This window comes from Scyliorhinus torazame, chromosome 21 (assembly GCF_047496885.1).
Source record: "Scyliorhinus torazame isolate Kashiwa2021f chromosome 21, sScyTor2.1, whole genome shotgun sequence".
Lineage (NCBI taxonomy): Eukaryota > Metazoa > Chordata > Chondrichthyes > Carcharhiniformes > Scyliorhinidae > Scyliorhinus > Scyliorhinus torazame.
In genome coordinates, this window is record NC_092727.1 from 49961114 (window position 1) to 50105292 (window position 144179).

At 49.0% G+C, this 144179-nt stretch overlaps 2 protein-coding genes across 6 annotated transcripts in view; one reads left to right on the forward strand and one right to left on the reverse strand.

Moving 5' to 3' along the window:
* Nucleotides 1–5915: 5915 nt before the first annotated feature.
* Nucleotides 5916–65209, reverse strand: ilvbl (ilvB (bacterial acetolactate synthase)-like). The gene is made up of 15 exons (XM_072486782.1): nt 65039–65209; nt 53724–53925; nt 50222–50349; nt 37074–37212; nt 32560–32671; nt 31333–31432; nt 29598–29695; nt 28152–28288; nt 25147–25281; nt 23337–23451; nt 19942–20111; nt 18081–18151; nt 14220–14291; nt 13062–13167; nt 5916–11877 (listed from the first exon to the last, which is right to left on the reverse strand). The coding sequence occupies exons 1-15, from the start codon at nt 65153–65155 to the stop codon at nt 11699–11701; spliced, it is 1881 nt and encodes a 626-aa protein (XP_072342883.1). The 5' UTR covers nt 65156–65209; the 3' UTR covers nt 5916–11698.
* A 43737-nt stretch (nt 65210–108946) lies between these two features.
* Nucleotides 108947–144179, forward strand: part of fam118b (family with sequence similarity 118 member B) — a 72490-nt gene continuing 37257 nt past the window's right edge. For 2 of the 5 annotated variants that reach the window (XM_072486783.1, XM_072486787.1), the window contains exons 1-2: nt 108947–109057; nt 142736–142807. In XM_072486783.1, the coding sequence (XP_072342884.1) occupies nt 142743–142807 (65 nt within the window). In that variant the 5' untranslated portion in view covers nt 108947–109057; nt 142736–142742. Of the gene's footprint in view, nt 109058–122122; nt 122143–130327; nt 130524–142735; nt 142808–144179 lie in introns of those variants that run through there. The other 3 variants (XM_072486784.1, XM_072486786.1, XM_072486785.1) reach the window with 3 other exon arrangements.

Sequence of the window (144179 nt, forward strand, 5' to 3'; positions counted from 1 at the left end):
CAGCAAATCCCTGCTCATGGTGAAAAAATCAATTCGGGAATACACCTTATGGACATGTTAATAGAACGAAAACTCTCTCCCCATCGGCCGAGTAGCCCTCCATTTTCTCCATAAACCCCCTAGTTCTTTTGCCATTGCCTGCATCTTACCCATTCTTGAACACGACCGGTCTAGGCTGGGGTCAATGACTGTGTTAAAATCCCCTCCCATAATCAGCCTGTGCGAGTCCAGGTCAGGTATCTTCCCCAGCAGTCTCTTAATAAACTCCACATCATCCCAATTTGGGACATATACATTGACCAAGACTACCCTCATCCCCTCAAGCTTGCCACTCACCATGACAAATCTGCCTCCCCCATCGGAGATTGTGTCGCCCACCTCAGATTGCACACGTTTGTTGACCAAATCGCAATCCCCCTGGTTTTAGTGTCCAGCCCCGAGTGGAAGACCTGGCTAATCCAGCCCTTCCTTAATCTGACCTGGTCCGCCACTTTCAGATGGATTTCCTGAAGCATTATTACATCCGCCTTCAGCGCCCTCAGATGCGCGAACCACGTGCCCTCTTTAGCGGCCCGTTTAACCCTCTAACGTTCCAGGTGATCAGCCTGGTTGAGGGGCAATGTGCCCCCCCTCCCCCCGCCGATCAGCCATCTACTTTCTTGGGGCCACCCCCAGCCCGTGTCGCGCTTCCCCCGGCCCGCCTTCTGGCAGCCCCCACCTCCGACGTCCTCCATGATCCCGCACCTAAGTCCCTCCCTCGGCAGCAGAACAACTACCCCCCTCCTCCCCTAGCAACAACACCCTGTAACCTAACCCCTGCCATAAACTGACTAAATACAACCCCCCCCCCCCAAACCTGGCTTCCGTAGACCAGCTCACCCAGCTAGCCTCCGGCGCCAACAAATCTCCCACCTATTGTTCCCTCTGAACCATCCCCGCCCATCAACACCCCAAACCAACCATCCTCGAGCAATTGCTCTGAAAAGAAACAAACAAAACAAGAAACAAAGAAAACCCCAACGCTTGTGTAAATCGAATAAAACAGAATAAGTAATAGACACTTCCAACCACCCTGATCTGAACACAAAAAGCCCCCAGCACCACATACCTTAACTACCCTCTTTTTCCAACAAAAACCCAAATACAGGAGAGAAAAAAAAAACCAGGGGGAAAAAACGTAGCACCAGAAAAATGTGTAAACATCACTCAGCGTCTTTTTAACACAAGTCCCAAAAGTCCTCAGTTCGGCACCAGCCCTTCTCTCTTGGTGAAGTCCATCGCATCCTCGGGCTCCTCAAAGTAATGGTGCCGTCCCTCGTGCGTGACCCACAGGCGCGCCGGGTACAGCAGCCCAAACTTCACCTGCTTCTTAAACAGAATCTCTTTGACTTGCCTGTAGCCTGCCCTCCTTCTGGCCACCTCCACGCTCAGGTTCCGGTAGATGCGCAAGACACTGTTATTCCAATGGCAGCTCCGCGTGCGCTTGGCCCACTATAGCACCCGCTCCTTGTCCAAGAACCTGTGGAACCTGACCACCATCGCTCGGGGGGAGGGGGGCGCTCGCGGATGCCTTGCCAGCGCCCTGTGCACCCTGTCCACCTCCATCGGGCGACGGAAGACATCATCTCCCAACAGCTTCTGGAACATGTCCGCCACATACGCTGCGGCATCCTCTCCCTCAGCCCCCTCCGGAGCCCCCTCCGGGAGACCAACGATTCTCAAATTCTGCCGACGAGACCTATTTTCCAGGTCCTCCATCTTTTGCAGGAGCCTTTTTTGTTGATCCTTCTGCCTCTCCATCTCTGCCTCCACCACATTTTGGTGCTCCTCCAGCTCCTTTTCCAGCTTCTGAATTGTCCGATCCTGGGCATCCAGCCTATACTCAAGGCGCTCGATAGATTTCTGAATCAGGTCCAAACTGTCCCGCTTCAACGCGGTAAAGCCCTCTTGGATGACCTTCAACAGATGCTCCGTCGTTGGCTGGGCTGTCTGCACCGGGGTCCAGACATCAGCCATATTGTCCTCAGCAGCAGCTTCTACACTGCCCTTGTTTGCCCACTTCTTCAGCTGTTTGCGATTCTTTCTGCTTCTTAATTCCATACACCTATGTCTGGAGTCAGTGCCTGAGTGCCTGTGCCTTCCGATCCAGCGCTCAAAAGTACAAAAAAGTCAGGGGAAAAGGTCCGAAAGTCCGACCGGATCGAGAGCCATCAAATGTGCGACTCACTCCTCCATAGCCGCCATCGGCATTTCATGGATCGTTAATGGACGCTTAGCTTTAAGTCGAGCAGAGGAAGTAAGGAACTCAAAGTATCTAATAATCTTTATTAGTGGCACAAGTAAGTGTACATTAACACTGCAATGAAGTTACTGAGAAAATCCCCGAGTCGCCACATTCCTGCACCTGTTCGGGTACATTGAGGGAGAATTCAGAATGTCCAATCACCAGGTGGTGATGTTCCCATGTGTCGATGTTCCCATGTGTCAGCTGCCTTTGTCCGTCTAGGTGGTACAGCTCGCTGGTTTGGAAGGTGCTGTTAATGGAGCCTCGGTGAGTTGCTGCACACTGTGTCAGTGGCGGAGAGAGAGAATGTTGAAGGTGGTGGATGGAGTGATGGTGGGACGAAATGCAGGAGGAAATGGTTTTTTACTTACCAAATCACCAAATACGATTTTAAATGATGATGGGTGGGATTTTCCAGTCTGACTGCAGTTGGCCCCTGCCGCAGGATCTGCAGTGGCAGGATGGGTGCACCACACAAATCACCAGAGACATGGGCAGGACCAGAAGATACTGCCGATGGCCAATGGTGAGCTGCATTCGCAACGGGAAAACTTGCTCGGGATGGCAGGAAAATTCCAGCCGATGAGCGCATCTGAGTCTGGGTACTGTGTTTGCAATTGGACAAAGGTATAGACGTATTTGGTGGCATGACCAAAGGGGTGGGCTTTACCTAATGTAGCATCTATTTGACCTCCAGCAAGGTCTCCAAGAGGAACAGCTCCAAGTGCTGTAGGTTCAGAGGGAGGAATGTTGGCCCAGGCAAGATTGGTGGGTATGTAGTTGAGGAGTGTTTTCCAGGGGGGAATGTTGACCCGGAGACTTCTCTGCTCTTCCCCAATCTCCCCCAGTAAGTTTTGTTGTTGGGCATTGGAGTATTTTTTCTCCCCAAACTTTTATACATGACCATGCAGGTGTGGCATTTAACAGGGAGCAGGGTTCTGTACAGTACCTTCCAGCCTGCTGCACAGCCGTGCACTCGCACAACCTAGTGGAAACACTGCTCTTCTTCAGACACTGTTGCAGGATCCTTAACACCCTGAATCACCAGGACAGGCCTTGGCTTAATTCATCTAAAAGAAAACACCTCTGATAGTACAACACACCCTCAGTACTGCACTGGAGTGTGAGCTTGAATCTATAGAATCCCTACAGTGCAGACTGCCATTCAGCCCATTGACTCTACACTGACCCTCTGAAAGAGCACCTACCTTGGCCCACTCCCCCGCCCTACTCTGTAACCCCACCTAACATGCACATATTTGGACATTAAGGGGCAATTTTAGCATGGCCAATCCACCTAACCTGCACATCCTTGGACAGCACGGTAGCATTGTGGATAGCACAATTGCTTCACAGCTCCAGGGTCCCAGGTTCGATTCCGGCTTGGGTCACTGTCTGTGCGGAGTCTGCACATCTTCCCCGTGTGTGCGTGGGTTTCGTCCGGGTGCTCCGGTTTCCTCCCAGTCCAAAGATGTGCAGGTCAGGTGGATTGGCCATGATAAATTGCCCTTAGTGTCCAAAATTGCCCTTAGTGTTGGGTGGGGTTACTGGGTTATGGGGATAGGGCGGAGGTGTTGACCTTTGGTAGGGTGCTCTTTCCAAGAGCCGGTGCAGACTCGATGGGCCGAATGGCCTCCTTCTGCACTGTAAATTCTATGATGAATTTGCACAGGTCCCTAGGGTCCTATATGTGGGGCGACAATAGCTTAGTGGTATTGTAGCTGGACCAGAGATCCAGAGGCATGCTCTGGGGACCTGGGCTTAAATCCCACCATGACAGATGGTGAAATTTGAAGTCAATAAAAATTTGGAATTAAAATCTAAAGGTGACCATGAATTGATTGTCGTAAAAACCCATCTGGTTTATTAATGCCCTTTAGGGAAGGAAATCTGCCCTCCTTACCTGGTCTTGCCTACATGTGACTCCAGGTCCACAGCAATGTGGTTGACTCTTAAATGCTCTCCGGGATGGGCAATAAATGCTGGCCCAGCTAACCATGAAATTCCCATACTCTCAATCCCTCGCTCCTTACAGTCTGAAGTATGACCCTTGCTGTCCAAATTCCAATTGAGTGTAGCGAAATGGAGAATGTTTGTCCCTAAATTCTGGTGCAACGGATATACCAAATACCTCAGTGACTTTAGCAGACGGAGAAATAAATAATCTTAGCAGGCACTGGCTGAGGTTGTAAACTATTGGTGTACCATAAATAACCTGGGGAGAGGGATTGTCTGCAGTTTGGTTTCCGATGTTCCTCCAGCCTGATTCTCACTCAATGGAATCTTTGTTATTTTTGGTGACGGTGCAGAGTGGGCGAGGCTGGATTGTCAACATGCAATATACTTGGCTCAATTATCCCAGCACAATGCTGACCCTAGATTCACACTAACTTTATATCCCCTTGAATAATAGGCAAAATTTTAATAAACTTTATTGGAGATAAAACGTGTTCGAAAACTGATAAACTTTCACAATTTGGTTCACCTAAAACAGAGCATGCTACAACCAGTGGCAAGAACGAAGCACCACAGATTGTGCTATCTTGTGCACAATGGGGAAGAGATGAGACCAGATGTGTTGGAAATGGAACAACGGCAGTTGAAGGCACTGAAATGGAATCCTTACAGTAAACAATGTGTGCAGAAGTGCAGTTGAGGAAGCAGTGGAATTGTGAATATTTATTGATAACCCATCCCCAGAAAGTGAGACAGAGAAGGGAAGGGAAGGGACTGATGAATCGGTGTTGGTGTCTAATGGTTGATATCGCCTTAGAAACGTTCAGGGGTCTGGGAGAATTCCCTGCTCCTCCTCAAGTAGCGACATTGGATCTTTTATGTTTGTCTGAACAGGTCGATTGCACCTCCACTAACTTCCTATCTAAAGGTGACACATCAGCAATACAGCAATCCTCTCAGCAGTGCACTGGGAACATTCACAACGCAGGCAAATATATTTCACCTGCATATTTACTGCCATTCAGCAACCAAAGAATTAATTCCTTCCACCCCACCCCATCTGTGAAGAGAGTGAGAGTGAACGAGAATGTGAGAGTAAGACAGAGAGTCAAGAGAGAGAGAGAGAGAGAGAGATCAAGAGAGTCAGGAGAGAGAGAGAGTCAGGAGAGAGAGAGTCAAGAGAGAGAGTCAAGAGACAGAGAGCGTCAGAGTGAGAGTCAGAGAGCCCAGGTTCAAGTCAGTGTCACACAGGCTCTAAACGTTTACTGTTTCTCTCACCACAGATGCTGCCGGACCTGCTGAGTCTTTCCAGCATTCCCCGTTTTTATTTCAGATTTTCAGGATTGCAGTATTTCGTTTTTATATGAGCAAATAAATCACATGGCCAATAATAAATGTCTATTATTTATTTATAAATTAGCCATATATCTGGATTCCCAATCAGTTATATCTGATCATTGGTCAACATAATGGACTCAAGTCCTGGAGTGGGGCTATCACATGCTATCACAAGCAAAGGCTTCACATAACCAAATGTCTCCCCCTAACTAACCAAACAGCTCTTACTTATAGGTAAACTGGAAAATGGGGAGACACACGCTGCAGTTATGCCTAGTGTGCAGTATGATAATATTCCATATTGGAGACATGAATTAAAAAATGAATTACAGTGAGATTCAGATTGAAATAAAGCATTTTAATATTTCAATACATAGTAAAAGTACAGTATAACACAGCATTTACCATCAAATGGAGGTAGAACTTAACCCAGGCCACAAGTGCCCATTATTGAATTTAAACTTTTATTAAGACTTTTTTTTAAATCCTAGTGTAAATAGTCAACTGATTAGAAGTTAAAAAGCCATCCAATCTCTGGTGTTTCTTGGTTCCTTCTGTCTTCACCGGGAAGGGACACAAGGTCCAAGTTAGTAGTTTCTCCAAAGCTCTGCAAATGTTGGGCAAAAACCCATATTTCAATTGGGGAGAAGCCCTGCTTTGTTTCAGACTGATGGGAGTGGACTGCATAGCCAAGACCTGGCAAAAAAAGAGTTATCTAAGCTACATGAAGCCTCAATGGCAGGGAGAAAGGAGCACCGGCACCCTCACCTTTGCCTCACCCCACCCCCACCACCCCCCGTGCACCCAAACCGCCTCACCAACACCCACCCACCCCGAGGCTCAACAAACGGAGGCAGGGAATCAGAGTAACAGTCCTGGGAACTCGGTCACTGTATTCCAGTTACACCAGCCACACGCACAAGCTTCACCCAACTGCACAATTTCAATACCACTCAAGGGACCCTAAATAAATAACCCATATTATCCCAGAAACAATAACTATCATTTCCAGTGAGGAGTCCTGAGAAAATTCCACTAATGCCCTAAAGGATTAATTTCACACACATCCCCAATCTTTGCCTAGTCAGTCAAACGAAAAGGAGTTTCATGGATAATCTCAAACCCATAATTGCAATTGATGTTGACTATTTAAAATTTTAATTCAATTAAAATATGGACAATGGTGATGTTGCCTTCACATTTGAGTTTTAACGTTCAGCCACTGAGTCAACTGTTCAGTATATGACCATTCCTGCAACTTCAGAATGAAATCCAGCCACCCAAACAGCCAGAGACAGGTTACTGCAGTACAGCCGAGCAACCACCAGATACAACTAATGTACTTCCAAAGGCTACTGCTGATATTCAAGGGCAAAGTGTCATTACTACACCTGTCTCATCGCCATTTAACTACCTCGGTCTTAAAATTACTATATTTGAATGCGAGTCAAACACTTAAGACATTAGAATTAAATTCCTTTACCTTTTTTAGGTGAACTATGAACCAGCATCAGAACAAAGGAATTTCATATGAACCTGTTTAAGTAGTTGCAGACTATCTACGCAGCCTGGTTTCAAGGCATTTGATATTAATGTAATTTCCTGAATACAGCCTAATTTCAGAATCAGAGAGGAATGCATAGAGATTCCCAGGTAAGACACGACTCACTTACTTCAAATCCATTTACTACTGAAAAAAAGGTCATTCATAAGAATACAATGTCAGGGAAATCAACATCTTGATACAGCATGCGAGGAGTCCACTTGCCAACCAATCAGAATTCTCCTCTCATACTGTACAAGTGTGTTGATTTCCCTTACATTGTATTCTTGTGCATGTTCTGATGAGTGCAAAATGAAAAACTTCAGCCAAAATGTCCCTTTCTTCAGCAATACTCAAAGCTCTGTATTACGAAACGATTCAACCAATTTGTTCAAATTCCATTTACTTCAACAAAGGGGAAAGAACCAACAAACTATATGTAGAATATCTACAATATTCTATAATATGGAATAACTATAATATTAAAAACTTCATGTCAATATAAAAGCTTGACATGGCTAATTCAACATCATGTCTCGCGAGTATTACCAGTCTTATTATTACCACTTACATCGAATTCTGTGGGACGAGAGAAAGTGTGACATATACTTATCCAATTAACCACGTTGCAAATGCCGGAGTGCACATAAGATGGCTGCTAAGACTTGAAAATTAGAGACATCAAGAATGATAGAGAATAAATATTGTGCATTAAAGCAACTAAGAGTGCACACTTCAGAAAAGTCTGCAAAATTGGTTTTGTGATACGACTGGTAGAAATTCGCCTTACTTATAAAGATAACGTGGGAAGCAAAAACGTACGTACCACAGCTACAGAAAAGAGAAACTGCAAAATACAAAGATGGTGATCTGTATCGCTTTGGATCAGAATATTGAGGGGTGTTTCGGTTTTATCAAATAGTGAACATTTTACCGAAATGGAGAAACTATTTCCTCCACTGGGAAAATCAACAAGGGGCCCATTCTTGTAAATTAGAGCCAGCCCGCAGAGCAACAAAATCAGGAATCACATTTATAAACAAAAGATAGTCGAAATTTGGAATTCTCTCGCCCAAACTACTAGCGCTTTTAAGACTGAGGTCAACAGATTATCACGCAAGACTATCAAGTGAAATTTAGTTAAAGCAGATACATGGAGTTGAGGGGTAGATCAGCTACAATCTAATTGAATGGTGGAATGGGACCAAGAGACTAAATAACCTCGATGGGCCGGAGGGCCTCGTTTGCACTGTATTTTCTGGGATTCTGTGACCTCCTCCTCGTCCTAATTTTCCAAGGCCAATTGGCAAGAGGTGGAGGATAAAAATTGCATCTCCAGCTACAGGTAGATATGTTACTTCAGGGCGAGTTATGGTGTTTGTAAGATCATTTGCAACAGTGTAGGAGTTGTGGAAGGCTCCAAAAGCTGCCGTGCTATAATGAGGAGGAAAGGCCTTGTTCAGGACAAAACCTACAGGGTGTCCTGGTAGTAAACAGACTCTTGTCACTGCCAACATGACTAGGAACAAGGTACAGCTTGTTGCATTTGGATAGAGTAAAACAAAAACCTATTCACAAAAGATTAACCATCTTCCAGTCAATTGACGATGAGATCGGATATTTGTATAAGATGGGCAGCACGGTAGCACAGTGGTTAGCACAGTTGCTTCACAGTTCCAGGGTCTCAGGTTCGATTCCCAGCTTGGGTCACTGTCTGTGCGGAGTCTACACGTTCCCCCCGTGTACGAGTGGGTTTCCTCCGGGTGCTCCGGTTTCCTCCCACAGTCCAAAGATGTGCACGTTAGGTGGATTGGCCATGCTAAATTGCCCTTAAGTGTCCCAAAAATGGGTTGGGTGGGGTTACTGGCTTGCGGGGATAGGGTGGAAATATGGGTTTGGGTAGGGTGCTCTTTCCAAGGGTCAGTGCAGACTCGATGGGCCGAATGGCCTCCTTATGCACTGTAAATGCTATAATTCTATGGATCAAAAGATGACAATGCTCAGCTGGAAAGTAGCATAATCAGTGACATCTGCTCTGCACACCCTCATTTCATGATTTTCGACCTAATAAATTGTTTTTTCTTCTTCCACACAATACGTTTTTAATCCAGCCAATAAATGGAGGAATTATTCCAAATATTAAGTGTTGGAAAAAACCTTTAGCTCAAAGCTTTGGCAGCTGTCAACACCAGGATAGAGCTGAAGGTAAAAACTACTGGGGAAACGCACAATTTGAAGAAAGCCTAGGGATTGGGAAAACAAAACTATTCAAAAAGATTGTGTGGTTTCCACTGTGAGCCACAAGATGGAGACCTCCATGCCTTCACAGCCAAATAGTGCTGAAGACAATGCCAACAATAAGGTTTGACATGAAGATCATGGCTTACAAAGTGTTCAGAAATCCTGCTGCACAGTGAATGCACTGGATCGGCCTAATGCAGCACTGGCAAATGAAAATACCATGGCCACAGTAAAGAGTCAAGATGACAATGATGGAATCCAACCAAGGTTTAGTTAGGTTAGCGCATGGCATGGAAAGAAGTATTTAGCATACATGAAGGATTGCAGATATCACTCTCTCTCATATAGCCATTAAAATAAATTGAAGCCGCTAACTATTTGGATAAATATCAACGTTAATCTGAAAAAAGTATTCATTTTATAAAGTTAAGAAAAATTAATCTAAAAATGTACAGAAATTTTTTTTAAAATTTAGTGACGATTCAATTTAATTTATATATTACTTCCTCGTTGTTGACAAAATTAGAATGGTCCCCAGCACACTGATACAAGTGTTGAACTGTACTAAATTAGGGAGTATAACAAACTACGAGACAGAATAAAAAGATATGGGCAGGTTTAGCAGATGCAGGATCAATGTAGAGAACAGCCTATTCATTATTTTTGCAGGGGAAGGAAGTTAAGAACGGAGAGAACTAAAATTAGATACAGAGATCTTAAGTGCAGACCATAAAAAGACAAATAGGATTCTAGGCTTCAAACAGGGGAAAGGGAACCTGAAAGTCAGACGGCAATGCTGAATTATTACAAAACTCTGCTTTGGCTACAGTTGGGATTACCGCGTGCAGTTCAGAATGCCCCATTATAAACAGGATATCAATTCTATGGAAAGGTGCACTGAAGATTCACGACAATGGCACCAGGAATAAATGACGATAGTTCAAAGACTGAGCTCTTTTCACTGGGTGACAGGAAAGTCAAATGTTCAGCCTTTTCGGGATTGGGACATCACCGAGTAGAACCTGCGTTGGCTTTGGTTGAGTTTGGAGGACGATGCGAGGGTCATAGAATTATATCAGAAGCCAAGATGGAGACCAGGATCAATTTAATTGGCTGGGATCAGCTGTGGAGCAGGTGCTTTCTCCATGTGGATAGCCGCCGCCTTTTCTCAGAATACTGGGCACGGGTATAGGCAGGGTATACGTGACAGGCAACTGGGCATCACAAGAATCACCAATAGTCTGGTTCCTTGCCCTCTCAGCCATCTCTTGGAATAGAAGCAGCAGTAAGCAGACAGCAGCACTAGTGCCTGCAAACTTGGATTTGCCCATTAATGAGGATTTCTGGAATTTATTTCAAGATGTCACCTCGCGTTTAGGAACATCTTCTGGGGCAGCAGCCAAAAGGTATCAAAATCTCAGTTGAGGCCACACTCAGATCAGTCATGATCTCATTAAACGGCAGAGCAGGTTCGAGAGGCCAAGTGCTGCATCTAATTTGTACATGTCCATATGTTAGATGTCAATCAGATCATGGAATGGCTTTACCACAAGTGGCTCAGGAAGCAAAACTTCATTTGAAAAAGGGAATTGGATGAAGATTTGAAAAAGAATAAAGAAGATTGAGGGAAAGTACAGAGATACTGAATTCAAGCAGACAGCATCAGTTGAAAGGTAAGTATATAAGTGGGATGAGGAGGATGATGGGTGGTGATGTGCCTGCGATCAGACAGCCAGCCCCTGGGTTCGATGACATCCTGTGGGCATTGGAGGCCGGTCACCTACCAAACAAAGGAGAATTTTTTTTTAATTAAGAAAGGCCCTTGGCTTTATTTCAGCCAGACCATGTGTAGGAATCAACCTCACTTTAGGAGAGCATTCCCATGCTTTCTTTTGCTGGAGAGGGAACAGCACCAAAACCTCATCTCAGTCCATACGCCACAGCCTGGCAGCCCACACAGGCACACCCAGCAGCAAGTCTTCCAGGCTCCTCGGATTGTTCATGCGGCCTCCAGGTTGGGCAACGCATACCACAATTAACCAGTGACATACAACTATCAGGGGTTCAACAAACATAACACACGCATCAATCTAAAAATTCATAGAATTTACACTGATTTTTTTTTTTTTTTTTTAACAGAAAACCAATCAAAATGCTTGTGGTCATTAGTGTAAATTAGTCTTTGATTTTGTAACCTTGTGCAGCAAATGTCATCGCATGATTATATACAATCTTTTACCATTCTGTTTTCTGCCTGTTTATGTCGCTAGGACAAGGGTATAATGAGGCAAGGCACACATGAAACATCAAATCCATGATCTGTACAGAAGCGGTTATTACACAGAGATGGAACCTTCCCTGAAATTTGATTTTCCTATTAGGACGTTGATGAGTGTTGGATTCCCATTCCTGCATTCCTCCTGAGCAGCCCGTATTACATTGTCCATTTGATCTTCATTCTCTCTGTTCAATAAAAAACCTTTACCGCCATATCCCTCAGCAACTGTATGGTAATCTGTGGAATAAAGATGTACATTATATAACAGTCATTGTTCTTTCATGTCCTCATGATGCCTGCAGTACCTCCTGTTATGGGCCAGGGTTTAGAGAACACCAAAGTGTATCATGGAGTTCACCTGATCGACAACTTTTAATAGATTGCGGTTATTGGGAGCACAAGGGCCTACTTGACAGGTGTGAAGCAACAGAGATCTAAAGTACTTTTAAAACAAAAACATGTTTATTTATGAATCCAGTTAACACTTTATAAACCCACAGTAAACATCTTAACAACTATCAACACCAATAATCCCCACAGATACAATATTCCATAAATAACCCTTCATAATTTTCCTAACATCCATAAGTCAAAAAGACCCTTTTTACAGAAAGACAGCAGGTTTAAATTCTCTACAGAAACAGGTATTACTTTGAAATCACCCAAATGAACATTATTTAGCTTGTAGAGATATCCATACATACCTGCTTGCTTTCACTGCAGCTCTTCACTCTGAAAACAAAACTAAAACACACAGACACACCAACTTTTTTCTTTAAATAAACATTTTTGGTATTATATCAACAACAAAATTAACAATGTACATGAAACTATAAACATAGTGCAAAAGCCGTCTCCTTCCCTTACAGGTCCCACCTTTACACACACCAGCTTTTTGCTCAAAGCGAAAGTAAAAGCAGAGTCATGGCTCAGCTCCATCCTCACACTGACATCACTGCAGCTATTTGATAAACACCCATTTCTACATGACACTCCTTGGAAAAGCATGACAAAAGGCTTGGGCATTACACTCTCCAATATTCACTCACTCTATGAGTGGGGACCTTGAAATCACTGGGAGGTTCAGAGAGGCCTTCAATCTCCAGAGTAGAACAGTCTGTCGACACTGCCTAAACTCACTCATGGAGAATGGACACTTGGGTTAGTGGCCACCATCTGCCGAACTGGATTAAAAGGCATAAGCAAATTTTCACTTTACATTCTCAGCCAGATACACCTGCATATTGGTCTTACTATAAGCTCAGCAACACTGGCTCAGAGTAAGCAGTTAGACAGCTGGATATGAATCAATCTTCATCGCTCTTTCATTCCCCTGTCCACTATCGATACAACAAGCGGAGTGCGGAGAAGCTTGCCAAGACAGGAAATGTATTAGCACAGTTGAAGACCTAACCACATACCGGTGTATGCCAGGCCACAGGCCACGTTGCTGCCCAGCAATGGAACCTGCTCTCGGGAAATCTGGTTCCAGCAGGCATCATTGCCGACCAAGGCGATCACAGGAGTCTGAAAAGGCACATTAATTAGAGAGATAAATAATTGTAAACGCACAGGCGCAACAATCCCCCCACCACCACCCCTCATGCATACATCCCCCGCACGCACACCCCCACCCTCCTCACACACGCACCCCAGCCCCTCCCATCCCATCACACACGATTGATGTTATGCACATTTGTCAAAGCAAAATGCTCTTTCAGACTCAATCTAAAAACATGAACTAATTGTTTGGGGAAGGGGGAGCAAGAACTGGATTAATAACAGTGTATCCATATCAAATAAAATCTGAATCAAAAAGCTTGCGTCAGTGGTGACCATGAAATTACAAGACGTTGTAAAAATTCATCTAGTTCACTCACGTTCAATAGTGAAGGAAACATCCGCTGTTCTTACGCAGTCTGGAGTTTGCGCAAGTCCAGACTTGGAGCAATGTCACTGAAGAAATTACTTCTCTCAAAGGTCGCATATCTGCAGAATTCACTACCCCCAGTTGCAGTGGATGCCGAGACTTGTAAATTTGAGGAGATAAATAATGGGTTGAAGGTTATGGAGAATGAGCAGGGAAGTGGAGTTGAGGCCAAGCGATCAGCCATAATCATGTTGAATGCAGAGTGGGCGCGAGGGGCTGAATTGCCTACGCCTGCTCCTAGTTCTTATGAAAAACACTTCTGGCCAAGCCTAAGGACATCAGGCCCAATCCACACAGACTGGTTTCAGTGAGTCACAAGGTACAGGTTGGGACCATTACTCACTAGACTGACGACAAGGTGTAGCACAGAAAGCCCGAACACAGACTACTGTCACTGGAAAAGCAATTGTGCAAAGGACTGAAGTGGCAGCATTGTGTGTACCTGCACCACATGGACTGCAGCGGTCCAAGGTGGCAGCTCACAAGGGCAATTAGGGATGGGCAACAAATGCTGCCTAGCCAGCAGCACCCACATCCCATGAATGAGTTTTTAAAAAGAGAATTGACTTTGAATGTGTTGTACTTGCTACAACAGTAAAAAATATGAAATTAACAAACACTCATTGAGAATCAGCCACGTGACACTTACCTTGTGACGTTTGAACGTGTCAAATTCAGCGATGCTGTAGCCAAGCGAACCATCTCCATAAACTATCCAAACCTAGACAAAAATAAAACACATGGATTCTGATCTTTCTAAATCAGCACAATGCTTGTGACTCAAGTCAGTGCCGGGAACAGAACCATATTCCTCTTGTACTCAGTACTGTTATTCAGTAGTCTAAGCCAGGAAGAGATCAGATGTAGAGCAAGGGTTCCTGTATCCCACCAATGGTCCAGAATTGTTCCTGCAGCCATCTCTCAGTCAGCACCATGTGTTAAATTCTTTACCCCCTTGGCCTACAGCTCCAAATAACTTTTTGTCCCACAAATTGCTGGAATTGGGAGCTGCTAAAGGCAAGGGCAACAGGGAATCTATATTTTTGCTGAGCAGCACGACCAACAGACTAGTCATAGACTTTTAAAGCACAGAAAAGAAGACCTTTGGCCCATCAAGCACCTATCTATTCTAATCCCATTTTCCAGCACTTGGTCCATAGCCGTGTATGCTATGGCATTTCAACTGCTCATCTAAGTGCTTCTTAAACGTTGTGAGGGTTTCCGCCTTCACCACCCTGTCAGGCAGTGAGTTCCAGATTCCCATCACCCTCTGGGTGAAAAAGATTTTCCTCAAATCCCCTCTAAATCTACTGCCCTTACCTTAAATCTATGCCCCCTGGATGTTATTGACCCTTCAACTAAGGGTAAACATTTCTTCCTATTTACCCCATCCATGTCCCTCATAGTTTTGTACTCCTCAATCGAGTCCCCCTCAACCTTCTCTGCACTGAGGAGAACAACCCCAGCCTAACCAGCCTCTTTTCAAAATAAAAACACTTCAAGCCAAGGTAACATCCTGGTCAATCTCCTCTGAACCCTCTCTTCTGCAATCACTTCCCTCCCTATAGTGTGGTGGCCAGAACTGCACACAGTACTCTAGCGGTGGCCTAATCAGTGTTTTATATCGTTCCATCATAACCTCCCTGCTCTTGTATTCTATGCCTCGGCTAATCAAGGCAAGTACCTCATATGTCTTCTTAACCACCTGTCCTGCTGTCTTCAGGCACCTATGGGCATGCACCCAGAGGTCTCTCTGTACTTCCTGCCGCTGTTCTCTCTTGCCTTGTTAGTCGTCCTAAAATGGTTCCGCTCAAACCATTTGAGGGTTAAATTCAGTTTGCCACTGTTCTATCCATCTGACCAGCCCATCTATATTGTCCTGCAATCTAAGGCTTTCCTCCTCGCTATTTATCACACCACATATTTGTGTGCCATCTGCAAACGTAGCTTTTTTTTTTGAAAAACATTTTATTAAGGCATTTATAATTTTATAATAACAGTAAACAGTACAAATAGAAACATAGTGCAAAGACCGTCTCCCTCCCTCAAGTCCCACCTCTAAACAATAATCTAACTCTTTTCCCCCCCCCCCCACCTCTGCTGACAGGTAGTTTTCTCCAAAGGCAGCAGCAAACGGCTGCCACGTCCGGACGAACCCGAGTATTGACCCTCTCAGGGCGAACTTTATTTTCTCAAGTCTGAGAAACCAAGCCATGTCACTAAGCCAGATCTCTGAATTTGGGGGCTTTGGGTCCCTCCACACTGACAATATCTGTCTCCGGGCTACCAAGGAGGCAAAGGCCAAGACATCAGCCTCTCTCACCTCCTGGACTCCCGGATTTTCCGACACTCCGAACATCGCCACCTCTGGACTCTGCACCACCCTTGTTTTTAACACTGTGGACATGACTTCAGTAAAACCCTGCCAAAACCTCCTAAGCTTCAGACATGCCCAAAACATATGGACATGGTTTGCTGGCCCTCCCACACATCTGTCCTCTATCCCAAAAAACCTGCTCATCCGGGCCACCGTGAGGTGTGTCCGGTGAACGACCTTAAACTGAATCAGGCTGAACCTGGCACATGATGAGGACGCGTTGATTCTGCTTAACGCATCCGCCCAAAGACCTGCCTCTATCTCCACCCCCCAGCTCATCATCCCATTTGCGCTTTAGCCCCTCTGTCTGCGTTTCCTCCGACTCCATGAGTTCTTTATAAATATCCGAAACCTTCCTCTCTCTCTTCTGGAAACGACCCGGTCCTGTACCTCCCCGTGGCGGAAACTACCCTGTGCTGTGTCCCCCGTGGCGGAAACTACCCTGTCCTGTGTCCCGCATGGCGGAAACTAACCTGTCCTGTGTCCCCCGTGGCGGAAACTACCCTGTCCTGTACCTCCCCGTGGCGGTAGGAGCGGAAAGGTCGAAACCTGCCTTCGCAGAAAATCCCGTATCTGCAGATATCTGAATCCATTTCCTGCTGACAGTTCAAATTTCTCCGCTAAATCCTTCAAACAGGGGAAGCTCCCATCTATAAATAGATCCCCCATCCTCTCAATCCCTGCTCTCTGCCATCTCCAAAACCCCCCATCCAGCCTTCCCGGTACAAATCGATGGTTGTTGCTGACTGGAGCCCAGATCGATGCTCCCTCCACTCTCATATGCTTCCTCCACTGTCCCCAGACTCTCAGGGCTGCCATTACCACTGGGCTTGTGGAGGATCGGGCCGGTGAGAACAGCAGAGGTGCCGTAACCAATGCCACCAAACCTGTGTCCTTGCATGATGCCGCCTTTACTCGCTTCCATACACACTCACCCCCCCACCCCCTCTACCCACTTCCTAATCATGGCTACATTTGCCCCCCAGTAACAGTTGCTAAAGTTCGGCAGTGCCAACCCACCCTCCCCTCGACTACGCTCCAGCAACACTTTCTTCACTCGCGGGGTTTTACCCACCTACACAAAACCCCAAATCACCTTGTTTACTCGTTTAAAAAAGGCCCTTGGGATAAAGATGGGGAGGCACTGAAAAACAACCAGAAAACTTGGGAGGACCGTCATTTTCACGGTCTGTACTCTCCCTGCCAGTGACAGCGGAATCATGTCCCACCTTCCAATGTCCTTCTTTATCTGTTCTACTAGCCGGGTTAAATTTAGTTCATGTAACAGCCCCCAGTCCCGTGCCACCTGGATTCCCAAATAACGAAAGCACTCTCCCACCACTCTGAACGGCAGCTCTCCCGATCATCTCTCCTGCCCCCTTGCCTGGGTCGCAAACATCTCGCCTTTCCCCATATTCAATTTGTACCCCGAAAACCAACCAAATTCCCCCCAAATCCTCATAATCCATTTTCCATTTTTGTTTCAGATTCCAGCATCCACAGTATTTTGCTTTTATTAAAATAAATTTAGAGTACCCAATTATTTTTTTTCCCAATTAAGGGGCAATTTAGCGTGGCCAATCCACCTATCCTGCACATCTTTGGGTTGTGGGGGTGAGACCCACGCAGACACGGGGAGAATGTGCAAACTCCACAAGGACAGTGACCCAGGGCCGGTATCGAACACGGGTCCTCAGCACCGTGAGGCAGCAGTGCTAACCAGTGCACCACCATGCCACCCCATTTTGCTTTTATTAGAGCAGAGAATTAGGGCTTTGCAACAGACAATTTCCTGGGACACATACATCATCCCTCTGCTGAAATGTCCATACTGAGCAAAGCCTCACCTCAACAGTCTGTATTTGAACCCAGATCCCAGAGGTGAAAGGCTAGAAGCAGATTGACAGTATTAACATGGCACCGATTAATCAAGACTTTGGCAGCCTGGATTTCTCTCACACAGGTTCTCAAGTCAACCAAAACTTTTAACAAGGCATTTAATAATGTGATGACATTTTTAGTAAGTATTACAACTCCCTCACTTGCTTTCTGAAGCTGATAAGCCACAAGCCAGAGCAGCCAACTTTCTGCATATAGCTCCTGTGAGGTAGAAAACAAGAAAAATAAACTGACCTGTGACTCTGGCCTGCAGAGCTTGGCTCCAAGTGCAAACCCACCACCAACTCCAAGAGTCCCAAAAGCTCCTGGGAACAAAAGGACCAGAGAGATGAACAATTGGTTAGAAATGTAGACACTGCTTAGAAACAGATTAGAGTTTGTGTGTTCAAGCCTCACACCAGAAGTTGGATTACCAACATGGAACAACACCCCAGTGCAACACTAAAAATGAGTGCTACACTGTTAGGGGTCAGGGTCTCTTGACTTAGGCCTTGCCTGCCTGTTCCAGTGAATGATGGAGGGAATGCTGCTTTGTCCCAATGTGCTGAATGATAAGTTGTAATGGGAATAAGATAGTATAGTGTTACGGAAGGGTTAGATCAAATGGACAAAATGCCTTTGCCGCTGCGTTTCTACATAGAAATTTAAATGTGACAGTATTTCCAACTCTCTACCATCTGTTCTCATTCAAAGTCATCAATGGCCAGAGTTCATTTCACGGGCAATTTACTAGCATTTATAAAGCTGCTCTTAAGACAAGGGTCCCTATCCACTCCTGCTGGCATAATCTTACATTTCAGATCCTCATAGTTCAAAACGAAAGGTGTTGTTAATGAAAGAACCTCGAGCAGAATTATTTTTTGCTAATCACCATCTTGAACACAACATTGGCGTGTACATGATAGCTGCGCCTTCCTGCCCGCCTGATGTACAACTTGAGGGACAGCAGCAAACAGGTCCAGTCTCGCACCTTTCATTCAACATCATATTGTGTTACTGACTGTACCTCCACTGATGTTGCTCCTGCCCTCTCCTCAGCCTGACCAGATATCTTAGGGCTCATTATTTGATGTAAACACCAAAAAATTGATGCCAAGATTAAAGATCAATAATTTAAGCTTTCTCTCCAGTCAACAGGTTGCAGCTTCCACTAGAGTCTGAGGCACTTAATATAGACAGAGGCTTTGGTGCACTATCGAGGGAACTTTGCATTGTCCCAATGTACTGAATTTCAGCCAAGGCATTAAGCGGGTCTTATCGACCTGCTCATGCAAGATCTTTGGCACTATTCGAACAGCAGAGTGAGTGTAGTGGTATTGTCACTGGGCTAGTAATCCTCTGGTGACCCCGGTTTGAATCCCACCATCACAGATGGTGAAATTTGAATTCAATAAAAATGTGCAATTAAAGTCTAATAGTGACCACGATTATCGATTGTCGTAAAAACCCATCTGGTTCACTAATGTCCTTTAGGGAAAGAAATCTGCCACCCTTACCTAGTCTGGCCTACATGTGACTCCAGATCCGCAAGCAACATGGTTGAGTCTTAACTGTCCCCTCAAGTGCAATTAGGGGTTGGCAATAAACGCTGGCCCAGCCAGCAACGCCCGCGTCACAAATAAGACTTTTTTTTTTTTAAACTTGGCACCCTAGCCAATAATTTTCTTTTCACCAACACTGCCAAAAGCAGATTATCTAATCATTCAGTTCTGCCTTGCTGTATCCTAAGTGCATTCGCTCAATAACAGTGACTGCAAAAGTAATTCATTGATTGCAAGGCATTTGAGATGTTCGGAGAATCTGATAAAATGCTAAATTCTATAATTCATTGCAAATTTGACATCTGCTAAAGTTGGAACTTATGTAAATATTCTTCCCCTAAACCCCCCCCCTCTCCCAGAGGTGCTAACATGTTGGCACCCCATCCAAGTAAAATGTCTCGTAGAGGGCGACTGTTAACCGGTTACTTAACCAGAGAAAGGAAATCACAGCTGGACTCTAGCCAGGTCTTATCAATGTCCATTTTGCTACAAGGACCTCTGGTTGATCATCCCACCCCCCTTTTAACATCTTCAACAATTCTGTCTGTACTAACCAGGATCGAGCCATCGGAGCGGCCCGCGGGGTTTCAGGATGTAAGCAGCACTACCCACAAAGTCACCCCCATCCGTCACTATTATGCTGTCCTCCTCCATCAAATGCTCAACGCGATGCAGAACCTTCAGTGGATTCAGGTGTTTTGCCACTTCTTCCACTGCCTTTTCACTGAAAGATAATAAATGAATATTCAATTTCAGAAACTATGTCTTCTCAGCAGCTCACACACCTGCTCATATCCACCTCAACTGACCCATCCCAACTTTAAAACCCTCAAGTTTGGACTTAAATTGGTAGCACCCTCATCCCAGCTATCATTTTTAAATTTGTTTACAGAATGCGGGTGTCACTGGCGAGGCCAGCATTTGTTTCCCATCCTATTTGCTCTTGAGAAGTGGCAATGAGCAGACATCTTGAATCACACTGTCCACCCATGGTGCAGGTATACAATGTAGTCTTGTTAGGAAGAGAGTTCCAGGATTTCTGAACCAGTGAATCCATTAAGGATTCAAATCCAAGGGCGGCACGGTGGCGCAGTGGTTAGCACTGCTGCCTAACGGTGCTGAAGACCTGGGTTCGATCCCGGCCCCGGGTCACTGTCTGTGTGGAGTTTGCACATTCTCCCCGTGTCTGTGTGGGTTTCACTCCCACAACCCAAAGATATGCAGGTTATGTGGATCTAAAAGTACTACTGGTGTGTAACTAAATTGTCCCTTAATTGGAAAAAAAATAATTGGCTATTCTAAAATTTTTATTTTTATTTTTTTTAAAGTATTCAAGTCCAACCCAAGATCACAATCTAGGCTGATGCTATTGAGCAGTACTGAATAATGCCTACTTTTGGATGGATCATTTTAAATGGCACCCCATCTGGATGGACACGAGGTGCCCTGACCATTAATCAAGGAGCAGGACCTATTCCAAGTGTCCTGGCCAATAATCCTCTCACAACCAACACTGCCAGAAACAAAGTGCCTGGTAAGTCACCTAATTTACCATCTGAGGAATCTTAGGGCAGTTCTCTACAACACTTGACTATAGTTCAAAAATAAATCTTACATTAATAACACTGAAATGCCCGAGGATATAAGGTGATTCATAAACACAAGAAACTATGAAAACACCATCATTTTTAGGATAGGGAAAGGTTATTGGACCCCGCAATCCACCACATCCATTTTTGAATGATCTCAGCCTCACCTACCCTTAATCACACATCACCCTTGCACTTTCAAGAAAAGTAAATAGTTTGTGGAATTATTTTTATATTTTCATGACAATCTCTGGTAACTTGGTCAAGTATTTTGCCTCTATTTGGCATGAAAACAGTTCCCAACTTCCCTTCTCACTGCCAGCTTCCTAATATTTAATTCTCACCTCCTGTTGTTTTTAAACTTTCCATCATAATTGGTACTGTACTCCATTATTGTAAAGTTTAGCTACACCTCCTAAATGTATTGCCAGCGTTCAAGTCTCCCAACAATGCAACTCAACTGCAATTTAAATCAGCAACAGTTCCAGTCCTCATCTCATTAGCCTGGTCCACTCCCTCTTAAAGGCATCAACCCTTTGATGGCCATTGTCTCTACAGAGTCTGCTGACTTGATCTAAAAGTACTACTGGTGTGTAAGCCTGGAGAGCAATTGATGAGTCTATTTGACCTTTGGGGCATCCTCGTAGAGTAAAGTCACCAGCGGCCCAGATGACCATAGCTGAGATAGCTCATGAATGCACATGCAAATCGCTGCAGGGTTCCATAGCCAGCACTTGGGATTGGAATCCTCAGCTGATTCATCTCCCAAACTCCAAGTGACCAGACTAATTACAACAGTCTTACTATCAAACATGGAGATCAGCTAACCTCGTGCAGACATAGGCTGGAATTTTCCAGCCCTGCCCACAGGTGGGATCTTCCGGTCCCACCAAAGTCAATGGACCTTTGGCTGGCTTGCCATAGACAGAGGTCCATTACCCCCACCCCCCAACCATACATGCCACAAGGCTCCCACTATTCAATTAGACCACAATTCAATATCTTTGGGTCCCCTCAGATAAGAAAAAATCTGACTTTCTCAGTTTGAAAATTTCTATTGTCCCAGCATCGACATCAACAACCATTTAAAGGAAGAGAGTTACAAATTTCTAGCACCCTTTCTATGAAAAATAATTTTCTAATTGCGCTCGCGAGTGGCCTCGGCTGGTTTAGTTCAGTTGGCTGGACAGCTGGTCGTGACGCAGAGCTAGGCCAGCAGCGCTAGGTTATTCATGAACCTTCTCAACCTTGCCCCTCACCAGAGGTGTGGTGACCCTCAGGTTAAACCACCACCAGTCAGCTCTCCCCCTCAAAGGAGAAAGCGGCCTAGGGTCATCTGGGACTGTGGCGACTTCACTTTACTTTTATTGAATGGCCTAGCTCTAATTTTAAAATGTGCTTTCTTGTTCTCAATTGCCCCCAGACAATATATTTATGTTGCATTTACCCTATGAACACCTTTCAATGTTTTAAACACCTCAATCAGTTCACCTCCAAAATTCCAATACCTGGGATACAAGCCAAATTCATACAATTTAGCCGAAGAGATCAAAGCAGGGCTATTTGGTTTAGGTATTCACTGGTTAAATAGCAGTCGTCAGAGGATCCTTTCATTAAAATCTCAGTAGAGGGCCATGTGGCAAATGGGAGTAAAATACCAATGACACTTTTAAGGAGGAGTTTCTCCCTCTTCTCTTCCCCCGCCGCCCCCAGTGGTTCAATTGGCAAATACACACAAATTACAAAATGGAAACAGCCCATTTCTCCCATCAGAACCAGAGCACACAGTTACTTTTTCTGGAATGGCAACAGAATCAACAGCGATATGAAGAAAAATCTTTTCATGCTGCAAGTGCTGGGTTCTGTAAGGCATTTCCCCGAGAGTGTCATGGAGGCAGGTCCAATCGTGGTTCTCAAAGGGAGCTAAATAAGCACCGGAAATGAAAAATAAATTTTGAATGGCCATGTGGAAAGGGCTGGAGTGGGACTAGCTGATTTTTTCTTACAAGAAAACTAGCATGGGCTGAATGGCCTTTTTCTGACCCGACTCCCACATCCCTTCATCTACCTATTCCAGCTCATCTTAAATAGTCAACAGTTTCTTCTTCACCACTTGCCCTGAATTTCTTCACAACTTCGAGGTTTATCTTGTTCCATGTCAATCTCTTACATTTAATTTTACCCATAACTCAAAACACCTCAAATTGCTGGAAATCATTAGCCCTCCCCCTCCTATCCCATCCGGTAATAACTTAAAACACGTCCATCATGTTGTCTGGTAATCTGCGTTGTCCGAATAAAAAGCAACACCATTTTAGTTTAGGTTTATGTAGTGTTCATGTCCCGTTTTATATTCCTACCTATTAGCCTTCTCCTTTTTAACATCTCCCTCCTTCAGGCACCTTGTCCAATCGCTGGGAGCCTGGTAACCCTTTAGGCCCTCTGCCAACTGAGCTAAAAAGGAGCCAGGGTCACCTGAGGGAGACAAAGACACAGCAATCAGATAAATTGCAATCAGAGTCACGACTAAACAAATCAGATGATTACAATGTTTCAGAATACAGTGATGGGATTGGGTTGATTTAGTGGCTAATGGACCCCAATCACAAAATGCTGCCCGTTAGCAATCATCCCATCATCAATGGCAGCCAAGAATTTCCATTCCCAAAAGTTGGCCTTGGAAAGCGAATTCTCTTTTTTTTTTAAATAAAGGATTTCTGACAGACCCGTAAACCCCAGGTATAATCAGGCAACAATCATCACTGAATGAATATTAATATTGGTTGTAAAGTAGCAAGAAACTTAATAATAATTCTTTCTCCATTCACACTCTGCTACAGGGCTCGTGCACAAACCTCCTTGCAGCTAGTATGAGGATCGGGGCTGAAGGAGAAGTATTTGAGCGAGTGGTCCATTTCCCCTGGGAATGGCCACTGTTTTTTTTCTGGGGGGGGGGGGGGGTGCAATCAAGACCATTTCTTACGTCAGCCTGCCCAGACTAATGTTCACACATTCCTCACTGTTCATTCTCTTCCCCAAACTTCACCCTTCCTGAAGGTGCTGAGAAACCCATCTGTATCTTGACCAAATGGGAACTCTTCACATGTAAATGTTGGGAGGGACTTCAATAATGGGTGTAGATTTTTCATAGAATTTACAGTGCAGAAGGAGGCCATTCGGCCCATCGCGTCTGCACAGGCCCTTGGAAAGAGCACCCCACCCAAGCCCACGCCTCCACCCTATCCCCGTAACCCCACCTAATCTTTTTTGGATACTAAGAGCAATTTAACCCACGCAGACACGGGGAGAACGTGCAGACTCCGCACAGACAGTGACCCAAGCCGGGAATCGAATCTGGAGCTGCGAAGCAACTGTGCTACCGCGTTGGGTGTGATTAATTCAAGTTTTGTCCTCACAAACACACACATTCTCCAGCGGCTACAGGAAACCAAGCAGGTAAATTCAATAATACTATTCAACTATATTACAAGCAGAGTCCACAGACACTGAAAAAGAGTCATAGACTCAAAACATGAACTAGGGGTTTCTCTTCATGGATGCTGCCATGGCATTTTCTGTTTTCATTTCAGGTCAATTCAATGTTGGATAATCAATCCCAATCACATTTACTTTCCTTTTCCTCCTCTAATCAGAGAGAGAGTGCGAGAGGCCTGACATGACTATTCCTCGTGTAGTCTGGGGAGGCAGTGGTGTAGTGGGATTGTCACTGGACTAGCAAAACAGAGACCTAGGTTTGATTCCCGCCACTGCAGATGGTGACATTTGAATACAGTAAAAACAAATTGGGATTTAAAATCCAATGATGACCATGAAACCATTGTCGATTGTTGTAAAAACCCATCTGGTTCACTAATGTCCGAAGGAAATCTGCCATGGTCTGGCCTAGATGTGACCCCAGACCCACAGCAATGTGGTTGACTCTGAACTTCCCTTCAAGGCCAATTAGGGATGGGCAATAAATGCTGGCACAGCCTGTGACGCTCATGTCGCATGAGCGAATTTTTAAAAAGTCTCAAAGAGATTAAGGCTGAGAGAGTAAAAGGGGACCTAGCAAGTTTATGCGGTTCAGTGCAACCGTGGGCTGTGCATCCACTCAGCCCATTGTGGGGAACTAACACCTAGTTCTTAAATGGAGACATCACAACTTACCCTTCACGGAAAGCGTTGGCTTCCAGAACATGTCCGAGTTTTTCAGCAGCTGCGAACTGTCACGGTTTACAGCAACTATCTTGCTCCGTCTGCTGAGAACACGGCCATAGGACAGGCGGAAATCGCATACTGTACCTGTTTGCCAAAAAAGGAAAAACCATCAGCCTGGGGTTGGAGGGGGGTGCAGCTGCAATCAACAACCCCACAGAGTAGGACAAGGCCACACAAAAGCTCAACCAGCAATAGATCTGATTAAGGGCACAATTTTACTGCAGTTATAAAGTTTCTGGCCTCACATTTCATTAAATACAGTTTTCTCACCGCTCAGTCTATCAGAATTAGCAAAGCAGGGCACAAGTCAGCATCCAGCTCGGTGGATCGTTAGTACACGCGAGGGGAAATGCAACCCATTTGTTTTTTTTTTTAAAAAAGTACAATTAGCACACGATCGGTATTGATTTTGCAGAATGTAACCTGTGCTAATTAACTTATTCTTTGAAGCCTTCAAATTGATCAAGAGTTCATTGAAAATTTCTAAATTTGTTACTCTGATTTAGACAACAGTATTAATGATATTGAGATCAAGAAAGATAGATGGAGCCAAGATGCAGATCAGCCGTAAGCTAACTGAATGGTGAGACAAGCTCAAGAGGTTGAATAGCCTGTTCCTATTCCAACACTTTTTCCCATGAAAAGATTAGAGAGAAAAATGTTACTTCAAACACAATCAAAGACTGAGGATGGTCAACATCAGTCCAATCCAAGACTCACTAATCACTCCCAGTGAATCAACTCTAACACCACTGGTACAACATGCTAGAAAGATGGGAAGGCTGCCACTCACATGGCTTAGTCACACACAAAAGCATCAGGTTGGAGCCTTTCGGAGACCTTGCCAACAAATGCCAGTAGGCAGTGAACAGAAGAGAATCGCAGCACAGCCAGATTCCTAACACTTCAGCACGGCACAGAAACGCCTGCCACCATCATGATTAATTACTTCATTTTGAGGTGAATTCAGAGAAGTGATAAAGCCCCAAATAATTTTTTTTTTTTTTTAATAAATGTTTTTAAAATTTTTATTCTACATTTTCACATTTTCCTTCAAACAATTTACACCCCACCAACAAACAGTAAATGGCAACAAATACAAAATCAATCCCCTTAACAATACCAATTATCCCATCCTCCCACCACCCCAAACAACGGTCCACCTGTCAATACATGCATCCAATAAACTAAACCCTTCCATGGAGGAAACAGAAAACAAAGGTGAAAAAGAAAAAGGAGTCCGGGACCGCCCATGGTCACCATTAACCTATAGAGTCCCCCCCCCCCCACCACCACTACACTCAACGCCATCCAGCCTCTGAAAGAGTACCGTACATGATACCCAAGAGTTGTACACTCCTCCCTCCCCCCCCTCCCCCCCCAAAATCTCCAGCTCCTCCTGTCCACTGCCTCTTGTAAAACTCCTCCTCCCAACCTCGGTTCCTTCCCAACTTTCCACCCTGGCTCGACCACTCGGACCCTGTTCTGCCAGGCTCCGATGGCCGCAGCCCCTCCCCCCACCTCACTCCCATTCACTGGCCGGCTTAAAGTGTGGAGGCCCCCGCCCAGGTCCCTTTCCCCCTTGCCCGGCCCCAGGAAAGCCCAGAGATCACCTTTTAGCACACACCCCGCATATCCACTTACACCCCAAAGATCCCTCATTGCGAGTGAAAGTCCCATCCCTTCCCTTGTCCAAATATATACAACATTGGCTCCTTTAGCCCCTACACCCGCACGCAGTGAAACAAAAAAGAAAAAAATACAGTCATGAGGTCACATCGGCACATGTCCATTTCTCAATTTGTCAGTTCTGCCACAGTCCTTCTGCCTTCGCAAACTCCTCCGCTGCTTCCACCGTTCCAAAATAAAAGACCGAGCTTATAAGTCACCCTCAGCTTCACTGGATATACAATGCCGCACTGCACCTTGCTAATGTACAGTGCTCTCTTCACCCGGTTGAAGGCAGCCCGCCTCCTCGACCGTAAAGTCCTGGTATACACGTATACCAGCTCCAGCCCACTGCACCACCCGCTTCTGCTTGGCCCAGCTCAGGACCTTCTCCTTCACACTGTACCTACGGAAGCACAGAGTCACTGCCCTTGGCGGCTCACTCACCTTTGGTACAGGCCTCCACGACCGATGAGCCCGATCCAGTTCATATCGGGAGGGATCCTCCCCCTCCCCCAATAGTTTTGCCAGCATCGCGGCAAAATACACAGTCGGCTTCAACTCCTTTGGGCAGCCCCGCAATCCTCAAATTCTGTCGCCTGGATCTGCTTTCCAGGTCTTCCATTTTTCCTCGCAGATCCTTGTTAATGTCCATCACCTTCCGCATCTCTTTCCCCATCGAGGCAAGTTGATCACCGTGCTGCAATAACGTCTCCTCCACGTCCTTCAGCGCCTCCCCTTGCTCTCGCACCTCCACCACTGCGCTCGCCACCGCCGTCATCACCGGGGAAATCGCCTCCTCCACCAGCGCACTCAAAACCTCCCTTATCTCCTTCCTCACCGTCTCCATGCATTTCGCAAACTGCCTTTCGAATTCCGCAGCCATCACCTTAGTTATTCCTTCAGCCGTAAGCACTGCGGCCTCCCTGGTCCTCCAGCCTCCATTTTCTTTACTGACCCCGCGGTGACCTTTCCACTCCCTGACGGACTATCAGCCGCTATTTTCACGGCCGTTTTTTTGCTGGTCTTCACCATTGCCCTCCTCTGTGCAGTCTCCCGACTTTTACTGCCTTCGCTGGCCCTAGGACCGGGCGTTAACCCCCGACAATGCCGTTCCCGAATGGGAGCCCTCCAACGCGCGGCTGCCTCCCGCCCGCCGTCACCGGAAGTCGCCAAAGCCCCAAATAAATTAAAGGCTTTTTTAGTCAGCTTTAAAGATTATTGCGGGTATTCGAGACAATTCTGTTAAAGGCCTTTCATTATTGCTTGATCGGGATCTCACCAACCTGCCAGTATCACCAGGTCTGCCTCTTTCAAAGCATCCCTTCGGTTCTGTCGGATGTGAATGGGGCTGTCTCTTCCTAGCATTCCTCGAGCCATGCCTCCCAGGAAGCAAGGAATAGCCAGAGATTCCAGAGCTGCCCTAGGTGAAAAATGTTCACAATATCAGGTACATTATCATGCCACTATATTACTATAGACCGCGAATGGTACTTTCCGAACTAAAGAATCAAATGGAATTAATGCAAAGCTAGAACACTGTTTTTTCCATTCCCATCCCCAACTTTGGCAAGTATTTCTAAAACCGATTCGCTGTAGATGTGGGAATACTACCCAATCTCATGACTTTATGCATGCACGGTGATCTGTAAACAGTTAGAGCTTAAAGTAGAGTGTTCGATTGGGCCAAACTGGAAGCAATTTTGTGTTACAGATTAATGCATTTAGAATGTGGATTAAAAATGCCCCCAAACAGATTTCATGTAGGACTGGTGTAGCTCACACCCAACCTTGTGTAATTGAAGTCCATCGAAGCCCACATCTTCCAACCTTTCCTGCTTCTTCAATCATTACATACCCACTGTTCTGATTTAACCTAATCCAACACACTTCGCTATCCCCACTCCACTCTCAAGTCTCTCAAAACCCCTCTCTGACCGTTCTTCGAGCTCCCCTCCCCACACTTACTGTCCCAACAGGGGGAGACAGTAGCTTGTCGGTAATGTTGTTGAATAGGTAATCCAGAGACCCAGGCTAATGCTCTGGGGACGTGGGTTCAAATCCCACCACGGCAGCTGCTGGAATTTGAATTCAATAGCAATCTAGAATACAAAGCTAGTTTCAGTATTGGTGACCATGACAACTGTCATCAATTGTCATAAAAGCCCATCTGTTTAACTAATATCCTTTTAGGGAAGGAAATCTGCCATCCTTACCTGGTCTGGCCGACATGTGACTCCAGACCCACAGCAATGTGGCTGACTCTTAACTGCCCTCTGAAATGGCCGAGTAAGCCACTCGGTACAACAACAGCTAAGGATTGGGAACAAATGTTGACGTTGCCATGAAAGAAACCATTTTAAAAGGATTAAGTACGATTCCAGGCCACCTTTCCTGTAAAGTGTTGGGATACCTTTCCCTATATAAGGAATATAATCTCTCAAAATGCAAATTTTGACTTTTACAACTGACCAGGAAACTTGCAGGCACATTCGATGCCCCAGAAGTCAAGAGTTTAAAGCAATACACTATTTCCATGTGCGCTCAATCCTCAAACAGCAGAGCATCGCAAAATGGTTCCATACTTCTACAATCAAAAAGCTTGCCCACAACTTAAAACACCACCCTCACCAAAGTCACACACACTTGGTTGCAAACTGAGACGCAAGTTTTGATTAAGCAGGGAACAGAGCTGGGCCAGCCCCACAGACATCAGATGACCATTGACTTACCGGATATTGTCCACAGGTGTGGGTGGGAGCGTTGCCTGGCTACCCAGAAGGATGACTGGTTTTTTAGCCCTGCTCACCATCTCTACACAGCACTGCACCTAAAGAAACAAAAATTAAACCTTTTGAAATTGTTCCACAAACATTGCATGCAAAACACTAATATTCTGATACTAAATGGAAAGTGCATGCTTGATCCCACTCAAGTCGGTTAATGCAATAAATAGCTGAATGGTAAAGACAAGCAAAAGCTTGATCATGTCTGTACGGAGTTAGTTGGTTACAACAAGTGCTCAGAGGAATGCTGCAATTGGTCTCAGCACCCCTCAAGTGTGGGAGAGCAGGGAAGAACAATCCTGTTCTTCGTCATTACCCTGCAAACACCGCTACATTTATAGGTGTCAGATATGGGCACCATTAGGCCAAGTTGTGATGCCCTCCACAGGCGAATAACTCAAGCACCAGGTCAAGGGTTAATAAAGACGAGGAATGGCTTGGCAGCTCTGTAACACAAAAAGCAGGCAGCTTATAGCAGGTTGAATGGTGGAGGTGGAGGGAGGTTTGCAAATGGAAATCAGCAAAGATTTCTGTTGGAGAAAGGTTAAAAAATGTTTAGTTTCTGTAAAAAGAAAACACTGAACATGCCTTTTTAAAATAGCGGCCCCAGCAATGTTTGCTTAGGCCTTTGTCAACAGGCTGGAAAATTGGATGACAGGATCAGAGCTCGTAAACTGCAGTATTCAACGCAGAAAAGTAGAGAAACTGTTTAACTGACTGTGGGAACCTTCTAGTTAGTGTGATGCATTGGCTGTTGATTCCTTTGTTAGAGTGAGGCCCATTCACTGTTTATTATGCATTTTTGTTTGAGTCAGCAGTGAGAGGTGCAGTGGTTTCTGCAGCTGTCATTGTGAGGCATGCCCTCAGCTTCAGCTGGATGTGACAGTGTTGTGGAAATTCAGGTATGCGTGTCAAAGAGGAATTGGATGACACTTGGGAATGAAGACACTTTCCCCTCATGTTGATGGCGTGCATATTTAAATGCTACAGACAGTGGGGTAATGCCGCAAATCCAACGGTCACAATTAAATTACCTTGAAGGCAGGATACCATTGGTTTCTGTTGGCCAACAGACAACAGATGAACAACTGGTATCTGATAATCTCACCCAGCCAAGTGAGTCAAAAAAGGAGTTAAAGCGTGTAAGGGGAAGATGCTGCAGCAGGAGGTGAAGCCATGCACTATTCACACTGAACATTTGAGGTTAGCAATAGGCACCAAAAGTGGATTATATTCATTCATCAACACCCTGTGAACAATCATCTCAGTTTAAAGAGATTTAAAAGCAGGTATTACTACAGGTTAGTATCGGATGGTCAACAGAGACATGGTGGACTGCTGCCTCACGGAGCCGAGGTCCCAGGTTCAATCCCGGCTCTGGGTCACTGTCTGTGTGAGTTTGCACATTCTCCCCGTGTTTGCGTGGGTTTCGCCCCCACAATCCAAAAGATGTGCAGGATAGGTGGCTTGATCATGCTAAATTGCCCCTTAATTGGAAAAAAAAAATTGGGGCACTCTAAATTTTTTTAAAAACATAGACATGGTGGGCTGAAGGGCCTGTTTCTGTGCTGTACGACTCCATGAGATGGTTATTCTAGGGTTACATTGGTCTCAACCTGCCTCCCATCACGTTTGCAAATGCTAATCTGCACTTGGAGGATCACAAATCTCAGGAATCTACCTGATCAGCTGAGGCCATGGAAAGATCCACTGGCAACGGTGAGATGTCTCTTTTGTCCCAGGCTCCAGCAAACAGGTTGTTTAGATGGTTATGAAGATACCTGAGAAGTGAAGGTGAGATAAGAGATTGTAAGTTACTACAAAGCTTGTCCGCATCTAAAAACACAACCCTCACCGCCGAGGTCCAAATTTCCAAGTGAAACAGGATCAGACCACCCTTCTGATGTTGCAGGAGAAAACGGTGGCGATTGGTTGGCAGGTTGACTCCAATTGGTCGAAGCATTGCCATGGAGAATGCATCAGAGAACTATTTTCTCCTGACTTGGAATTCAAAAATGTGCAATGTCAGGACACGTTCCTTTGGCCAGAGGATAGTCCCAAAGTAAGAATGGCAATGCCATGACCAGAGTTGACCTGCCTCCAATTAGCAACCTTTTCTCTGTCTTAACTGTTGCTGCCTTTGAAATTTGCCATTCATGCACCTATCCTGATGAGTGCGAAACAAAAAGTTTCAACAGCATGTCGCTTTTCTTTCAGCAGGTTTTACACCCACCAAGCAACTATCCATAAAATTAGTTAATGCCATGTTGATTTGAGCTTTTAAGTTTAAATGGTTGTCTGACTGGCATAGGGGATTATTCTCAGCCTCAGCACTCCTACTTCGGTATAGGAAAGGGAAATAGAAAGAGTCAGAATTCCAGTTTCCAATCCCTAGCCAGCTTACCTCTGCTGGAAATTGTGGACGCGGGACGAAGACAGGCTCGAGCTCTGCAGTGGTGCCTCCACAGTTGAATTGCCCATTCACACTCACTTTCTAGGCTCACAATGGGATAATGGCCACGTGTGTGAGGTGCTGAAAGGTGCGGAACTGTCCTGCAGCACAAGTCACCATACTAGGGAGAGAAAACGGGAAAGCAATACTGTGGCCACGTTCAGTTAGTGCCAGTGGAGGTGATGGCTACGTTTAGCAGAAAACTGGGTAAAAGAAATAGCAGCTTCTACTGGACAGTAGATTCATTAATCCCGCCTTCCTCCCAGAAAAATTATATTAATTTGCATGAAAGGCTGAGAACAAAGTGTTGTGGCAACTATTCCCAACATGGTGTCTGAAATATGACTTTACAAAGTTTTAATTTTAAAAAAACTGTACATAATATACAAATTGTTGCTTTAAAACATTGAATTAAAAGCAATTTATCCTTAAGCACTGTGATTTTAGTAAACCTACCAATTTATGGCTCGTCCCACAACTCCTTTAGGTGCATTTTTCGGTATGATCTCTTTCTGAATTACGTGATATGGATAGAGGACATCAATTGGAAACTCAACAAATACAGGTCCTGGACACACAAGAAATACAAGCACAGGAATTTTAAAAAGTTTTACAACAGAAATCGTTAAATACAAACTAACTGGATTTGGGTCAGCGAGACTGCAAGATCTCGCCTGCAGGGGGGGCCAGAACATTTCGGCCAGTCATAATTGGCCAATTAGGAAAATAGGGCCACCTTTTTTATTCATTCACAGGGTGTGAGCATCATCGGCGAGACCTCCATTAATTGCCTATTTCTATTGCCCTCAACGTTTTATTAATAAATGCATTCATGGGATGTGGGGTTGCTGGCTGGGCCAGCTTTTATCCTCGTTGAGTTGATGGTGCTGAGCTATCTTCTTGAACCACGGCAGTCCATATGGTGTAGAGGTACACCCTCAGTGCCTGAGGGAGGGAGTTACAGGATTTTGACCCAGCGACAGTGTTCACAACTTTTAATGACAACCTGGTACTGACATGGTTACCATCGCTGATACTAGATTATTTTAAAATTAGATTTTTCTTCATTAACAGAATTTAAAATTCCCCACCTGCTGAGGGGAGGTTTGAACTTTTGATTCCAGGACTCTTGATAACATAATGACTGCTAAAGTTGCCTGCTTGGGAAGGTTAGTAGTAAGCTGTCTGTGTCACACTCCTTAGAAGCTGCCTGAAGCCTCTCTCGTTCTGCCCAAACACACATAAACCCCAGTTCAGGGCAAAAAGTTTAACCCAGTTCAGGGCAAAAGTTTCCAGTATATGTGATGACGTTTCCACTCCAGAAATTAGTACCCCTCTTCACAAAAACACTAATTATCGTGCACAAGAACAGATGCCAACCAGCATACACAAGATGAGGTACTGACTCGACTTCTGCTTTCCATTCCAACTTCTGTATCTCACAAGCAAGTCACACAAGGTGTCGGATGTTGTGAACCAATTTTTCCCATAGGTTCAGCCTCAGCCCATTCCAAACTTATTCAGTGTTCCCATGTCTCATGGCTCATAGGGGCCAGGGAGAGTGATCAACCAAATGTGGCCCAAGCGGATAATGAATTTTCTCTGCAATTTACAACGACGTTACCTGCAAGTGCTTGTTTATTTTCCTTTTCGTCCCTTTCCAAGACCATTTTTTTCCCCTTCAGTTATTTGACATTATTTTTCTCCCCCTTACTTTTCTGATGTGTAGGCTGTGTTTAAATTATTACTGGTGCAGTCCCACCAACAAATTTATTTCTTTCTCCTATCCCACTTGACTTTTCAGCTTAAAACTCAAGTGGGAAGACAGGTAAACAAACTCCAGCATCCTCACTGAAGCCAATTCCTCCAGCATCACAACCACGCGAATTCAGCCCACCCGCGAATTCAGCCCACCCGCGAATTCAGCCCACATAATCACAGCTTCCAAAGCAGATCCACTTTTCAGAACTCAACACAGAAAAAGGCCTCGTCGTGCTCACGGACACACACTGACTCTTATTCCAGCAATGGCATGATTTTAAAATTTTCATTGCATTCAAATCTCGATATGGCCTTGCCTCTGTAACGCCCTCCAACCCTCATGAGATCTCAGCACTCCTCCAATGTGCCTCTTGCACATCCCAGATTTTGTCCCACTATTAGGAGCCATGCCTTCAGTTGCCTAGGCCCCAGGCTCTGGAATTTCCTCCCTAAACCGCTCTACAATTCTGTAAGCTGATCCTTTAAACCTATTTCTTTGACCCAGCTTTTGGTCACTCTTCTAATATCTCATGTGGCTGTGTCAAGTTTTGTTTGACAGCATTCCTGTGAAATGTTGTAGGCATCTTGCTGCATTAAAAGACACAATATAAATTCAAGTTGTTATTGTTGGAAAGTTTCACATTGATGGATCCTTGATTAGAGCAAAACCTTCCAATATATTAACCAATAGATTAAAACTCTCATCCCGACATTATGCAAATCCTAATGCTGTTGCCTTGAATATAGCTACTCAACCTCCTCTCTCCTTTTACTGTAATGCTTAGATTGCAAATCTTACTTTCTCTACTCTGACTTGATGCTTAGCTGCGTATTACCAACCTTATCCTGCACCCTATTCCAATGCCACATATTACTTCACTATGAGAATATGCACTCAACACTAAAGCATACCAAGTCCAGAAGCAACTAAACTCTGGCTGATGATGCACAGAAAACCAAGTGGTATTTAATCAATTACAGACATAGAGCTCCACTGGCTTGGATTTGGAGATAGTTCTCCAGATCAACGAAGATGAAATCAGGACTCTAAAAAGATTTGGTATTTCATCTAGAGTTGGAACCATTTTCATCGCAAATGTTGATAACATTGATATAAATGATGCCTTGGAAGAAACAAGCCAGATCACGTAAAGGAGCTCAAAGAACAAAGAAATGTACAGCACAGGAACAGGCCCTTCGGGCTATTGGGGAAGTTGAAGTCTCCCATCACCACAACCCTGTTGTTTTTACTCTTTTCCAAAATCTGTCTACCTATCTGCTCCTCTATCTCCCGCTGGCTGTTGGGAGGCCTGTAGTAAACCCCCAACATTGTGACTGCACCCTTCTTATTCCTTATCTCTACCCATATAGCCTCACTGCCCTCTGAGGTGTCCTCCCGTAGTACAGCTGTGATATCCTCCCTAACCAGTAGCGCAACTCCGCCTCCCCTTTTACAACCCCTCTATCCCACCTTAAACATCTAGATCCTGGAACGTTTAGCTGCCAATCCTGCCCTTCCCTCAACCAGGTCTCTGTAATGGCAACAACATCATAGTTACAAGTATTAATCCAAGCTCGAAGTTCATCTACCTTACCCGTAATACTTCTTGCATTAAAACATATGCACTTCAGGCCACCAGACCCGCTGCGTTCAGCAACTTCTCCCTGTCTGCTCTGCCTCAGAGCCACACCGTCCCTATTCCCTAGTTCTCCCTCAATGCTCTCACCTTCTGACCTATTGCTCCCGTGCCCACCCCCCTGCTATCAAGTGACCCTCATATCTGGTGAGGGATCAATCTCAGGTTTGTGCCTACATTGCTACGGATGACAATTCAGCTCAACACTAGTCGGCTCAGAAAACTGTCTAAAATGTTCACCAACTGGATCTCAATTTTTAATTTACAAAGACCATGATAATGAGGCCCGCACTTCGTGATTTTAACTTGGAGGTCCTTCTCGCATTGATTTCCAAACTGTGCAACATGTCCAATTAAACTTCCTACAGGTATTAAAACATTAAAACAGTGGAAAGAAGAAACAATCATTCAACACACTGGAGATTTTCATGCATGACTTGGCCTTTTTAATTGCGATTTCAAACCCCTCCCCCCAGGAATACTGGCAACACTCAAAATTAATAAATAAATCACATTGACTGACCCTGTTCTTGCCTGCTCCCAATCCCAGACAGAAACTGCTCGGACTGCTCAGGAACCTATAGTGCAGACTATACGGAGTCTACACTTTTTGAGATTGCAACAAAGGCTTGCTTGTGAAGCAGTGGAAGCTTTACTCTGCTTGATGGGGCAGTGCACAGGGAGCTGAACTCTGCATCTAACCCACATTGGACCCGATTTGCTAGTACATGATGCAGATAAAATTGTCCGAAAATAGCAGCACGTTCTATCCCCAATTCACACCGAGAAGCACACAATCTCCCCCCATTAAAAATACGTAAGGCTTTCCAGGAATAAAACTCAATAAATCCAACCTAAGGCTTCTTTGGATTTGTGGCCCTGAGATGTTTTATCCATCTCGGTTTCTGAAGATTACACCATTTCCTGAAAATAACCTTGCATCTGAAGTTCTGACATTATCACTCTTAAGCAACCCCTATATGAGGAGTGAATGGAAGAGCATGTGTGTCACTAGGTTTGGCCCATGGCGGAGTAGTTTAGAACTAGGGGTCATAATCTCAGGAAAAATCAAGAGTTAAACATTCCGGACTGAGATGAAGAGAAATTTCTTCCGAGGGTTAAAAATTGTTGGAATTCACTACCCAGAGGGCTGTAGATGCTCGGTCATTTAGTATATTCAAGAGTGGGATCAATACATTTATTAGGCATTAAGAGAACCCAGGGATGTGTGGGTAGGACAGGAAAGATTGATAAAGAAATTAACAATCTTTTGATGGAAGAGCGGGTTTGAGGGGCTGTATGCTCTATTCCAGTTTCTTATTCTGTCACCTTTTAATTGTGAGACAACTGGACCAGTCCTACACTAAGGCCATGTCACCTTGAATTTAGTGGCAACAATGCTTATGCAACAGAAATAAAAACAAAAAAACTCTGAAGTTCTTTCAACAAATGGTGACCTGTTCTTTTGCCTCCGATCCTGACAGATCTTCATTCATAAATATGCATTTTTAATTGAAATTTTGCTTTGGGGTCAGGATTGGAGAAATGGCACGTTGTAGTTTAATTTCCTACCTGGAGTACCAGACTGAGCCATCGCAATGGCTTTCCGGAGCACAGGAACGATGTCTCGGACTGTACGAACGGTGCCACAGAACTTACAGAGGGTTTTGAAAAGTGATAGCTGATCAATATCCTGCAGTGCTCCTCTGCCCTGGAAATAAGTAGAAATACCAAAATGCACTTAACCAAATTCATGAATGAAATTTGCTGATTGTGACCATCATGCGGTATGTACAGCCTCTGGCATAGTCAATTAGATCAATCACCGCTAACCACATTTCCTGCAGTTTAGTAGGACTTTCTTCTCTACATTCTACTCTTACCTATCGGGAGAACATCTCCAAAGTGGTTTCTCCTCTTGTTCCTGCACGGTTACCTTGAACTCCATCTTTTGACTCTTTGCTCTTCCCTATGGAAGCCTCACAGCTACACTGATGATGATGATGATGTGCAGTATTTTTTTTTTTTTAATATTTTATTGAAAATTTTTGGCCAATCATCACAGTACATTGTGTATCCTTTACACAGTAATATAACAATATAAATAACAATGGCCAGTTTTATAAACAAGAAATAAATAATATACGAACAAAAACAAAAACAGAACTAAATGACAACTGCCTTGTCCCAGATAAATATTCTCCAAAAATATGTTTTAACAGTCCAATATACAATTATCTATAACAACAACCTATACATATTATACTTATATATTAACATCCCTGAGAATCCCTCTGGTTCCTCTCCCCCCCCCCCCCCCCCCCTGGGTTGCTGCTGCTGTCTTCTTCTTTTCCATTCCCTCTATCTTTTTGTGAGGTATTCGACGAACGGTTGCCACCGCCTGGTGAACCCTTGAGCCGATCCCCTTAGGACGAACTTAATCCGTTCCAGCTTTATAAACCCTGCCATGTCATTTATCCAGGTCTCCACACCCGGGGGCTTGGCTTCCTTCCACATCAACAGTATCCTGCGCCGGGCTACTAGGGACGCAAAGGCCAAAACATCAGCCTCTCTCGCCTCCTGCACTCCCGGCTCTTCTGCAACCCCAAATATAGCCAACCCCCAGCTTAGTTCGACCTGGACCCCCACTACCTTCGAAAGCACCTTTGTCACCCCCACCCAAAACCCCTGTAGTGCCGGACATGACCAGAACATGTGGGTGTGATTCGCTGGGCTTTTCGAGCATCTCACACACCTATCCTCTACTCCAAAAAATTTTCTAAGCCGTGTTCCAGTCATATGCGCCCTGTGTAACACCTTAAATTGTATCAGGCTTAGCCTGGCACACGAGGACGATGAGTTTACCCTACTTAGGGCATCAGCCCACAGCCACTCCTCAATCTCCTCCCCCAGCTCTTCTTCACATTTCCCTTTTAGCTCATCTACCATAATCTCCCCCTCGTCTCTCATCTCCCTATATATGTCTGACACCTTACCGTCCCCCACCCATGTCTTTGAGATCACTCTGTCCTGCACCTCCTGCGTCGGGAGCTGCGGGAATTCCCTCACCTGTTGCCTCGTAAAAGCCCTCAGTTGCATATACCGGAATGCATTCCCTTGGGGCAAGCCATATTTTTCAGTCAGCGCTCCCAGACTTGCAAACGTCCCATCTACAAACAGATCTCTCAATTGTGTTACTCCTGCTCTTTGCCATGTTCCAAATCCCCCATCCATTCTCCCCGGAGCAAACCTATGATTATTTCTTATCGGGGACCACACCGAGGCTCCAGTCTTTCCCCTATGCAGTCTCCATTGCCCCCAAATTTTCAGAGCAGCCACCACCACCGGGCTTGTGGTGTATTTCTTCGGTGAGAACAGCAACGGCGCCATCACCATGGCTTGTAGGCAAGTCCCCCGACAGGACGCCTTCTCCAATCTCTTCCACACCGCTCCCTCCTCTTCTCCCATCCACTTACATACCATTGAGATGTTGGCGGCCCAGTAGTACTCACTCAGGCTCGGTAGCGCCAGCCCCCCCTATCTCTACTACACTGCAAAAATCCCTTCCTCACTCTCGGGGTCTTCCCGGCCCACACACAACTCATGATACTCTTCTCAATCCTTTTGAAAAAAGCCTTCGTGATCACCACCGGGAGGCACTGAAACACAAAGAGGAATCTCGGGAGGACCATCATTTTAACCGCTTGTACCCTCCCTGCCAGTGACAGGGATACCATGTCCCATCTCTTGAAGTCCTCCTCCATCTGTTCCACCAACCGCGTTAAGTTTAACCTATGCAATGTACCCCAATTCTTGGCTATCTGGATCCCCAAGTAGCGAAAGTCCCTTGTTACCTTCCTCAGCGGTAAGTCCTCTATTTCTCTGCTCTGCTCCCCTGGATGCACCACAAACAGCTCACTTTTCCCCATGTTCAGCTTATATCCTGAAAATTCTCCAAACTCCCCAAGTATCCGCATTATCTCTGGCATCCCCTCCGCCGGGTCCGCCACATACACCAATAAATCATCCGCGTAAAGAGATACCCGGTGTTCCTCTCCTCCCCCGAGTACTCCCCTCCACTTCCTGGAACCCCTCAATGCTATTGCCAGCGGCTCAATCGCCAGTGCAAACAATAATGGGGACAGAGGACATCCCTGCCTCGTCCCTCTATGGAGCCGAAAATACGCAGAACCCCGTCCATTCGTGACCACGCTCGCCATCAGGGCCCTATACAGCAGCTGTACCCATCTAATATACTCATCTCCAAAGCCAAATCTCCTCAACACCTCCCACAAATAATCCCACTCCACTCTATCAAATGCTTTCTCGGCATCCATCGCCACCACTATCTCCGCTTCCCCCTCTGGTGGGGGCATCATCATTACCCCTAGCAGCCTCCGTATATTCGTATTCAGCTGTCTCCCCTTCACAAACCCAGTTTGGTCCTCATGGACTACCCCCGGGACACAATCCCCTATCCTCATTGCCATTACCTTGGCCAGAATCTTAGCGTCTACATTTAGGAGGGAAATAGGTCTATAGGACCCGCATTGCAGCGGGTCTTTTTCCTTCTTTAGGAGAAGCGATATCGTTGCCTCAGACATAGTCGGGGGCAGCTGTCCCCTTTCCTTCGCCTCATTAAAGGTTCTCATCAGTAGCGGGGCAAGCAAGTCCACATATTTCCTATAAAATTCGACTGGAAATCCATCCGGTCCCGGAGCCTTCCCCGCCTGCATACTCCTAATTCCTTTCACTACTTCCTCTATCTCGATCTGTGCTCCCAGTCCCACCCTCTCCTGCTCCTCCACCCTAGGAAATTCCAGCCGGTCCAGGAAGCACATCATTCTCTCCTTCCCATCCGGGGGCTGAGCTTCGTATAATCTTTTATAGAATGCCTTGAACACTCCATTCACTCTCTCCACTCCCCGCTCTATCTCTCCTTCCTCATCCCTCACTCCCCCTATTTCCCTCGCTGCTCCCCTTTTCCTCAATTGATGGGCCAGCAACCTGCTCGCCTTCTCCCCATACTCATACTGTACACCCTGTGCCTTCCTCCACTGTGCTTCTGCAGTACCCGTTGTCAGCAAGTCAAATTCTACGTGTAACCTTTGCCTTTCCCTGTACAGTCCCTTCTCCGGTGCCTCCGCATATTGCCTGTCCACCCTCAGAAGTTCTTGCAGCAACCGCTCCCGTTCCCTACACTCCTGCTTTCCTTTATGTGCCCTTATTGATATCAGCTCCCCTCTAACCACTGCCTTCAGCGCCTCCCAGACCACTCCCACCTGGACCTCCCCGTTATCATTGAGTTCCAAGTATTTTTCAATGCACCCCCTCACCCTTAGGCACACCCCTTCATCTGCCATTAGTCCCATGTCCATTCTCCAGGGTGGACGCCCTTCTGTTTCCTCCCCTATCTCCAAGTCTACCCAATGTGGAGCGTGATCCGAAATGGCTATAGCCGTATACTCCGTCCCCCTCACCTTCGGGATCAACGCCCTTCCCAAAACAAAAAAGTCTATTCGCGAATAAACTTTGTGGACATAGGAGAAAAACGAAAACTCCTTACTCCTAGGTCTACTAAATCTCCACGGATCTACTCCTCCCATCTGCTCCATAAAATCTTTAAGCACCTTGGCTGCAGCTGGCCTCCTTCCAGTCCTGGACCTCGACCTGTCCAGCCCTGGCTCCAGCACCGTATTAAAATCTCCCCCCATTACCAGCTTTCCCACCTCTAGGTCCGGGATGCGTCCTAGCATGCGCCTCATAAAATTGGCATCATCCCAGTTCGGGGCATATACGTTTACCAAGACCACCGCCTCCCCCTGTAATTTGCCACTCACCATCACGTATCTGCCCCCGCTATCCGCCACTATGGTCTTTGCCTCAAACATAACCCACTTCCCCACTAGTATAGCCACCCCCCTGTTTTTCGCATCTAGCCCCGAATGAAACACCTGCCCCACCCATCCTTTGCGTAGTCTAACCTGGTCTATAAGTTTCAAGTGCGTTTCCTGTAACATAACCACATCTGCCTTAAGTTTCTTAAGGTGTGCGAGTACTCGTGCCCTCTTTATCGGCCCGTTCAGCCCTCTCATATTCCACGTGATCAACCGGGTTGGGGGGCTTTTTACCACCCCCCCCCTTGTCGATTAGCCATCCCCTTTTTCCAGCTCCTCACCCGGTTCCCACGCAGCTGTGTCCCCCATGATGTGCAGTATTAACCTGCCCACACCTCTCTCAATCTTTCCGGTATTCTGTACACTCGCGTCCGACGGTCAGACCTCAACACACAGCTCCGCCTTCAACATCATTTCCCTCCCCAGCCACGTTTGCAGGCTGAACTAAACTGTTCGCAGCCTCTGCTGCCTATTAAATCGTAACACAAGTTCAACGTCGCACGTTCCATTACAAAACCGACTACGGCTACCTGCCCAGAGGGGGGTTACATGATGCGAGCGGCATTTTCGCGAGCTCTGCCGTGCTCATCTTGTAATCCTTCAGTTTACGCTGGTGCACATTTACTTGGGATATATGTCTTGCACCAGTGTGATCCTGATTGGTGCTTTGCAAAGAGGAACGGAGATAAATTGTAGAAAATCCTTGTTTGACCATGGCGGTCGGAGTGGGCTGGGGTGGGGGCCAGCTTGCAATGGTGTTGTTGCTGCTGAGCGACCTATCACCTCGGTGGTGCTGTGTTCATCCAGATGATGGCCGCCATTGAGAATGTTGTTCTGGAAGAAGATCTCGGCTCTGTGGTGCAGGTCTTCAGAGCTCACTTTGAAGATTTGCGAGGTATCCTTGAGAGAATGTGGAGGTACACGAAAGTTCTTGCTTTCAGAAAAGAGCACTTTCCCTGCTAAGGGCCCGCCTTCGAGACGCTGAGATCCTGCTGCATGGTGTGCTGTTCATTCATCCTGCCAGGTTCGGCAGGTGGGGCCAGAGCAAGTCGTGTCCACGAGCCCGGTCCCTGGTGAGAAGCGAGACGAGCTTCATATTGAGTTTGAAGATTCGCTGCCATGCTTCTGTAACCTTGATTCGGAGGCTGGGTGCATCAGGTTCGATCTTTGAGACCAGAGGTCAACTGGGCCCACCAACCGCTGACCCTACATTATCCTATTCTCAATGCTTGTTGCGAGGGGTTGGAGGTGGCTGAGTGGGTCAAGTCAACCCCCCTCCCCGCCAGGACCAAGGCTGTGGATTCCCTGGGCACCGGAGCAGCGACATGATGGAAGTAAAGGTACTTTGCTTGTTGGAATCCTGGAGAGATCCCAAGGAAATTGTTGATCCCGTCTTGGGGTCGACCTTCTCAAACAACATAGATGGTGTCATTATCCAGCAGTTATTCTATAATCCTGGACATTACTCCCTTGTGATTATGTTGTTGATTATTTGTTGTTTTTTTTTCTCCTGCAAGGGTTTGCGAGATGTAAGCACGAGGGTGAGTGTTGTCTGTTATCCCGTTCTAGCAAAAATCATATTGAGTCCATATGTGAAACGTGTTCTGTGTAGTTTTATTCCTTTTTGCCAGTGTGTTATAATCCTTGTGGTTATGAGAGGGGGGTTGCTTTTTGAGACCCCCTCTCTCATTTATAATGATGAGGAGTGGACTCTGGGTGGGGTGATGGGTAGATGGTGGATGTGGAGCTGGATGTTAGGGTTAGTTAAGTACTCAATGAGATGGAGGTAGCTCACCAGTTAGAGGTAACCATATTGGGTTTGATTTTGTTTTTTTTGTTATTTCGAATTAAAGAATCCATGCCTTTCTTCTTCGATGGCCTGAAAACATTAAGTATCCCGAGGAGGACTGGATTCCTTCTGACTCTTCCTTGAGTTTGTAGATTTCCTCTGGGTTTTTTTAATTAAACAAAGAGCTATGAGTTGTGGACTAATCTGAGGTGGGTTTGGTTGATGTTGAAGGGTTGATTGTTCTTAGAATTGTTCCTGTGATGGCAGACAGTGCTGGGTGATTGGTGATATCTTTAGATCAGTTCCAGTGTTATTCCCTTGTGGGTTTTCTCCCGCCACTCTTTATCCGGGTGAGCAAGGTGCTATTACTAACCCTGGCCCAATCATTTAGCGGAGGTTCCCCTAGTTGTACCGAGGAGGGGAGAAATTGCACACCCCCTCCCCCCCCCTACCAGGGCACCCAATTGTTAGGTGTCTTGACAATTCTTCTTCTCTTCAGGTGATGGGGTCTCCCTGGCTGGGGCTGGTGTAATCATCCCCCCCCCCGCCCGGCCGCCAAAGGTGCACTGCCTTGGATGTGGTTGGAGGGGTGCAAGTCCAGCTGGGGTCTGAGTGTTGGTGCACTAGAGGCCTTGATTCCTGTGTGTCGAGAGGTGCTGGGCTAGGCCATACCCAGTGCTGTGCTTGGTATCCTGTTGCCCCTTGGAGCTTGGTGTTTCCCTTCTTGAAGAAGACGCCTCTTAGGGACGTCCCTCCCCGACCGCATGCCGCCGGGGGGGGATTCTTGGTTGAATGAGCAGCTTGTTCTCTTATTCATTGGTGTTTGTTTGGCGCGTTTTTCATTAGTGTTTGTTCGGCACGTGCAAGGGAAACGCGGAACAAAGGTTGGGTCCTGATCCTTTTTTATCCTGTGGTATACTTCTGGTAGCTACAGCTCTTTTTCCTGTATTTCTTGGGAGTCCTCGAAGACTTGATCATAATTCGAACATGTTGTCGCCGGTCCTCTCGGTACAAATGTATGGAACGATATTGGTTTGTACTGGGCCTGAGATTGAGGCTAAGTTGCATTGTGTGGTGTATATGCAGCTAGAACTGAGGATTTTGTGTATTTTCTTTGTTTTCTTTTCTAAAGATGGGTATAAAGAACCTGTAATTGATTCCTGCATGGTTGCAGACGGGTTTGGTGGCCGAGGAGAGGAGGCTGTGGTGTGTCACTGGTACTGTGAGAGTTGAGGGAGATACATATTAGTATACGCCCGATGTTGCCACAGAAAACTTATCTTGAACTCTCATGGTAATTATGAGCAAACGCGTCGTGGGAGGCTGTGCACCATTTTGCCATGTTGTCATGGCTTCATCCTGTTTTCCCACAGTCTCTGATGGGGCTATAGAGGCATATAGCGATGTCTAATGATTACATCGAGCTAGTAATGTTGCTCACCTATTCCCCTCTGTATTCATGCATGTTGAGCCTTTTTTCCTTGCTTACTACAATTTTGTAACTTGGTTACATTGTTTGTAAAAATGTAAAACCTGACTAAATATACTTCAATAAAATTTTTTTTACCCGCCTCTATTCGACCTCAGGCTATTTGCTGGTGAAATCCTGATCCATGCTTTTGATACGTCCAGACCTCTGTACTCCAATGCTAGCTTGGCACCTTCTATCGCTCAACTTCGGTATTTAATGTCTTTAGGAATAGTGTTGCCCAAATCCTAATCAACTCGACCAACACTTTGGTCCTCACTTATCGATCTACATTATTTCCAAATCCTTCAATGCCTCAAGTTTAAAATTTCCATTTACATGGTTAAATCTTTCATGGCCTCTCATCCTCATCCCCTCCAGTCCTACAAAACCAACCCTGTCCACTCCCATCTCCCAAATTCTTTGTTGTGGACTCTAGCTTCATGAAATCTCTCTTCCCACCACTGCTAGATGTGCCTTCAGTCCCATGCTTCGGAACTCCCTCTCATGCTCCCTCTTCCTTACCCTCTCTCTTCCAAGACCTTGCTTAAATCTCACCAGTTGGGCGGCACGGTGGCACAGTGGTTACCACTGCTGCCTACAGCGCTGAGGACCCGGGTTCGATCCCGGGTCACTGTCCGTGTGGAGATTTTTAAAATAAATATATTGATTAAAATTTTCAACAAAACACTCCAACCAGAAAAAGAATAAAGCACAAAACAAGCAAAAATTATACATGAGATTTCCAACAAAATACAATAACCCTCAATTAACAAATAAACACACCAGTAAGGAAAACGCCCCACTCTAACCTAAACAAAACAGGAAAACCAAACGCCCCCCCGCCCCCGGGTTGCTGCTGCTGTTGACCTCCACCTAACGTTCCGCGAGAAAATCTAGGAACGGTTGCCAAAGCCTGGAGAACCCCTGCACAGACACTCGCAAGGCAAACTTTATCCTTTCCAACTTGATGAACCCTGCCATATCGTTAATCCAAGCTTCCACGCTTGGGGGCTTCGCATCCCTCCACAAGAGCAGGATCCTTCGCCGGGCTACCAGGGACGCAAATGTCCTGCACTCCCAGCTCATCCGATATCCCAAATAATGCTATCCCCCAGCTCGGCTTGACCCGGGTGTTCACCATTTTGGACATAGTCCTCGCAAAACCCCTCCAGAACCCATCCAGCGCCGGCATGCCCAGAACATGTGGCCGTGATTTGCTGGGCTCCCCGAGCACCTCACACACCTGTCCTCCACCCCAAAAAACATACTCATCCTCGCCCCTGTCATATGCGCCCTATGGACAACTTTGAACTGTATTAAGCTGAGCCTGGCACAGCAGGAGGAAGAATTAACCCTACTCAGGGCATCAGCCCACAGATCTTCATCCAGCTCTCCCCAGCTCCTCCTCCCACTTACCCTTTAACTCCTCCACCGAGGCCTCCTCCGCCTCCTGCACTCCTGATAGATCGCCGAGACCTTGCCTTCTCCAACCCATACACCCAAAATCACCCTGTCCTGAATCCTTTGTGCTGGGAGCAGTGGAAATTCCCTCACATGCCGTCTCACAAACACCCTCACTTGCATGTACCTAAAAGCATTCCCGGGAGGTAACCCAAATTTCTCCTCCAGCGCCCCTAGGCTCGCAAACGTCCCATCGATGAATAGGTCCCCCATTCTTCTAATCCCAGCCCGATGCCAGCTCAGAAACCCCCCATCCTTCCTACCCGGAACGAACCTGTGGTTCTCTCGTATCGGGGACCAGACCGGACCTACCACCTCGCCCCTATGCCGCCTCCACTGCCCTCAGATCTTCAGAGTCGCCGCCACCACCGGGCTCGTGGTGTACCTTGTCGGCGGAAGCGGCAACGGTGTCGTCACCAGCGCCCCCAGACTCGTACCCACACAAGACACCACCTCTAGCCTCTTCCACGCTGCCCCCTCTCCCTCCATTACCCACTTACGGATCCTCGCCACATTAGCTGCCCAATATTAGTCACATAGACTCGGCAACGTCAGCCCCCTCCTGTCCCTGCCACGCTCCAAAAACACCCTCGGGGTCTTATTCGCCCATACGAATCTCATAATACTCCTGCTTACCCATTTTAAAAAAGCCTTGGGGATTAGTATGGGCAGGCACTGGAACACAAACAGGAACCTCAGGAGGACCGTCATCTTGACCGACTGCATCCTACCCGCCAGGGAGGGTGGCAGCATATCCCATCTCTTGGCAGCATATCCCATCTCTTGAAGTCCTCCTCCATCTGCTCCATGAACCGTGTCAAATTGAGCTTGTGCAGGGCCCCCCAGCTCCTAGCTACCTGGATCCCCAGATATCGGAAGCTCCTCTCCTCCCTCTTCAGCGGTAGCTCGTCTATCCCCCTCCCCTGGTCCCCCGCATGCACCACAAAGTGCTCACTCTTCCCCACGTTGAGCTTATAGCCCGAGAAGTCCCAAAACTCCGAGGATCCGCATAACCTCCGCCATCCCCTCCACTGGGTCTGCAACATATAACAACAGGTCATCAGTATATAACGACACCCGGTGTTCCTCTCCTCCCCCCCCCGGACCAATCCCCTCCAGTTCCTAGACTCCCCTCAGTGCCATGGCCAGCGGCTCAATTGCCAGTGCAAGCAACAAGGGGGATAAGGGACACACCTGCCTCGTCCTGCGGTACAACCTAAAGTACTCCGACCTCCGCCGGTTCGTAGCCAAACTCGCCACTGGGGCCCTATATAACAGCCTGACCCATCTTATGAACCCTTCCCCGAACCCAAACCTCCCAAGCCCTTCCCAGAGATACTCCCACTCCACCCGATCAAAGGCCTTCTCCGCGTCCATAGCCGCCTCTACCTCCACTTCCCCCTCCACCGAGGGCATCATGATCACATTTAAGAGCCTCCGCACATTCGTGTTTAACTGTCTGCCCTTCATAAACCCCGTCTGGTCCTCATGGATCACCCCGGGACACAGTCCTCAATCCTCGTAGCCAGCACCTTCACCAACAACTTAGCGTCTACATTGAGGAGCAAAATTGGCCTATACGATCCACATTGCAATGGATCCTTATCCCGCTTCAAAATCAACGAGATCAGCGCGCGGGACATTGTCGGGGGCAAGGTCCCCTCCTCCCTCGCCTCATTGAAAGTTCTCACCATCAACGGGCCCAGCAGGTCCACATACTCTCTGTAAAATTCAACCGGGAATCCGTCCGGTCCCAGGGCCTTCCCCGTCTGCATGCGCCCCAATCCTTTAACCAGCTACTCCAGCCCAATCGGCACCCCCAAACCAGCCACCTGCTCCTCCTCCACCCTCGGGAACCTCAGTTGATCCAAGAATCGGCGCATCCCCTCCCCCCCCCCACCCTCTCCGGGGGCTCAGACCTATACAGATCCCCATAGAAGTCCCCAAATACCTCGCTTATTCTCACCGCACTCTGCACCATATTCCCCCCTCTATCTCTAATTCCACCAATCTCCCTCACTGCCTCCCTCTTACGAAGCTGATGTGCCAGCATCCGGCTCGCCTTCTCCCCATACTCATATACTGCCCCCTGCATTTTCCTCCACTGCGCCTCTGCTTTCCCCATGGTCAATAGATCAAATTCCATTTGGAGGCTTCGTCGCTCCCTAAGCAGCCCCTCCTCGGGGCCTCTGCATAGCTCCTGTCCACCCGTAATATCTCCCCCACCAATCTCTCCCTCTTCTCCCGATGGGCCCTAATGGAAGTTAGCTCTCCCCTAACCACCGCCTTCAGACCCTCCCAGACTACCCCCACCTGCACCTCCCCATTGTCGTTGGCCTCCATGTATCTTTGAATACACCCCCAGATGCGCCCGCACACCACCTCATCTGCCAACAGTCCCACATCGAGGCGCCACAGCGGGCGCTGGTCCCTCTCCTCCCACAACTCCAGCTCCACCCAATGCGGGGCGTGATCCGAGATGGCTATAGCCGAATATTCCGTTCCCTCCACTTTCGGGATTAGCGCCCTACTCATTATAAAGAAATCTATCCGGGAATAGGCTTTATGGACGTGGGAGAAAAAAGAAAATTCTCTGGCCACCGGCCTGGCAAACCTCCACAGATCCACTCCTCCATCTGGTCCATAAGCTCTGAGCACCTTGGCCGCAGCCGGCCTCTTGCCAGTCCTGGAACGGTCCAGTGCTGGGTCCAGCACCGTGTTGAAGTCCCCCCCCCCCCCCATTATCAAGCTCCCTGCCTCCAGATCCGGGATCCGACCCAACATAGGATTTATAAATCCGGCATCATCCCAATTCGGGGCATATACGTTCACCAGTACCACCCGTGTCCCCTGCAATCTACCACTCACCATCACGTATCGACCTCCATTATCTGCCACAATATTCATCACCTCAAACGACACCCGCTTCCCCATCAGTATCGCAACCCTCCATTCTTCGCATCCAGCCCAGAGTGAAAGACCTGCCCTACCCATCCCTTTCTCAGCCTGACCTGATCTGCCACCTTCAAGTGTGTCTCCTGGAGCATGACCACGTCTGCCTTCAGTCCCTTTAAGTGCGCGAACACCCGGACCAGGGGGCTACTCGCCTCCGCCCCTCCCGCCAACTAGCCGTCCCCTTTTTTAGGCCAGCCACGTGCCCGCGCCTCCCGCACCCTTCAGTCCCCCAGGCGGCGGACCCCCGCCCCAACTCCCTCTTCTACGTCCGTGTGGAGTTTGCACACTCTTCCCGTGTCTGTGTGGGTTTCACCCTCACAACCCAAAGATGTGCAGGGGAGGTGGATTGGCCACGCTAAATTGCCCCTTAATTGGAGAAAAATAATTGGGTATTCTAAATGTAAAAATAAATAAATAAATCTCACCAGTTTTATCATCTAATTGAATGTTTATCTGTCTTGAGCACAGTATATGATTTTCACCCTGTATTTAATACAGCAAATAAACAGTCCAATTGACCCAACCAGTCCATGCTGGTGTTTATGCCCAACTCCAGCCTCCTCTCATCTTTCATCATCTAAATCGATCATCGTAACCCTCTATTCCCTTTTCCCCTCGAATGCTCGTCGAGCCTCACCTTCACACAGTCGACACCATTCACTCCAACCTACCCCTGGTAGCAAGTTCCACACCCTCACCGCTCTTTGGGTAGAGAAGTTTCTTCTAAATTCAAAAGCCCTCTACAATATCTCATACCTCCCTATCCCTGTAATCGCTTCCAGCCTCATAACACTCTCCTCCTCCCTCCCCCCCCCACCCGCCCCCACCGAGAGGTATCGGTGATGTGCTAATTTTGACCATGAGCAACCTTGGTTTTAATCACTCCACATTCAGCTGCCTGGGCCCTAAGCTACGGAACTTCCTCCCTCAACTGCTTTGCCTCTTTCTTTCCTTCACTACCTCTTTAGCCATGTTTTTGATCACCTGCCCTAATATCCCCTATGTGGTTTGGTGTCATATTTTATTTGATAACACTCCAGTGAAGTACCTTGGGATTTGTTACAATGAGGTAAAAGCAGTACGTGAAAACAAGCTGTAGTTATTCTCCCTGGATGCAAACATTCCCTCATGGGAAGTTTCTGTTTACCTGTAAAAGGGTTGCAGCTGCTCCCCCAATTAGCAGCACCGGAGTCTCTGCCATTTGTGCATTTTTAACCGCAGTCACAGTGTTGGTTAAGCCAGGACCAGCGGTAACTGCAGCAACACCAATGGAACCTGAAACACAGAGCCAATCAGTTTTCAGTACAAGCGTTCTATAGCCATGGTTCTTGCAATGTTAAACAGCTGGACTCCCCACTATATTGAGATGAGCTTCATCCACCCCCTCTCTCTCTCCCCTCCCCAATGTCAATGGCTAAGGCAATTTCAGCTGGTCTCTTCCCCATTCTGGTTAAGGGGGAAACACAAGGATGATTGACCTTCCCATTGCACTCTCCTTACTTTCAGTCAGAGATTGAACGGTGCTGGGTTCTGCTTATAATGTGAAGACTCAGCTGTGAGGTGAACAGTCTCAGTTTGGGGAGCATACGTACAACAATCATTAGGGGCAAGACAGCAGACCCACAATACTAGATCTACACTGCCGTCAGTTCAAGATAGAACAGGCTATCTATGCCGAGAGGTGCAGAGCAGCTGCAGTTGGTTCCAATAATGCAAGATAAACAGATCTTATATTAGTATAGCAAAAGTAAGGAAGATTTAAAAAGTTGTCTTATGAATCCATTTTCACTGTTATCTGCAGCTTGAGTCCCCTTTTCTTTCTCTTCCCCATTAACAGCCATTAATTACGATTATCCCGAATAGCTTCGGATTGTAGGATTAAGCAGTGACATTTGGATTAGCAAGGTGCAGACTATGGATTGAAATAGGATACAGTACACTAAGTGATCTTCTTGATCAAGTTTTCTTCCGTAAAATGTAAAAGTGAGTGCCAATGAGGTTGTAATGAAAGGCACCCTGCATCTTAATGGTTGGCTGCACCTTACAGAGATAACAACGTAAAGGGCCTATGGTGGCATGGTTTAAAAAGAGAGAAGCAGCAATGGCTCAGTGCATCAAGATTGGATTCAAAGTCCTCTACGGTGCAGCAGAAAAAGAAGAACAAGATAAGGATTGTTGAAATCATGGGGAAGATTGAGTCACAGGAGGAAACAGTGTGCAAAGTTTGATTGATTGATGGATTGATTGATTTGATTTAGTCACATGTACCGAAGTACAGTGAAAAGTATTTTTCTGCGGCCGAGGGAACGAACACAGTACATACATAGTAGACAAAAGAATAATCAACAGAGAACATTGACAAATGGTACATCGACAAACAGTGATTGGTTACAGTGCGGAACAAGGGGCCAAACAAAGCAAATACAAAGCAAGAGCAGCATAGGGCGTCGTGAATAGTGTTCTTACAGGAACAGATCAGACCGAGGAGGAGTCGTTGAAGAGTCTTGGAGCTATGGGGAAGAAATTGTTCCTATGTCTGGATGTGCAGTTCTTCAGGCTTCTGTACCTTCTGCCTGATGGAAGGGTCTGAAAGAAGGCAATGTCTGGGTGGGAAGGGTCTCTGATAATGCTGTCTATCTTCCTGAGGCAGCGGGAGGTGTATACAGAATCAATGTGGGGGTGACAAGCTTGTGTGATGCGTTGGGCTGAGTTCACCACACTCTGCAGTTTCTTGCGACCTTGGACCGAGCAGTTGCCATTCCAGGCTGTGATGCAGACGGATAGGATGCTCTGTATCGCACATCTGTAGAGGTTTGAGAGAGCCGATGCAGACATGCATATTTCAAAATATGAGAGAGCGGGATGTAGTTCAGAGAACCATAATATCCCTGCAGTGCAGAAGGAGGCCATTCGGCCCATCAAGTCTGCACCAACCTTCCGAAAGAGCACCCCACAACCCCACGTAACCTGCCCATCCCTGGACACTAACGGACAATTCAACATAGCCACTCCACCTAACCTGCACTTCTTCGGACTGTGGGAGGAAACCGGAGCATCCGGAGGAAAGCCACGCAGACACAGGGAGAATGTGAAAACTCCACAAAGACAATCACCCGAGGCCGGAATTGAAACCGGGTCCCTAGCTCTGTGAGGTAGCAGTGCTCGCACTTGTGCCACCGTGCAGCCCGTATCAAAGGATAAATGTTTGAAATAATCTATTAGACGAGATAATAGAGACAAAGGGTTCCAAGTGGATGAAAAAAAGCAAGGGAGAGTCAAGGACAATGGGCTTTGGTGGGAAGATCAGGTAACAAGGAAATAATGGTGGACAGGGAAAAAAAAAAAATGTTATAAAGCTCCTTGCAGGATGTTCCAAAGGGCTTCACAGCCAATTAAGTACTTTCATAGTCACTGTTCTAATGTGGGGAAGCTAGAGCTTCAATGAGAGGTACTTAGAGATGTTTTTATTCCTATTCTTGAGACATCTTTTTTTTTTATAAATTGAAGAGAAACAACATGGCATTAAAGGGAAAACCGAATATTTGCAGTCAGCGCGAATAGTGGAGGTGCTGGAATTCCATTTGCATCAGTGCAAACAGTGATGCCAAGAATATTAAATACAAAATGCTACGGTTAGAGCAAACAGGAAGTGATACTGTTTGTATAATGTTAAAACTGAAATAAACCGTTTTGTGTTGGCCAAAAGCTACAGCGCAGATTAAACATTTCACTGAAAAGGGTGTGAGCATTGAAGGCTGAGATCAGAAGGAAATTAAGGATTGTACAATGTAGAACATAGAGGAACAGGAGAGAACTCATTAAGTCTTCCATCATTCAATTACATCATGTTTGATCTCTTGGTTCTGTAACCCTCAATACCCTTGTCGATCAAAACTCTCCTCAACCTCTCGTTGGCCACTTTCTTCAAGAGCTTTTTGGGGGGAGGGTTTTGCAGATTTACACCACTCACTCATGCACAGTCCTTCCTGAGTTCATCCCTCAGCTGCCTAGCTCTAATTTTAATATTATGCCCCTGGTTCTAGACTCCACAGAGGAAATAGTTTTTCTTTCTCTGCCCTATCATATCCTTTAATCATCCTAAAGCACCTCAAATTTAATTCCATACAGCAGAGAATACAACCCAATGTCAGTGGAATCACGGGAAAACAATGGAGAACCCGAAATGGCTGCTGATGAAAATCAAGCCGTAATCTGTTGCCCTGCTTGAAATAAGTCTTTGACTTTTGTTAAGGAGGGTTTGGGGGAAAATAGGAGTGAGGTTGAAAGAATTCCAGGGAACTCAGCTGAAGATATGACCGTCAATAATGGAGTGAAGTATGGGAGGCTGCAGAAGAGTTAGATGAACAGAAAGTTTAGAGGGAGCAGGGAAGGGAATAGGGCGATGTAGAGCTGGACACGAATCAAGCTCTGGCTGATGGAAGCAGTGTCATCCAGCAATGGAACAAGATGGGGTAGTCTGATGCACTGTTAGCTTGTGACTGCACCAAATAAATAAAACAAAATTTAGGGGGATTGCGAGGGAAATGCACAAGTATAGGAAGTATCAGATTGGTACAACTGGGTCATTCTTCAGAGCCTGTGCCAAGTGTATGGTACCCCTTTGCATAATGAGCAGGTACCCTCATTACCTGAAAGCCTGGCCACAGCATCAGCAGCAAATACAGCCGTGACTTCATGTCGTGTGTCTACCACACGTATCCCAATCTTCTCACAAGCCACAAGGATGGGCGAGATGTGTCCTCCCACCAAAGTAAAAACATACTTCACACCATGAGCCTTCAGCACCTCTGCCACACTCTCACCACCATGTCTGGGACTCGATGCTTCCACCTGTCCAATGAATCAAAGGAAAAACATCACTGACCCAATGAAATAACTTCAGTTTTGATATACAGATCCTATGCTTTCCATTTACACTACGAACCACAGTTGTGCAATGCCAGTCTCTCCTACACAGGAACTGTTGTATCTTACTGTCTGCCCTATAACCAGTGTCAGAGCTTCTCAATTCTCAGTGTTGGAGTTGCTCTTCACCCTTTGCTCCCCACTCACAGGAGTGACTGCCCCCTCAGTGCCGTCCCAACCGGACAGGGTCACCATCGCCCCGTCCCGACAGGGTCACCACCGCCCCGTCCCAACCGGACAGGGTCACCACCACCCCGTCCCAACCAGGGTCACTGCTGCCCCGTCCTAACTGGACAGGGTCACCATCGCCCCGTCCCGACAGGACAGGGTCACCATCGCCCCGTCCCAACCGGTCAGGGTCACCACCTCCCCGTCCCAACCAGATAGGGTCACCACCACCCCATCCCAACCAGACAGGGTCACCGCAGCCCCGTCCCAACCAGACAGGGTCACCACCACCCCGTCCCGACCAGACAGGGTCACTGCTGCCGAGTCACGACCGGCCAGGGTAACTGCCGCCCCGTTCCAACCGGACAGGGTCACCACCGCCCCGTCCCAACCGGACAGGGTCACCGCTGCCCCGTCCGGACAGGGTCACCGCTGCCCCGTCCGGACAGGGTCACCGCTGCCCCGTCCCGACCGGACAGGGTCACTGCTGCCCCGTCCCGACCGGACAGGGTCACTGCTGCCCAGTCACGACCGGACAGGGTCACTGCTGCCCCGGCCCGACCGGACAGGGTCACCTCCGCCCCGTTTTGACCGGACAGAGTCACTGCCGCCCCGTCCCGACCGGACAGGGTCACTGCTGCCCCGGCCCGACCGGACAGGGTCACCTCCGCCCCGTCTTGACCGGACAGAGTCACTGCCGCCCCGTCCCGACCGGACAGGGTCACTGCCGCCCCGTCCCGACCGGACAGGGTCACTGCCGCCCCGTCCCGACCGGACAGGGTCACTGCCGCCCCGTCCCGACCGGACAGGGTCACTGCCGCCCCGTCCCAACCGGACAGGGTCACTGCCGCCCCGTCCCGACCGGACAGGGTCACTGCCGCCCCGTCCCGACCGGACAGGGTCACTGCCGCCCCGTCCTGACCGGACAGGGTCACTGCTGCCCCGTCCGGACATACTAATAAAAATCTTTATTATTTTCACAAGTAGGCTTACATTCACACTGCAATGAAGTTACTGTTAGTCACCACATTCCGGCACCTGTTCGGGTACTCAGAGGGAGAATTCAGAATGTCCAAATTCCCTAACAGCACGTCTTTCGGAACTTGTGGGAGGAAACCGGAGCACCAGAGGAAACCCACGCAGTCACAGGGAGAACGTGCAGACTCCGCACAGACAATGACACAAGCTGGGAAACAAACCTGGGACCATGGCGCTGTGAAGCAACAGTGCTAACCACTGGGACTTACGGTTGTGTATATGCAGAGCTAAGTCGCATGTTTGGCAGCTCCCGCTTGGAACGGACTTTTGGGCTCTTTACAGGGCCCCCAACGGAATTTCTTCGACATTTCCCAGTGTGGGAAGAAGACTGCAACATTCCCCCAATGGTGTCCCCCAGGTATGGTATGTTTCTTGGTCACCAGACCCGGCAGAAACAGTAAACGATTTAGCTGGAGCTGCAGGAAATACAAAAGCCTCTTCCAGCATGCAGGTGGGGGAAGGGCAAGCTTAAAGGCTTCAAGCTGACTTGAGGGCCGTTATTGAAGGTGAATTCTAGCAGCAGAGGGAACAACTGTGAAAAGATCTCACCAAGGCCATTGAAGAAGCGGGGACGAGGCTTCCGGTGGCGGCCATGGAGGAGTAGGTCGCGCATTCGGCAGCTCGCGTCTGGAACAGACTCAGACCTTTTTCCAGGAGTTTCCACAGACTTTTTGGGGCAGATTGGTGAAGTGAACACTGCCAAAAGGATTCGCTCTCAATACTTCCGGTTGCGGCTATGCGGAGCTAAGTCGCACATTCGGCGGCTCCCGCAAAAACGGACATTTGGGCTCTTTTCAGGGCCCCCAACGGCACTTTTTCAACATTTCCCGGTGTGGGAAGGAGTTAATAACAGCTCCCCATCAGCATATGGCTTTAACTAGGAGCGGGGCGACAAAAAAGGTGGTGGTGGACCCGAAGAAGGGAGGGAAGGACAAAATGGCAGCGGGCAGGGACCAGGCAGCGTGGAGGCAGTGGGCGGAGGAGCAACAGGAAGGTATCCAGCGCTGCCTCAAAGAGATTAAAATGGACCTGCTAGAGCCGATGAAGGCTTCTATTGATAAGCTGCTGGAGACACAGACGGCCCAGGGGGTGGCGATCCGCGAGGCTCGACAAAAGATCTCTGACAATGAGGACGAGATCTTAGGCCTGGCGGTAAAGGTGGAGGCACACGAGGCGCTCCACAAGAAATGGCAGGAGCGGTTCGAGGAGATGGAGAATCGGTCGAGGCGGATGAATCTGTGGATTCTGGGCCTCCCGGAGGGGCTGGAGGGGCCAGACGTGGGGGCCTATGTGGTCACCATGTTGAACTCGCTGCTTGGAGCGGGGTCCGTCCGGGGGCCCCTGGAGCTGGAAGGGGCCCATAGTGTTGGCGAGGAGGCCCAAGGCTAATGAGCCTCCGCGGGCGGTGCTGGTGCGGTTCCATCGGTTCGTTGATCGGGAGTGCGTGCTCAGGTGGGCCAAGAAGGAGAGTAGCAGCAGGCGGGAAAACGCGGAGGTTCGAATATACCAGGACTGGAGTGCAGAGGTGGCGAAGAGGAGGGCCGGGTACAATCGAGTGATGGCGGTGCTGCACAGGAAGGGGGTGAAGTTCGGCATGTTGCAGCCGGCGCGACTGTGAGTTACCCACAAGGACCGGCACCATTATTTTGAGTCTACGGAGGAGGCGTGGGCCTTTGTTCAGGCCGAGAAGCTGGACACAGACTGAGGGTCGGGATGGGCGATTGGGGACTGGCCTTTGCGTCCCTGGTAGCCTGGCGAAGGATTCTCCTTCAGTGGAAAGATGCAAGGCCCCCCAAGCGTGGAATCCTGAATCAGCGATATGGCAGGGTTCATTAAATCGGAGAGGGTGAAATCCGCCTTGAGAGGGTCGGTACAAGGGTTCTTTAGGCGGTGACAACCGTTCTTAGACTTTCTGGCAGAACGATAGACATTGGTCAATGGCAGCAGCAGCTCGGGGCAGGGGTTTAATTTATTTTTGTTTATGTTATTTACACTGGAGGGTCTGAGGGGGTGTATACACCTGTTGTGTTAAGTCGGGGTGTTAATGTTAATTTATTATTTATGTATGGGGGGGGGGGGGGGTTTGGGGGCTGCTTTTTTAGATTGTGTTTTGTACTTAACCCTATTGGGTTCTTTTTTCTTTCTCATTTTGTTATTGATATTTTATGAAAACCTTTAAAATATATTTTTTTTTAAAGTGCTAACCACTGTGAGGGTCACGGTCGCTACGCCCCGACCGGACAGGGTCACTCCGGATCCCGTTACCTGACTACCACTATTGTCCCAACGCAAACAGGATCGCTGGCCTGATCCCTAACCAATGCACAACTCTCGTTCCCCTGAAACGTCCTTACCCAGCCTATCCCAAACAACGGTCAGCCTGCCCAAAGGCCACCTTACCCCAGGGATGGTGGTCACTCTGCCCCCCCACCCTCTCACCCCAGGGACGGGGGTCACTCTGCCCCCCCCCCCACACACCCAGGGACGGGGGTCACTCTGCCCCCCCCACACCCCAGGGACGGGGATCACTCTGCCCCAACCTCACCCCAGGGACGGGGGTCACTCTGCCCTCGCCTCTCACCCCAGGGACGGGAGTCACTCTGCCCCCCGCCTCTCACCCCAGGGACGGGGGTCACTCGGTCCACAGGACTCACCCCAGGGACGGGGGTCACTCTGCCCTCACCTCTCACCCCAGGGACGGGGGTCACGCTGCCCCCAGGACTCACCCCAGGGACGGGGGTCACTCTGTCCCCAGGACTCACCCCAGGGACGGGAGTCACTCTGCCCTCGCCTCTCACCCCAGGTATGGTGGTCACTCTGCCCCCACCCCCCTCTCACCCCAGGGACGGGGGTCACTCTGCCCTCGCCTCTCACCCCGGGGACGGGGGTCACTCTGCCCTCGCCTCCCACCCCGGGGACAGGGGGTCACTCTGCCCTCGCCTCCCACCCCGGGGACAGGGGGTCACTCTGCCCTCGCCACTCACCCCGGGGACGGGGGTCACTCTGTCCCCAGGACTCACCCCGGGGACGGGGGTCACTCTGTCCCCAGGACTCACCCCGGGGACGGGGGTCACTCTGTCCCCAGGACTCACCCCGGGGACGGGGGTCACTCTGTCCCCAGGACTCACCCCGGGGACGGGGGTCACTCTGTCCCCAGGACTCACCCCGGGGACGGGGGTCACTCTGTCCCCAGGACTCACCCCGGGGACGGGGGTCACTCTGTCCCCAGGACTCACCCCGGGGACGGGGGTCACTCTGTCCCCAGGACTCACCCCGGGGACGGGGGTCACTCTGTCCCCAGGACTCACCCCAGGGACGGGGGTCACTCTGTCCCCAGGACTCACCCCAGGGACGGGGGTCACTCTGTCCCCAGGACTCACCCCAGGGACGGGGGTCACTCTGTCCCCAGGACTCACCCCAGGGACGGGGGTCACTCTGTCCCCAGGACTCACCCCAGGGACGGGGGTCACTCTGTCCCCAGGACTCACCCCAGGGACGGGGGTCACTCTGTCCCCAGGACTCACCCCAGGGACGGGGGTCACTCTGTCCCCAGGACTCACCCCAGGGACGGGGGTCACTCTGTCCCCAGGACTCACCCCAGGGACGGGGGTCACTCTGTCCCCAGGACTCACCCCAGGGACGGGGGTCACTCTGTCCCCAGGACTCACCCCAGGGACGGGGGTCACTCTGTCCCCAGGACTCACCCCAGGGACGGGGGTCACTCTGTCCCCAGGACTCACCCCAGGGACGGGGGTCACTCTGTCCCCAGGACTCACCCCAGGGACGGGGGTCACTCTGTCCCCAGGACTCACCCCAGGGACGGGGGTCACTCTGTCCCCAGGACTCACCCCAGGGACGGGGGTCACTCTGTCCCCAGGACTCACCCCAGGGACGGGGGTCACTCTGTCCCCAGGACTCACCCCAGGGACGGGGGTCACTCTGTCCCCAGGACTCACCCCAGGGACGGGGGTCACTCTGTCCCCAGGACTCACCCCAGGGACGGGGGTCACTCTGTCCCCAGGACTCACCCCAGGGACGGGGGTCACTCTGTCCCCAGGACTCACCCCAGGGACGGGGGTCACTCTGTCCCCAGGACTCACCCCAGGGACGGGGGTCACTCTGTCCCCAGGACTCACCCCAGGGACGGGGGTCACTCTGTCCCCAGGACTCACCCCAGGGACGGGGGTCAGGACTCACCCCAGGGACGGGGGTCACTCTGTCCCCAGGGACTCACCCCAGGGACGGGGGTCACTCTGTCCCCAGGACTCACCCCAGGGACGGGGGTCACTCTGTCCCCAGGACTCACCCCAGGGACGGGGGTCACTCTGTCCCCAGGACTCACCCCCAGGGACGGGGGTCACTCTGTCCCCAGGACTCACCCCAGGGACGGGGGTCACTCTGTCCCCCAGGACTCACCCCAGGGACGGGGGTCACTCTGTCCCCAGGACTCACCCCCAGGGACGGGGGTCACTCTGTCCCCAGGACTCACCCCAGGGACGGGGGTCACTCTGTCCCCAGGACTCACCCCAGGGACGGGGGTCACTCTGTCCCCAGGACTCACCCCAGGGACGGGGGTCACTCTGTCCCCAGGACTCACCCCAGGGACGGGGGTCACTCTGTCCCCAGGACTCACCCCAGGGACGGGGGTCACTCTGTCCCCAGGACTCACCCCAGGGACGGGGGTCACTCTGTCCCCAGGACTCACCCCAGGGACGGGGGTCACTCTGTCCCCAGGACTCACCCCAGGGACGGGGGTCACTCTGTCCCCAGGACTCACCCCAGGGACGGGGGTCACTCTGTCCCCAGGACTCACCCCAGGGACGGGGGTCACTCTGTCCCCAGGACTCACCCCAGGGACGGGGGTCACTCTGTCCCCAGGACTCACCCCAGGGACGGGGGTCACTCTGTCCCCAGGACTCACCCCAGGGACGGGGGTCACTCTGTCCCCAGGACTCACCCCAGGGACGGGGGTCACTCTGTCCCCAGGACTCACCCCAGGGACGGGGGTCACTCTGTCCCCAGGACTCACCCCAGGGACGGGGGTCACTCTGTCCCCAGGACTCACCCCAGGGACGGGGGTCACTCTGTCCCCAGGACTCACCCCAGGGACGGGGGTCACTCTGTCCCCAGGACTCACCCCAGGGACGGGGGTCACTCTGTCCCCAGGACTCACCCCAGGGACGGGGGGTCACTCTGTCCCCAGGACTCACCCCAGGGACGGGGGTCACTCTGTCCCCAGGACTCACCCCAGGGACGGGGGTCACTCTGTCCCCAGGACTCACCCCAGGGACGGGGGTCACTCTGTCCCCAGGACTCACCCCAGGGACGGGGGTCACTCTGTCCCCGCCTCTCACCCCAGGGACGGGGGTCACTCTGCCCCCGCCTCTCACCCCAGGGACGGGGGTCACTCTTCCCCCGCCTCTCACCCCAGGGGACGGGGGTCACTCTTCCCCCGCCTCTCACCCCAGGGACGGGGGTCACTCTGTCCCCAGGACTCACCCCAGGGACGGGGGTCACTCTGTCCCCAGGACTCACCCCCAGGGACGGGGGTCACTCTGTCCCCAGGACTCACCCCCAGGGACGGGGGTCACTCTGTCCCCAGGACTCACCCCAGGGACGGGGGTCACTCTGTCCCCAGGACTCACCCCAGGGACGGGGGTCACTCTGTCCCCAGGACTCACCCCAGGGACGGGGGTCACTCTGTCCCCCAGGACTCACCCCAGGGACGGGGGTCACTCTGTCCCCAGGACTCACCCCAGGGACGGGGGTCACTCTGTCCCCAGGACTCACCCCAGGGACGGGGGTCACTCTGTCCCCAGGACTCACCCCAGGGACGGGGGTCACTCTGTCCCCAGGACTCACCCCAGGGACGGGGGTCACTCTGTCCCCAGGACTCACCCCAGGGACGGGGGTCACTCTGTCCCCAGGACTCACCCCAGGGACGGGGGTCACTCTGTCCCCAGGACTCACCCCAGGGACGGGGGTCACTCTGTCCCCAGGACTCACCCCAGGGACGGGGGTCACTCTGTCCCCAGGACTCACCCCAGGGACGGGGGTCACTCTGTCCCCAGGACTCACCCCAGGGACGGGGGTCACTCTGTCCCCAGGACTCACCCCAGGGACGGGGGTCACTCTGTCCCCAGGACTCACCCCAGGGACGGGGGTCACTCTGTCCCCAGGACTCACCCCAGGGACGGGGGTCACTCTGTCCCCAGGACTCACCCCAGGGACGGGGGTCACTCTGTCCCCAGGACTCACCCCAGGGACGGGGGTCACTCTGTCCCCAGGACTCACCCCAGGGACGGGGGTCACTCTGTCCCCAGGACTCACCCCAGGGACGGGGGTCACTCTGTCCCCAGGGCTCACCCCAGGGACGGGGGTCACTCTGTCCCCAGGACTCACCCCAGGGACGGGGGTCACTCTGTCCCCAGGGCTCACCCCAGGGACGGGGGTCACTCTGTCCCCAGGACTCACCCCAGGGACGGGGGGTCACTCTGTCCCCAGGACTCACCCCAGGGACGGGGGTCACTCTGTCCCCAGGACTCACCCCAGGGACGGGGGTCACTCTGTCCCCAGGACTCACCCCAGGGACGGGGGTCACTCTGTCCCCAGGACTCACCCCCAGGGACGGGGGTCACTCTGTCCCCAGGACTCACCCCAGGGACGGGGGTCACTCTGTCCCCAGGACTCACCCCAGGGACGGGGGTCACTCTGTCCCCAGGACTCACCCCAGGGACGGGGGTCACTCTGTCCCCAGGACTCACCCCAGGGACGGGGGTCACTCTGTCCCCAGGACTCACCCCAGGGACGGGGGTCACTCTGTCCCCAGGACTCACCCCAGGGACGGGGGTCACTCTGTCCCCAGGACTCACCCCAGGGACGGGGGTCACTCTGTCCCCAGGACTCACCCCAGGGACGGGGGTCACTCTGTCCCCAGGACTCACCCCAGGGACGGGGGTCACTCTGTCCCCAGGACTCACCCCAGGGACGGGGGTCACTCTGTCCCCAGGACTCACCCCAGGGACGGGGGTCACTCTGTCCCCAGGACTCACCCCAGGGACGGGGGTCACTCTGTCCCCAGGACTCACCCCAGGGACGGGGGTCACTCTGTCCCCAGGACTCACCCCAGGGACGGGGGTCACTCTGTCCCCAGGACTCACCCCAGGGACGGGGGTCACTCTGTCCCCAGGACTCACCCCAGGGACGGGGGTCACTCTGTCCCCAGGACTCACCCCAGGGACGGGGGTCACTCTGTCCCCAGGACTCACCCCAGGGACGGGGGTCACTCTGTCCCCAGGACTCACCCCAGGGACGGGGGTCACTCTGTCCCCAGGACTCACCCCAGGGACGGGGGTCACTCTGTCCCCAGGACTCACCCCAGGGACGGGGGTCACTCTGTCCCCAGGACTCACCCCAGGGACGGGGGTCACTCTGTCCCCAGGACTCACCCCAGGGACGGGGGTCACTCTGTCCCCAGGACTCACCCCAGGGACGGGGGTCACTCTGTCCCCAGGACTCACCCCAGGGACGGGGGTCACTCTGTCCCCAGGACTCACCCCAGGGACGGGGGTCACTCTGTCCCCAGGACTCACCCCAGGGACGGGGGTCACTCTGTCCCCAGGACTCACCCCAGGGACGGGGGTCACTCTGTCCCCAGGACTCACCCCAGGGACGGGGGTCACTCTGTCCCCAGGACTCACCCCAGGGACGGGGGTCACTCTTCCCCCGCCTCTCACCCCAGGGACGGGGGTCACTCTTCCCCCGCCTCTCACCCCAGGGACGGGGGTCACTCTGTCCCCAGGACTCACCCCAGGGACGGGGGTCACTCTGTCCCCAGGACTCACCCCAGGGACGGGGGTCACTCTGTCCCCAGGACTCACCCCAGGGACGGGGGTCACTCTGTCCCCAGGACTCACCCCAGGGACGGGGGTCACTCTGTCCCCAGGACTCACCCCAGGGACGGGGGTCACTCTGTCCCCAGGACTCACCCCAGGGACGGGGGTCACTCTGTCCCCAGGACTCACCCCAGGGACGGGGGTCACTCTGTCCCCAGGACTCACCCCAGGGACGGGGGTCACTCTGTCCCCAGGACTCACCCCAGGGACGGGGGTCACTCTGTCCCCAGGACTCACCCCAGGGACGGGGGTCACTCTGTCCCCAGGACTCACCCCAGGGACGGGGGTCACTCTGTCCCCAGGACTCACCCCAGGGACGGGGGTCACTCTGTCCCCAGGACTCACCCCAGGGACGGGGGTCACTCTGTCCCCAGGACTCACCCCAGGGACGGGGGTCACTCTGTCCCCAGGACTCACCCCAGGGACGGGGGTCACTCTGTCCCCAGGACTCACCCCAGGGACGGGGGTCACTCTGTCCCCAGGACTCACCCCAGGGACGGGGGTCACTCTGTCCCCAGGACTCACCCCAGGGACGGGGGTCACTCTGTCCCCAGGACTCACCCCAGGGACGGGGGTCACTCTGTCCCCAGGACTCACCCCAGGGACGGGGGTCACTCTGTCCCCGCCTCTCACCCCAGGGACGGGGGTCACTCTGCCCCCGCCTCTCACCCCAGGGACGGGGGTCACTCTTCCCCCGCCTCTCACCCCAGGGACGGGGGTCACTCTTCCCCCGCCTCTCACCCCAGGGACGGGGGTCACTCTGTCCCCAGGACTCACCCCAGGGACGGGGGTCACTCTGTCCCCAGGACTCACCCCAGGGACGGGGGTCACTCTGTCCCCAGGACTCACCCCAGGGACGGGGGTCACTCTGTCCCCAGGACTCACCCCAGGGACGGGGGTCACTCTGTCCCCAGGACTCACCCCAGGGACGGGGGTCACTCTGTCCCCAGGACTCACCCCAGGGACGGGGGTCACTCTGTCCCCAGGACTCACCCCAGGGACGGGGGTCACTCTGTCCCCAGGACTCACCCCAGGGACGGGGGTCACTCTGTCCCCAGGACTCACCCCAGGGACGGGGGTCACTCTGTCCCCAGGACTCACCCCAGGGACGGGGGTCACTCTGTCCCCAGGACTCACCCCAGGGACGGGGGTCACTCTGTCCCCAGGACTCACCCCAGGGACGGGGGTCACTCTGTCCCCAGGACTCACCCCAGGGACGGGGGTCACTCTGTCCCCAGGACTCACCCCAGGGACGGGGGTCACTCTGTCCCCAGGACTCACCCCAGGGACGGGGGTCACTCTGTCCCCAGGACTCACCCCAGGGACGGGGGTCACTCTGTCCCCAGGACTCACCCCAGGGACGGGGGTCACTCTGTCCCCAGGACTCACCCCAGGGACGGGGGTCACTCTGTCCCCAGGACTCACCCCAGGGACGGGGGTCACTCTGTCCCCAGGACTCACCCCAGGGACGGGGGTCACTCTGTCCCCAGGACTCACCCCAGGGACGGGGGTCACTCTGTCCCCAGGACTCACCCCAGGGACGGGGGTCACTCTGTCCCCAGGACTCACCCCAGGGACGGGGGTCACTCTGTCCCCAGGACTCACCCCAGGGACGGGGGTCACTCTGTCCCCAGGACTCACCCCAGGGACGGGGGTCACTCTGTCCCCAGGACTCACCCCAGGGACGGGGGTCACTCTTCCCCCGCCTCTCACCCCAGGGACGGGGGTCACTCTTCCCCCGCCTCTCACCCCAGGGACGGGAGTCACTCTGCCCCCGCCTCTCACCCCAGGGACGGGGGTCACTCTGTCCCCAGGACTCACCCCAGGGACGGGGGTCACTCTGCCCCCGCCTCTCACCCCAGGGACGGGGGTCACTCTGCCCTCGCCTCCCACCCCAGGGACGGGGGTCTCTGTCCCCCGCGCCTCCTCACTCTCACCCGGTACAGGAGCCGCTGAACCAGTCCGAGCTTCCAGGCCGTAAACAGCGTGGAGCCGAAAGCGATGACCATGAGGCCCCAGGAGATCACAGAGCCCACGGCCACTTCAGAGTCCATGGCCAGGCAAGGGGCAGTGCCGAGCAACGCTCCTCTTCAGTCCCTCAGCCCAGCAGCACCTCCCCCACGCAGCGCCGCGGGCGGGGCTGAGTGACAGGATCACTAACCTATCACAATCCTGAGGGAAAGGTATCATCATCCCTGCCAGCCAGTCAATGCTCGGAGAAGGCGGGCCTACGCGCCGACGTATGATTGACGTGAGGTCACTGTGGCAACGGAGCTCCTGATTGGACCGTTGCTGTCACGTGATGGATACACCCAGCTGCAGATTCTTCCTCCTTCCAAACAGTGGGGCTGAGGCTGATTTCCACCAGCAGGGACGGGGAGGACTAAGAGGCGTCAGCGGAATTTAGTTTCGCTCTCCCCAGATGCTGCAAGAGCTGCTGAATGTTTTCTACAGTGCAGTATCAGGCCATTTGGCGCATCAAACCGACCCTCGGAAAGTGCAGCCCACACAGCCGCCCCATAACCGCATATAAACACTAAGGGCAACTTAGCACAGCCAATCCCCCAAACCTGCACATATTTGGACTGTCGGAGGAAACTGGAGCATCCAGGGGAAACCCAGGCAGACACGGGGAGAAAGTACGAACTCCGCATGGACAGTCCCCCCAATGTCGGAATTGAACCCCGGTCTCTGGTGCTGTGAGGCAGCGGTGCTAACCATTGTGCCACCAGGCTGACCTTTTCCCCAAAACTTTCTGTTTTTATTTCAGTTCTCCAACTTCCAGAATATTTTGCTTTTGTCTTGTGTCTACCTATTTGCTGAGGCCTCCTATAGGTGGATCAGAGCAGGCATTTGGTTCAAAGTGGTAATTAAGGGAGCCAGATTTTCAAAAGTCAAAACTGGGACACCTTTGCAAGGCCTTGGGACTCCCTTATGTTGCGTGGGTGATCAGTGGTGGGAATCTGTGGAATGTCAGTTGGAGGTAGGCATACATGCGATGATATCTGCTAGAATATGTCCAGCCAGATTTGAGGCTATTTCTGAACTTGCAGACAGCAAATGCATCACGAGGTGTAGTGAAGGGGAGAGGAAGTGATGGAACAGATGCTGATGCAAAAAGATGAAGTGCTGAGGGAAATCTCTGGTATGGTGCATGTAAAGAGGAAAAGCTGCGAGGCTGTATTTGAGCTATTTTGAGCAAATTGTCAGGGCACTGAAAAACTGGAATCGTGCCAGCCAAACTGGGATGTCTAGTCCCATATCATTAAATATTTTACCAGTTGTATGTTATACTTGATATGTTAATATCAGATCAGAATAGGTCGGAGCTGGAGTTGGTCACTTGGGTCTTAAGGCCTACCCCACCATTCATAGGTTCATAGATTCATAGAATTTACAGTGCAGAAGGAGGCCATTGGGCCCATCGGGTCAGCACCAGCCCTTGGAAAGAGCACCCCACTTAAGTCCACACTTCCAACCTATCCCAGTAACCCCACCCAACCTTTTTGGACACTCAGGGCAATATATCATGGCCAATTCACCTAACCTGCACATCTTTGGACTGTGGGAGGAAACCGGAGCACAAGTATATATATATATATACATGTTTCTTATCCTGTGTACATAACGGTAAATAATCTTTGTTCAAAAACCCAATAAAAAACATTTATAAAAAAAAAAGAACATAGTCCTTGAGCCTGGAGTTTGGTTGTTTGGTTGGAGGGCATGGTTGTCGACCATCTCCAGTTTGTCGTGCCGTGTGTGGTCTACATTCTGACTGTTTGGCCCGGTTCTAGAGTGCAAGGTCTGCGGAGACTGCAGGCATTGCGTCATTGTACCTTTTCCCTCTTTGTTCCTGTTTAATGAGGGTTCCAGCCACATTCCTTTTCACTCTGTGTTGCAGAAGGGCCTTGATGACGGGATCATGGTCCTGGTACACCTGAAGAACATTCTCTGTGTTGACGAGAGCCAGCCCTGGCTTGGCGAATTTTGCAGGTTGAGGAATGTGGCGTAGAAATCCGCGTTGTCACGGAGGCATGTTTCGAGGAGGTTCCTTGCTGAATGTACTGCCGGCTCAGCCAAACCATTTGATTATGAGTAAAAGGGACTGCTAGTAATATGTTCAAAATCCCACGTGCGTGCAAAGTCCTTGGAGTTCCCTGGCAACAAACTGCTAGACACTGTCCGCCATTATCCTCTGGTGACTTCTCTGTGTAGCGAAGTGTCTCTTCAGCTTTCCAGGTACTGTGGGTGCTCTTGAATTAACCACATTGACATCAAAGAAAATAGCTTTACAATTAACAGTTAAACATTTCTGAAATTAAAGGAAAAACTTGAACTCACTATCTACACTTGCTGCTATATATATTCCTGCTAGGTCCAAAGATCTGCTGGTTAGGAGGATTGCCATACTGAATTGGCCCTCATAAAGATGTGCAGGTTACGAAAGGTTCCAGGGAGAGGGTGGGGCGATTGGGCATGGGTGGAGTGCTCTTTCAGAGGGTTGGAGCAGATTCAATGGGCCAAAATACCTCCTTCTGCACTGTATGGGATTCTATGAATTCTTCGCAACACAATACAGTTCAATATCAACTCATAAATAAAGTTAGCAATCAGGGTCCCTTGTGGTTCGCTGTACAGACCTTTTGAGAGAGACCCTGTCAGGATCAACCTGAAAATCCTTCTGTCTTGTAAGGTTCAAATCCTATGGCAAACACTCCTCAAAACTACAGACAGACCTGGCTCCTCCTATTAATTACATCATATGAATCCCAATAAGATGCCCATGACCTACATAGCTAGGACTAAACACCACTCCATCATAAATACCACTCCAGGAGAGATGAAGGGCTGGATTCTTGCGCCCCATCCGCCGCAAGAACCCCACGGGCGAGACGCGGACAATGCAGAAGTCCATTGACCTCGAGCGGGATTCTCTGGTTGCCGGGCAGTCGCAGCCGAAGAAACCCACCCTTAATCAGTTCGGACTATATTCATTGGAGTTTAGAAGAGTGAGAAGGGATCTCATAGAAACTTACAAAATTCTAACAGGGTTAGACAGGGTAAATTCAGAAAGAATGTTCCCGATGGTGGGGGAGTCCAGAACTAGGGGTCATAGTTTGCGGAAATTATAGGCTGGTGAGCCTTACGTCAGTGGCAGGGAAATTGTTGGAAAAGATTCTGAGAGATAGGATTTACTTCCATTTGGAAACAAATGGACTTATTAGTGATAGACAGCATAGTTTTGTGAAGGGGAGATTGTGCCTCCCTAATTTGATCGAGTTTTTCGAGGAAGTGACAAAGATGATAGATGAAGGAAAGGTAGTAGATGTTCTATACATGGACTTCAGTAAAGCCTTTGACAAGGTACCTCATGGTAGACTGGTACAAAAGGTGATGTCACATGTGATCAGGTGAGAGCTGGCAAGTTGGATAGGGAACTGGCTAGGTCACAGAAGACAGAGGGTAGCAGCAGAAGGGTGCTTTTCTGAATGGAAGGCTGTGACTAGCGGCGTTCCACAGGGTTCTGAGGCCTTTGTTATTCATGGTGTATATAAATGACTTGGAAGAAAATGTACCTGGTCTGTTTAGTACGTTCACAGGCGATACAAAGATTGGTGGAGTTGCGGATAGTGAAAAGGATTGTCAGAGGATGCAGCAGGATATAAACTGGTTGGAGTCTTGGGCGGAGAAATGGCAGATAGAGTTTAATCCGGACAAGTGTGAGGTAATGCACTTTGGAAGGTCCAATGCAGGTAGGAATTACACAATAAATGGTAGAACTCTTGCGAGTACTGGTAGGCAGAGAGATCTGGGCGTGCATGTCCACCAATCACTGAAAGTGGCAACGCATGTGGATAAGGTGGTCAAGAAGGCATACGGCATGCTGGCCTTCATCGGTTGGGGCATTGAATATAAAAATTGGCAAGTCATGTTGTAGCTGTTAAAGTGTTGTTAAGTCATGTTGTAGACCTTAGTTAAGCCTCATATGGAACGTTGTGTACAATTCTGGTCACCACGCTACCAAAAGGATGTGGATGCTTTGGAGAGGGTACAGAAGCGGTTTACTAGGATGTTGCCTGGTATGGAGGGCACTAGCAATGAGGAGAGGTTAGATAAACTCGGTCTGTTCTCACTGGAAAGACGGAATGAGAGGTGACCTGACAGAGGTCTCAAGGATTAGAATGGCATGGACAGAGTGGATAGTCAGATGCTCTTTCCTAGGGTAGGAGAGTCAAGTACCAGGGGACCTAGGTTTAAAGTGCATGGGGAAAAGTTTAGAACAGATGCGCGAAACAAGTTTTTTTACACAGAGGGTGGTAAATATATGGAACGCGTGCCAATTTTCCCGTCGTAGAACACCACCGATTCAGTCCCGACATCAACACTTAGTCTCTGACACGGAGAATCCCACCGGGTATGTTTTAAAGAAGCAATTAGGTGTGGCACTTGGGGTTAAAGAGATCAAAGGATAGGGGGAAGACGGGATCCGGCTATTGATTGGATGATCCACCATGGCCATAATGAATGGCAGAGCAGGCTTGATGGGCCAAATAACCTCCTCCTGCTCCTATTTTCTATGTTTCTATGTAAGAGAAGAAGGAACAAATATGCAAAAAGAACACATTTTCAGAGGATCAAATATTCAGTTTGCAATAGGTGACACAGTGGCAACAGGGAAAGTTAGCACTGCAGTGGATGTAATGACCGTTTTCGCGTGAGCTCTTTGTCAGATTAAACCCTTCAACGAACTACATATGGATACGACTGTATCCCGTATCCCGTAAATTGCGAACAGTACTGATCATTGTGCAATCATCAGCAAACATCACCACTTCTAACCTTTGGACTTGTAAATTTGCCCGCACCTGGACCCGTCCTCTCCCTTATTAGTTTGAGAGTATGTATATATAGTTTAAACATCCTCCTCAATTAATTAATTCTGCCTGTTTTGCTGGGTGTAAAGGCTCCCATGGCTCCTCTGGTTTGAAGAAGAGCTGGAGAGTTATAAAAGCAAATTACTGTGGATGCTGGAATCTGAAACGAAAGAGAAAATGCTGGAAAATCTCCGCAGATCTGGCAGCATCTGTAGGGAGAGAAAAGAGCTAATGTTTTGAGTCTGATGACTCTTTGTCAAAGCTGGAGAGTTATCCCTGGTCTCTGGGTCAATATTTATCCCTCAATCAAAATTACAAAACAGATTAACTGGTCATTATCACGTTGTCATTTACGGAGTCCAAATTGGCTGCTGCGTTCCCTCATTACAACAGTGACTACACTTCACAAAGTACTTCATTGACTGTAAAGCTCTTTGAAATGTATGGTGATCGTGGAAAACACAAAATACAAGTTTTTTCCCCCCTTTCTACGTCTCCACATATTTTGATTTATAATTTCCCTTGATTCTCAAAAATGATATCAGTAAGATTATGAGAATTTACTGTGTGTAGTCTCCGTCTTCTTCACTCATTGCTAACGAGTATGATTGTCCACCTAAGAAAGTCCGGTTATGGATTTTGTGGGTTCTTGCATTGCTGATGAGCCTGATCCTGGAGCCACATCATGTGTGCACATCTTTGCCTGCACACTTGGCAGGTGTTTCCGGGAGGTGGGTTGATCATTAGACTCTCTGGAGCTACTTTTCGCGGCCTCCTCTTGTCGTCAAAGAATTGTGTCCCGTCAATCAGGAGGTTCCCCAAAGTAAATCTCTTCTGAGCAAGGGTCTCTCGGTAGCACAGTGGTTAGCACAGTTGCTTAACAGCTCCAGGGTCCTGTTTTGTTATGCTCTTGACGTAGCATAAGCTGCTTCCTTGATGTGCACTCTGACAAAGGACGGTTCAGACTTGGGGATAGCTTTAACACGTTTATTAAACTATTAACAATTCTCCTACTTGGATTTGAAGCTACTGTTAATTCTGCTATAGCTACTTAGACTGTCGAACCAGTCTGCTACAATCCACGTGGTGGGAGTGATGTTCAATCAACCCTGTGTCTGTACTCACTGAGTGTTTCCACTGGAAAGAGACTGAGCATGTGTGATGTGTCCTTTTATATGGGTTGGTGTAATGCCCTCCTGTGGTAATGTCACCTCTGTGTGTACCGTGACTGCCCATTGGTCATGTCCTATCTTACTGACCTATTGGTTGACTGTCTATGTGTCATGTCTCTGGTGTTCCCTCTAGTGTCTAGATAGGTGTAGTGTATGTACATTAACCCTTTGTGTACTTACAGTGATGTATATCACCACATCCCCCCTTTTTTCGTGTTACATATTTTCTGTACAGTGTTAAAGAAAATTGAACAAACTAGGTAGATGAGTGATACTCTGTGCAAGTTATGATAACAGCGATCATTAAACAATAAGTCCAAATCATACGCATGAGTCCAAAGTTCATTCATTATTATGGTCCAGTGGCTTTCTTGTTTGGTTGATGAGTTGGTGATGTTGATGGTGGCATTGCTTTGTAAACGCCATCAGTGTCCCTGGGCTGAAGGAACCAAGAAGTGGTCAACTCACTTTGTTGTCTGAATTGGACTCTTTTTTTCTTTCGATGCTTGTGGTGGTAATTCTTGATGGCATCTGTCCTGAAAGCCAGGTTGCCTGTTGGTAGTGCAGCAAACGTGAATTGGTAAGATGCATCATCCTGCCATGGTATGTCATTGTTCTGAGCTGAGCAGTATCAGTGTCCCGCATTGGCAGAGTTGTACCAGTCGTACCAGTCATAGTTCCATTGGTGTTGTTTTTGTCGTGCTTGTTGTCAACGTTGTTGCCTTTGGTACGCTCCTTGCTCTTGTCTTTGATGTTGTTGTTGTGGTGGTTGGTTTTGTTGCCGTGTTTGCTGCGCTCAAGGACCACACTTTGTGGATAATACGAGTCCTTCACACAGTTACTCGTGTTAGTGTGCTTTGTGGCATCTGCTGTTTCCTTGAGCGTGCCGTCACTGAGTTTGCGACGCTCCCCATCTGGGGTCATGTCCGGCTTACTTGAATCAGCTTTGGCTTGTCGATGCTCCCCGTCTGGAGTCTAGTCTGTTTCACCTGAGTCAGTTTTGGCTTCTCGATGCTCCCCGTCCGGAGTCATTTCAGGTTCACTTGCATCTTCTTAGGTCTCTTGATGCTCCCCGACCATAGTCAAAACATTCAGGAATGCATTCGCTTGTGGAGAGGCTTGAGCAAATGAGGTTTGAAGTAACGTGGTGTCACCGGAGACACCAGTAGTCTCACTGTGATTGTCGAGTGCCTCTGTACACACTAGCTGAGGTCTATCACGTTGCACATCTGGTATTGGAAGTGGGATGCCGTCGTCACTTGTCTCACATACAGTGGGTAGAGCCTCAGTGTGTTCTTGTCGTTCACTTGAGCTGGGTAGACCGTCAGAGTCTCCTTCTGGTGGCTCAAATAATCTGGGTGGACTGTCATAGTCTGCTTGCTGTACACTTGAGCGTGTTAGACGATCAGAGTCTTCTTGTTCACTGGAGCATGGTAGGCTGTCATAGTCTGCTTGCTGTACACTTGAGCATGGCAGACTGTCATAGTCTTTCTGTTGTTCACTTGAGCGTGGCAGACTTGCATTGGCTGCTGCTGGTTGCTCAGAGGAGGTTGTGAGACCCTCATGGTCTTGTTCATGCAAGGACTGCGCTTTGGAGTCTTGCATTGCTTCTATCGTGGAGGCTGTCCACGAGCTCGCTGTGGAGGCTTGTGTCACTCCCTCTGTGGAGTCTTGCAGCGTTCCTTGTGTGGAATTGTGCAATGGTCGCTCTGTGGAAACTGTCATCACTTCTTTTCATGCAAGGACTGCGCTCTGGAGTCTTGCGTTGCTTCTATCGTGGAGTCTATCCACGAGCTCGCTGTGGAGGCTTGTGTCACTGGAGTCACTTCTTGTATGGAGACGTGCAGTTATCTCGCTGTGGAGTCTTTCATTGCTTTCTGTGTGGAGGCTGGGACCCTTTGTGGTGCATGGACCACTCTCTGTGTGGAGTCGGGGACCCTTCGCGGTGCATGGACCACTCTCTGTGTGGCAGCAGGCCACTTTCTGTGGGCTTGGACCGCTCTCTGTCTCTTGGTGTCAGGCCGCAGCATAATCCTGCACTCACTCTTCTGCTGGGCTGAAGATCTCCCAATCCAAAGAACTCGTCGTCGGGGTCATCAATGTGCAACACGTCTAGTTGCGTTACGTATTTGGTACTGGGGTAGCCATCCAAGGTGAAATGTTCGTCTGAGTCGTTGTCTTCTAGGACCATATCATCACTGTTTGCGTCAGAGCTGGCATTGGGCTCGCGATGTCCAAAGAAGAATTCAAGATCTGAGTCATAGTCTTCAAGGACTGTATCATCTCTTTGGGCGGTGCTAACTGCTTGTTGCAGGGTTCTGCGGAGGTTACTTTCAGCTACTGGTCGAATTTCAGGCATTGTGCTGTCGTTCCAGGTGAAAGAATCGGGTTTTACGGTTGTAAATTTTTTTCCGTGTTTTGGGACATTTGCCCTTTAAGTGGGTGTGATCCGGGGCCTCTGACGCCATGAAGCATGTGACGTAGGTCGTAGGAAGCAATTGCGCATGCGCATATCACTGTTCCTTTACTTGGGGCCTTTTTCGCAATTGTGCATGCGCGGCTTCTCGAGCATGCGCAAACGGACCTTCCCGTTCTGTGCGCTCTTCACGCAACTGCGCATGTGCAGCACCTTTTCCAAGATGGCTGCAATTCAAAACTGCCGTTCGTTGCTGCAAGCCTACCTTGCGGTGAGTTTTGGCGCCTCTTTTACCTTTTCTTCTTGTATGTTCCTCGCAGAATTCTTGGAATTTGTCCAGGACTGCCTGGAAATCGCTCTTCTTTTGCCCCTTTGAGTATTTGACGGTCTGGAAGATTTCAGCTGCTTCTTGACCGCAATGGTAAGTAGAAGCTTTATTTTCTCTGCATTCGCCACGCCATCTACGTCAGACGCTACCAGGTAGATCTCGAATCTCTGCCTGAACCAACGGCAGTTTTCACTGAGATTGCCTTGGTACCTGAGCTGCTGTGGAACCGGAATCCTGAACATCATCTTGCCTGGCTGCTGTTGCTGGTAGTCACTGCTTGCTGAGTTTTTTTTAAATTAAATATTTTATTGAAAATTTTTGGTCAACCAACACAGTACATTGTGCATCCTTTACACAATATTATAACAACACAAATAACAATGACCTATTTTATAAACAAAAAATGAATAAATAATAAATAACAAAAATGAAAACTAGCCCTAATTGGCAACTGCCTTGTCACAAGTAACACTCTCCAAAAATATAATTTAACAGCCCAATATATAATTATCTGTAGCAACGACCTATACATACTATACAGTATATATTAACAACCCTGAGAGTCCTTCTGGTTCCTCCTTCCCCCCCCCCCCCCCCCCCCCCGATCCTGGGCTGCTGCTGCTGCCTTCTTTTTCCCATTCCGTCTATCTTTCTGCGAGGTATTCGACGAACGGTTGCCACCGCCTGGTGAACCCTTGAGCCGACCCCCTTAGGACGAACTTAATCCGCTCTAGCTTTATAAACCCCGCCATGTCATTTATCCAGGTCCCCACCCCCGGGGGCTTGGCTTCTTTCCACATTAGCAATATCCTGCGCCGGGCTACTAGGGACGCAAAGGCCAAAACATCGGCCTCTCTCGCCTCCTGCACTCCCGGCTCTTGTGCAACCCCAAATATAGCCAACCCCCAGCTTGGTTCGACCCGGACTCCTACTACTTTTGAAAGCACCTTTGTCACCCCCATCCAAAACCCCTGTAGTGCCGGGCATGACCAAAACATATGGGTATGATTCGCTGGGCTTCACGAGCACCTCGCACACCTATCCTCCACCCCAAAAAATTTACTGAGCCGTGCTCCAGTCATATGTGCCCTGTGTAATACCTTAAACTGAATCAGGCTTAGCCTGGCACACGAGGACGACGAGTTTACCCTGCTTAGGGCATCTGCCCACAGCCCCTCCTCGATCTCCTCCCCCAGCTCTTCTTCCCATTTCCCTTTTAGTTCATCTACCATAGTCTCCCCTTCGTCCCTCATTTCCCTATATATATCTGACACCTTACCATCCCCCACCCATGTCTTTGAGATCACTCTGTCCTGCACCTCTTGTGTCGGGAGCTGCGGGAATTCCCTCACCTGTTGCCTCGCAAAAGCCCTCAGTTGCATATACCTGAATGCATTCCCTTGGGGCAACCCATATTTCTCGGTCAGCGCTCCCAGACTCGCGAACTTCCCATCCACAAATAGATCTTTCAGTTGCGTTATTCCTGCTCTTTGCCACATTCCATATCCCCCATCCATTCCCCCCGGGGCAAACCTATGGTTGTTTCTTATCGGGGATCCCCCCAAGGCTCCAGTCTTTCCCCTATGCCGTCTCCACTGTCCCCAAATCTTCAGTGTAGCCACCACCACCGGGCTTGTGGTGTAGTTCCTCGGTGAGAACGGCAATGGGGCTGTCACCATGGCCTGTAGGCTAGTCCCCCTACAGGACGCCCTCTCTAATCTCTTCCACGCCGCTCCCTCCTCCTCTCCCATCCACTTACTCACCATTGAAATATTAGCGGCCCAATAATACTCACTTAGGCTCGGTAGTGCCAGCCCCCCCCTATCCCTGCTACGCTGTAAGAATCCCTTCCTCACTCTCGGGGTCTTCCTGGCCCACACAAAACCCATGATGCTCTTTTCAATCCTTTTAAAAAAAGCCTTCGTGATCACCACCGGGAGGCACTGAAACACAAAGAGGAATCTCGGGAGGACCACCATCTTAACCGCCTGCACCCTCCCTGCCATTGACAGGGATACCATATCCCATCTCTTGAAATCCTCCTCCATCTGTTCCACCAACCGCGTTAAATTTAACCTATGCAATGTGCCCCAATTCTTAGCTATCTGGATCCCCAGGTAACGAAAGTCCCTTGTTACCTTCCTCAACGGTAGGTCCTCTATTTCTCTACTCTGCTCCCCTGGATGCACCACAAACAACTCACTTTTCCCCATGTTCAATTTATACCCTGAAAAATCCCCAAACTCCCCAAGTATCCGCATTATTTCTGGCATCCCCTCCGCCGGGTCCGCCACGTATAGTAGCAAATCGTCCGCATACAAAGATACCCGGTGCTCTTCTCCTCCCCTAAGTACTCCCCTCCACTTCTTGGAACCCCTCAACGCTATCGCCAGGGGCTCAATCGCCAGTGCAAACAATAATGGGGACAGAGGGCATCCTTGCCTTGTCCCTCTATGGAGCCGAAAATATGCAGATCCCCGTCCATTCGTGACCACGCTCGCCACTGGGGCCCTATACAACAGCTGCACCCATCTAACATACCCCTCTCCAAAACCAAATCTCCTCAACTCCTCCCACAAATAATCCCACTCCACTCTATCAAATGCTTTCTCGGCATCCATCTCCGTTTCTCCCTCTGGTGGGGCCATCATCATTACCCCGAACAACCTCCGTATATTCGTGTTCAGCTGTCTCCCCTTCACAAACCCAGTTTGGTCCTCGTGGACCACCCCCGGGACACATTCCTCTATTCTCATTGCCATTACCTTGGCCAGGACCTTGGCATCTACATTTAGGAGGGAAATAGGTCTATAGGACCCGCATTGTAGCGGGTCCTTTTCCTTCTTTAAGAGAAGCGATATCGTTGCTTCAGACATAGTCGGGGGCAGTTGTCCCCTTTCCTTTGCCTCATTAAAGGTCCTCGTCAGTACCGGGGCGAGCAAGTCCACATATTTTCTATAGAATTCGACTGGGAATCCATCCGGTCCCGGGGCCTTTCCCGCCTGCATGCTCCTAATTCCTTTCACCACTTCTTCTACCTCGATCTGTGCTCCCAGTCCCACCCTTTCCTGCTCTTCCACCTTGGGAAATTCCAGCCGATCCAAGAAGCCCATCATTCTCTCCCTCCCATCCGGGGGTTGAGCTTCATATAATTTTTTATAAAATGTCTTGAACACTCCATTCACTCTCTCCGCTCCCCGCTCCATCTCTCCTTCCTCATCCCTCACTCCCCCTATTTCCCTCGCTGCTCCCCTTTTCCTCAATTGGTGTGCCAGCAACCTGCTCGCCTTCTCCCCATATTCGTACTGTACACCCTGTGCCTTCCTCCATTGTGCCTCTGCAGTGCCTGTAGTCAGCAAGTCAAATTCTACATGTAGCCTTTGCCTTTCCCTGTGCAGTCCCTCCTCCGGTGCTTCCGCATATTGTCTGTCCACCCTCAAAAGTTCTTGCAGCAACCGCTCCCGTTCCTTACTCTCCTGCTTCCCTTTATGTGCCCTTATTGATATCAGCTCCCCTCTAACCACCGCCTTCAACGCCTCCCAGACCACTCCCACCTGGACCTCCCCATTATCATTGAGTTCCAAGTACTTTTCAATGCACCCCCTCACCCTTAGACACACCCCCTCATCTGCCATTAGTCCCATGTCCATTCTCCAGGGTGGGCGCCCTCCTGTTTCCTCCCCTATCTCCAAGTCCACCCAGTGTGGAGCGTGATCCGAAATGGCTATAGCCGTATACTCCGTTCCCCTCACCTTCGGGATCAATGCCCTACCCAGCACAAAAAAGTCTATTCGCGAGTAGACTTTATGGACATAGGAGAAAAACGAGAACTCCTTACTCCTAGGTCTGCTAAATCTCCACGGGTCTACACCTCCCATCTGCTCCATAAAATCTTTGAGTACCTTGGCTGCTGCCGGCCTCCTTCCAGTCCTGGACTTCGACTTATCCAGCCCTGGTTCCCACACCGTATTAAAATCTCCCCCCATTATCAGCTTTCCCATCTCTAGGTCCGGAATGCGTCCTAGCATCCGCCTCATAAAATTGGCATCATCCCAGTTCGGGGCATATACGTTTACCAAAACCACCGTCTCCCCCTGTAGTTTGCCACTCACCATCACGTATCTGCCCCCGTTATCCGCCACTATAGTCTTTGCCTCGAACATTACCCGCTTCCCCACTAATATAGCCACCCCCCTGTTTTTCGCATCTAGCCCCGAATGGAACACCTGCCCCACCCATCCTTTGCGTAGCCTAACCTGGTCTATCAGTTTCAGGTGCGTTTCCTGTAACATAACCACATCTGCCTTAAGTTTCTTAAGGTGAGCGAGTACCCGTGCCCTCTTTATAGGCCCGTTCAGCCCTCTCACGTTCCACGTGATCAGCCGAGTTGGGGGGCTTCCTATCCCCCCCCCTTGTCGATTAGCCATCACCTTTTTCCAGCTCCTCACCCGGTTCCCACGCAGCTGTATCTCCCCCAGGCGGTGCCCCCCCGCCCATCCTCTCCCATACCAGCTCCCCCCTCTCCCCAGCAGCAGCAACCCAGTAATTCCCCCCTCCCACCCCCCCCGCTAGATCCCCCGCTAGCGTAATTACTCCCCCCATGTTGCTCCCAGAAGTCAGCAAACTCTGGCTGACCTCGGCTTCCCCCCGTGACCTCGGCTCGCACCGTGCGACGCCCCCTCCTTCCTGCTTCTCTATTCCCGCCATGATTATCATAGCGCGGGAACCAAGCCCGCGCTTCTCCCTTGGCCCCACCCCCAATGGCCAACGCCCCATCTCCTCCACCTCCCCTCCTCCCCCCATCACCACCTGTGGGAGAGAGAAAAGTTACCACATCGCAGGATTAGTACATAAAACCCCTCTTTGCCCCCCACATTCGCCCCACCACTTTGTTCGAACGTTCTTTTTAATAACCCGCTCATTCCAGTTTTTCTTCCACAATAAAAGTCCACGCTTCATCCGCCGTCTCAAAGTAGTGGTGCCTCTCTCGATATGTGACCCACAGTCTTGCCGGTTGCAGCATTCCAAATTTTACCTTCTTTTTATGAAGCACCGCCTTGGCCCGATTAAAGCTCGCCCTCCTTCTCGCCACCTCCGCACTCCAGTCTTGATAAACGCGGATCACCGCGTTCTCCCATTTACTACTCCGAGTTTTCTTCGCCCATCTAAGGACCATTTCTCTATCCTTAAAACGGAGGAATCTCACCACTATGGCTCTGGGAATTTCTCCTGCTCTCGGTCCTCGCGCCATCACTCGGTATGCTCCCTCCACCTCCAACGGACCCGCCGGGGCCTCCGCTCCCATTAACGAGTGCAGCATCGTGCTCACATATGCCCCGACGTCCGCTCCCTCCACACCTTCAGGAAGACCAAGAATCCTCAGGTTGTTCCTCCTTGCGTTGTTTTCCAGTGCCTCCAACCTTTCCACACATTGTTTCTGATGTGCCTCCTGCGTCTCCGTCTTCACCACCAGGCCCTGTATATCGTCCTCATTCTCGGCTGCCTTTGCCTTCACGACCCGAAGCTCCCGCTCCTGGGTCTTTTGTTCCTCCTTTAGCCCTTCGATCGCCTGTAGTATCGGGGCCAACAGCTCTTTCTTCATTTCCTTTTTGAGCTCTTCCACACAGCATTTCAAGAACTCTTGTTGTTCAGGGCCCCATGTTAAACTGCCACCTTCCGACGCCATCTTGGTTTTTGCTTGCCTTCCTTGCCGCTGTTCTAAAGGATCCACTGCAATCTGGCCACTCTCTCCTCCTTTTTCCATCCGTATCCAGGGGGGATTCCCTTCTGGTTTACCGCACAGTGTTTTTAGCCGTCAAAATTGCCGTTGGGGCTCCTATCAAGAGCCCAAAAGTCCGTTTCACAGGGAGCTGCCGAAACGTGCGACTCAGCTGGTCATCGCCGCACCCGGAAGTCTGCTTGCTGAGTTTTAACTATATGGATTTAACAGTCACTCCTGGAACCATGTTTTGTTATGCTCTTGTCGTAGCATAAGCTGCTTCCTTGATGTGCACTTTGACAAAGGACGGTTCAGACTTGGAGATAGCTTTAACATGTTTATTAAACTATTAACAATTCTCCTACTTGGATTCGACACTACTGTTAATCCTGCTATAGCTACTCAGACTGACGAACCAGTCTGCTACAATCCACGTGGTGGGAGTGATGTTCAATCAACCCTGTGTCTGTACTCACTGAGTGTTTCCACTGGAAAGAGACTGAGCATGTGTGATGTGTCCTTTTATATGGGTTGGTGTAATGCCCTCCTGTGGTAATGTCACCTCTGTGTGTACTGTGACTGCCCATTGGTCATGTCCTATCTTACTGACCTATTGGTTGACTGTCTATGTGTCATGTCTCTGGTGTTCCCTCTAGTGTCTAGATAGGTGTAGTGTATGTACATTAACCCTTTGTGTACTTACAGTGATGTATATCACCACAGGTCCCAGGTTCGATTCCCAGTTTGACTCTGTCTGTGTGGATTCTGCACGTTCTGCCCATCTCTGCATGGGTTTCCTCCGGGTGCCCCGGTTTCCTCCCACAGCCCAAAGAGGTGCTGGTTAGGGGCTGGTTTAGCACAGTGGGCTAAATAGCTGGCTTTTAAAGCAGACCAAGGCAGGCCAGCAGCGCGGGTTCAATTCCCTTACCAGCCTCCCCGAACAGGCGCCGGAATGTGGCGACTAAGGGCTTTTCACAGTAACTTCATTTGAAGCCCACTTGTGACAATAAGCAATTTTCATTTCATTTCATTTTCAGGTTAGGTGGATTGGCTATGCTAAATTGCTCATAGTGTCCAAAAAAAAAGGTAGGTGGGGTTATGGAGATAAGGTGGAGGTGTGGGCTTGGGTAGGATGCTCTTTCCAAGGGCCAGTGCAGACTCGATGGGCTGAATGGCCTCCTTCTGCCCTTTAAATTCTATGATTCTCCCAGGTATTGATGTTGATGTTGCATTTCTTGAGTTAAGACTTCAGGGTGTCTTTGAAGCGCTTCCTTTGCCTCCTTTTGTTCGGAAGCCTTCCTTGATCTTCTGAAGAAGATTTGTTTTGAAGTCTGGACTCTGACATCCTAAGCACATGGCCGGTCCTCAGGGAATTGGTTTTGGATGATCATAGCTTCGACGCTGATTATCTTGGCTCCTTCAAGGATACTGTTGTTAGAACGCCTGTCCTCCCAGCTAATATGGAGAATCTATCTCAGACAGCGGTGGTGGTACCACTCCAGGGCCTTGAGGTGGCATCTGTATGTAATCCAGGTTTCTGAGGCGTATAGAAGAGTTGGGAGGATGACCGCCTTGTACATAAGGATTTTGGTATCAGCACGGATGTCACGATCGTCAAAGACTCTCGTCCTTAAATCGCCAAAGGAGGCGCTTACGAATTGGATACAATGTTGGATCTCTGCATCGATGTTAGTCTTCGAGGAGAGATGGCTCCCCTGGTATGAGAAATGTTCCACATTTGGGAGGGTTTCTCCATTGATGGGGAGAGAGACTGGATCTTGCCTGGGAGCGGATTGATGAAGGTCTTGAACCTTCTTGAGATTGAGGCTGAGACCGATTCTGCGAATTAACCAATCCTGCGAATGAGCCAAGGAGAATTTCTTCTGAGAGAATTGAGATGGCGATGTCATCCGCATTCTGAAACTGCACGAGCGATGTCAGTGTCATCCTCTTGGATTTCAATCAGTTGAGTTTGAAAGGTTTTCCGTCCACCCTGTAGATGATGTCCACACCAGTGGACAAGGTGAAGGATGGTGACAATATTTTTTTCTTTTTTATCCGTTCATGGGACGAGGGCATCGCAGGCTGTGCCAGCATTTATTGCTCATCCTTAACTGACCTTGAGGGGCACTTAAGAGTCAAGCACGTTACTCTAGATTCGGAGTCACAAGTAGGTCAAACCAGGTAAGGATGGCAGATTTCCTTCCCTTTTTTAAAAATTAATTTTTACTCAAAATTTTTCACAACAGAAAAATAGAAACCCTTTACACAAATAATAAAACAACAAGAACAAAAGTGCATAAATAAACAAATAAACATTAAACAGTAAACAATAGTGCATCCCCTACTAGACACACCACCCCCCCACCGGGTTGCAGCTGCTGTTGACTACCTCCTAACGCTCCACCAGGAAGTCTAGGAACGGCTGCCACCGCCTGAAGAACCCTTGCACAGATCCCCTTAGGGCAAATTTCACCTTCTCCAATTTATTAAACCCTGCCATGTCGTTAATCCAGGATTCCACGCTTGGGGCCTCCTTCCACTGAAGCAGAATCCTTCGCCGGTCTACCAGGGACGCAAAGGCCAGAATACCGGCCTCTTTCGCCTCCTGCACTCCCGGCTCGTCCGACACCCCAAATATTGCGAGACCCCAGCTAGGCCTAAACCTGGAATTCACTACCCTTGACACCGTCCTCGCTACGCCCCTCCAGTACTCCTCCAACGCTGGACTGCCCAGAACATGTGGGTGTGGTTTGCTGGGCTCCCCGAACACCTCGCACATCTGTCCTCACTCCCCAAAAAACAGCTTAGTCATGTGCGCCCTGTGCAGCACCTTCAATTGTATCAGGCTGAGCCTCGCCCAAGAGGAGGAAAAGTTTACCCTTCCCAGGGCATCCACCCACATACCCTCGTCGATCTCCTCCCCCAGTTCCTCCTCCCACTTACCTTTTAACTCCTCCGCCGAGGCCTCCTCCTCCTCCTGCATCACCTGATTAGTTGCCGAGATCCTACCCTCTCCAACCCACCCCCCCGAAAGCACCCTGTCTTGGACCCTGCGCGCCGGCAGCAGCGGAAAGTCCACCACCTTTCGCCTAACGAATGCCCTTACCTGCATATACCTGAAAGCATGCCCAGGGGAGCCCGAATTTCTTCTCCAGCTCCTCGCAAACTTCCCGTCTATGAACAGGTCTCCCATCCTCCTAATACCTGCCCTGTGCCAACTCAGGAACCCCCCATCCATTTTCCCCGGTCCAAACCGATGGTTCTCCCGTATCGGGGACCACACCGAAGCCCCCACCTCCCCCTGTGGCATCTCCATTGCCCCCAGATTTTGAGGATCGGCGCTACCACCGGGCCCGTGGTGTACCTCGTCGGAGGAAGTGGCAGTGGTGCCGTCACCAGCGCCCCCAGGCTCGTGCCCACACAAGACTCCATCACCAGCCTCTTCCACGCCGCCCCCACCCCCCCACATCCCTGCTCCGCTCCAAGAACACCCTTCTCACCCTCGGGGTTGTGGTAATACCAGGTATTGCAGTACCTGAGAGGTGAATGACCATTGGCTAGACCGAGGGGTCTACCATTGGATAATGTACATAGCCCAGCCCTGAGAGGCGGGGTATAAGAACCGATGCCGTCCCAGCAGCCTTCACTTTCTGTATCACCGCTGCTGGGTACAGTTCTAGCTGATTAAAGCCGATTAGATAAGACTCCTCTTTGTCTCGAGAGTATTGATTGCGCATCAGGGGTCTTCTTCGCCCATACAAACCCCATAATACACTTGTTAACCCGCTTAAAGAAGGCCTTAGGGATCAGGATGGGGAGGCACTGAAACAAAAACAAAAACCTCGGGAGCACCGTCATTTTAACCGACTGCACCCTACCCGCCAAGGAGAGCGGCAGCATATCCCACCATTTGAACTCCTCCTCCATTTGCTCCACCAGCCTCGTTAAGTTTAGCTTTTGCAGGGCCCTCCAGCTCCGAGCCACCTGAACTCCCAGGTATCTAAAATTTCTTTCTGCTCTTTTTAGCGGAAGCTCACCAATCTCCCTTTCCTGGTCTCCCGGGCGCACCACGAACAGCTCGCTCTTCCCCATGTTGAGCTTATATCCGGATAAATCCCCAAACTCCCTAAAGATCCGCATCACCTCCGGCATTCCCCCCACCGGGTCCGCCACATACAACAGCAGATCGTCCGCATACACCAATACCCGGTGTCCCCCCCCGCCCCCCCCACCCCCCCCACCTCCCCCCGCACCAACCCCCTCCAGTTCCTAGACTCCCTCAAAGCCATGGCCAGGCGCTCAATCGCCAGCGCAAAGAGCAGGGGGGATAGAGGACACCCCTGCCTCGTCCCTCGGTATAGCCGGAAATATTCCGACCTCCTCCTGGTCGTGGCCACACTCGCCACTGGGGCCTTGTACAGTAACCTCACCCAGCTGACGAACCCCTCCCCGAACCCAAACCTCCTCAACACCTCCCACAGGTACCCCACTCCACCCTATCAAAGGCCTTCTCCGTGTCCATAGCCGCCACTATCTCCGCCTCCCCCTCCACCGCTGGCATCATAATTACATTCAGGAGCCTACGGTAGTTGGTATTCAGCTGCCTTCCTTTCACAAAACCCTTCTGATCCTCGTGTATGACGCCTGGAACACAGTCCTCAATCCTCATGGCCAATACCTTTGCTAGCAGTTTCGCATCCACATTAAGGAGTGAAATCGGCCTATACGATCCGCACAGTACAGGGTCCTTGTCCGGCTTCAGAATTAGAGAAATCACCCCCCTAACATCTTCGGGGGCAGGACCCCCTCTCCTTTGCCTCGTTGAAAGTCCTTACCAGCAGCAGACCCAACACGTCCACGTACTTCCTATAGAATTCCACCGGGAACCCATCTGGCTCCGGTGCCTTCCCCGCCTGCTGAGGTACCCTCAATAATGATGCTTAGAGATTAAACTGTAAAGAAGGCTTTATTAGGCTAATAACAATGCTACAGATTTGGACGAGAGCTGACTGCTATACAGACCATGAGGCAGGCCTTTATGTATGGCTCCCAGATGGGCGGAGCCAGAGGCGGAGTCCCCAGGGTTCCAAGCCTGGTCTTAAAGGGGACATCACCTTACTTGATGATAAGGCAGTAACCGTTCATCACATTCACCCCCTGTTTAAAAAGGAGTCCGGCGGGGGTGAAGTGCCATCATAAGTCCATCCGTCTCGGCGGCTGGATCGTCCTCCTCGATCTCCTCATTTCGGGCGGTGGTGCGGCGGGCACGGACGTCCCGGTTGAGGGCACATCCGGGAGCACAGCGGTCGGAGCTTCGGTCCGGGTCGGGGCAGAGGAACTCGGCAGGGCCGGGGGTAGCGGAGCCAGCGCCGGCGGGGTGTGTAACGGGGGGGGCGCACGGTAGGAGCTCACCAACGGGTGGTAGGGCCGGAAGGGGGTGTGTTGTAGGGGGCGACGGGTCCTGCAGGGGAGCGGCGCGGGAAGGAGCGTCTGTGGTGGAGGATCCAGCGGGCGCCAGATCCCGGAGGGAAACCGTATCTTGCCTGCCGTTGGAGTACTCCACGTAGGCGTAACTGGGGTTGGCGTGGAGCAGTTGGACCTTTTCAACTAGGGGGTCCGTTTTATGGCTCCTCGCGTGCCTCCGGAGAAGAACAGGTCCCGGAGCCGTCAGCCAAGGTGGAAGCGAGACCCCGGAGGTAGACTTCCTGGGGAAGAGAAACAATCGCTCATGAGGGGTCTCATTTGTGGCCGAGCAGAGGAGTGACCTAATGGAGTGTAGGGCATCGGGTAGGACCTCCTGCCAGCGGGTGGTTGGGAGATTTCTCGACCGCAGGGCCAGAAGGACAGCCTTCCACACGGTCGCGTTCTCCCTCTCCACCTGCCCGTTTCCCCGTGGGTTATAGCTGGTCGTTCTGCTCGAGGCGATGCCTTTGCTGAGCAGATACTGACGCAGTTCATCGCTCATGAACGATGTACCCCGGTCGCTGTGGATATAAGCAGGGAAACCGAACAGGGTGAAGATGCTGTGCAGTGCCTTAATCACCGTGGCCGAGGTCATGTCGGTGCAGGGGATGGTGAATGGGAAACGGGAGAACTCATCGATCACGGTGAGGAAATAGGCATAATGGTTGGTGGACGGGAGGGGCCCCTTGAAGTCCACGCTCAGTCGCTCAAAGGGGCCCGAGGCCTTTACGAGCCGAACCTTGTCTGGCCGATAGAAGTGCGGTTTGCACTCCGCACAGACCTGGCAGGCCCTGACCATGGCCTTGACCTCCTTGGTTGAGTAAGGTAGGTTGCGGGACTTGATGAAATGGACGAGCCGGGTAACCCCCGGGTGGCAGAGGTCATTGTGGATGGCTTGCAGGCGGTCCTCCTGCGCGTTGGCGCATGTGCCGCGGGACAGGGCATCTGGGGGCTCGTTGAGCTCCCCTGGACGATACTTGATATCGTACGAGTAGGTGGAGAGTTCGATCCTCCACCTCAAAATTTTATCGTTTTTTATTTTGCCCCGTTGCGTGTTATCAAACATATAGGCGACCGACCGTTGGTCGGCGACGAGGGTAAACCTCCTACCGGCGAGGTAGTGTCTCCAGCACCGCACAGCCTCCACAATGGCTTGTGCCTCCTTTTCGACTGCAGAGTGTCGAATCTCGGAGGCGGTGAGGGTTCGGGAGAAGAACGCTACTGGTCTGCCTCCTTGATTGAGGGTAGCAGCCAGGGCGATGTCTGATGCATCGCTCTCTACCTGGAAAGGGATGGTTTCGTCCACCGCGTGCATGACGGCCTTGATGATGTCGGCCTTGATGCGGTTGAAGGCCAATTGAGCCTCAGCCGAGAGGGGAAAAGTGGTGGTCTTTAGGAGTGGGCGGGCTTTGTCCGCATACTTGGGGACCCACCGGGCGTAATAGGAGAAAAGCCCCAAGCACCGTTTGAGGGCCTTGAGGCTGCGGGGGAGAGGGAGTTCCTTAAGGGGGCGCATGCGGTCGGGGTCGGGACCTAGGACCCCGTCTTCCACGACATAGCCGAGGATGGCTAGCCGGGTGGTGTGGAAAACGCATTTGCCCTCGTTATAGGTCAGGTTAAGGGCTCGGGCGGTCTGGAGGAACTTTTTGAGGTTAGCGTCATGGTCCTGCTGATCATGGCCGCAGATGGTGACATTGTCCAAGTACGGGTATGTAGCCCGCAAACCGTACTGGTCCACCATTTGGTCCATCGCCCTTTGAAAGACGGAGACCCCATTTGTGACACCAAAGGGGACCCTGAGGAAGTGGAAGAGCCGGCCGGCTGCTTCGAAGGCAGTATAGGGGCGGTCTTTTGGTCGGATGGGGAGCTGGAGGTAGGCAGATTTGAGGTCGACCGTGCCTCGATGACCCCCTCTCCCAGTAAACGCTGGACCTCTGACTTGATAAAAGCCACATCTTGGGCACTGTAGCGCCGGCTCCTGGTGGCGACGGGCTTACAGTCAGGAGTGAGGTTAGCGAATAGCGAGGAAGGTGCGACTTTCAGTGTCGCAAGGCAGCACACCGTGAGGGGGGGCAAGGGTCCGCCGAACTTCAGTGTCAGGCTTCGGTGGCTGCACTGGAAATCCAGTCCGAGCAGCAGGGGGGCACAGAGGTGAGGGAGGATATGAAATTTGAAACGGGTGTATTTGGCACCCTGGATCGAGAGATCCGCAATACAGTACCCCGTGATTTGTACCGAGTGGGACCCAGATGCGAGGGCTATGGTTTGGGATGTGGGATGGGTGCGTAGGGAGCAGCGCCTTACCGTTTCAGGGTGGATAAAGCTCTCCGTGCTCCCGGAGTCGAAGAGGCATGCAGTGTCGTGCCCGTTGACCTGGACCTGCATCATGGAGTTCTGCAGGTGTTTTGGCCGAGTTTGATCGAGGGTGATCGCACCCAGTCGCGGTAGTCGGAGTCTTAAAATGGCCGCTGCCGTTGGTCGCACGTGCCGGGTCAAGAAGATGGCCGCCGACCAGATGGCCGCTCCCATGATTCGCACGAGGCTGATGACGCGTCAGAAGAGGACGTGTCGGGTCGGTGCGCAGCAGCATTGCGAGGCCTGCGGGCCTGAGAGCCTGATTTTCGGGCCGGCTGTTCTTTGTTTTTCTGGCCCCTGGGTCTGGCCAGGCAGACCCTCGCAAAGTGCCCTTTCGTCCCGCAGTCGCGGCAGATCGCGGAGCGGGCTGGGCAGCGTGGGCGTGGGTGCTGGCCCTGCCCGCAGAAGTAGCAAGGTGTGCCCCCATGGTGAGCGGGTCGCCGCGTGGCGCAGGCCTGTAATACGGGCGAGTCTGTGGAAGTCCGGGGGGGGCTGGCAGAGTCCGCGGGGTACGTACCCAAGTTATGTCGGGCCACCTCCAGCGAGGAGGCGAGCGTTAGCGTCTCCTGGAGGTCTTTTGCCCCGTTTTCGAGCAGTCGCTGCCGGATGTAGGTCGAGTGGATGCCGGACACGAAAGAATCTCTGATGTGCAGGTTCATATGGACTTCCCCTGTCACATCCTGATGGTCACAGTCCCTGGCCAGCGCGGTAAGTTTCTCAACAAACTCGTCGAGCGATTTCCCCCGAGCGCTGCCGGCAGGTAGAGAGCAGATGCCGGGCGTGCACCTCATTGACGGGTTTGACAAACCGCTTGCGGAGCAACTCAATCGCTTCCTCATAAATCGTCACCTTTTCGAGCGTGGCGGAGATTCTGTGACTCACCCGGGCGTGGAGTAGACGCAGCTTGCGTGGCCCCAGGATGGGAGTCTCTGCGGAGTCCAGGTAGGCCTCGAAGCACCGCAGCCAGTATTTAAAAATTTCCTTTGCCTCCGGCGTTCGTGCTTCCAGATTGAGCTTCTCTGGTTTTAGGCCTGCGTCCATCCTGAATCTAGTTTAGCCTAATAAATTGAGGTACCCTCAATAATGATGCTTAGAGATTAAACTGTAAAGAAGGCTTTATTAGGCTAATAACTATGCTACAGATTTAGACGAGAGCTGCCTGCTATACAGACCATGAGGCAGGCCTTTATGTATGGCTCCCAGATGGGCGGAGCCAGAGGCGGAGTCCCCAGGGTTCCAAGCCTGGTCTTAAAGGGGACATCACCTACATGAATATAAGGCAGTAACCGTTCATCACACCTGCACACTCCCCAGTCCCTTGACCAGTGCCTCCAACCCAACCGGCGCCCCCAGCCCCGCCACCTGCCCCTCCTCTACCCTCGGGATCCTCAGCCGGTCCAGAAAGTGACCCATCCCCCCTCCTCCGATGGGGGCTCAGACCGATACAAGTCCCTCGTAAAAGTTCCTAAAGACCCTATTAATACCCACTGCACTTCGCACCATGCTCCCTCCTCCATCCCTAACTCCCCCGATCTCCCTCGCTGCATCCCGCTTCCGAAGCTGGTGTGCCAGCATCCGGCTAGCCTTCTCTCCGTACTCGTACACCGCCCCTTGCGCCTTCCTCCACTGCACCTCCACCTTCCTGGTGGTCAACAGGTCGAACTCGGCCTGGAGGCTTCGTCGCTCCTTGAGTAGTCCCTCCTCGGGGGCCTCTGAATACCTCCTATCCACCCTTACCATCTCCCCCACTAGCCTCTCCCTCTCCCTCCTCTCTTTCCCCTCTCTGTGGACCCTAATGGAGATCAACTCACCCCTGATCACCGTCTTCAGCTCCTCCCAGACCACCCCTACCTGCACCTCCCCAATATCATTGGCCTCCAGGTACCTTTCTATACACCCCCAGACCCGCCCGCTCACCTCCTCGTCCGCCAACAACCCCACCTCCAAGCGCCACAGCGGGCGCTGGTCCCTCTCCTCCCCCAACTCGAGGTCCACCCAATGCGGGGCATGGTCAGAGATGGCTATCGCCGAATACTCCCTGTCCTCCACCCTCGGAATCAGCGCCCTGCTCATTACAAAAAAGTCAATCCGAGAGTAGGCCTTATGAACATGGGAGAAGAATGAGAATTCCCTGGCCCCCAGCCTCGCAAACCACCACGGATCCACTCCTCCCATCTGGGCCATAAACCCCCTCAGCACTTTGGCCGCCGCCTGCCTCCTGCCCGTCCTAGACCTAGAGCGATCTAATGCCGGATCTAGCACCGTGTTGAAGTCCCCTCCCATTATCAAGCCCCCTGTCTCCAAGTCTGGGATCCGGCCCAACATGCACCGGGGCGTATACAATTCGGGGCGTATACATTTACCAAGACCACCCGCACCCCCTGCAGCTTACCGCTCACCATCACATACCTACCTCCATTGTCTGCCACGATGCTCAATGCCTCAAACGGCACCCGCTTCCCCACCAAAATCGCCACCCCCCCCGATCTTTTGCATCCAACCCCGAATGGAACACCTGCCCTGGTTTTAGGCCTGCGTCCATCCTGAATCTAGTTTAGCCTAACAACCCCACCCGCAGATGCGTTTCCTGGAGCATGACCACACCTGCCTTCAGCCCCTTCAGGTGCGCAAAAACCCGGGCCCGTTTGATCGGCCCTTTCAGGCCTCTTACATTCAGGTTATCAGCCGGATCAGGGGGCTGCCAACCCCCCCCCCCGCCGATTAGCCATAATCCTTTCTAAGCCAGCCCCGTGCCCGCGCCCCCCGCACTTCCCGTTCGCTCCAGCGGCAGACCCCTGCCCCGACCTCCTCTACAGACTCCAGCTCCCCCTTTGCCATTCCAGCAGCAACCCGTCCCCCCCCCCCCCACCCCCCCCCCCCCCCACCCCCGACCCCAGCCCTTCCACTCTCAACGCGGGAAAAAGCCCGTGCGATTTCCAGCACCGGCCCCACCCCTTTCCACCCTTAGCGGGGGAAAAAGCCTGCGCTTTCCACCCACCCGACCCCGCCTCCTCTGGCGCAGCTCCCTTTCCAGGCCCAGTCCCAATTACCCCGGCTCCCCCCCCCCCCGCGCGGGGCCCCAGCTCCATTTCCAGCCATAGACGCCCACAGGCTTTTACCTGCCCCACCCTATGAACCCACCCGGCAGACAGAGAAGAAACATTGCCCAACCAACCGCACAATCCCCCCAAAACACGACACAACAGTCCCAACCATCCCCCCTCAGCATCCCCTCATCCCCAGCCCTCAATTTGAGTCCAGCTTTACGGCCTGAATAAAGGTCCACGCCTCCTCCGGCGTCTCAAAGTAATGGTGACGGTCCCTGTAGGTGACCCACAGTCGCGCCAGCTACAACATGCCGAACTTCACCCCTCTCCGATGCAGCACCGCCTTAGCCCGATTGTACCCGACCCTTTTCTTAACACCTCCGCGCTTCAGTCCTGATAGATCCGGACCTCTGTGTTCTCCCACCTGCTGCTCCGCTCTTTCTTAGCCCACCTTAAGACACATTCTCTGTCCACGAAACGGTGGAACCGCACAAGCACCGCCCGCGGTGGCTCGCTGGGCTTGGGCCTCCTCGCCAACACTCGATGGGCCCCCTCCAGCTCCAGGGGCCCCTGGAAGGCTCCCGCACCCATCAGCGTGTTCAACATGGTGACCACGTAGGTTCCGACATCCGATCCTTCCAGCCCCTCCGGGAGACCCAGAATCCGCAGATTCTTTCTTCTCGACCGGTTCTCCATGTCCTCGAACTTCGCCTGCCATTTCTTATGGAACGCCTCGTGCGCCTCCATCTTCACCGCCAGGCCCAAGATCTCGTCCTCATTCTCCGAGACCTTTTGCCGCACCTCCCGAATCGCCGCCCATTGGGCCGTCTTGAGTCTCAAGCAGCTTGTCAATTGACGCCTTCATCGGCTCCAGCAGCTCTGCCTCCAGCTCCGTGAAGCAGCGCTGGAGAAACTCCTGCTGCTCCTGTGACCACTGCGCCCACGCTGCCTGCTCTCCACCCGCCGCCATGTTGGTCTACCTCCCTCGCACCTTTCTCTGCTCCAATTCCACTTTTTTCACCGCTCCACTCCTGGTCCAATCCATACAGTGCCGGGGGAATATTGCTGTTCCCTTCCCACACTGGGGATCGTCGAAAAGGTACCGTTGGGGGTCCTAAAAAGAGCCCAAAAGTCAGTTTCTAGCGGGAGCTGCCGAACTTGCGACTTAGCTCCGCGTAGCCGCAACCGGAAGTCCCCAGATTTCCTTCCCTAAAGGACATTAGTGAACCAGATGGAGAAAAGGGTTGATGACATATCCCGCTTAACTCCAGTCTTGACTTTGAGGATGTCTGTCTTGTTTCCGTCAATGAGGACTGTCGTTGAGATCTTGTTGCGAACAAAGTCGGAGGATGTTGATTAATTTCTCTGGACAGCCGGCTTTTGACAGGGTCTTCCATTGCACTTCCCAATTGACTGAGTCAAAATCCTTGGTCGTATCGATGAAGGCCACGTAGAGTGGTTAATGTTGCTCCTGGCATTTCTCTGGAAGTTGCCGAGCAGTGAAAATCATGTCTGCTGTTCCATGTTATGGTCATAAGTCGCACTAGGTTTCCGGAAGGATTTCTTCGGAAACTGGGAGAAGGTGGCTGGCAAAGATTCAGGCGATGATTTTCCAGGTGATGGAGAGTAGAGAGATTCCTCAGTAGTTCTCACCGTTCTTTTTGTCTCCTTTCTTGACGATAGTGATGATGACAGCATCTCGGAGGTTGTCCGGGATTTCTTCTCTCAGATTTTCAGCAATAGCTGATGGAGATGATGGGTGATCCCTTCTCTTCCAAGTTTGAAGATCTCTGCTGGAATCCCATCCACGCCTACAGCTTTCCCATTCTTCATGTGCTTAATAGCAGATTTGATCTTGTCCATGCTTGGTGGGAATTGAAGGTCATCTTTGATGAGGAGTTGGGGCATTTCCTAAAACATGGCCCCATCTATGGCTCTATCACAGTTCAGGAGTTCTTTGAAGTGTCCTTTCCATCGAAGGCTGATATTTTCTCAAGAAGACTCCGTCCTTACTCCGCACCAATTTGAGGCCTAGGGTATTGGGTTGGTTGCCTTGGTGGCACTGAAGAAGCCCCAGGTGAAATGCTTGTCAACGAGGGGCTGCAGCTCCTTAGCTTTGTCAGTCCACCATTGGTTCTTGATTTTCCTACTTCTTTTTGTACCTCCCATGTTGACTAATTGATGAGCCCTCCTCTTTGCCTTTCTGGTTATATCATTTTGCCAGGCACAGCGAGCTTCCCTCTTCTTGTCAGTGAGGTCTTGGATTGTGTGGTCGTTTTCGCGATCCAGTCTTGGTGTTTCTTGGTCTTGTAGCTGATGGTTTCTTCACAGCTTGTGATGATGGCTATCTTTAGCTCTTTCCAGTTTTCCTCCACTCCATTAGAATGGACACTTGGAGATTTTGGAGAAGACATCATTGGAGGTTCACTCTCACGCTTGGATCTTGAAGCCTTCAACATTGTTCTTTTTTCATGCTATTTCTTCATCTTACGCTACTTCTGATGGAGTTTGATGGATCTCGAGGCGTGGATGAATCAGGGGTCTGCCCAACAGTCATCTGCACTGGTCATTGCTTTGGTAATGAAAGCATCCTTTTGGTCTCAGGATTGGACAATAATGAAGTTGATCATGTGCGAGTGCTTTGATCGTGGATGTCTCCAGGAAGTCTTGAACTTGTCTTTTTGGCGGAACAGTGTGTTTTTAAAAAATTTAGAGTGCCCATTCATTTTTTTCCAATTAAGGGGCAATTTAGCGTGGCCAATCCACCTACCCTGCATATCTTTGGGTTGTGAGGGCGAAACCCACGCAAACACGGGGAGAATGTGCAAACTCCACGCGGACAGTGACCCAGAGCTGGGATCAAACCTTGACTTTGGCGCGGTGAGGCAGCCATGCTAACCACTGCAACACCTTGCTGCCCTCAGCGGAACAGTGTGTTACTGATGACAAGCTGGTGTTCCACACATTTGGCGAGCAGGAGAACCCTGATGGAGTTGCAATTCCCAACTCCTTCCTTTCTGATAATTCCTTTCCAGATTTGCGAGTCCTTTCCAACCCTGGCGTTGAAGTCCCCAAGGAGGATTATCTTATCTTCGTTAGGAATGTTGGAAAGTATGATGTCCAGGGTGGAGTAGAAGCCTTCTTTGGCCTCATCATTGGCATCAATCATTGGGTATAGGCACTGACGGCCATTGCCTGCTGGTTCTTGGCAAGTTGTAAATGAAGGGTCATTTGGCGCTTGTTGATGCCGACAGGGAGCTCTAAGAATTGACTCATGAGTTTGATCTTGATGGTGAAACCAATTCAATGCATCCGGGGTTGATCATCGGGTTTTCCTTTCCAGAGGAAGGTGTAACCACCGCCAAACTCCCTCAACTGCCCTTCACCAGCTCTTCAGGTCTTTTGCAGGGCAGTGGAGTCAATGTTGAAGTGCCTGAGTTCACAGACAACAAGGGCAGCTCTCCATTCTGGTAAATTGTTTTACTCCATATCAATGAGGGTCTGTACATTCCAGGTTCCCAAATTCAGTTTATCTTTGATTTTCTAACCCCAGCTAGGTGAGCGTGCTGGATGCGGCTTTCCAGCCATGTTGAGGGTGGAACAAGGATTGATGCAATGATGTTCCCAAAGAAGGCTTTGGTCAATCAGCTCCAAAGCCATAGAGTGCTGAAGCTTCCTCAGGCAAAGGGATTGGATTTCCAAACCTACCACAAAGGTTGAGTCTTTACCATCCTTCCATCTTCAGGCCAAACAGCTATTATGATGCATGGCATCTTGTCCATAAGGTGAATTATAGTAACTAGTTGGCCATTAAACAACTGATAAGTTTGGTTTGAAGCATCGAGGAATCTCATTTGTTTATTTTGTTATGGTACCGAACGAGACCCCGATGTATGTTAGGACACTGGATGAGAAACCCCAACAATTTTGCAATTTGTATACTTTGAGGAAAGGGTACTTCACCCCCCTCCCCCTCCCGGAGTAATTACACTGACAAACAGTGATTTAAAAAAATATATAAATGTACAAACTTTATTCTTAACACAGGATCAACTACATTAACATTACAGAAAATAGCTTACAATTAATAGTTAAACAATTCTTGAAATAAAAGGAGACACTCTCTAACTTCTAACTTATACCTTCTGTATCCCAAATAAGCAAAGCCCATTACAGGTCAAAAGTCACTTGTAAATAAAGTTAGCAAACAGAAATATTTTTTGTCTTTTGTGTAGAGAGTTGCTTTCAGACACACGCTGCAAGTCCTTCTGTCTTTGGCAGACTAAATGCTAAACTTCTTGCTACACACCTGGCTTCTCCCATTAACTCCATCATCTCTGTCTGTTATGTCACCCTGGGCTAATGTGCGATCAATTCCAGGCCAACTTGACCTGGAGTGGCAAGACAATTGAAATTAATAATTAATTCTTAGAAAATACCAGTTGCCCCATATCTACAGTCACCAAATTTGTAACTTTAAACACAATAAATTTTTATTGACAATAATAACCATCATTAAATATGCAGCAGATACAACTGATTAGCTATGATCTAATTCCTTAAACCCCTCTTTAACTCATCCCCCACGCTCTATTCATACACACACAAGACAGACAAACATACAGAGAGGGGAGAAAAGGAGTGGAAATATAACGATGAAAGTAAAAGGATAAGAGTCTTTGTTTCAGATGGTTGTCTTGCAATAAAGCTTTCTTCAGTCTAAGCTTTCAGTTCAAGCTTTTTGTTTTCGGTCTGTTAAGGTTTCCACTATAGATTTATCCAAGTCTCAAGAACATCTCTGCAGGTTCAGAAATCAGCAGGAGGTAGCATTTCTGGAGAAAGAGAGAGAAAGATAGACACTCACAGCTCCTTCGCTGAGCGTCCAGGATCTGACTGTCACTTCCTGCGTTCTCTGAAAACCATCCCACTCGGGTAGGACCCAATCACTGCCTGTTATCAAACAGAATGTGGCCTTTTGCCAATTCATTGGCCACCAGCCAACCAATTGAACCAAATCCCCCCAATCTCTCTGGGGTGCCAAAAAGTCTGAGTTATGCTGTTCTAAAGCTATATCTCCAAAACACATTGTACTATTTTGCAACTTTTTGAGTTCCTTGCTTCCTCTTCTTGACTTAAAAGTACATGTCCATTAAATATCCATGGATCAAAAAAGATAACCACAAATTAAAAGAAATGGGAAATAAGGGAATCACCAGGAAGTGCTCTTACATATCCCACTAACCATCTTGTGACCATCTTACTAAGGCAAAACACAACCCATCAATTATCTAAATCCCCAGGGAACCTTCTTTCTATAAACAAAAGTCCACCAGCCCTGTATAGGTAAACAGTTAAATGGTATAATCAATGATTATCCCACATTTATTACACCTTAATTGCATCTTTTGTGGACACACCACCTGCCTGTATGTTAAAACAGAATTTCTAAAAATATTAGTGCAACAGATATATAATACAATATATATAACAATTTCCTACATTCATCACAACATGCACAACATTGCAACAACAACTTGCAGTTTTAGAGCACTTTTAATGTAGTGAAATATCCTGAATGCTTCACAGGAGTACAATCAGATTTTAAAAATTGCACCTTGTCAAAGAAGGAGACACAGGACAGGTGACCAAAATCTTGCTCAAAGCTGCAGGTTTTAAGGCATGCCTTAAAGGAGGAGAGAGGGGTGAAGAGTGTTATAATATTCCTTTAAGGTATGCCATCACGAGACGTAGAGTGCATCATGTGATCCAGCTTTGGTTTCTATGGCTTGTGAGCAGGACACAGCTCACACTGCTCTGTGGTTGATTTCTTCAAGCTTCCTATCCATGTGTCTATGCTCTTATCTGCCTGGTCTAAATAAATGAACCCACAAGGTGTTTACACAATTCCTTGTGGGTGATCGCTATCTTTATATCATTATATATACACAACATGGTGGCTGGGGTACATGACAAAGAGAACAAGGAATTTAGGTGGGTTGGGGGGTGGTTTTCAGAGCTTAGGCGTGAGGCAGCTGAAGGCACCACTTCTAATAATGACGCAAAGGAAATCATGAAGTCAAAATTGAAGGCATGCAAAGTTCTTGAAGGACTGCAGACTGAAAGAGGTTACAGAAATAGGGAGAGGGCCATGGTGGGGAATTTGGAAACAAAGCTGAAAGTTTTAAATTTGAGTTTTTGGTGAGTGAATTGGGGAGCAAGACAGGTCAACTGACATTGGATTCATAGGCAAAAGATGGGAGTTAGGCTGGGGAGGAAAATCTTGAATGAGCTCAGGTTTATGAAGAATGGAAGATGGGAGGTTGGTCAGATTATGTGTGCAAAGGGGCTATGGACGAGGTGCATCCTAGGCTGCAGGCATATTAAGTACAGCAAAGCACAGTAGGCAGCAATATTAATTTGGAGATTATTTAATGGAGAATGTGAGTGCTGAAGGCATAAATAAACGTTATATATTATTATCTGTTGAATATATTTTTTTATATCCGTTTTAAATATTATCTTCAATGGGAACACATTCCCCTAGAACATTTAGTTATTTGATACATGATTTGGAATATTTATTGCTATTTTGAAGCCTGCTACAAATCTGAACATGGATTTGTGTTTCTTTAAATTTAGTATAAATGATTCTTCATTGTGACATTACTTCCTGTTCTATTTCTAAACAGTGGCACTTCCTCAAGTCAATAACATGAATTGCCAAATAAAGTTAATTAATGTATTTATACTTAATAATGCCCTTCCTTGGATTGCCATCTTGCTGTGGTGGAGAAGCTTGAATGTTCCGTTGATCCCGAGAGCAATGCCATCAGGAATCGTAAGCTCCTGGCAGGGTCACCCATGACGGTAAGGTTGGAGGGGAGGAATCAAAGCGCAATCCAAAACAAGTCCTCACGGGAGGATCAGGCACAAAATACTCCTATGATATCAACGACTTTGGTCTCGGATGAAGGTTGCAGTAGTTGGGAGATCCCCAGTCACCAAAGTTCCGTTGCCATTGGAACTGGAAATACGCTTTGCCAAGGACTGTGTGGCTACTGATGTCCAACGGCAAGGATGTCTCGCATCACCACCCAGTACACCACCCACACAGACAATCCCTGATTGGTGAGAGATCAAAGTGACAGGACAGTTGATTCTGAAAGTCCCTAGCTTCAGACCGGCATGTCGGCAGTAGAGTTTGATTCAGTCTTCTCGATTTTGGAATAGGAACAGGAGAGCATTTCGGCAGCTTTCTTCACAACTGAGCAGCCTTCTTCAGGATCCACTCTGCTCATCCCACATGGGGAAAGGGCTAGAAAAGGTGCCCTAAAAATAGTCTGTTCCATCCCCAACCTGGTTGGAAAACCGCATCCGGCAGCTCACCTATCTGCAGTCAGAAAGTCAAACTGGATTTTGGAACCTGGAATGTACGAACCCTCATGGATAATGGCAAAACAATTGCCCAAAATGGAGAATTGCCCTTGTTTCCCATGAACTTAGGCCTTCAGCATTGATGTCACTGCCCTGCAAGAGACCGAAGAATAGGTAGAAGGTAGTTGAAGGGAGATGGCAGTCTCCTTCTTCGGGAGAAGAAAACCTGAGGACCAGCCCAGGACACTTGGAATTGGTTTTGCCTTCAAGAACGAACGTGTCAACCAGCTCTTAGAGCTCCCTGTTGACATCAACAAGTGCCTCATGAGTGCCTCCATCTGCAAATTGCCAAGAACCAGCAGGCAATGGTCATGAGTGACTAGGCCCCAACCCTTAATGCCAATGATGAGCCCAAAGAAGGCTTCTACTCTACCTTACAAACCATACTCTTCAACATTCCTGAGGAAGATCAGATCATCCCCTTTGGGGACTTCAACCCCAGGGTTGGAAAGTACTCCCAAATCTGGAAAGAACCATTGGAAACGAAGGAGTTGGGAGTGGCAATTTTAACAGGGTTCTTCTCTCACCTCCTGGTCACCAATTGTGTGGAACACCAACTTGTCATCACTAACGCACTGTTTTATTAAAAAGACTAGTTCAAGACTTCCTGGAGACATCCACGATCAAAGCACTGGCACATGATCGACTTTGTAGTTTTTCAATCCCAAGACCAAAAGGATGCCTTCACCACCAAAGTGATGACCAGTGCAGATGACTGCTGGGCAGACCACCAGTTCACCTGCTCCTCTATGCCTATCAAACTCCACCAGAAGCAGCGGAAGATGAAAGAACAGCTCAGAAAAAAAGATCAACGTGAGCGGCTTCAAGAACCAAGCATGCTAGTGAACTTCCAACAATGTCTTCTCCAAAATCTCCAAAGTGTCCATTCTAATGGCAGCACAGTGGCTAGCACTGCTGCCTCACAGCACCAGGAATCGGGTTCAATTCCAGCCTTGGGTGATTGTGTGGGTTTTGCGCGCTCTCCCTGTGTGTGCATGGGTTTCCTCCGGGTTCCTCCCACAGTCCAAAGATGTACAGGTTAGGTGGATTGGCCATGCTAAATTGCCCTTTAGTGTACAAAGGTTAGGTGGGGTTACAGGGATAGGGTGGGGGAATGGGTCTATGTAGGGTGCTCTTTTGGAGGGTTGGCGCAACCAGTGGTGTACTGAGAAAGCTAAGGAGTTGCAATTCCTCACCAACAAGCATGACACCCAGGGCTTCTTCATTGACACCAAGGACCCAATACCCTATGCCTCAAACCGGTGAAGAGCAAGGTTGGAGCCCTCTTGAGGGACAGAGAAAAGATCGACCTTTGATGGAGAGAACACCTTAAAGAACTCCTGAACCATTATACAATCATGGATGAGGACGCGTTGGATGAAATCCCCCAACTCCCCATCAAAGATGATCTTGGACTCGGACTACCGGTGACGGCGGGCGGGAGGCAGCTGCACACCGGAGGGCTCCTGCTCAGGAATAGGAATTTTGGAGTTTTAACGCCCGGTCCCGGGGGCAGCGGAGGCTGAAAAGGCTGTATGAAGGCACAGGGAGGAGAAATGTCAATGTTTGGGCGAAAAATGGCAGTGAAAAAGGGGGTTAACGGAAGTCCGCGATGGAGTGAAAAAGTCAGCGAGGAACTGTAAGGAAAGCGGAGGCTGGGGCACCAGGGGAGGCCGCATCGCTCACAGCAGAAGAAATGACCAAGGTGATGGCTGTGGAACTTGAAAAACAGTTCACAAAGCACATGGAAGCGATGAAGGAGATGGGGGCGGTATTGAAAGTGCTGGTGGAGGAGGCGATTGCCCCGGTGAGGGTGGCGGTATCAAGCGCAGCGACGGAGGTGCGGGAGCAAGGTGAGACACTGAAGGAAGTGGAAGAGGCATTATCGCAGCACAGTGATCAATTCACCTTGAAGGGGAAGGAATTGCGGAAGGTGATAGAGACCAACAAGTGTCTGCGAGCCAAAATGGAAGACCTGGAAAACAGATCCAGGCAACAGAATCTGAGGATTGAGCGCCTGCCCGAGGCAACATCTCACGATGTTGGCAAAGCTATTGGGGGAGGGGGATGATCCCTCCCGCTATGAACTGGATTGGGCTCATCGGTCATGAAGGCCTATACCAAAGGCGAGTGAGCCGCCAAGAATAATAACTCTGTGTTTCCGTAGGTATAGCGTGCAGGAGAAAGTCCTGTGTTGGCAAAGCAGAAGCGGGTGGTGCAGTGGGCTGGAGCTGGCATACGCATATACCAGGACTTTACGGTGGAGCTGGCGAGGAGGAGGGCTGCCTTCAGCCGGGTGTAGAAGGCACTATACATCAGCAAGGTGCTGTCCAGCATAGTATATCCAGCTAAGATGAGGGTGACCTATGAATCCAATGACTTTTATTTTGGGATTGCGGAAGCAACAAAGGCAGAAGGACTGTGGCAGAATTGAGAAATGGTCTTGTACCGATGTAGCCGCATGTAACCTTATTTTTTCACTGCGTGTTTGTGTATGTACTAAATGAGTCGATGCTGTATATTTGGACAAGGGAAGAGTTGGGACTTTCATTTGCAATGATGGTTCTATGGGGCTTGGGTATGTATGCGGGGGTTGTGTGCTAAAGGGGATTTCTTGGTTTTCCTGGGACCGGGAAAGGGGGGAAGGAGACCCGGGCAGGGGCCTCCACGCTGGCTGGTTTAAGCCGGCCAGTGAACGGGAGCGAGGTGGGGGGGAGGGGCTGCGGCCATCGGAGCCTGGTAGAACAGGTTTCGGTGAGTCTAGCCAGTGTGAAAAGTTGGGCGAAGGAACCGAGGTTGCGGGGAGGAGTTTAAAAGAGGAAGTGAAGGGGAGGATCTGGGGGGTGGGGGGTCTACAATTCATGGGTGTCATTCACGGTACTCTTTCGGGGATTGGATGGCATTGAATATTAGGGGGAGGGGTTGGGGGTGGACTCTATATGTCAATGGTGACTCTCGGCGATTCCAGATTCCTTTATCTTTTTTCCTTTTTTTTCCACCTTGGGAGGGTTTGTTTCATTTGATGCTTATATTGTCAGGTGGGCCGTTGTTTGGGGTGATGGGAGTAAGGGATCATTGTTGTTTATAAGGGGATTGACATTGTATTTGTTACCGTTTACTGTTTGTTGGTGGGGTGTAAATTCTGAAGAAAATGTGAAAATGGAGAATAAAAATATTTATAAAAAGAAAAGATGATCTTGGACTCCCATGAAGCGTAAATGAAGTTGAAGCCGCCATTGAACATGTGAAGAATGGAAAAACCCCAGCAGAGATTTTCAAACTTGGGGGAGAAGCGATCACCCATCATCTCCATCAGCTGAGGCTGAAAATCTGGGACAGAGAGGATATTCCTGCCGAAATCAGTGATGCAGTCATTGGCATCATCTTTAGCAAAGGAGACAAAGCAGACAGTGGGAACTACTGAGGAATCTCCCTCCTCTCCATTGCCGGAGGATCCTCGCTAGCCACCTTCTCCCAGTCTGTGAAGAAATTCTTCCAGAAATCCAGTTTGGCTTCCGACCAAACTGTGGAACAGCGGACATATTTTTCACTGCTCAGTAGATTCAAGAAAAATGCCAGGAGGAAACTCAAACACTCTGCAGGGCTGTCATCGGTCTTGTAGTGATCTGTATATCTGTACATACATCTGCACATACACCAAGGACTGCAGACAGATGTAACAGCCACAGCATCACTAGAGGGCATCAGACATGGGTATAAAGGGTCCAGCCCAAGGTAGGATCCGCCTCTTTCAGAAACACAGGGCTAGTGAGCAGCAGCACACAGAGACAGCTCAGCATAGGCAGCTTACCTTAGCTTCACTGGTCATACCTCTTGACTGTATTATATCTAGTTAAGCTCTGGAAACAGAACAAACCCATTGAATAAAATATTTGTGTCTACAATCTTTATTCAGACTTCGAGAATAACATATGATACCAGGAGTGATTTCAGAAAGCTAGCTAAACTGGATATTCGACTGTGGAAAACTTCTCAGCAAATGGATCCTCGACGACTAACTGATTCGATGGAATTTGTTGAAACTCCAGGGCAGCTGGAAACAGCTGGTAATTTAAATTATAACTGGAAAATGTTTGAACAGCTGTCCCAAATATTTATTACAGCTAATGATTTAAGCACTGCCTCTGACACAACGAAAATAGCCCTACTATTCTCAACAGGAGGGCATGAAGCTAGAGAAATCTATAATTGCTTTAATTACTTAGAAGGTGAGGACAACACCAAATTAGAAGTGATACTCAAAAAATTTGATGAACACAGTAACAGTCCGTCTGGTGAGATGCTGGAAAGATTTAACTCTTGTCAGAGAAACGGAGGGCCCATCTCTGATTTTATTACAAATCTCAAGTTAATACCACAAGGCTGTGATTATGCTGATTTCAGAGACACTGGGATTGTTGAGGGCTCCATCGGTACAACATTTCTAGTTTCGTGGGGAGGGTGAAAGCTGATCCGGCAAGGTGGGAAGGTCTCGCCCTGTCACTGGTGGGTCGGGTACAGGCGGTTAAAATGAACATGTTGCTGTGATTTCTGTTTATTTTCCAATGCCTGCTGATTTTCCTGCCAAAGGCATTTTTTTTAGAGAGATTGAAGGAATGATTACCTCGTTCATATGGGGAGGGAAGGTGGCCAGAGTTAGAAAGGTGCTGCTACAGAGGGGAAGACAGGCAAGGGGTTTGGGCCTTCCAAACCTGATATTACTACTGGGCGGCGAATGTGGAGAAGGTGCGGAGCTGTGTCAGAGGGGTTGATTTCCAGTGGGTCAGAATGGAGGAGAGTTTATGTAGGGGATTGGGATTGAAGGCACTAGCAACAGCGCCGCTCCCAATGGTCCCGGGGAAATACTCAGGGAGTCCGGTAATAATAGCTTCATTGGGAATTTGGAGGCAGTTTCGCCAACACTTCGGGTTGGGGGCAGGGTCAAGGGAAATGCCGATTCAGGGAAACCACAGATTTGAGCCAGGGAAGTGGGATGGAAATTTTCGGAGGTGGGAGGAGAAGGGGATTAAGACACTAAAAGATTTGTTTCCTGGGGTCGGTTTGCAGGATTGAAAGAGCTGGGAGTGAAGTATGGGCTGGAGCAGGGGGAAATGTATAGATACATGCAGGTTCAAAATTTTGCCAGGAAAGAGATACAGAACTTCCTGGAGGAGCCGGCCTCCACATTGCTGGAGGAGGTGCTGACGACAGGGGGACGGGAGAAGGGGGTAGTGTCGGCGATTTATGGGGCTATTTTGGAAGAGGAGAAGGCACCGCTGGAAGGGATTAAGGCAAAGTTGGAGGAAGAGTTGGGAGAGGGTATGGGGGAGGGGTTATGGTGTGAGGTGCTCCGGAGGGTGAACACCTCCACCTCGTGTGCGAGGGGTTGGTACTGATACAGCTGAAGGTGGTATATAGAGCACACCTCACAAGTAAAGGATGAGCCAGCTCTTTGAGGGGGTAGGAGATGTGTGTGAACGTTGCGGGGTTGGAGGGAGGGGCGCAAATCACATTGGTCCTGTCCAAAGCTGCAGGATTTCTGGAAGGAGATTTTTAGGGTAATCTCTAAAGTGGTGCACGTGAAACTGGGCCCGGGCCCTCAGGAGGCCATATTTGGGCTGTCGGACCAGCCAGGGTTGGAAACGGGTGCGGAGGCAGATGTTGTAGCCTTTGCCTCGTTGATCACCCAAAGGCATATCCTGTTGGGATGGAGATCAACCTCTCCACCCTGTGTCCTGGCGTGGCGGGGGCCCCTGCTGGAATTCTTAACTCTTGAGAAGGTTAAGTTTGAACTGAGGGGTAGGATGGAAGGGTTCTACAATTCATGGGCATTATTCATTATGCTCTTTCAAGAATTGAATAACATTGAACATTAAGGGAGGGTTGGGAGGGTTGGGGGAGGGGGACTGTATGTGTTAATGGTGACTAGGGGTGATTCCTGATTCCTTTTTGTTATTTGTTTATGTTGACATGCGAGCTGTTTGGGGGTTGATGGGAGGATGGGATTGTTGTTGTTGATATGGGTATTGACATTATATTCGTTACTGCTTAGTGTTTATTGTTGGTGGGTGTTAATTTGGGAGAAAATGTGAAAAAGGTGGAGAATAACATTAAAAAAAATAAAATTCTCCGACACCTCCGCGACAAGATGTCGACGACAGTCCTCACCGACAGAAATAAGACAGAAACCCTCAAAGTTAAGACAGGAGTCAAGCAGGGATGCGTCACCTCCCACACCTTCCTTCTTCATCGCTGCCATCCTTCATCTTCCCGGTGGAGTGGGCATCGTCTGGATGGACGGAACACTTTTCAACTGGTTGAAATCCAAGATGAAAACGACGCTGACATCGTTTGTGGAGATTCAGTATGTGAATGACATCACCATCTCCAGTCTCTCAGAAGAGAATCTCCAAGCCATGCTTGACATCTTTGCGGAAGCATACCAAAGAATAGGTCTCAGCCTCAACCTCAAGAAGACTCAAGTCCTTTACTAACTCGCCCAGGGCAAGATCCAGTCTCTCCCTCCATGAAGATCAATAGAGAAACACTCAGAAATGTAGCACATTTCCCATTCCTGAGGAGCCAACTCCCCTCTAAGGCTAAAGTCGATGCAGAGATCCAACATTGTATCCAATCCGCATGCGCATCCTTTGGACGCCTAAGCATGAGAGTATTTGACAACCGCAATATCCATGTTCATACCAAGATTCTCATGTATAAGGAGGTGATCCTCCCAACTCTTCTATACAGCTCAGAAACTTGGAGTACATACAGATGCCACCTCAAGGCCCTGGAGAGGTACCGTCAATGCTACCTGAGACTGATTTTCCGCATCAGTGCTAACAACAGTGACCATGAAGGAGTCAAGAGCACCAGCACCGAGCCAAGATCATCCAAAAACAACTGTGCTGGGCCGGCCATGTGCTTACGATGTCAGAGTCCCGACTTCCAAGACAAATCTTCTTCACCCAGCTCAAGGAAGGCTTCTGAACAAGAGGAGGACAAAGGAAGTGCTTCAAAGACACCCTTAAGGCTCACCTCAAAAAATACAACATTTTTTTTTCCTTTAAAAAAAAATAAATTTAGTGTAGCCAAATCATTTTTTTCCATTAAGAGGCAATTTAGCGTGGCCAATCCACCTAACCTGCACATCTTTGGGTTGTGGGGGCGAAACCCACGCAAACATGGGGAGAATGTGCAATCTCCACACGGACAGTGACCAAAGCTGGGATCGAACCTGGGACCTCGGCGCCGTGAGGCAGCAATGCCACCGTGCTGCCTGTACAACATTAATGTCAATGCCTGGAAGACCCTAGCTCAGAAGAGACATTCTTGGAGGAATCGCCTGATTAAAAGGACACAATTCTTCAAGGACACCCAACGGCTAGAGGAGAAGGAGCCTGAGTAAGGAATACCAATGATCTAGAATCCAGGGACCAATCCCACCTCCAGCAAGCATCTGCTAGTGTGCGGATGAAGATGCAGATTTAGGATTGGGCTCATCTGCAATGCAAGAATCCATGACCAGTAACACAGAGTTTTTTAGGTGGATAATCCTATTCGTTAGCAAGTAATCACCGAAGAAGAAGACTTTAAAAACATTTTTTTTTAGACTACCCAATTATTTTTTTCCAATTAAGGGGCAATTTAGCATCGTCAATCCACCTACCCTGCACATCTTTGGGTTGTGGAGGCGAAACCCACGCAAACACCGGGAGAATGTGCAAACTCCACACAGTGACCCAGAGCCGGGATTGAACCTGGGACCTCGGCGCCGTGAGACAGCAGTGCTACCAGAAGAAGAAGATTTGATAATATCTACCTTAACTAAAACAAAATTGACTCAATATTAAAGAAAAGAAACACCTACAAAAAACAACTCACAAGAAGTTCATTCGCTTTGAGAAAAATAAACAGATTTTAGAAGATGTATTTCAGCAACTTATAACCTCTTTGGGGGCAATATTTCTCCCCTCATTACAACAATAACTTCACTTCAGGAAATACTTAGCAGCAAAGTGCCATGGGATCTCCTGAGATCATGAAAGGTCCTTTCTCTTCCCCGAAATAAACATACGTGAAGGAGGCCCCACAAGAACCAATAACACAGTGAATCTTTATTAAAAAACTTGCATTTGGGTATCACGGCGGCCCAGTGGTTAGCAGTGCTGCCTCATGGCGATGAGGGCTCGAGTTTGATCCCAGCCCTGGGTCACCATCTGTGTGGAGTTTACAGATTCTACACGTGTCTGCGTGGGTCTCACCCCCACAACTAAAAAGATGTGCAGGGTAGGTGAATTGGCCATGCTAAATTGTCCCTCAATTGGAAAAAAAGAATTGGGTATTCTAAATTTGTAAAAAAAAAACAAGACTTGCATTTATATAATGCTTTTCATAGCCACTGGATCGCTCAAAGTGCTTTACAAGCAATTCTAGTTTTGAAGTGTAGTCACTGTTGCAGCATAAGAGCAGCTAATATGCTCACAGCAAACCTCCACAACCAACAATGTAATAATGACCAGGGAATCTGTTTTTGCAGAAGGGCAGATGAACTAGGAGCAGGAGGACAATTCAGCCCCTCGAGCCTGCTCTGCCATTCAATATGATCATGGCTGATCTCATTTCATTTTGTAATTTGACTGACAAATATAGACTAGGATTCCAGGGATAATGCCTTGGCTCTTTGTAAATATAGAGGGATCTTTTGCATCCATGTGAAGGCAGCTGGGCCTTAGTTTAATGCCCCACCTGAAAACAGTCTGCTTGATCAGCATGCCATCAACCACCTTAAACATTCAGTCCCTCCATCACTGGCACGCAGTGCACCATCTACAAGAGGTACTTTGCGACTCATCAAGGCTCATTCAACAGCACCAGACAAACCTGCGACCTCTACCACCTCGAAAAAAAGGGCAGCAGATACATGGCAACACCACCACCTGGAGGTGCCCCCCATACACCATCCTGACTTGGAAATATATCGACGTTCCATCACTGTTGCTGAACCAAAATCTTGGAACTCTCTCTCCCAGTTGAACCGTGGGAGTATCCGCATCAGATGGGCTGCAGTGGTTCAAGAGGGCGCCTCATCTCCACCTTCTCAAGGGCAATTAAGGATGGGCAATAAATGCTGGTCTTGCCTCTGATGCCAACACCCCATGAAAGGATATAAAAAAATATAGCATTGCACCTTTAATTTTGCACTCAAGTACTGGAATCTCCCCCTCGACCCATGTTCAGTATTCCTATTTTTGTTAAAAAGAAATGCTAAAACTAAACCCCTATCTTTTTTAAAGTCCCCATGATTTTTCTCCAGGATTGTACACAACAGTGAATTAGGGATTGATTTTCAATCCCTGGTGACTCCAGGTCAATCCTGGAGGATTGCCAATGTTAGCTCCTGCCTTGTTTTTCATATGATCCGATTGGTTGATACTATCAATCCTCCATGCCATTGATAAAAGTTGCTCACCCTTGTAAAATAATTAAAGATAGAATTTACAAAGCAGAAGGCCCCCCCCCCTAGAATTTACAATGCAGAAGGACGGAGCCCCCCCCCCCCCCCGCATTGTGGTGGTTGTACATTCGGCCACCTAAACTTAACAATCTCTTCCCTAAATGTCTTTGCTGCTCAACCTCTGTCCCCCCCTTTTGGGCCATTTAATCAGAAACAGCACACTTCTTTGTCAAAGCTTTTGATCACATCTAACATTCTCTTCTTTAACTTAATCGGCATCATATTTGCCCATTGCGCCTCTGTGGCTTGAACCACTTATTTGATGCACGCCGTGACCAGATAACATAGGAACATAGAAAATAGAAGCAGAAGGAGGCCATTCGGCCCTTCGCGCCTACTCCACCATTCATTATAATCATGGCTGATCAAGTTCAATACCCCGATCCTGCCTTACTCCCCAAATCCCTTGGTCCCTTTAGCCTCAAGAATCTAAGTGCAAGCTATTGCGGCATAAAGCCTGATTTCAAGAATTGGGGTGAATTGGAACTCGCCGTTGCTCCCTTATGGTTTTTTTCTAGGAGTATCCAGACATGAAGAATCATAGAATCCCTACAGTGCAGAAGAAGGCCTTTTGGCCCATCGAGTCTGCACCGACCCTCCGAAAGAGCATTCTACCTAGGCCCACTCCACTGCCTATTCTTTTCATCTTTGGGTGGCATGGTAGCACAGTGGGTAGCACTGTTGCTTCACAGCGGCAGGGTCCCAGGTTCAATTCCCGGCTTGGGTCACTGTCTGTGCGGAATCTGCATGTTCTCCCACAAGTCCCGAAAGACGTGCTGTTAGGTGAATTGGCCATTCTGAATTCTCCCTCTGTGTACCCGAACAGGCGCTGGAATGTGGCGACTAGGGGCTTTTCACAGTAACCTCATTGCAGTGTTAATGTAAGCTTACTTGTGACAATAAAGATTGGCATTATATTATTATCCTGTAACCCCTAAGGGGGCAATTTAGCGTGACCAATCCATATAGCCGGCACATCTTTGAATCTTCAAGTTTATCATAGAATTTACGTTTACAGAATTTACAGTGCAGGAGGAGGCCAATCGGCCCATCGAGACTGCACCAGCTCTTGGAAAGAGCACCCTACTCAAGGTCAACACCTCCACCCTATCCCCATAACCCAGTAACCCCACCCAATACTAAGGGCAATTTTGGACACTAAGGGCAATTTATCATGGCCAATCCACCTAACCTGTACATCTTTGGACAGTGGGAGGAAACCCACGCACACACGGGGAGGATGTGCAGACTCCGCACAGACAGTGACCCAAGCCGGAATCGAACCTGGGACCCTGGAGCTGTGAAGCAATTGTGCTATCCACAATGCTACCGTGCTGCCCTTAGGCTGCTGAATAAATTAGGATGCTTTCCCCACCTTCCTAAGTGACAAATTGAATGCTCAACTGGTAGGTTCAGTGGGCAGTGCAAAGCAACACAGACGAAACAAAAACAAGAACCTTGAGTTTATTTTTCATGTGCTTGCGTCTGGGGTGCTGGCGGCTGGAGGCTCTGGGTTTCGAGTTGCGCGTTTCCGTGCGTTGTGGCTGCGCGCGACCGCCGTCACCGAGCTGTTTGTCTGCGGGTGGCGCGCGCTCGGTGGCTGGAGAAAGATTTGGAGATTGAGGTAACCGGGAAAAGCGTTCAAAACTGGGGAAAACCCTGCGGGGAAAAACTGCGAAGACCAGGCGTGACACCGCGGAAACCAGGAAAATACCTTGGGGGGGGGGGGGGGGGGGGGAGAGAGAGAGAGAAAATCAAATGGAATGATCCTGGGGGAAACCGGGAATAACCCGGCGGGGGGAGGGGAATCGTTTAAAAAGCCGGGAATAGACTAGGGAAAACTAGGAATAACCCTGAGGGAAGTGGGGAATAGACTGGGGAAAAACAGGAGTAACTGGAGAAACCTGGGAATAGAGGAGATGGGGAGGGAATATTGGGGAGACTTGAAAACCGCAGGGGGGCGGGAATACCAATGGAGCAGGACTGGGAATAACAGGAATATCGGGCAGACTGAGAGAACTGGGGCAGGGGAAACCAGGAATGAACCTGAGAAAGGTGAAGTTTGGGGGATGCTCGAGGAGTGAGGGGGAATCCAAAGAGTGGAAGCAGGAACAATGGGACTGAGGGGGGAGGAGAGACATGGGATTTGGTGGTTTTGGTCATGGAGGGTGGTCAGGAGGTTCAGAGCGGAGCAATGGGGGCAGGGAAGGAGATTCAGGAGAGGGAAGTATGGTCAGGAGAGAAAGGGGACAATTTGGGTGGGGGCTGGGTGAGTGATCATGGCGAGAGGTTTGGGTGAGTGAGTGATCGGATGTGGGGGTAGGGCGTGTGTGTCAGGCGAGTGGCTGCGCAGTGGGAAGAGTTTCAGTGATCCCTTTGTAAACCTGGAGAAGATGTTATGGGGAAAGCTAGGGGCCGTAAATATCAGACACTAATAAATCCATAGGAAATTCGAGTGCAACCTCTTTATCTACAGTGGTTAGAATTGGAGTACACTGCCATCAATTGAGAGGAGTGACGTAGTTTATTTAAAAGGAAAATCTTTCCTTTGTGCCAGACTGAATGATCTAGGAGTGGGATTTAAACACACAACCTTCTTTCTGGCTCTGGTGCGAATGTGGACACATTATGTGATTAAAATGTTAACCAAATGGGAGATAATATGGTTAGAAAAAGAGGGATTTGTACTGTTGTGAGAGGAGTGAAGGCCTTGAACGTTATAAGCTGAAACATAACAGCCATACCTTTCATTGCTAAATTAATTAATTGCTTAAACGGTTGGTTTGTATTGTGTTGTGATGTTGTGGATTGCATTTTAAAATCTGTTTAGTCGTTCTATTTACAATGCTAAAATTTATGAAGAGGACACTGTAAATGTTTTTGTCTCTCTGTGAACATAGAGGGCTGAGCTTGGAGGTAGGGCGAGTGTAAGTTCAAACAGACTTTAAAAATTAATTTACAGGCTTTTACCTAGCCTGCCTGGTAGTGGCTACATTGTGGTGATGGCCTCTGTCAGATTTCTGGGAAGTCTGGTGTGTGGGAAGCCTGCTAATCAGCTCTTGTGTCTACAGTGCAAATAGTTCCAAGAAAATGGTTATTACTACGCACGAAAGATCTCAACCATTATGTAACAGCTTGTCCCGGACAGTATGGTAGCACAAGTGGCTAGCACTGTGGCTTCACAGCGGCAGGTCCCAGGTTCGATTCCCCGCTGGGTCACTGTGCGGTGTCTGCGTGGGTTTCCTCCGGGTGCTCCGGTTTCCTCCCACAGTCCAAAGACGTGCAGGTTAGGTGGATTGGCCATGATAAATTGCCCTTAGTGACCAAAAAAAGGTTAGGAGGGGTTATTGGGTTACGGGCATAGGGTGGAAGTGAGGGCTTAAGTGGGTCGGTGCAGACGCGATGGGCCAAATTGCCTCCTTTTGCACTGTATGTTCCATGTAACCTATCTATGTCCCATAACAGTTGTGAATTTTGATCTTTGTGGGAAAAGTAAGAAGTCTTACAACACCAGGTTAAAGTCCAAAAGTTTTTTTTGAATTGTTTGTGATTCAAAACAAACCTGTTGGACTTTAACCTGATGTTGTAAGACTTCTTACTGTGCCCTCCCCAGCCCAACGCCGCCATCTCCACATTTGTGGGAAAAGCCCAAGAGTGAATTTTTTCTTCCGAACAGCAAATGAAAGGTCCGGTCCAACTTTAGATATATTTTGACCTTGTCCAGAGAATCTTCTCCACTGCCGATGTACAGCTGGTTGCAGACTATGATTTTCTTTCTGCTGTTTGCACTCCATAATATGACTTGGATGTCTGGCAAAATTTGGCAGTGGCGGTTGGGTTCCTCTGCTTGCTACAGCAATCCAAGAGCGTAAGTGCTCAGGACTGGACCTGTGAGGTTGCCTGTCCCACAATAGCAGGTGTAGAGTGGCAAGCAAATTGCCCATCGGCCACCAGCTAGTTGCTTAAAGTAAAAGCACCAAAGGAACAACAGCTTGCTTGGTCAGTATGTCTTGTAACTGCCTACGGCCATACTAGTCTGAAAACGCCCGATCTCGTCTAAACTTGGAAACAAAGCAGAGTCAGGCCTGGTTAGTACTTGGATGGAGACAACCTGGGAATACCTGGTAATCATTCATTCTGGCTATCACGGGTGTTCTCTCAGGTATTCTTGGCAAATTCTGGACATGATATCACTTGGGAGTTTTAGATAAACAGTGTCTTTAGGTGCTGCGTTAATTGAGATTGAGTGGGAATTTGATCTTGTTGTTGCCCTACTACAGATCTTTGGGGAGCCATCGCTGGTTACATCCTTATCCTAGGGTGGCACAGTAGCACAGTGGTTAGCACTGTTGCTTCACAACATCAGGGTCCCAGGTTCGATTCCCGGCTTGGGTCGCTGTCTGCGCGGAGACTGCAAATTCTCCCCGTGTCTGTGTGGGTGTTCCGTTTCCTCCCACAGGTCCCGAAAGACATGCCGTTAGGTAATTTGGACATTCTGAGTTCTCCCTCTGTGTACCTGAACAGGTACCAGAGTGTAGCGACTAGGGGATTTTCAGACTAACTTCATTGCAGTGTTAATGTAAGCCTACTTGTGACAATAATAAAGAAGGTTATGTCTCCTACCTTGTAACCAATTCTCTACCCACATTAATAGGTTGTCTCCAATTCTGTGTCCTGTCATCTTTGTTTTCCAACTCTGGGAACACAGTGAATGCCTTCTAGAAATCCATTCAGGCAAAATCCATAAACAGTCCCTCTGGTATGTTCCAACACACTTTCTAGCCACTTCTGAAGTGCAGTCACTGTAGGAAGTGTGCCATCCAATCTGTGCGCAGCCATTCCTGTAAATAGCAATATGATAATGACCATATTCTATTTATTAGTGATGTTGGTTGGGGGGATAAATATTGGTCAGGATGCCAAGGAAAATCCCCCAACTCCTCCTTTGAATAATGCCATGAGATTCTTCCAGACAGGGCTTCTTCAGTTTAACATTTGATTTGAGAGATGGAACCTCTTCCTTACCGCACTGGCATGTCAACCTAACTAAAACTGAGCCACAGCTGGCATATGTGTGCTTTTCATTCGAGCTAGTGTCCTGTGAAGTGTTTTTTTTGCATCTAGTGTATATCTGTTTAATCTTGCTGGTTGTCCTGTTTAGTTGAGCCCATTTACTGTGACTGCATTTGTCAACTAAAGATAGGAAACTGGAGAAGAGACAGACCGTAAATAATTTGGTATCTATAGCACTCAAATGTACTTTTTATTGGAAAACACAACGATACCTGGAAATCAATTATCTCCTACTGATTTTGTGTCAGCATGTTTTTACGGTTGACTTAGTTCTTTACATATTGCATTGTGATCAGCCTTCAGGCTGGTAGAATAGCCAGAAACTGCATGTAAGAACAAAGAAATGTACAGCACAGGAACAGGCCCTTCGGCCCTCCAAGCCCGTGCTGACCATACTGCCCGACTAAACTACAATCTTCTACACTTCCTGGGTCCGTATCCTTCTATTCCCATCCTATTCATATATTTGTCAAGATGCCCCTTAAATGTCCCTATCGTCCCTGCTTCCACTACCTCCTCCGGTAGTGAGTTCCAGCCACCCACTACCCTCTGCGTAAAAAACTTGCCTCGTACATCTACTCTAAACCTTGCCCCTCTCACCTTAAACCTATGCCCCCTAGTAATTGACCCCTCTACCCTGGGGAAAAGCCTCTGACTATCCACTCTGTCTATGCCCCTCATAATTTTGTATACCTCTATCAGGTCGCCCCTCAACCTCCTTCGTTCCAGTGAGAACAAACCGAGTTTATTCAATCGCTCCTCATAGCTTATGCCCTCCATACCAGGCAACATTCTGGTAAATCTCTTCTGCACCCTCTCTAAAGCCTCCACATCCTTCTGGTAGTGTGGCGACCAGAATTGAACACTACACTCCAAGTGTGGCCTAACTAAGGTTCTATACAGCTGCAACATGACTTGCCAATTCTTATACTCAATGCCCCGGCCAATGAAGGCAAGCATGCCGTATGCCTTCTTGACTACCTTCTCCACCTGTGTTGCCCCTTTCAATGACCTGTGGACCTGTACTCCTAGATCTCTTTGACTTTCAATACTCTTGAGGGTTCTACCATTCACTGTAGAATGTTTATTCATTCCATTTTTTGGTTAAATGTGGAAGAATAGATTCATAGACATTTTCAGCCCAGAAGGAGGCCATTTGGCCAATTGTGTCCATGCCAGTCAATAAAGATCTGACTGCATTACTATTATGGATTACTATTTTCCGGTGCTTGGCCCATAGCCCTGGAGCTTACAGCAGCGCAAGTGAATATCTAAATATTACTTAAATGTTACAAGAATTTCTGACTCAATCACCCTTTCTTGCAGTAAGTTCAAGACTCCTACCACACTCAGAGTGAAAACGTTTCTCTTCCCCATTGCCCTTAGTTATCCACCTGAAATCAATGCCTCCTGGCTATTGACGAATGGAAAAAGTGCCTCAATATTATGCTCATAATATCCACCTCTATCAGGTCTCCTCTCAATCTTCGCTGCTTTGAGGAAAACCGCCTAGTCTATCCCATAAGCCTTCTTAACCACCTTATCTACCTGCACTGCCACCTTCAGGGGTCTGTAGATATGCACTCCAAGGCCCCTCTGATCTTCACTACTTTTCAGGGTTCAACCATTCATCGTGTAACCCTTTGTCTTTTTAAAATAAATATTTTTCTTTTTCATATTTTCATCCAAATTTGCACCCACCAACAAACAAGCAACGGTAACGAATACGATGTCAAACCCCTGGCCAACAATTCCTTCCTCTCACCAACCCGCAAATAACCCTCAACAGTTTAAATACAAACATCAAAGAAAAGGATTCTGGAATCCACCATCCACCCATACATAGTCACCAACAACATACACAGTCCAACCCCCCCCCCTCCCCCAATGTTCAATGTCATCCAATTCATGAAAGTGCATAATAAACAAAGTCCATGAATTGTAGAACCCTTCCATCCTTCCCCTCAACTCAAACTTCACCTTCTCGAGTGTTTAAAAGCTCCAACAGATCTCCCCACCACACCAGGGCACAGGGTGGAGAAACTGACCTTCACCCCAACAGGATCCACCTTCAGGCGATCAGCGAGGCGAAGGCTAAAACATCTGCCTCCGCATCCGCTCCCAACCCTGGCCTCTCCGATACCCTGAATACGGCCTCCAGAGGACTCGTCTCAAGCCTCGCATGTACCACCGTTGAAATTACCCTGAATGCCTCCCTCCAATACACCTCCAGCTTTGGACAGCACCAAAACATATGAATGTGGTTTGTGGGGCCCCCCCTGCAACGTTCAGAAACATCCTCTACCCTTTCAAAGAGTCTGCACATCCTCGACATTGTGAAGTGCGCCCTATACACCACCTTCAGCTGTATCAGCCCCAACCTCGTGCACAAAGTTGAGGTATTTACCCTGCGGAGCACCTCACACCACAACCCCTCCTCCATGCTCTCTCCCAACTCTTTCTCCTACTTTGCCGTGCCCATAAATCGCTGACACCACCCCCTACTCCATTTCCCCTGCCGTCAGCACCTCCTCCAACAGTGTGGAGGCCGGCACCACCGGAAAGCTCTGTATCTCCTTCTTCGCAAAATCTCGGACCTGCATATACCTAAACATTTCCCCCTGCCCCAACCCATATTTAACCCCCATCTGTAATCGTTTGTCTTGTTAGCCCTCTGGGTTGAATTCTTTTTTCCACTTCTCTGCCCACAGTCCATTGGTATCTTCCTACAGCTTTCGTCCTCATTATTTACCACCCTACCAATTCTTGTGACATCCACAAACCCTACTGGAAACAGACTTCCAGTCACATAAACTTCCCTCTGCTTCCTGTCTCAGTCAATTTTGGATCCAATGTGCCACTTTGCCTTGGACCCCATGGGGCCCTTACTTTCTTGAGTCCGCCATGAAGGACCTTATCAAAAACCTTGGTGAAGTCATTTAAACCACATCAAGTGCATTATCCTCATCAACACTCCTGGTTACCTCCTCAGAACAAAATGCATACATTTGTTAAACATGACCTTTTGTTAACAAATCCATGCTGTCTATTCCTGATTAATCTGTGCCTATCCAAGTACTGATATATTCTGTCCATTGAATCCCTACAGTGCAGAAGGAGGCCATTTATTAATATTTGGACCTTTGGGTCTGCACCGACCGTCTGAAAGTGCACCCGACCTAGGCCCACTCCCCTGCCCTATCCCTGTAATCCCATCTAACCACATCTTTGGACAAGGTGCAATTTTGGAATGGCCAATCCAACTACCTACTCACCTTGTCCCTCAGTTCTAGTAACATCCTCACCACCGACGTTAGACGGACTGGTGTATGATTTCCTGGTCTATGATTTCCTGGTCTATCACTACCTTCCTTTTTTTACTAAAGGGCAAATGTTAGCAGTCCTCTAGCATCTCGCCTATGGCCAGAGGCCAGAAGAGGATTTGAAAAGTACTGCCAGTGCCCCTGATATCTCCTCCCTTGCCTCCCTCAACAGCCTGGGATATATCTCATTCAGGCCTGTGGATTTATCCATTTTAAAGGCTGCTAAACCTGCTAGTACCTCTTCTTTCTATGTTAATTTCCAATAATATTTCACAGTCCTCCACCTTGAGGTCCAGATGTGTGTTGTCCCTTTCCATTTGTGAAGACCGATGCAAAGTATTCATTTAGAGTTTACTCACTTCTTCAGGGTCCACTAATTGGCTGTACTCCTTCCTTGGTTATTCTCTTGCCCTTTATTATTTTGTTAGGACACCCTGGGTTAGAGCGGGATCAATTCCAGCCCCACAGGCCTCAGAGGCCCAACATGTGAATTAACCAATAATTCGTATATAGTTCCTGAGACTGTTGACCCTTGACTGCTCAGGCAGTAGATTTGTAAGTGACACAGAAAACTGTTTATTTGTAACATCAGTAGAGATAAGACATGTGCTGATTATCATAGAGTATCGGCCAGCTTATTATTATTCTTCCACCCCCCCCCCCCCCCCCCCCCCACACTTTTATTTTACCATCCCACCCTCTACTCAAATACACACAGAGGAAAGGGTAAAAATGACAGGGACTAAAATGGAAGAAAGAGGCGACAAGTATCTTCTGTTGCTGATATTGAAATCGTTGTAGTCTGATATCCTCCCAGGGACGCGGAGTGTTGGAACCACCAGCTTGGATCTTCTGGCTCGAACATTCAGGTCGGACTCTCAGGCTGTGGGATCCCCTCGAGGGAGTCACTTTAACTTGTTAACCTGGGCCTTTACACAGAAAGGGGCTGTTTAGCACAGGGCTAAATCGCTGGCTTTGAAAGCAGACCAAGGTAGGCCAGCAGCACGGTTCAATTCCCGTACCAGCCTCCCCAAACAGGCGCCGGAATGTGGCGTCTAGGGGCTTTTCACAGTAACTTCATTGAAGCCTACTTGTGACAATAAGCGATTTTCATTTTTCATTTTCAGATGTACTTCAAGTTTGTTCAATTCTTATTTGTTTCCCACTCCAGCAGACTGTCCAACAGCTTGTCCCAGATAAACAGAGTATCAGAGGAGCAGGTTCCATAAGACCGTTGAGTGATCTGGTAACCTTACAGGGAGAGAAATCCGGAAAGTTCCCTCCAGCTCCGTCTTTGGGCATTAAACACTCACCAGCTGGATAGAGAGAAAAACACAGACTGCTCCGTTTACCTGGAGTGAGCCCCAGCCGAGATATTAGAGAGAGTTCCACCCTTTCTGGGAGAGAGACATTTAAAATAGCTCTGTTCAGCTCTAGAGTTCAAACTGAAAATAAAACCCAAAACGGGGTCCATCTTTCTTTGCACAACGTTCTGAAACGGTCAACACTAATCAACATGGAGGGTTGGGTAAGGCCCAGGAATTTAAAGTAACTGGTTGACTGCCTGCCAAGTCCATCAAAATGTGTCATCACTGGACCAAACAAAACAACCCATCTCACTGGGGGGACGGTTGGTTTCCCAAGGCCAGACCAAATAGCACATCTGTTGGAGGCGCCAGGTTTTTTTTTACATTTAAGGTGTAATTCATCTGAAAGGCTTAAGTCCCTGCAACTGCCTAGGCACAAAAACCAAAAGGGAATGCCCATGGGAAACCAGATTTAACAGGAGGATCCTTACAATTAAAAAAAACCCTTTGAGTTTTCCTTTATTCTGCCCTGCAATGCTTTTTCATGCACATTCTTAGCTTTCCTAATTTATTTTAAAATTTCCCCTTTGCACTTTTTATACTGCTCTAGGTACTCTGCCGTATTGAGCCCTAGGTGTCTGCCAAAAGTGTCATTTTTTTTCCTTCACCCTGACCTCTGTGTCCCTTGACATCCAGAGTTATTTGGTCTTGGTCCTTGAAATGGCTTAAGTTGATTTGCAAGAGACTGAGATTGCAGAGTCTGAGTGTCTCTACAAAGTAATGTTGCTGTTTACCTGACATCCTACATTTTATTGCAAACTATTGGATATAACGTTAATGTAAGTAAGGTCGTCATAGTCTCAGATAGGCTGCTTTCCCCTTTGAGGGGGAGAGCTGAATGGCGGTGATTTAACCTGAGGATCACCACACCTCAGGTGAGAGGTCAGGTTGAGAAGGCGGGGCCTTTATGAATAACCTCATTCGGTATGGGAATTGAACCCACGCTGTTGGCCATGCCCTGTATCACAAACCAGCTGTCCAGCCAACTGAGCTAAACCGGTCCATTGTTTATCACAGCATGTGAAGTAGACATCGTATGCAAGGGAGTTATGTGAGTGCAATTCATGGCCAATTAACACAGTCCCTCTTGTTCTGGTGAAGTACTTGAGTTTGGTGGGAAGAGAACATCTGGAGTTGCACTAGCCTATAATATAATTGTCTTTGGGCAACCTAGGCAACTATTACTCAATTGCTGTCCTGAAACTAGGTAAAAGACCGATGTTCTTTGGAACAACCAGACTGAAATTGTTTTCTCAGTGTCCAATCTTTTATTACGCCAATGTACCTACTATCTGAAATAGTTCCGACACAGAACCAGGACATTCAGCTCAACTGTTATATGCCAATGTTTATGCTCCACATGAGCCTCCTCCCACCACCCCTCTTAATCTAACTCCAGTAACTGTACCTTTCTCCCTTAAATTCATCTATGCTACTTGCTTCAACTACTCCCTGTCGTAGCAAGTTCCAGTCTCATTACTCTGGGTAAAGAAGTTTCTCCTGGATTCTCTATTGGATTTATTAGTGACTGCCTTACATTTATTTATTTTTTTTAAAAAAAATCTTTTTATTGGCATTTTCAAAATTATATACATAGCTGTTCGTTTTCATTTATTGTACAGACTAGTACAATACAATAAATAGCTCGGCCTACAATTCTCCCTATCCCCCCCACCCCCCTCCAGTTCCTCTCTCCTTGACCCCCCCCCCCCCCTTTTCACTGCTGTTCCCCATCTTTTCTTGCTGGGTTTTGCTACCTCGCCTTGCCCCCGGGCCACTGCCACTCCCCAGTCCAGTCCGCCCTCTTTCCTCTTTCTATCTTGTCCTGGCTATTTCCCCCTGGCTATTTATTTATGTTTTGGCCACAAACAGGTCTCGGAACAGTGGGGTGATGGCTCCCATGTTTTGTGGAAGCCCTCTTCCGTCACATGGATGCCGAATTTGATTTTTTCCATTTGGAGAAATTCTGATAGGTCAGACAGCCAGTCTGCAGCTTTAGGTGATGCTGCTGATTGCCAACCAAGCAGGATTCTACGGCGGGCGATCAGGGAGGCAAAGGCAAGGGCGTCTACCTCCTCCCCATGAAGATATCTGGCTGGTCTGATACCCCGAAGATCACCACTTTCAGGCGTGACTCCACCCTCATCCCCACCACTTTGGACATTGCTTTGAAGAAGGCTGTCCAGTACCCAGCAAGTCTGGGGCAAGACCAGAACATGTGGGTGTGGATGGCCGGGCCTCCTTGACACCGTTTGCATCTATCCTCCACCTCCGGGAAGAACCTCCACATTCGGGTTCTGGTCAAGTGGGCTCTATGTACCACTTTTAGCTGCGTTAGGTTGAGCCTCGCGCATGTGGAGGTAGAGTTGACCCTGTGCAGCTGCCTTACATTTATGGCCTTCTGTTTTGGTCTCACCTGCGAATTGGAACAGCTTCTCTATCTCTATTAACATCTTTCATGATCTTGAACATTTCTGTCAGATTTCCCCTCTGTCTTTTTCTTAAGATACCCAGCCTGTTCAGTCCTTTCCCGATAGGTGTAACCTCTGTTCTGAGGTTGTTCTGGTGCAGTGTTTTTCAAATTTTTTTTCTCGGGACCTACCTTTGCTAACCATCTGACCTTCGTGACCCACGATGGCTGCCCTTTTCGACACATGCCACATTTGCTTACCTTTAATGTGAAAGGGGATCCTGCCATGTCCTCACGATCTCCCTCCAGTCAGGTTCACAGGAGGAGAGGGCAATGCGCATATCAGGTGCAGAGTTCAGCCAGTTCCTTGTGCGTCTTCAATGAGAACGGAAAATCCAACTTCTCACATGTACGTACATATAGGGTGCTTGACGTCAAGTGTTCATGCAGGGCATGTGACCTGCTCACTGCTGCCACTTGTGATTGGTAAATGCTCAGCCTCATTTAAAAGCTGATAGCAGCTGCCATTCTCAATTTCAATGCCAGTAACAGCCATTGGGTGCTACTCCTGCGATCAGAAACGCCATATCCAATCGCTCCGCGACCCTCCCAACACCTGCCGCGACCGGCACTTTGGAAGATCCTGTTCTAGTGGACTAATTGAGCACTTTTCTAGTGCTCTGATGTGTTTCTTATAGTATAGAGATCAGAGCTATTCACAGTGCTGCAATGTGGTCTAGCTAAGGTTCTATACAAATTTAACCTAAATTAATTTCAGAAGATAAATTATCAATGATCTCCACCTCTATCTTAAATGTCTTTATATCTTTTTTGGATCTTTTCTTCTGATGTAATGTACCGTGCAGTTTGCCTGGTAAATACCAAGGCAAAGTAATTACTCACGTTACCTGTGAGTTGATCTTGTGTACCCATTATACGAAGGAGCCCTGTATTTGTCCTGTTGGGAATCCAAGAATTTTGCTCTGATTGTTTATGGCTTGGATGCTGTACAATTTTTATATTTCTTAATCCAATTTCATAATTCTGTTTTCCTAATTTTATTCACTTAATTCCTATCCTCCCCTTTTGTCATCCTCTCCTTTGTCCATGTCTATACTGCATGCCTTTTATTTTAGTTTCAGTTTTACTCTGATGTCTTATCTACTTTGTAATTTTAGGCTAGTTTGTTGTTCTTGGTATTTGTCTCGGACATACTTAAAAAAAAATGTTTTTAATATAAATTTAGAGTACCCAATTATTTTTCTTTTCCAATTAAGGGGCAATTTAGCGTGGCCAATCCACCTAACCAGGACATCTTTGTGTCGTGAGGGTGAAACCCACACAGACACGGGTTTCGGACACACTTGATTGTTTTAAATGTTTACTATTGCGGACCTATTACTTTGTCAATTAATTTTCCTTATTTATATTTCCTAGTTCCATTCTCATCAACGTTTTTGAGATTAAAACTTTGCACTTATCCCAGAACAGCACAGCATAATTTTTAAATAAATTTATTGTTTCATGGGACGTGGGTGTAGCTGACAATGCCAGCATTTGTTACCCACCCCTAATTGCCCTTGAGCTGAATGGTTTGCTGGGCTATTTCAGTAGGCAGTTAAGAGTCAACCACATTGCTGCCACGCATAGGCCAGCCCAGGTAAGGATGGCAGACTTCCTTCCCTAAAGGGCAACCAGATGGGTTTCTATGATCTTTCAATACCAGAATTGTTAAATTTTAATTCAATGCCATGGTGGGATTTGAACCCATACTTTCAAACCATTAGCCTCGGTCCTGGTATTACTAGTCCAGTGGCATGACCACTACACCACTGTCTGCCGATGATGATTGTTATACACAGTTTTGCTTTTCCCCCTCAAAATTGGCTTCCACATTTGAATCAAGCATATAAACATTTTATTTTGGGCTGTGTTCAGTAACATGCATGTTCCTGGTTTCAAAGGTTCTCCTGCTCCTCTTACAGAAAGATATAGAATTCTGCCTGTAACCTGATCTAAATGGTCCTTTGGTGCTCCTGCAAGATTATTTGCATTGGACATCACTCCAAATTTCTCTAATTGTGACCAGTAAAGAGATGGTCAACTCTGATCTAATGTGCTAATGAAATACTGTAAACAGGAATTCCTGGTTTCACGATGATAAAGGATTCAAATCGCAGAATTTTTACAGTGCAAAAGGTGGCCATTCAATCTGTCGTGGCTGCGCTGACTCTCTGAATGAGCAATACACTAATGCCACTCCCTTGTCTTCTTTGAATAACCTAGCACATTCTTACTTTTCAGATAACAAACCAGTTCCCTCTTTTGAATCTGCCTTCACCACACTCCAGCAATGAGTTCCAAGATCTTAACCGTTTGATGTGTGAAAAAGATTCTCCTCATGTCTCCATTGCCTCTTGTGCCAATTACCTTAACTCAGCACCCCCTCGTTCTATATTCTTCAGCTTTTGGCAAGAGTTTGGCACCATCTACTCTATCCAGAACCTATCTACTCTCACTACGTGTTTCAAAGCCAGTTAAGTCATTTTTTTAAGTGTCGTCCCTGTTCTAATAGAGGAAACGTGCTAGCCAGTTGGCACATAGGCGATTGGCACTGCCGCAGGGCCCGATCATACGTTGCTTGTCAGCAAGGGAAGCTGAATGTAACCTTCCTGCTTGAGCAACAATAGTGCTATTCACTGCTTAGGACTGCAGACAACTTCGAGCAACAGTGCCAGCTAGCTCAAACTGAATGTCGCCATAGTCCCCGAGGACTGTAGGCTGCTGTCCCCCTCTGAGAGAGAGCTGACTGGTGGTGATTTAACCTGAGGGTCACCGCTCCTCTGTTGAGGGGCAAGGATAACTCCAGCCAGTATGAGAATTGAAGTCTAGCTATTGCCATTGCTCCGCATCATAAACCCCCTCCCTGCAGGATAATGACTCCAGAGGATGGTCGAAATACAGATAGTGCACTAGCAGCAGTGTTCAGCATTTCTTCTAAAGTGAACTAAATACAGCAATTTTGTTGCGAACTGTACATCCAATAATAACGGCAGGCACGGCCAGTTATTGACAGTTAAACACAGTAAAAACTCTCTGCACTGCCGTATCAAGCATTCCATCTTAAATTTGGCAGCTTCCGCGGGGTCCAAGATAGCATCCATCTTGTGTAATATCTGTAAGGAATTGGAGTGCGTGAGAAACCGACAACCAACAGTGTCTTTGACCCAGGGATCATCCAGTCCCCCATGGCTCACCCCCTCCCTCCCTCACATCCACTGCACTCCCTCAGGGTGCCATCCAGCATACCCTTCCCACACACCCCTGGCTGCAGCCGTGGTCCCTGGTCACCAGACCCTGTATCCTGTCTGTGGTGTTGATCCCTGCCGTGTTCAGGCTCAGCGTCCAGGCCTCCGGGTCCGACTGGGATGCTGGACAACAACCCCCACATGCAAAATGGCACGCCCACCCACGAGAACCCACCCAGGAGCAGTGAAGTGCCCACTCCACCATGATTGCCAATTTCCCACCAGCAACAGCCTTCAGCCACGTGGCCAGAGGCAGCCACGGTCAGTGGAAGCCGTGGTGGTCGGTGGGATTGACGAGCAGTAGCCCCCGATATGGGCAAACACCATTCGGGGGGGTGGCATGACGGACATACGGGCGCTGAGGCACCCCAGCCATGGGGCCCGGCGAGTTTCCCAATTTTGGCGCCTCCCACAATCTAATGGCCGTCTCGTGCTCTTGATCGAGTGTGATGCAGCCGTTAAATCGGGCTCTTAATTGTCCACCAGCATTCACAACTGGACGTGGCAGGGCTGCAGAGGTTAGATCTGATCCATTGTTGGTGGATTGCCAGTTCTGTCATAGCTTCCAGTTTATATTGTTTGCCACGCAAATAATCTTGTATGTAGCTTTACTGTTACCTGCTAATCTAGTTTCGTAAGTCTTATCACTCTTATTTCTTTTGTCAGTTCTCTCTACTTATTTTATGCAGCAGGAATGAAATTCGCTAACATTAGTCACAATGTTTGAATGTGTTCCTTACCCTTGTGATTCTAGCATGATGCAGCCAGTTTTCTGGTCTGGACAATTACATCTATGTCCTTATGCATCATGTGCCATCCCCAGATTGCGTCCCATCTCATGAGCGAGTGTTGAAGAAACACCCAGATGGCTCGGACTGTTGTCCAAATCTACTCCTTCCTCACTTCACCTGTTCGACTTAGAGGTAATGTGTTTATTAAATACCAATGGACCAAAAATGATAACGACAAAGTAAAACAAATCTCTCAGAGCTCGGTGCACAGGTGCATCCGCGCCGTCATGGAGGCCCCATGTGCTCCGTCGGCACAATACATCCACTTCAATGTGGACCGAGCTCACCAGGATGCCTGGACAACGGGGTTCACCACCATCGACGGAATGCCCGGGTCCAGGGGGTGATCAATGGGATGCATGTTGCCCCACGAGCACCGGCAGATGACAGGCCGCTCTACACAAACCTAAAGGGGTTTTATTCAATGAGTGTGCAGCTGATGTGTGACCATCAGATACACATGTGCCCGATACCCGGGCAGCGTGCACAAAGCCTTCATCGAGGCGCATCCCCAGATGTGGGGTTGGCTCCTGGCTGACGGGTTATCTACGGCGGTCGGGACTGATAATGCCTACCCGGAGGCCACAGACCGACGCGGAGACCCGCTACAGCGCTGCTGATGATGCAACCAGGGGCGTGATAAAGCAGTGCTTCGGCATCCTGAAGATGCGGTTCAGGTGCCTGGACCGCTCTGGTGGGGATCTCAAGTATGACGCTGGGTGGGTCGCCTGCATCGTGGCAGCCTGCTGCGTCCTCCACAGCATTGCGCAGCAGCAGGGCGAAGTGCTGGAGGAGGAGGATGAATGTCAGTCCTCGTGCGGCCAGTAGGATGTGGGGAAGGGTGAGGATGGAAGCACATGGGGCTCGGGCAGGCATGGGAGGCTGAACAACGTGCAGCCAACGTGTATGGGACACTCTGATCGCCAGATTCACCAACCTGGTGGAGAGGGGGCGGGAGGGGGGGACTGGCCATGGGCACGGACATCACATGCCACCCCCACCTGCAACCCCCTCTGTGATGCATGCCTGCGCTCTACAGGGTGAGGGCACTGGGCTGGCAGTTATCGTTGGCCTGGTCCATGCGATGGAGGATGATGGCAACCTGCTCTGTGATGAACATCATTCAACAACGTCTGACTCCTGCCCACGGTAGCGCTTTCCACTGTCCAACTGGGTGATGCCTACATGGGGGTGGGGTGGGAGGGCATGATCCTTCAAAACAGAGATGAGGAGGAATTTCTTTAGCCAGCTGTGGTGAATCTGTGGAACTCTTTGCTGTAGAAGGCTGTGGAGGCCAAGAAAGACAGAGATAGATGGTTTCTTAATTAATAAGGGGATCAGGGGTTCTGGGAGAAGGCAGTAGAATGGGGGTGAGACAAATATCAGCCACGATTGAATAGCGGATCAGACTCAGTGGGCCGAGTCGCCTAATTTTGCTCCTATGTCTTATGGTCTTATGGTGTGGGGAGTGAAGTGTGTATATGTGGCTGCAGCTTGTCAGCCTTCTGAGTGTCATTTGCGAATCCCACACCGTTTCTCATTGGGATCGATTGTGTTCCATGTGGTGCTGGTGCTAGCCCCTCAATGTTCGCTAATTCGGTCCAGGTGCCGCGCTAGTTTTGCTGGCGTGGAAGTCTGCAAAACCTGCCCAAGCGGCAATACTTAGTCTCAGGAACAGAGAATTCCGCTGCATGACTTTTCTACATTTGGAGAAAGGTCAAAACACCAGGAGGTCAGTGGAAGGGTTCTACCTAAGATGGCAACCATTCATTTCCTTTTTGAAGGAGTAAATCGTTGTCAGCTGTTCGGGGGTTTAGTTCAGGTTTTCTGTTGAAGGTGCTATCTGTGCTTTTACTTTTTTGTTTCTCTCTTCTTGTATGTTTTAGGGTACTTTTGGATAGGGATGAAGGTAATCGTCGGGTTAAACTGGGGAAGGGCAAATTACGCTAACATTAGACAGGAATTGAAGAATTTGGATTGAGTGCAGCTGTTGGAGGGTATATCAACATTGGACATGTGGGAGTCTTTCAAACGACAGTTGATTAGGATGATGGAAAGTCATGTTCTTGAGAAAACAAAGGATAAGTATGGGAAGTTTAGGGAGCCTTGAATAATGAGGGATATTGTGAACCTCTTCAAAAAGAAAAAGGAGGCTTTTGTACGGTCTAGAAGGGTGGGGACAGTCAAAATCTTTGAGGAGTTATAAAGAAAGTCGGAAGATACTTAAGTGGGAAATTAGGAGGGGTCATGAAAAGTCCTTGGCCTTTAGGATTAAGGTAAATCCCAAAGCTTTTCATTCGTGCCTCGCTAACTTGATCAAATTCTTTGAGGAGATGACAAAGAAGATTGATGAGGGGAGGGTGGTGGATGTTGTTCACGTGGACTTCAGTAAAATCTTTGACAAGATGCCTCATGGCAGACTGGTACAAAAGGTGAAGTCACACGGGATCAGAGGTGAGGTGGCAAGATGGATACAGAACTAGCTCGATCACAGAAGGCAGAGGATAGCAGTAGAAGGGTGTTTTTCTGAATGGAACTAGTGGTGTTCCACAGGGATCGGTGCTGGAGCCTCTGTTGTTTGTAGCATGCATAAACGATTTGGAGGAAAGTGTAGCTGGCCTGATTAGTAAGTTCACGGATGACACCAAAGTTGGTGGAGTGGCAGATAGTGTTGAAGATTGTCAGAGGATACGGCAGGGCATAGATAGGTTGGAGACTTGGGCAGAGAAATGGCAAATGGAGTTTAATCCGGACAAATGTGAGGTAATGCATTTTGTTAGGTCTAACATAAGAGGGAAAATATACCGTAAATGGCAAAACTCTTATGAATATAAAAAGTCAGAGAGATGTGGGCATGCAGGCCCACAGATCTTTGAAAGTGGCAACACAAGTGGATAGGTAGTCAAGAAAGCATATGGAATGCTTGCCTTCATTGGCGGGGCATCGAGTATAAAAACTGGCAAGTCATGCTACAATTGTTTAGAATGTTAGTGCAGTCGCATTTGAAATATTGCTCACAATTCTGGTCTCCACACTACCAGAAGGATGTGAAGGCTTTGGAGAGGGTGCAGAGGAGGTTTACCAGAATGTTGCCTGGTCTGAAGAGTGTTAGCTATGCGGAGAGGCTGAATAGACTCTTGACTGATTTCATTAGAACGACGGAGGTTGACGGACGACCTGATAGAGGTCTACTAGATTGAGAAGTATGGGTAGAGTGGATGGGTAGGCACTCTTTCCCAGGGTGGAGGGGTCAGTCACTAGTGGGCATTGTAGCCACCTGGGTTGGCCACTTCCCGACTTAAAATGGAGAACCGCAAAGGCTGAAGGGAAATTCAGCCAACACAGGCAAAGACTAGCAAATACAGAAATCCTGTATATTGAAACCTGCAAAACAACCAGACAGCACGGAAACCAGTAATGCAGCAGCCATCTGCATAGTAATAAGCGATTCCAAGGCACAATGGCAACATAGAACATAGAACGATACAGCGCAGTACAGGCCCTTTGGCCCACGATGTTGCACCGAAACAAAAGCCATCTAACCTACACTATGCCATTATCATCCATATGCTTATCTAATAAACTTTTAAATGCCCTCAATGTTGGCGAATTCACTACTGTTGCAGGTAGGGCATTCCACGGCCTCACCACTCTTTGCGTAAAGAACCTACCTCTGACCTCTGTCCTATATCTATTACCCCTCAGTTTAAAGCTATGTCCCCTCGTGCCAGCCATTTCCATCCGCGGGAGAAGGCTCTCACTGTCCACCCTATCCAACCCCCTGATCATTTTGTATGCCTCTATTAAGTCTCCTCTTAACCTTCTTCTCTCCAACAAAAACAACCTCAAGTCCATCAGCCTTTCCTCACAAGATTTTCCCTCCATACCAGGCAACATCCTGGTAAATCTCCTCTGCACCCGCTCCAAAGCCTCCACGTCCTTCCTATAATGCGGTGACCAGAACTGTACGCAATACTCCAAATGCGGCCGTACCAGAGTTTTGTACAGCTGCAACATGACCTCCTGACTCCGGAACTCAATCCCTCTACCAATAAAGGCCAACACTCCATAGGCCTTCTTCACAACCCTATCAACCTGGGTGGCAACTTTCAGGGATCTATGTACATGGACACCTAGATCCCTCTGCTCATCCACACTTCCAAGAACTTTACCATTAGCCAAATATTCCGCATTCCTGTTATTCCTTCCAAAGTGAATCACCTCACACTTCTCTACATTAAACTCCATTTGCCACCTCTCAGCCCAGCTCTGCAGCTTATCTATGTCCCTCTGTAACCTGCTACATCCTTCCACATTGTCGACAACACCACCGACTTTAGTGTCGTCTGCAAATTTACTCACCCACCCTTCTGCGCCTTCCTCTAAGTCATTGATTAAAATGACAAACAGCAACGGCCCCAGAACAGATCCTTGTGGTACGCCACTTGTAACTGAACTCCATTCTGAACATTTCCCATCAACCACCACCCTCTGTCTTCTTTCAGCTAGCCAATTTCTGATCCACATCTCTAAATCACCCTCAATCCCCAGCCTCCGTATTTTCTGCAATAGCCACCGTGGGGAACCTTATCAAACGCTTTGCTGAAATCCATATACACCACATCAACTGCTCTACCCTCATCTACCTGTTCAGTCACCTTCTCGAAGAACTCGATAAGGTTTGTGAGGCATGACCTACCCTTCACAAAGCCATGCTGACTATCCCTGATCATATTATTCCTATCTAGATGATTATAAATCTTGTCTCTTATAATCCCCTCCAAGACTTTACCCACTACAGACGTGAGGCTCACCGGTCTATAGTTGCCGGGGTTGTCTCTGCTCCCCTTTTTGAACAAAGGGACCACATTTGCTATCCTCCAGTCCTCTGGCACTATTCCTGTAGCCAATGATGACATAAAAATCAAAGCCAAAGGTCCAGCAATCTCTTCCCTGGCCTCCCAGAGTATCCTAGGATAAATCCCATCAGGCCCCGGGGACTTATCTATTTTCAGCCTGTCCAGAATTGCCAACACCTCTTCCCTACGTACCTCAAAGCCATCTATTCTAATAGCCTGGGTCTCAGCATTCTCCTCCACAACATTATCTTTTTCCTGAGTGAAAACTGACGAAAAATATTCATTTAGTATCTCGCCTATCTCGTCAGACTCCACACACAACTTCCCATCTCTGTCCTTGACTGGTCCTACTCTTACCCTAGTCATTCGCTTATTCCTGACATACCTATAGAAAGCTTTTGGGTTTTCCTTGATCCTACCTGCCAAATACTTCTCATGTCCCCTCCTTGCTCGTCTTAGCTCTCTCTTTAGATCCTTCCTTGCTACCTTGTAACTATCCATCGCCCCAACTGAAACTTCACACCTCATCTTCACATAGGCCTCCTTCTTCCTCTTAACAAGAGATTCCACTTTGGTAAACCACGGTTCCCTCGCTCTACGCCTTCCTCCCTGCCTGACCGGTACGTACTTATCAAGAACACGCAGTAGCTGATCCTTGAACAAGCTCCACTTATCTAGTGTGCCCAACACTTGCAGCCTACTTCTCCAACCTATCCCCCCCAAGTCACGTCTAATGGCATCATAATTGCCCTTCCCCCAGCTATAACTCTTGCCCTGCGGTGTATACTTATCCCTTTCCATCACTAACGTAAACGTCACCGAATTGTGGTCACTGTCCCCAAATTGCTCTCCTACCTCCAAATCCAACACCTGGCCAGGTTCATTACCCAAAACCAAATCCAACGTGGCCTCGCCTCTTGTTGGCCTGTCAACATATTGTGTCAGGAAACCCTCCTGCACACACTGTACAAAAAACGACCCATCTAATGTACTCGAACTATTATCTTTTCCAGTCAATATTTGGAAAGTTAAAGTCTCCCATAATAACTACCCTGTTACTTTCGCTCTTATCCAGGATCATCCTCGCCATCCTTTCCTCTACATCCCTAGAACTATTTGGAGGCCTATAGAAAACTCCCAACAGGGTGACCTCTCCTTTCCTGTTTCTAACCTGAGCCCATACTACCTCGGAAGATGAGTCCCCATCTAGCATCCTCTCCGCCACCGTAATTCTGCTCTTGACTACTGGCGCCACACCTCCCCCTCTTTTGCCTCCTTCTCTGAGCTTACTAAAACACCTAAACCCCGGAACCTGCAACATCCATTCCTGTCCCTGCTCTATCCATGTCTCCGAAATGGCCACAACATCGAAGTCCCAGGTACCAACCCATGCTGCCAGTTCCCCTACCTTATTTCGTATACTCCTGGCATTGAAGTAGACACACTTCAAACCACCTACCTGAACACTGGCCCCCTCCTGCGACGTCAAATCTGTGCTCCTGACCTCTATACTCTCATTCTCCCGTACCCTAAGTTAAGGTGAATAAAGCCAAGCCAGCAGGAGCCAAGACAAAGGAAGGCCAACGGACATTTAGGGACCGCCCAACGATCAGGGAACAACTCCAGTATTGGAGAAATCGATCCAAGTGATCGGAACGCTGTCCAATCACTTGGAACCAGGTACGGGGTCCGCCCCGAAGGGCGGGAAGCCCCATGGGACTATAAAGTAAAGCCCCCAAGTTCAAATCGGTCTTCTTTGGCAGGGTCACTCAGCAGCTCGAACCAACCCATGACAGTGATCTGCCTCGCTGCCGCCAACCAAGGAAGTCTCAAGTCAACGCTCGCTACGAGATAGGCGCACCTAGCTACCAGTCCATACCAGCTTTTGAATCCTGCAGACTCAGGACCTGAACGAAAGCCCATTTGTTCCCCTGAACTGGTGGGCCAGTCTGAAGCTAAGTATGGGCCTTTTAGTGATAGGAATAGCCTAGAAAGTAGAGTTTGTGCATGAGTAGTGATTTACTGTGTATAATAAATGTGTTTTGATTTGGATCTTACTAATTGGTGTGTTGAATTATTGATCATTACTTGAACTTGAGCCTCGTGGCGGTATCATAAAGATACCTGGCGACTCTAGAGTAAAGGTTAAACAAACAGAGCAAATTACGAATTAAGAGCCAACCAAAAGTTAGCAACAACATAGGTGTAAGGTTCGTGGGGCAAAGCTTAGAGGAGATATGCGTGGCACGTTTTTTACACAGAGCGTGGTCAGTGCCTTTAACGCGCTGCCAAAGGAGGTTGTGAAAGCAGATAAATTAACGGTGTTCAAAAGGCATCTCGACAAATACATGGATAGGATGGACATAGAGGCTGACAGCACTAGGAAGTGCTGAGGGTTTTGGCCAAGGGTGGTGTCATGACCGGTACAGGCTTGGAGGACCGAAGGGCCTGTTCCTGTGCTATATTGTTCTTTGTTCTCTTTGTATTTCTGTTTGATTGTTTTGGGTTGTTAAATAGGCAGCAATACATATGTATTAATATATATGTACGCAAACACAGAGAGGAAGGGGGGTGGAAAAAAAACTAAAAGTAAAAGGCTTCGGTCTGCACAGTGCAGTAGTTAGCACTGCTGCCTCGCGGCTCCGAGGACCTGGGTTCAATCCCGGCCCCGGGTCACTATCTGGGTCTCACCCCAACAACCCAAAGCTGTGCAGGGTAGGTGGATTGGCCACACTAAATTGCCCCTTAATTGGAAAAAAAGAATTGGGAACTTAAAGGTTAAGGGTGTCTGTTTCAGATGGACGTCGTCCAGTTAGATCTTTCTTCAGTCTGGGCCTCCAGTTGACTATTTTTGCGTTCTGTCTGTAATGGTTTTCACTGTAGATTCATCAGTGTTTCAAGACATCTCTGCAGACTTAGAAACAGTAGGCAGGAAACATTTGAACGAGAGAGAGAGCAACACATAGCGTCCCTCTCTGCATCCAGGAGCTTTCTGCTAGGCTCTCTGAAACCCCCACCTGGTAGGACCCAATCACCAGTCGAACCGAATATCCTCCAATCTCTCGAGTGCCATAAAGTCTGAGTTCTTCTGTTCAAAATCTATATCTTCATTGCACAGTGTACTATTTTGCAACTGATTTCCAAACTTCCCCCTGCTTGACCTAAAGGGTATGTCTTCATTAAAGATCCATGGAGGGCAGCATGGTGGCCTAGAAGTTAGCACAGGTGCCTCACGGCACTGAGGTCCCAGGTTCGATCTCGGCTCTGGGTCACTGTCCGTGTGGAGTTTGCACATTCTCCCCGTGTCTGCGTGGGTTTCGCCCCCACAACCCAAAAATGTGCAGAGTAGGTGGATTGGCCATGCTAAATTGCCCCTTAATTGGAAAAAATAATTGGGTAACCTAAATTTATGAACAAAAAAACAAACAAAAAAATAATAAATTAAAGATCCATGGACCAAAAATGAAAACAACGCCGTAAAAGAAATAGAAAACAGGGGAATTCACAGGAGAGGTCCTTGCACGTGACTGAAATCTTTGTTTTCCTCGTATTTTATGATGCCACCTAAAGCTCTCGATGAGATCTGCCATGTAACAGAAACTCCTATCTGGTTAAAGAAAAGAACTTGCCTTAATGCAGTGCCTCTCCAGATGTCCCAAAGCATATGACAACCAATTAAATACTTTTGAAGTGTAGCCACTGCTTTAATTGAGGAAAATTTGTGCTCTCAAGGTCCCACAAACAGTATTGATAGTAGCTGTTGAACAGGCAGAAATAGTATGCAGCAAGTCTGTGAGGAAGGATAGACAGTTGATAGGGCAAAGTAGCACTCAGTGGAATGGGTTAAAGTGTGTCTGTTTCAAAACAAGGAGTGTCAGGAATAAGGGAGATGAACTTAGAGCATGGATCAGTACTTGGAACTACGATGTTATGGCCATTACGGAGACATGGATTTCACAGGGGCAGGAATGGTTGTTAGATGTTTCAGGGTTTAGATGTTTTCAGAAGAATAGGGAGGGAGGTAAAAGAGGAGGGGGAGTGACACTGTTAGGGAGTGCATCACAGCTGCAGAAAAGGAGGTAATTGAGGAGCGTTTGTCTACTGAGTCCGTATGGGTGGACGTCAGAAACAATAAAGGAGCATTCACTTTATTGGGAGTTTTCTATAGACCCCCTAATAGCAGCAGAGAGATAGAGGAACAGATTGGGCAGCAGATCTTGGAAAAGTGCAGAAGTAACAGAGTTGTTGTCATGGGTGACTTCAAGTTCCCTAATATTGACTGGAACTTCCTTAGTGCAAATGGTTTGGATGGAGCAGATGTTGTCAGGTGTGTACAGGAAGGATTCCTGACTCAATTGTCGATAGGCCGACAAGGGGGGAGGCCATATTGGACTTGGTACTCGGCAGCGAACCAAGCCAGGTGTCAGATGGCTCGGTGGGAGAGCATTTCGGTGACAGTGGCCACAACTCCTTGACCTTTACCATAGTCATGGAGAAGGATAGGAACACACAGTATGGGAAGGTATTTAATTGGGGGAGGGGAAATTAACCTGCTATTAGACAGGAGCTGAGGAGCATAAAGTGGTAACAATTGTTCTTGGGGAAATGCACAACAGTAATGTGGGGATTGTTTAAGGAGCACTTGCTGCGAGTGCTGAATAGTTTTGTCCCACTGAGAGGAGGAAGGAATGGTAAAGTGAAGGAGCCTTGGATGACAAGAGAAGTGGAGCTTCTAGTCAAGAGGAAGAAAGAAGCTTACGTAAGGTTGAGGAAGCAAGGGTCTGACTCGGCTCTATAGGGTTACAAGGTAGCCAGGAAGGAACTCAAAAATGGACTGAGGAGAGCTAGAAGGGGGCATGATTAGGGAAAACCCCAAGGCGCTCTACACTTATGTGAGAAATAAAAGGATGATCAGAGTGAGAGTAGGGCCGATCAGAGATAGTGGAGGGAACTTGTGCCTAGAGTCTGAGGAGATGGGGGAGGCCCTAAATGAATACTTTGCTTCAGTATTCACTAGAGAGAGTGACCTTGTTGCCCATGAGAACCGTGTGAACCAGATTAATAGACTCAAACAAGTTGATATTAAGAAGGAGGATGTGCTGGAAATTCTGAAAAGCATCAGGATAGATACGTCCCCTTGGCCTGACAGGATATACCCAAGGTTACTACGGGAAGCGAGGGAGGAGATTGCTGCGCCGTTGGCGATGATCTTTGCGTCCTCTCACTTCACTGGAGTAGTACGGGATGATTGGAGGGAGGAGAATGTTGTTCCCCTGTTCAAGAAAGGGAATAGGGAAATCCCTGGGAATTACAGACCCATCAGTCTTACATCTGTGGTGAGCAAAATATTGGAAAGGATTCTGAGAGATAGGATTTATGATTATTTAGAAAAACATAGTTTGATTAAAGATAGTCAGCATGGCTTTGTGAGGGGCAGGTCATGCCTCATTGAATTCTTTGAGGATTTGACGAGACACATTGATGAAGGTCGGGCAGTGGATGTGGTGTATATGGATTTCGGTAAGGCATTTGATAAGGTTCCCCATGGTAGGCTCATTCAGAAAGTTAGGGGGCATGGGATACAGGGAAATTTGGCTGTCTGGATGCAGAATTGGCTGGCTGAAAGAAGACAGCGAGTGGCAGTGGATGGAAAGTATTCCGCCTGGAGGTCAGTGACCAGTGGTGTCCCGCAAGGATCTGTTCTGGGACCTCTGCTCTTTGTGGTTTTTATAAATGACTTGGATGAGGAAGTGGAAGGGTGGGTTAGTAAGTTTGCCGATGACACGAAGGTGGGGGAGTTGTAGATAGTGTTGAGGGTTGTTGCAGGTTACAACAGGACTTTGACAGGATGCAGAGCTGGGTGAGAAGTGGCAGATGGAGTTCAACCTTGATAAATGTGAAGTGATTCATTTTGGAAGGTCGAATTTGAATGCTGAATACAAAGAACAAAGAACAAAGAAATGTACAGCACAGGAACAGGCCCTTCGGCCCTCCAAGCCCGTGCCGACCATACTGCCCGACTAAACTACAATCTTCTACACTTCCTGGGTCCGTATCCTTCTATTCCCATCCTATTCATATATTTGTCAAGATGCCCCTTGAATGTCCCTATCGTCCCTGCTTCCACTACCTCCTCCGGTAGTGAGTTCCAGGCACCCACTACCCTCTGCGTAAAAAACTAGCCTCGTACATCTACTCTAAACCTTGCCCCTCTCACCTTAAACCTATGCCCCCTAGTAATTGACCCCTCTACCCTGGGGAAAAGCCTCTGACTATCCACTCTGTCTATGCCCCTCATAATTTTGTATACCTCTATCAGGTCGCCCCTCAACCTCCTTCGTTCCAGTGAGAACAAACCGGGTTTATTCAATCGCTCCTCATAGCTTATGCCTTCCATACCAGGCAACATTCTGGTAAATCTCTTCTGCACCCTCTCTAAAGCCTCCACATCCTTCTGGTAGTGTGGCGACCAGAATTGAACACTATACTCCAAGTGTGGCCTAACTAAGGTTCTATACAGCTGCAACATGACTTGCCAATTCTTATACTCAGTGCCCCGGCCAATGAAGGCAAGCATGCCGTATGCCTTCTTGACTACCTTCTCCACCTGTGTTGCCCCTTTCAATGACCGGTGGACCTGTACTCCTAGATCTCTTTGACTTTCAATACTCTTGAGGGTTCTACCATTCACTGTATATTCCCTACCTGCATTAGCCCTTCCAAAATACATTACCTCACATTTGTCCGGATTAAACTCCATCTGCCATCTCTCCGCCCAAGTCTCCAGACAATCTAAATCCTGCTGTATCCTCAGACAGTCCTCATCGCTATCCGCAATTCCACCAACCTTTGTGTCGTCTGCAAACTTACTAATCAGACCAGTTACATTTTCCTCCAAATCATTTATATATACTACAAAGAGCAAAGGTCCCAGCACTGATCCCTGTGGAACACCACTGGTCACAGCCCTCCAATTAGAAAAGCATCCCTCCATTGCTACCCTCTGCCTTCTATGGCCTAGCCAGTTCTGTCTCCACCTTGCCAGTTCACCCCTGATCCCGTGTGACTTCACCTTTTGTACTAGTCTACCATGAGGGACCTTGTCAAAGGCCTTACTGAAGTCCATATAGACAACATCTACTACCCTACCTGCATCAATCATCTTAGTGACCTCCTCGAAAAACTCTATCAAGTTAGTGAGACACGACCTCCCCTTCACAAAACCGTGCTGCCTCTCACTAATACGTCCATTTGCTTCCAAATGGGAGTAGATCCTGTCTCGAAGAATTCTCTCCAGTAATTTCCCTACCACTGAAGTAAGGCTCACCGGCCTGTAGTTCCCGGGATTATCCTTGCTACCCTTCTTAAACAGAGGAACAACATTGGCTATTCTCCAGTCCTCCGGGACATCCCCTGAAGACAGCGAGGATCCAAAGATTTCTGTCAAGGCCTCAGCAATTTCCTCTCCAGCCTCCTTCAGTATTCTGGGGTAGATCCCATCAGGCCCTGGGGACTTATCTACCTTAATATTTTTTTAAGACACCCAACACCTCGTCTTTTTGGATCACAATGTGACCCAGGCTATCTACACCCCCTTCTCCAGACTCAACATCTACCAATTCCTTCTCTTTGGTGAATACTGATGCAAAGTATTCATTTAGTACCTCGCCCATTTCCTCTGGCTCCACACATAGATTCCCTTGCCTATCCTTCAGTGGGCCAACCCTTTCCCTGGCTACCCTCTTGCTTTTTATGTACGTGTAAAAAGCCTTGGGATTTTCCTTAACCCTATTTGCCAATGACTTTTCATGACCCCCTTCTAGCCCTCCTGACTCCTTGCTTAAGTTCCTTCCTACTTTCCTTATATGCCACACAGGCTTTGTCTGTTCCCAGCCTTTTAGCCCTGACAAATGCCTCCTTTTTCTTTTTGACGAGGCCTACAATATCACTCGTCATCCAAGGTTCCCGAAAATTGCCGTATTTATCTTTCTTCCTCACAGGAACATGCCTGTCCTGTATTCCTTTCAACTGACACTTGAAAGCCTCCCACATGTCAGATGTTGATTTGCCCTCAAACATCCGCCCCCAATCTATGTTCTTCAGTTCCCGCCTAATATTGTTATAATTAGCCTTCCCCCAATTTAGCACATTCATCCTCGGACCACTCTTATCCTTGTCCACCAGTACTTTAAAACTTACTGAATTGTGGTCACTGTTACCGAAATGCTCCCCTACTGAAACATCTACCACCTGGCCGGGCTCATTCCCCAATACCAGGTCCAGTACCGCCCCTTCCCTAGTTGGACTGTTTACATATTGTTTTAAGAAGCCCTCCTGGATGCTCCTTACAAACTCCGCCCCGTCTAAGCCCCTGGCACTAAGTGAGTCCCAGTCAATATTGGGGAAGTTGAAGTCTCCCATCACCACAACCCTGTTGTTTTTACTCTTTTCCAAAATCTGTCTACCTATCTGCTCCTCTATCTCCCGCTGGCTGTTGGGAGGCCTGTAGTATACCCCCAACATTGTGACTGCACCCTTCTTATTCCTGATCTCTACCCATATAGCCTCACTGCCCTCTGAGGTGTCCTCTCGCAGTATAGCTGTGATATTCTCCCGAACAAGTAGCGCAACTCCGCCTCCCCTTTTACATCCCCCTCTATCCCGCCTGAAACATCTAAATCCTGGAACGTTTAGCTGCCAATCCTGCCCTTCCCTCAACCAGGTCTCTGTAATGGCAACAACATCATAGTTCCAAGTAGTAATCCAAGCTCTAAGTTCATCTGCCTTACCCGTAATGCTCCTTGCATTAAAACATATGCACTTCAGGCCACCAGACCCGCTGTGTTCAGCAACTTCTCCCCGTCTGCTCTGCCTCAGAGCCACACTGTCCCTATTCCCTAGTTCTCCCTCAATGCTCTCACCTTCTGACCTATTGCTCCCGTGCCCACCCCCCTGCCATACTAGTTTAAACCCTCCCGTGTGACACTAGCAAACCTCGCGGCCAGGATATTTATGCCTCTCTGGTTTAGATGCAACCCGTCCATCTTATACAGATCACACCTGCCCCGGAAGAGCTCCCAGTGGTCCAGATAACGGAAACCCTCCCTCCTACACCAGCTGTTTAGCCACGTGTTTGCTCTATCTTCCTATTTCTAGCCTCACTGGCACGTGGCACAGGGAGTAATCCCGAGATTACAACCCTCGAGGTCCTGTCTTTTAACTTTCTGCCTAGCTCCCTGAACTCCTGCTGCAGGACCTCATACCCCTTCCTGCCTATGTCGTTAGTACCAATATGTACAACGACCTCTTTCCGCCAGCTGCATGCTCCTAAGTGCATCCAATTGCTGCTCCAACCGAACCATGCGGTCTGTGAGGAGCTGCAGTTAGGTGCACTTTCTGCAGATGAAGCCATCCGGGACGCTGGAAGCCTCCCGGACCTGCCACATCTCACAGTCAGAGCACAGCACCCCTCTAACTGACATTGCGTCAATTAATTAAAATTAAAATTTGTCTTTTTTTTTTAATACTTTTTTTTTAAATTGCAAAGTTACTGTCAACTATCTGTTTCCTAGCACTAGATTTCTAATAGAAATGCGATCGCTAACTATAATACTCTCCGATCTCTGGCTTAGATATCCTCTAAATTATAATTCAGTTATTATGTTTAATTAGTTCCCAAAGACTCAAATTTTTTTAAAATTTAGGTTAGAATCCCAACCAGCCACTCTGGCCACAGCTTTTCTGTGATGTCACTTCAGTTTCCCCCCGACACACACAATTTGAAAAAAGGTATAAAAGTAAAAATCACTTACTTACCTTCTTACCTTCTGAGTGTCTGAGATGTTCTCAGGTTCTCTCGCTGACAGAGACTGCTCCTCCACCTCCGATCCTTGACCTGCACAATGCTAATAATATAATATGGCACTTACCTTACACCAATGGGTCTTATTATTAGGTTAGAGGAGGAGGGCGGGTGGGAGACACTACACGTGTAGTGTCTCGGGTTTCCTCTCCACCAGAATTTATTGGTTAGGGGGGGGGGTGGGGGGGACTTGCCAGAGGTCGAACTTCCGGTTCCCGCCTTATATAAAAACAAATAAAACAGAAAAGAAGAACAGACACGGGACCAGGCAAGGCTTTTAAACTCACTACTCACCTCCCAGAAGGCCCCTGCGCACCGCTGCCGCCGAAATCCAAAGGGCTGCTCCTGTAAAGGTAAGAGCTTTTAAACTCACTACTCACCTCCCAGAAGGACCCTGCGCACCGCTGCCGCCGAAATCCAAAGGGCTGCTCCTGTAAAGGTAAGAGCTTTTAAACTCACTACTCACCTCCCAGAAGGCCCCTGCACACCGCTGCCGCCGAAATCCAAAGGGCTGCTCCTGTAAAGGTAAGAGCTTTTAAACTCACTACTCACCTCCCAGAAGGCCCCTGCGCACCGCTGCCGCCGAAATCCAAAGGAATACAGGGTTAAAGGCAGGATTCTTGGAAGTGTGGAAGAACAGAGGGATCTTGGAGCCACGTACATAGATCCCTCAAAGTTGCCACCCAGGTTAATAGGGTTGTTAAGAAGGCATATGGTGTGTTGGCTTTCATTAACAGGGGGATTGAGTTTAAGAGCCCCAAGGTTTTGCTGCAGCTTTATAAAACTCTAGTTAGACCACACTTGGAATATTGTGTCCAGTTCTGGTTGCCTCATTAGAAGAAGGATGTGAATGCCTTGGAGAGGGTACAGAGCAGATTTACCAGGATGCTGCCTGGACTGGAAGGCATGTCTTATGAAGAAAGGTTGAGGGAGCTAGGACTTTTCTCACTGGAGCGAAGAAGGCAGAGAGGTGATTTGAGTGAGGTGTACAAGGTACTGAGAGGCATGGATAGAGTGGATAGCCATAGACTTTTCCCCAGGGTGGAAATGGCTATCATGAGGGGACATAATTTTAAGGTGATTGGAGGAAGGTATAGGGGAGATGTCAGAGGTCGGTTCTTTACACAGAGTGGTGGGTGCGTGGAATGCACTGCCAACGGAGGTGGTGGAGTCAGAGTCATTAGGGACATTTAAGCGACTCTTAGCCAGTCTCATGGACAGCAGTAAATTGAAGGGGTGTAGGTTAGGTTGATCTTAGATTAGGATAAATGGTCGGCACAACATCGTGGGCTGAAGGGCCTGTACTGTTCTATGTTCTGCACTTTTTGTTTGAAAAATATTTTACTGAGGCATTTATTTTATAAATTTTAACAGAATAAGCAACCACACCAAGAAAAACAAAACCCAACCACCATGGCTTACATAAACAACACCCCAACAACTTTGTCCAGCAATTCTCCACCAACGTTCCCCCACCTTGCCTAACTCCCCATGCCTCCCCTTTTTAACCCCCCTTCCACCCGCTGACAGTTTAATTTTTCCCAAAGTAGTCGATAAATGGCTGCCACCTCCGGACAAACCCTAGCATCGAGCCCCTCAGGGCGAACTTGATCTTCTCAAGCCGGAGAAACCCAGCCATGTCACTAACCCACGCACCCAGACTTCATGGGTTTCGAGTCCCTCCATGCTAACCAGATCCGTCTCCGGGCTACCAGGGCGGCAAAGGCACAGACATCGGCCTCTCTCGTCCCCTGGACTGTCGGGTCTTCTGACATACAAAAAAATCGCCACCTCTGGACCCGGACCCACCCTTACCTTCAGTGCCTCGAGATGATGTCGGCAAACCCCTGCCAGAATCCCCAAGCTTCTGATATGCCCAAAACATATGGCCATGATTCGCTGGCCCACCCACACACCACCCACACCCATCCTCCACCCTTTCAAAAACCTGCTCATCTGGGCCACAGTCATATGTGCCATGTGGACCACTTTAATTTGTATAAGGCACACGATGAGGACACATTGACTCGCCTCAGGGTGTCCTCCCATAATTCAGCCTCCAACTCCCAACCCAGCTCTATAAGAGCTCCCTCCCAATCCATTAGCTCGTTCCGATACCTTCCCTTCCCCTACTCCCGTTTTCGACATTACCTTTTCCTGTAACTCCTGGGGCGGCAGGTGCGGGAAGGTCGATACCTGCCTCCGCACAAAGTCCCTTACCTGCAAGTAACGGAACCCATTCCCTCCGAGCAACTCAAACTCCTCCTCCAACTCTTCCAAGCACGTAAAGCCCCCAGCTGTAAATAAATCCCCAAACCGCTCGAACCCCACTCGCTGCCACCCCCAAAAACCCCCATCCAGGCCCCCACCCGCCCCCCCTGCCGATCGACCATAGCTGCTCCTGGGCCAGCCTCCGGCCCGCGTCCTGCATCTCCTCAGGCCCGGCCTTGGGCGCCCACCGTCATCGACCCCTCCCCATACCACATTTTAGAAACCCTTCCCCTGTCAGCAGGTCGTCCTCCCCCCACCGCAAAATAACAACCCCAACCTCCATCAACACACTAACCACCTACTCGCCCCCCCACTGCGCTTCCGTGAACTAGACCACCCAGCTAGCCTGTTAGCCCCTGCCCATGGTGCCTAGCATCCTACCCTCCACTGATTCCCCCTTCTCCCTGCTCAAACACTATCCAGGTGCAAACGTAACAATACGCACCCAACGCAAAGAAAAGAGCAACCCACCATCTCCCACCAAGAACAAACACGGAGCAATGGCCCCAAACACAATACTAAAATAACCCAAACAAACCCAAAGGAACAGAAAGAGAGCATCTTCTCCAAAGTTCAGTGTCCTCCATCTCCTGCCAGTTCAGTTTCCCTGACAAATTCCATCGCCTCAGGCGTCCCGAAGTACAGATCCCGACCCTTATAGGTCACCCACAGACACGCCGTGTACACCCCCCCCCCCCCCAGGTACACCGCCTCGTCTGCCTGGTCCACCTCAGGATCCGCTCCTTGTCCAGGAACCAATGCAGGCGCACCACCACCGCCCTTGTGGCTCGTTCCCCTGCGGCTTCCTCATCAGCGCCCTGTGCGCCCGGTCCACTTTCAAGGGTCGTTTAAATAACCCCATACCCAGCAGCTTCTCGAACATTCGAGCCACATATGTGCCGGCTTCTGCTCCCTCGCTACCCTCTGGCAGTCCCACGATCCTCACGTTTTGGCAGGACTGATCTCTGACCCTCTGCCACCTTCACCTGTGTCGCAGGCACAACTTTAGCTATCTCCAAATGCTCCTTTCTTTTTAGACCACTTCCACGAATCCATCCACTGGTGGGGACATACTCTCCTTACAACCCTCCTGCACCTTTTTTAATCAACAAATCCACCCGTTAGCCGGGGAAAAGGTCCGACAATTCCACCACGAGCGGGAGCCACCAAATGTGCGACCACTCACACCATTGCCGCACCGGAAGTCGATAGTGTGCTCTTTAATGAAGTTGCTTGAGGGATAAATGTTATTCAGGTTACAGAAGAACTCTTTGAAATTGTAGCATAGGTTCTTTGCATCTACCTGTGCGGGCAGTTTAACGTCTCATTCAAATACTGGCACCTCTGACTGTGACCTCTGACTGTGTACGATCCCCTCACTATGACACTGGAGTATCAGCTTTGATTATATGCTCATGTTTCTGGAGTGGGCCTTGGAACATTCTGACTCGACTGAGCCGAGATTGATAGGTTAGCCATTATTCTTTGAGAGTTACTTTCTCTTGTTTCTGTTTCCCTCTCCACTATTTTTGGCTGAGAGTTCAGGTGGCTGTTTCCAGTTCTCTGCTATTGCCTACATGACTCTGGTTTTTGGTAAGGTGTGCGCGAGTCATATGATAACTGCTTATTTTTATCGGTCTTGCAATAGGGAACTGCCTGGTGGTAGTGATGAGGAAATCACTGCATTTCTGTATCATCTTGACATAGTGAAATAGAAATTGTTTTATTTTTTATTTTTCTGTTTTTAATAATCTGCCGGCCTCTAACTGCCTATAGATTTCAAACAGTTTTGCTATTTCAATTTTCTTTACAATCATAGGTATTTTGTAATCAGATTTACCTTTTCGGACAAATAACTAGGGATCCACCTAAGCTGGTACAGAAGTCTTTGTTTATGCCTCAAAAACTTTGCAGTGAGTCAGCAAGGAGATCACCTGTGAGTCAGACTGTAGGAATTGTCTTTAACTTCTAGAAAAGTTTCAGCATCATTCCTCACTTTTAAAACATTATCTAACTCCCTGACACTTCTATGTCCCAGAAGCTGGATGGCATCTCTACAGAGGCAAGATTCGAGTGCAAGGGATGACGCGCCATCAGCCAAAAAATGCAGGTAGAATATTCATTGTGTAATAACGTCCAACCATCTGATGAAATTATTGTCTTCTATTTCCAACCCCCCCCTAGAGTTAAATATTATGGATGGTAAAAGTTGGGCATGTGGTCCATAAATTTATATGGTTATCTTGGAGACAAGGAGAAATTTTATTTGCTTTAGTCATCTTGGATGTTTTTAGCTGTGGTTTATTGCTTCACTCAAGATGAATGGGTCCATTTTCTGGATTATTGCATATGATTTATAGGGGAACAAGTTTTATCATCTAACTTTACATCCAACCATGGAAATGAGGAATCTATGGTAATTGGTTTCTACCTATATCTTCCAAGCATTTGTTCTCCTCCCCTCCCCATGCAATCAGACAGTGCACTCCAGATGAAAAAGAACTAGAAGTCCCATGTCCTAACAAAATGTTGTATTTTAAGGATCTTAAAATTACTCCAGAAATATCATAGATTATCATAGAATTTACAGTGCAGAAGGAAATATGCTGGAATGATCCTGATAGTAGGAAATGGTGGTTAGAAATTATTTTTGCCTTTACCAACAGAATGTCCAGGAGTTGTTGGTGTGCCTGTTGTCTGCATAACAGAGGGCAAAATATGGCTTGGTTTCCCCTTTATGTTGCCAAATTTGGATGTGGGCATCAGGTGCTTCTCATGATTCCATGTGTGTGGTGGGGGGGTGGGGTGCAATCTTATCATAGAATCCCTACAGTGCAGAAGGAGGCATTTGGCCCATCGAGCCTGTACCGACCCTCTGAAAGCGCACCCTAACCTAGGCCCAATCCCCTGCCCTATCCCTGTAACCCCACCTAGGGACAATTTAACATATCCAATCCACCTAACCTGCACATCTTTGGACTGTGCGAGAACATGTCAGAATAATATAATAATCTATATTGTCACAAGTAGGCTCACGTTAACACTGCAATGAAGTTACTGTGAAGAGCCCCTAGTCGCCACATTCCAGCGCCTGTTCAGGTAAACGGAGGGAGAATTCAGAATGTCCAAACTACCTAACAGCACATCTTTCAGGACTTGTGGGAGGAAGCCTGAGCACCTGGAGGAAACCCACACAGACACAGGGAGAAAGTGCAGACTCTGCACAGACAGTGACCCAAGCCGGAAATCGAACCTGGGACTCTGGTGCTGTGAAGCAAAATGCTAACCACTGTGCTACCGTGCCGCCTCATAGTCCGGGTATCTGACATAGACATGGAATTAGACATGGTAAGATTTTCCAAAACTGATTTTGCACAAGGGAAAAGGAGGTGCTAAGTTATCTAATTGATGTTCTTATGAGTAATAGCATGCAATAGACTAACCCAGGAATATAGCGAGGCACAGTGATGCGTCAGCAGGGT

What these genes read in the sequence shown, in the direction of transcription:
- ilvbl (XM_072486782.1), bottom strand. Translation starts at nt 65,155, where the DNA reads ATGGACTCTGAAGTGGCCGTGGGCTCTGTGATCTCCTGGGGCCTCATG. An exon ending in TTCAGCGGCTCCTGTACCGG is followed by an intron (nt 53,926 to 65,038) that starts GTGAGAGTGAGG and finishes TTCATTGGACAG; the next exon opens with GTGGAAGCATCGAGTCCCAG. An exon ending in TGCTGTGGCCAGGCTTTCAG is followed by an intron (nt 50,350 to 53,723) that starts GTAATGAGGGTA and finishes TCTGTGTTTCAG; the next exon opens with GTTCCATTGGTGTTGCTGCA.